The sequence below is a fragment of the Gracilinanus agilis genome, chromosome 4 (genome assembly GCF_016433145.1).
Source record: "Gracilinanus agilis isolate LMUSP501 chromosome 4, AgileGrace, whole genome shotgun sequence".
In the NCBI taxonomy this organism is placed as follows: domain Eukaryota; kingdom Metazoa; phylum Chordata; class Mammalia; order Didelphimorphia; family Didelphidae; genus Gracilinanus; species Gracilinanus agilis.
The window spans coordinates 333,305,183-333,449,361 of NC_058133.1; the positions used below are offsets into that span (position 1 = coordinate 333,305,183).

The 144,179-nt window shown below is 37.1% G+C and overlaps 1 protein-coding gene across 1 annotated transcript; it reads right to left on the reverse strand.

The window, feature by feature from the left end:
* Positions 1-23,897: 23,897 nt before the first annotated feature.
* Positions 23,898-87,421, reverse strand: RRAGD (Ras related GTP binding D). Its single transcript, XM_044676420.1, has 7 exons — positions 86,954-87,421; positions 58,182-58,477; positions 46,647-46,846; positions 44,892-45,006; positions 43,472-43,614; positions 29,344-29,492; positions 23,898-26,372 (listed from the first exon to the last, which is right to left on the reverse strand). The coding sequence occupies exons 1-7, from the start codon at positions 87,102-87,104 to the stop codon at positions 26,221-26,223; spliced, it is 1,206 nt and encodes a 401-aa protein (XP_044532355.1). The 5' UTR covers positions 87,105-87,421; the 3' UTR covers positions 23,898-26,220.
* Between the last annotated feature and the right edge of the window lie 56,758 nt (positions 87,422-144,179).

Below are 144,179 nucleotides of genomic sequence, written 5' to 3' on the forward strand. Positions count from 1 at the left end.
TGGGGTCCTTTCATTCATCTGGATTTGTTTTTTGTGTCTTTTTGAGGAGTCATGTGTAGGTGGGTTAGGAGAGATTAAGCACACTGCTTCCACTCTGCAGCCATCTTAACCCAGAAGTCCTAGGAAGTCTTTGAAATCATGGAGAATAAAGTGAGCAGAACCAGAAGAACAATTTATAACAACAATATTGTAAAGGCAACTTTGAAAGACTTAATAACTTTGATCAATGCAGTGACCAACCACAATTCCTAAAGACTCATTATAAAATTTACTACCCTTCTACTAATAGAGAGGCAATGGATTCAGAGTGCAAACAAATATATTTTTTAAAAATATAGACAATGAAAAAATTGTTTTTGCTCAGCTACAAAATATGGTTGGAAATCTATTTCAATAGCTCAAACAAGAGGTGATGAGAGCCTGAATTAAGGTCATATCCATATGATTAGAGAATAAAGGAAAAATGCAGGGGATTATAAGAAAGTTTAAGAATTCATTAGACATGAAGGAGAGGCAAAAGTGGAGAGTGATTCATAATTTGTAAACTTAGGTGAATGGAAGATTAATAGTGCCCTTGAGAAAAATAGGCACATAAGGAAGAAAGAAGGGCTCCAGAAGAAAGATAACTAATTCATTTTGTGACATATTGAATTGAAGATGATTATATAGCATTCAGTTGGAAATTCCAATATGCAGTTGGTTGCATAGGAATAGAATTCAGGAGAGAAACCAAAGCTGTATGTGTAAATCTATGAATTTTCTGGATAGAAATGATTGTTGACTTCATGAAATCTAATGAGATCATCAAATGACAAAAGTATAGAGAAAAAAGAGGGCCAAACATAGAGTCCCCTGACGCCCACTTACACATGGCAACAAGCCATGGATCATGATCCGTCAAAAGAGGAAGTAGACAGGAAGGAGGAGAATCAGGAGTGTGCAGTATCAGGAAAATTCAGGAAGAGGAGAATATCTAGGAGGGAGGAATTAATCAACTGTGCTAAATATTGCAGGACAATAAAAAAGGATAAATATTGAGAAAAATTGATTGGATTTGGCAACTAATAAATCTTGGGGATGGCAGTTTCAGTTGAATGATGAAGTCAAGTTGAATAAATGAAAACCAGGAAGATAGAGTTTTATTTTCTAAGAAATTTAGCTGTGAGAGGAAGGAGATATAAAATAATAGAGGGGACATTAGAGTCAAGTAAGAATGTTTTTGTTTGTTTAAGATGAGAGACTTTTACTTGGCATAAAGAAATCAGTGGATAGGAAGAAACTGAAAATAAGTAAGACATTTTCCATTTGAAAAGATGGGGGCCTACCAGTGGGTATAGAGCACTGCATATACTATCAGACTTCATTGATCTATTAGTTCATTCTGCTGAGCTACTTTCTCTTCATCTTTAATTATTAATTATTTAATTATTAAGAGGGATGAGTGAGGCAGCTAGGTGGTTCAGTAGATAGAAGGCCAGGTTTAGTGATGGGAGGTCCTAGGCTCAAATCTTATCTCAGACATTGCCTAACTGTGTGACCCTGGGCAAGTCACTTAACCCCAATTAATTAATTGACCACTCTTCTGCCTTGGAACAAATACTTAGTACTGATTCTAAAACTGAAGATAAGGGTTTAGACAAAAAAAAAAAAAAGAACACAAGAGAGGGTGGAATATATTCAGAAATGAAAATAATATTTAATACAAAAGGTATCAGTTGAAAACTTCATTTAAAAAGCAGATTAGAAACAGAAGGAATGAGAAAGAGAAAGATAAGGAGGCAAGCTGTGAGAGAAGACAAGAGGGAATGGTTTTAGGGCACAGAAGTGGAGTCATCTGAACTTTATATTAAGATATGATGGAGGCAGATTTACTTAGGAGACAGCTAGGACAGCCTAGCCAAATGTTTCCATAAATAATTTGGACTGACAATTTCTAAATAGGCTTAATAATTTGGCATGGTTACTACTCAAATCCTCATGATCAACCTTTCATTTTTTTCCCAGTGCTCTATTTCCCCATATTTATAGACTATAAAAAGACAACCTCATATAGCAGACAGGGCTGTGATCTTGCAGTTAGGAAGATGTGGTTTTGAGTCCAGAAGACTATCTATCAGTTATGGGCAACTAAGAAGTTCATTGGAAAGGTCATTGGTCCTAGGGCCAGGAAGACCTGAAAATTCAAACCAATTCTCAGGTGTTTACTAGTTCTGTGACCTTAAGAAAGTCACTGAATCTCTGCTGCTTTCATTAGTTTCCCAGTCAGTAAACTGAGGATAATAATAGCACCTCTTGGGCTATTTACTGGGATATGAGGAACAAATGAGATAAAATGTTTTACAAGCCTTAAAGTGCTATTTAAATACAAGCTATTGTTATTGTTATCTGCATTGCTGAGAGTTCTGAGAGAGGTCCTATACTCAGAGATTCATACATTAATGAAATCACAGGTCTTGGCCACAAAAAAAAAAAATGGGAATGTTACCAATTTCTTTGGCAATTTTTATTTGATTTTCCTCTTTCAGGTACAGATTGCCACAGGATGTGTGTGTGTGTGTGTTAGAGATGAGGCAAAGTGGAGGTAATAGAAAGGAGGGCCAGAGAATATACAATTTATTAGAATCTGATTCTTATTAGTTCCAACTGGATCTGTTTAGTTTCTGAACCATAGTATTGATTTCCAAGGCTATATTAAATCATAAAGAAGGGCTATGAAAGTAATACATCAAAAAAATTTGTTAAGCTCCTACTATGTGTTAGGTGCCAAATAGGCACTGGAAATACAAATATAAAAAATGAAACAACCCTTACTCAAAAGGAGCTTATAAATTTTTTTTTAAAAGGAGCTTATATTCTATTGGCAATGACATTCAGAGAGTTCATGCTTTAGAAAATTGACTTAAGAGAAGTGACTTTGCTAATGATAACAACAGTAATGCTTCAGTAAGCATTATCTTTTCTTATAATAAAAATTATTCATTAATTTTTTCATAGCCTATCTTTTCTTATAGGGGATAGTCCTTCAATAAAGTCATTAATATAATCTGCTGTTGACTCAGTAACCCATCAGTGCCAGATGCCAGTCTCTTTGTAAGATTAATATCATGACTTCTGGTCTCCTCTGTGTTTGGCATAATTAGGAAAACCGAGGGAGGAAAATTCTATTTCATAACCTTTGATTCTATTAAGCAGAAGCAGGAGATAAAGCTGGAAGGGACAAATTGAGGACAGCTTGTAGAGGGTCTTGAATGCTAAAGCAGTTGTTTGGACTTTATTCACTAGGCAGTATAAAACTACTGAATGGAGTTTTTATCGCTCTCTCTCTTTTTTTTTTTCAAAGCAAGAAAGGAATGCATTCCAAGAAGTGTGTTAGAAGAATTAGTCTAACAGAAATATGCAAGAAGAATTGGAGGAAGAGAGTTGGAGACTGGGAGAAGAGTTGGGAAGCCATTAAAATAGTCCAGATGTGAGGAAATAAGGCCCTGCGTTAGGGCAACAGTAGTGGGAATGGATAAAGGACAGATGTATAAGATATTACAAAGAAAAATTTGACAGGCTTTGGTAACTAATTGCTTATGGGAAACAAAACAGTGCTAAGGGTTGAAGATGATTTTTAGATTTCAGGACTTGGGTGCCTGGGGAAATTGTGGTGTCATGATGAAAAAGGGAAGTTGGGAGGAAAGAATTTTTGCAAGGGAAAAAGGAGAGCAGAATGAAGTTTTAGGTATTGAGTTTAAGTTATCAGGAGACATTCATGAAGGATGTCTAGTGAGTCATTTAATATGCAGTGCCGATGCTGCAGAGAGAGGTCACAAATGGAGAGAAAAATATGAAAGTCATTAGCCTAAGTAATGACTTATGGAATGAATGAGATCATCACATAAACAGATGTAGACACAGAAAAGATCTTTCATAATAAAAATAACCATATTTAGGGTGGTTGGAGAAAGAAGGGACAATTAGATAGAGAAAGAAATTCCAGAGAGTTAGGAGAAGCAAGATGGCACAATGTCATGGAAATCAAGAGAGTTCTAATAACAACAGGTAACATTTGTATAGTACTTTAAGGTTTGCAAAGCACTTTATATATTTTCTCTTGGTGCTTAAACAAACCTAATGAAATAGGTGTTTGGTATTCCTGTTTTACAGATGAAAAAAATTGATGCTGAGGAAGGTTAAATGACTTCCCCTGAGTCATACAGCTAGAAAGCATATGAGGTAGGATTTGAATGCAGATCTTCTTGACTCCATGACCGGCTTGTATCCATTACTCACCTAGTTGCCTAAGCTATAGTGTAATAGGGTGTTCAGGGAAGACTAGCACCTTTGGTGTGAGGGCTTGCCCAACCCTTTTCAGGGCTGCTTGTCCACCTTTCACCCAACTCTTACCTGTGGCCCCAAGAAGCTGTCTATCCCAAGCATGTGAGGAATTTAATCAATCAATCAATCAATTAATTTCCATGAAATTATGAAGAATGAAAAGAGCAGAAACAAGAAAATGTTATATATCGCAATAGAAATATTGCTTAAAGGATGACTTGTGTATGTCCACCTCCAGGGGAAAAACTAACAAATAGAAATAAATAAAACATAGTTTTATATACACATATAGCTTTTTGTCAAATGATGCCTTCTCTAATGGGGAGAGGAGAGAGGGAGTTAATTGAGTATTTTAATATAACAAACAAATGAATAAATAAATATAAATTGAAAAAGGAAAGATCTCCTGGTGGAATGGGTGCATGAAAACAATTTGCTTCAACTGCCATGAAGGCAGCTGAAGCAGGCTCTGTGGAGCAGTTAAGAGTTTGGTCAGCTTTCAAAGACACTAAGGTTATCCCTTATATCCTGGACCATCTCCAGTCATCCTGACTTTTGTCTTTCACTGGATTTCAATAACTCTGGAAGAGAGAGATTGGCTAGTAACTCTTTGTAACACTGCCTCACTTAAATCCAATTCAGTTGCAAATCAAGACATCACTTCATGATGTCTTTGGTCCTCTTAAAAAATGAAGGATGAGGAGTAGCTGGGTGGCTCAGAGGATAGAGAGCCAGACCTAGAGACAGGAGGTTCCGGGTTCAAACATGGCCTCAGATACTTCTTAACTGTGTGACCCTGGACCACTTAACCTCAACTGCCTATGCTCTTACCACTCTTCTTCATTTGAACAAATACTCAGTATTGATTCTAAGATGTAAAGTAAGGGTTTAAAAACAACAACAACAATGCAGGATAAACAATAGCTGCCCAAGAACATAAGGCATTAGCAATGGCTATTGTATTTCACCGTTGATTTACAGAAGAATAAAATTAAGTTGCATGTTAAGAATAAGGAGTTAGATTGCCAAGAGTTATGGATTAAGAAGATGGTAAATAAATAGAGGCAGAATGTATAGACTACTCTTCCTAGAAATTTGACAGTAAAAGGAAAGAGAGTTCAATAGCTTGAGTGGGTTGCAGCATCAGGAGATTACCCCAACATTTTTAAGGCAAAAGGGAAGGAGAGAGATAGAAGATGCAAGGAGGAATAAGGAAAAGTACGAAAGACATAGCTCAACAGCTTTAAAAAGAAGAGGAACATTACTTCTGGGAGACTAGAGAAGGGTGATAAGGTAGAGAGAAGGGTGTGGTGATTAAGAAGTCTTGAGACAAAGAGGAGGTACATTAAATAAATTCCTGCTGGACATTAAATGATAGGAGTATAAATTTAAAACTAGAGAGAACCTCTAAACTCATCTAATCTAACCCTCTCATTTTAGAAATGAGGAAACCAAAGTCTGGAGTGACTTGCTCAAGATCATATAGATAATAGCAAATAGTAGACCCAAGTCCTCTAACTCTAAATTCATCACGTTTCCCACTGTACCGTGCGTGATGTAAGTTGCTAAAAATGAGGCAGACAGAAGTAGATTTGGATATTTAAAGGGTCTATAGAGAGTTTGGAACTTATCCCAGGAACTACTAACTAAGAGATAAATTGCTTAACAACCATTGAGAGCCCTGATGAGATTAGATGGCATGAATTTGTAATGGTTTCATGATTTTATATAGCAATATCTGGCAACCCAGGAGCCAAAGTGGAGAAGGTAGATGGAAGCAATTCTATGTTACCCAGAATTAGTTATTGGCACGATTATCCTCTGAGTCTATTCTATTCTTCTGGTTAACCAACCAGCTAACAACACTTCTGGATCCTTATCTCAACCTTTTGGCAGAGCACATTTTCCACAATCTCTTTAGAAGCAACCATTGCAAACAGCATCATCACAAAGTTAAGTAGAGATAAATTTTGGTCAATACCAGTAGCTTCAAGGGTCACAGAGGAAATAAAGAAAAGCAAATATAAGGCCTAGAAAAGATTCTCTTGATTTAAAGAGAGGAAAGAAAAGAAATACAGTAGAGAATGTGAAAGGGAATTTTTTAATCTTAACTTGATTAATCAAGTACTTGGAGTGTTCCACCCTCTTAACTTAGTCAAGAACTTGAGGATCCTTTTGATAAAAGTTCACACCCTCAGAGGACAGGAGGTGGATCCCAGAGGCACTGCCTCCTGGGACCCTCCAGGACCCTCTTGGTTTTTTGTCTGGTGGCTGGTGGATTCTGACTGGTGACTGGTATCTTCTGACTAGTGGCTCAGTCTTTTACGGCTCAGTCTGGTGTAACTCAGCTTGATTAGGCATTCAATTCTGCCTTAGATTCATGTGAGGAGTTCAGCTTAGATGACTCACTTGGGTTGAGAAGACCCTGACTGAAGGCACTGGCTCTTAAGCTCTTCTCCTGTCTTCAGTGGAATGCACTCGGATCTGGACCAAGTTAATTTAGCTAGGCAATATTTTCTGCCTCCTTTCTACATTTCCCTCTCTTTACTATCTCTACCCTGCTGTAATAAAGCTACTAAAGCTACTAATAGTCTCTTGACTTAAGAGTTAATTTTTATAAATGGCAACCACAACAATTTTTAAAATTCTTTTAATTATCAAACCCATTTTAATTATTACAGGAAGAAATAAAGAAAAATGTAGAAGAACTTGCCATTTCTCATAACTGGAATGCATGAGAAGAAGAGAATGCAAAGGGAAAGGGAAGGGAATAAGCATTTATATAGATCAGTGGTTCCCAAACTTTTTTGGCCTACCACCCTCTTTCCAGAAAAAAATATTACTTAGCGCTCCCTGTCACATACTACCACTGCCTCCTTACAGTTAATCACTGCCCCCAAATGCACCTGCGTCCATCACCGCTCTCCTGGATCGGTGCAGCACCCACCAGGGGGCGGTGGCGCCTACTTTGGGAATCACTGATATAGATCCTACTATGTGCAAGGCACCTGTGTAAGCACTTTTTACAAATAACTCATTTGATTCTCATAACAACCTTGTAAAGTAGGTACTATTATCCTTATTTTACAATTTAAAAAACTTTAGAAGTTAAGTGACATGCCCAGGGAATGAACCAAACTCAAAGAGAACTGGACTGTCTTCTACACATAGGTGTTTGGTAGAAACCACAGTAGATGAGATTGCACTCATTTGTTTCAGTACAAAGGGTTGAGTATGCACACCTAATCCAAAATTTGGCATAGAAATGCAGAAAATTCAACATGGAGACAGGAAAGGACAAGAATGGGAGAGGAAAGGACAGATTCTGGAAGCGAACATATATAGGCCAAATATATTTCATCTTTGGTGTATGGATAAGGAAGGGGGGATGAAAAAAGAAGAAAGGAAATGTAAAAATCAATCATCAGAATCTAGGAAAGGTGAAAGAAAGGAGTGGCAGAGGAATGGGATCAGACCATTTCCATTATGGATTAATAACACTGTTCATATACCTTCTCTTTCATTACCTTTTTCTTTATATTAAAGAAGGTGAGGAGGAAAGGGAAGAAAAAGTATAAGAGCATATGATGGAGGTGAAATCACCAATAGCAATCATAACCACAAATGGGATCAATTCACTCATGAAAGGATTATATTATTTATTCTGTATTAGCAGAATGGATTAGAAAACAGGATATAAAATATTGCTTATAAGAAGCACGCTTGAATCATGAAGTCATCCAGTTAAAATTATGGAAGGAAAGCCAAGTGGGTGGCCCGGTGGATTGAGGACCAGGCCAAGAGATGGGAGGTCCTAGATTCAAACCTGACCTCAGACACTTCCCAGCTGTGTGACTCTGGGCAAGTCATTTAATCCCCATTGCCTAGCCCTTACTGCTCTTCTGCCTTAGAACCAATATATAGTATTGATTCTAAGACAGAAGGTAAAGGTTAAAAAAAATATGGAAGGGCCGGCATGCTAATGTACTATTGGTACATCTGTGAATTGCTCTAACCATTTAGAAAGCAATTTGGAACTATGCCCATAATTCATTAAACTACCCTTAGCTTTCATCTCAGCAATACCATTATTAAGCATATACTCCCAAGCCATCAAAGACAAAAGTAAAGGACTCATATGTACAAAAATACTTAAAGTAGCATTTTTTATTGTAGCAAGGTACTGAAAACAAAGTGAATTCCTATCATTGGGGAACAGCTGAACAAATTATGGAATATCAATATAAAGGCATATCATTATATCATAAAAATGACAAAAGAAATTGTAACACCAATTGTATCTACATTAGGATCATGGTCTGATAAAGCAGATTTAAAGGCCCAAGTTGGCAGTAATTCTGTCCTTATAAGTATAATTCTGAAATGTATGATGATGCCCCCAGTTGGAGAAAACTATCTAAAAATGGGTATTGGAATACCACCCTTGTTTAGTTCCTAGCATTTCCTAAACTCATGTCCTATGAACAAAGTAAACACAAAGAAATCCAAAAGACAGGGTCAACCAGAAATACTTGTGAGAAATGAGATTACATCAGTCATATGCAATCTTTAAAGGAATAAGAGAACAGGGTTAAAAATAAGTGCCAGCTTCATCCAGCCAAAATAATAAGAAGGGCTTAAGGACCATTAGTTCCTTCATATCTGTTTTTATCCACCCTCAGATCTTCAGCTCTTGAGCAGGGACCCATAATTTCAGAAAGAAATGTTTTATTCTTTGCCTCTTGTGCCTTTACCTCTCATCTATTTCATCACCTTCAAGGGCAAAAATTTGAGGAAAGAGAATTGACTGTCACCATTCCTGCTGATACAAGATCATGTGCTGCTCTAAGTGTTGGGGAGACCCCCTTCACTTCCCTCCTCCCCAAATGTTCTCTTTTATCTTTTTCTGGTTCTCCATTTACTCCTGCCTCAATCCCAAACTATGTGATATTTCCTAGCATGAGGAGATAAGAAAAAAACCCTCTCTGTCCAATAAGTCCATTTAAATCCACACCATTCTAACCTCTTCTAGGGTGGCACAAAATGAATTCAGAGAAAAGTAGGAAGGTTGCTAAAGAGGAAAAAGAGAAGAACCAGTTGAAGAGTTTATGTAATGGTTACAATCTTGTAAAAGAAAACTTTGAAAGACTTAAGAACTCTGATGATACAATGACCAATTGTTATTTCTGAAGCCTGATAAGTCATAGATCTCACCTCTTGGAAGAGAGGTGATAGACTGTGTGTTTTAGAGATACACATTTTCAGAAACAATGTGTAAGTTGTTTTATTTTTGTTTTTTAACTTTTACATTCCGTATTAGAATCAATACTAAGTATTGGTTCTAAGACAGAAGAGTAGTAAGGCCTGGCTTTCAATCCACTGAGTCACTTAGCTGCCCTTGTAAGTTTTTTGTTTAAACTTATTTTTTATAGAGAAGTGTTTTCATTTAAGGGGTAGAGAATTTTGAGAGGCAGTGGAGGTAACAGTAATGCCCCTCTCACTAAAAAAAAAAAAAGTATCAACGAAATATTTTAAAATAATGCAGAAGAGATTAGTAGAAAGTGCTAGGGATACAGAAAGCAGGGCAGTATTGATACTATAGTGTTAAATGTAATATATGCTAAAAAAAAGCCTCTATATAATAAAAATTCATAGCTTCATATATAGTCTGCTTTTTTGTATTTCTTTGTATATAGAAATAGTCATGTTTGTTGATATTTGTCAAGTTCACAATAAAAAGTATAATAATATTAAAATTAATATTTTTAAATTTAAATTAACAATATAAAAATAAAACAATATTTTATATTATTTATATTTATATAACATCATATTTATATAACGATACCCACTCCCAACATAATAAAGCAATTCCTGATTGGTCAACTCTATTAACCTTCCTTTGTGAACATAAATTAATTGATATTGCTTTGTAGAAAATATATATGCATAACTGTATCAATATTGCTTAGTAGAGAATATGTATTATAAATATATACATCTATATACATATATACACATACACACAAATAGTGTTATTGTTCATCCTTCATTTCTGAAGATCAATGACATCACAGGTGTAATGATTAAAAATGATAAATGCTGAAGTTATGAGGGAAATTAATAGCTTAATTAAAGCCATGTTGATAAAAATATGTAAGAACACGCGCCTGGTAAAAGCTGTTCAAAATTACCGCCAGTACCCATCCTCACTATGTAGCCAAAGAGGTCATCTCAAGCCCGCCCTCCGAATTTAAGCTGCACTATACGTTGGTTCCTGTTGTCTGACGTTATCACGTCAGAAATGGGAAACCCATTGGATCAGGGGAAGTGTAGTTCCAAGGTCCCCCACATGTCCACAGGAAGTTTGGGATCCCAGTAATTTTAAATAACACACAGGGTGATGCCTTGACTTGAGAGTGAATTGGATTTAAGTGAGGCATTGTTGCACAAAGTCATCAAGCTTCCTCTATCTTCCAGGATAATCAAAGTCCAGTGGTGAAACAAAAGTCAGGACCATTGGGATTGGCCCAGGATGAACGGATGACCTTGGCATCTTTGATGACTAAGCTCTAAGCACTCCATGGTTCCTGATTCAGAGTGTGTGAAGTGAGAAATAAGTGTGTTATTCTCCAGTTATTAATATCTAAAAGTTGGTGTTCCCCTACCCCATTCCCCCCATCCCATTCTTATAAAAGCTTTGCAGCTTTAAGTGAGTCTGTCTGGGAATTGCCCCAGGCAGGAGTCCCAGGCTGATGGTCTCAGATCCAGTGGTACTAGAGACCAAATCTTAAATACCCATCATGAGAACTCTTTCATCCTAGAAGACTCTCCCGTTGTATCTTTGCAGTCCTCCTAGAGAGTCCAGTCATGAGCTACAACCCTCTTTGTATCCGTTTCCAACTTCCTGGTCCTTTCTTTAAAATATTGATTTGTTTGGATCCGTCCATTGTGCAGCTGTTCTCCAAATTCTTGAAGACGTTAATAAACTTGAATGTGTTCATTGTAAAGTCAATGTAAAACTTTTCAACACTCTGTCTCCGAACTACTGTAAAATGTTATAATCCCTTCAGGGAGACTTGGTTACCTTGGGATTCTCCTATAAGTAAGGGATTTTTATATGAATTTTTGTGCATTTGTCTTGGGTCAATAACTTGAGGCAATGCCCTGCATTTTCTCCATCACCCCTTGGGGCATCTGCATTGGGTCCATGCCCTGAGACAATGCCCCTCCCTCCATCTCTCTCTCTCTCTCTCTCTCTCTCTCTCTCTCTCTCTCTCTCTCTCCTTATATTTTAAATGATTTCCCCAGTTATCTATTTTTTAATAAGTGGTAAAAGAGGTGAACTTTGAAATTTCCACCCCACACAAGCTCATACAGCTATATATGTATATATATTCTCTACCAAGCAACATTAGTAACAAAATGTATGTATATATACTTATTGATGTATATATAGGTGTTGCTATATATTTATGCATGTGTAGCTATGTTGGTAAATGGAGATTTTTCTTCTCCTCAACATTCCAATCTTTGTGAAGTCTTGCCCACTGTCTCCCAGAATATACTCCACACACCTAATTCAGCATTCTTGTGTAGATTTCAAGGGAAAAGCTAAAAGTAAATTAAAACAAATTATTGAGTGCTTTTAAGGAACAAGCCTCAAGGCCATCTCTTTTAGCTTTGGTCTAACAGATTTGTGACAACAAAAAACCTCTCTGGGTTAGTGTTTCCACTTCTCTATGCAACTTCACAGTTTTCCCTTTCATCCTTAAACTGTTGTGATCTCTCCCCATTTCCAAAAAAAAAAAATACTGCTTAGCTCAGCACAAATGAAACAGGTTTAAGGATTATTTGGGTTTTTTTAAATTGTTTTATTCTAATTCTTATGGATAACCTTCCAATCTCACTCTCTCCAATCTATTCAAGCAGACTTTTTCCTGATATCCATTGTTGTTGTTGAGTCATTTAGGACTCTTCATGATCCCATTAAGTATTTTCTTGTCAAAGATAACAGCATGGTTTGCCATTTCCTCTTCCAACTCATTTTCAGATGAGGAAAGAGAGGCAAACAGGGCTAAATTGACTTGCCCAGGGGCAAGTGTCTGAAGCCAGATTTGAACAGATCCTCCTGACTGCAGGCTTAGTGTTCTATCCTCTGTGCCATTTAGCTGCCCCCTCAATATCCTTGGAAACTAGTTAAAAACTGAAATGTCTTTGATACGCATCAGAAGTTGCACCTCTTGGGGGGTTTTGTATAAAAAGGGAAATCTTGTGAGCCATTTTACCAGAGAGTGTTTGAGCTGCTACCTTCCCTTCTCATGTATAAGCCCTCTTTAGTGTTAACTCCTGGGAATCTGCTGTTGCCTTCAAGGATAGCTTTGAGTTTTCACTTTCTTCCTTTCCTCATTAGCTGATAAGAGGTAGTAAACCTCTAGGTGACCCAGATAGCTAGAGAGTGGAAAGGCATCTCAGATATTTCAGCCCTTCCCAAGACCTCTAGGGGTTATCAACTAGCTCTTTTCCACTACCCTTTCCCCTCCCTACTCCTTTTCTTTCACTGGAAGATCTGAAACCAACAGGACCTTAAGGAATCAGAGAGCTGGCGGAGACCCAATCCAGATCACATACCAGTGGATCATTTCATCTTATCTCCACTCATCTTCAGATCTCCAGTGATGGCTGCTACTACTGCTTGTGCTGCTGTTCCTCCTCCCTCTAACTGTTATTTATATAGCACCTTGAGACTTACAAAGAGTTTTATGTATTACCTTGTTTGGTCTTAAACATCCCTGTTAGATAGGTGCTATTATTATCTTAATTTCTTTCCTAAATGGGGAAAATGAAGCTAAGAGGTGTTACTTGCAGCAATATTGTGGAATGATCACCTGTGATAGACTCAACTATTATGGACAATACAATGATCAAGGATAATTCTGAGGGACTTATGACAAAGAATTCTACCCACTCCCACAGAAAGAACTGTTATAGTCAGAATGCAGATGAAAACATATCATTTCTCACTTGTTTACTTGCGTTTCAGTTTTTAGTTTTAGTTTTAAAAGATTATTCATTTACAAAAATGAACAATACAGAATTTTTTTTTAATTACTTGCCCAGGGTCACACAGTTAAAAGTGCCTGAGGAAGGTTTTGAACTCAGGACTTCCTGAGCCTAACTCAAACAATCTTTCCATTACATCACCTACCTACAAAACTTTTTAGGCTTTCTTTTCTTTTCTAATTGAAGTTTGCATTTTTCTCTGATTACCAATATTCTCCTCTTGTTTACATGTTCCCCACCATATTCCATTGGAAAAAAAAACAGAAAAGCAAGCCCTTATAATGAATATAAATCCTCAAACAAAACAAACTCTCACATTGGTCATATCAAAAAGATCTATGTCTCATTCTACATTTTTACTTCATCATAGAGTGGGTAGCATGTTTCATCATGACTCCTCTGGAATAGTGATTGCTTATGATGTTGAGTTTTTTAATCTTTCAGTTGGTTATTTTTGTAACATAGTTATTATTATATAAATTGTTCTCCTGGTTCTGTTCAATTTACTCTGCATCAGTCTTCCAGTTTTCTCTGAAAGTGCCCCTTTCATCATTATAGGACAATAATATTCCATTATGTCCACATACCATAACTTGCTCAACCATTATCAACCTCCTCAATTTCTAGATCATTGCCAGCATAGAAAGAACTGTTAAATGTTAAATTAAAAAAATTTTTAAACTGTTAAAAATGTTAATTTTTTTAATCAATGGGTTCTTTCTCTTTCTCTTTTACCTTTTTGGGGAATAGTGATAGAGCTGGGTCAAAGGTTATATATTATATAATTTTTTAAAAAGAACTTTTGGAGATAGTTCCAAATTGCTTTCCAGAATATCTACATGAATTCAGAGTTCCACCAACAGTGTCCTGATGTACCTGTTTCCCACAGATCCTCCAGCATTTGTTGTTTTCCTTTTTGGTTAGCTTTACTATTCTGATGGATGGGAGGGGTATAGTACCTCAGACTTGCTTTAATTTGAATCTCTCCAATTATTATGAATTTGGAGGTTATTTTTTAATATGACTTTTGATAATTTGGAATTTTTCCTCTGAAAACTAGCTGTTCATATCCTTTGGCTATTTATCAATCAGGGAATGACTTACTTTTTATAACTTTCACTCAATTCTCTCTTAGAATGGAATTAGAAATGAGGTCTTTATCAGAATTTGTGTCATAACTTTACAATTTTTTTTAAACCCTTGTACTTTGGTGTATTGTCTTATAGGTGGAAGAGTGGTAAGGGTGGGCAATGGAGGTCAAGTGACTTGCCCAGGGTCACACAGCTGGGAAGTGGCTGAGGCTGGGTTTGAACCTAGGACCTCCTGTCTCTAGGCCTGACTCTCACTCCACTGAGCTACCCAGCTGCCCCCTACTTTACAATTTTTGATAACCAAAATTGTCCATTTTACCTTGTATAAGGTAAAAATTGTACCTGTCTAACATCTTGGAACCATATGTATACGGTCCATTTATTTCTTCCCTGGGTGTGGCAATTTGATCATAAATTTGGAAAGCGGTTGTCCCTAAATGTGGAAAGTCATGTGAATAGGAGCATCTGATTAACCCTCTTTGATTATTTTCTTATAAAGCCCAAGTAACCTTGACTCATCTAGAAAAAAATGACCAATCTGGATCGATCAACAAACCAATCCTCCAAGATAGCCGAGGAGTATCACATCTCAAACTGTATTATACAACAGTGATCTTCAAAATAATCTGGCATTGGCTAAGAAACAGAGTTGTGGGTCAGTGGAATAGATTAGGTACGCAATACCTAATATTAAATAACCTTAGTAATTTAGTGTTTGATAAAAGATCCAGGCTTTGAGGACAAGAACTCAGTATTTGACAAAAATTGTTGGGGAAAACTGGAAAATAGTTTGGCAGAGACTGGGGTTTGATCAACATCTCACACCATATATCAAGATAAGGTCATTGTAGATACATGATTTAAACATGAAGGATGATACCATAGAGCAAATTACGGGAGCATGGAATAGATCTGTAGAGCAGGATGATTTCAGAAAAATTGGAAAGACTTACCTGAACTGATGTAAAGTGAAATGAGCAAAACCAAAAGAACACTGTACTCAGTGACAACAATATTTTTTGATGAACAACTGGTGATGGCATAGTTATTCTCAACAGCACAGTGATTCAAGACAATCCCAGAGATTCGTGATGAAAAATGTCATCTGCTCTCTGAGAAAGAAGTGATGGAGTCTAAATGCAAACCAAAACATACTACATTTCTCTTGCTTTCTCCTTTTTTTTTTTTGTTTGTTCATGTTTTCCTCCACAAAATGACCAACATGATGTGTGAATGGAATAGAAATTATATTCATTGATGTGGCACTTTCTCAGGGGGGTTGGCAAGAGTCTGAGAGCCAACGTATCTGAAGGTCCCCAGGGATGACTGGACTCCAAAACTGGGGACCTGGGCTGAAGCTAATCGTGGCCAATCAGAGTTCCAGGATAAGAGACATCATTGATCTTATGAGAGAGGGGACAAGGAGAAGCTCAGGTTCTTTTTGGCTGGGGGCTCATTCTCTATCCTCTCTGGAGAGTTTACAGATGAGCAGCCATGGACCTTGTAAAAAGACTGAAAATACAGGAAGGAGTCAGCTCAGGAAGGGTTGTAAAAGCCAAAGAGAAGGTTTCGTACTTGAGTCTAGAAGTAATAAGTACCATCATTAAAGTTGATTGAATAGCAGGACAATATGGTTAGAGATTCATTTTAGAAAGATCAATTGACAGCTGAGTGGAGGATGTACTGAAGTGGAAAGAGACTCAAGGGCACGAGACCAACCAGCAGCTATGGCAAAATTCCAGGCACAAGACAATGAAGACTTGCACCAGGTGGTGGTTGTGTCAGAGGAGAGATGATGACAGAACGTGGCAACTGAGATTAAGAGAGATAAAAGAGAGGGAGGGATTGAGCATGACCACTAGGTTGTGAGCTTGAGTGACTGGGAACAAGGTGGAACCCCTGCAAATAATATGGAGGTGTGGAAGAGGGAAGGGTTTGGGGGGAAAGTTAAGTTCAATTTTGAACATGTTAAATCTACACATCCAGTTGCATATGTCCAATAAACAGTTGGAGATACAACTGAAGGTCAGGGAAGCAATTAGGGCCAGACAAGTTGATCTGAGAAACTTTAGCATTGGGGTGATAATTAAATCCAGGGAAGCTGATAAAATCACCAAGTAAAATAATATAAGAAAAGGAAAAGGTCCCAACAGGACATCCATTGTTAGTAGGCATGATCTAGATCAATGGTTCCCAAACTTTTTTGGCCTACTGCTCCCTTTCCAGAAAAAAATATTACTTAGCGCCCCCGTCACATATTCTCACCGCCCCCTTACAGTTATTCACCGCCCCCAAAGGCACCTGTGGCCATCACTGCCTCCCTGGATCGCTGTAGCACCCACCAGGGGGTGGTGGCACCCACTTTGGGAATCACTGATCTAGATGAAGAGCCAGCAAAGGATGCTGAGGACTAGTCTGTCAGGTTGGAAGAGAACTAGAAGAGAGTATTGTCTTAAAAACTTAGGAGAAGGTTTCAAGGAGAAATAGATGATTAATAGTGCTAAAAACTACAGAGAGATCAACAAGGGTGAGACTCAAGAAAGGGCACTGGATTTGGAAATTAAGAGATCATTAGTAGCTTTGGAAAGAGCAATTTCAGGTATATGATGAGATTAAAAACCGGACTGCATAGTTAAAAAAAAGTAGAGGCACCTATTGTAGATGGCCTTCTCAAGAAATTTAACTACAAAATAGAGGAGAAAGAAAACCAACTGGGATATGCAGATCTAGAGAGGGTTTTTTGAGGAAGACACCATATTTCTAGAGGAGATTGCTCCAACCACCTGTAACTGTTATCAGTGCTGATTTAAAGTTGTTAAACTTAGAGTTAAGAAGGATAAGTGGTACTTTTTCTGATCTAGTAAATAGTTATTAATCAAGTGATTGGGGAGTAGCCATTCTGCATTATTTTTCAATAAGGCCTAGCCATCAGATATAATACAAATTAAATCATAAGAGAATGTATTTGGGTTTTGAATTTCCAAGTTAGGGAACAAGGATACTGAAATACACTATTATGAAAAGATGTGAAATATTTTTCTTTGAAGTTCATAGATAGCTCTAGAATCATATAGTTTAGGTGAAGAAGGGAGCACATGAATTCTGAAGACCCATCTGAGTTTTTTAAGTCTGTGAAATGTTAGAATGATGCAATGTTTTATTGCTCTAAGCATGAAAGTGATTTTTATAAACAAGCAAACAAAAAAAGCCTGCATGAAGATGGTAGGCTAACATTTTAGATGGATAAATACAATCCTGTCACTTGAATTATAGCAATCTCTTTAAGGCCGTTAAGAACGTTATTCTTTTCCCTAAAATGCTTCATGAGATCTTTTGTTCATGTGACTTTGGATTTTAAAACCTAACTCAAGGTACAGATAGTGAGAAATCATAGCATGCTAGAGCCTTTAAAAAACATCTTGTTCAATCTTCTTATTTGATGAGTGAAATAATTAAGACCCCGTAGTTCAAATGACTTTGTCAGGGTATCACAACTAGTAAATGGCAAAGCCAAAATCCCATTGCAAAGGTTTCTACCACCTCACCTCCAGCTTACTAGCAGGTCTAAAGGTGTCTCAGGTCAGTTGATTGGAACTCAGAATATATTTTTTCCCTTTAACTCATTTTTAGAATAGTGTTTAAGGTCCCAGACAAAACCACAAAACCTTATGACCATCTGCATCCCCTACTGCCCTGAAAGCTTCTTTTTATGTTATCCACCTCCATTAGAATGCCACTTCACTACAAGTTAGATTAGTTTTTCTTCTTGCTTGTATTTGTATTCCCAAAATTTGGTACAGTGCCTGGAATGTAGTATGTACTCAACAAACATTTGCTATTGACTTATGTAGCCCGTGCTAGGGACTGAGTGCAGGAGTCATAGAATCCAAGATTAAGGAAGAAGCCCTTAGTGTATTTCTTGAACCCAGGGAAGAACTCAAAGTCCTGAAACTGAAAAGTTTATCTTTGGTATCCTTCCATATCCCACTCTTTAGCCTTCTTCATTCATCTCCTCCGGAGGTGCTGTGGTGGTCAGTATTCTCATATTGCTCTGAGCCTCCCACCTAAGTATCCTGCTCAATCTTCTTTGCCCTTTTCTCTCCCCACCTCTACTCCTACCAAAACTTCCAGGTCCTCCCTAGCATCCATCACACATTCAGCTTGCCAGGGGTTTTTAAAGGAGGTTATTTGGTAGTCACTGTGTAGATTTGTTTCATTTGGGTATTCTGATCTGTTATGATTTTCCCTCTGTGCTTTTTAAAAACTCTTACTCTCTGTTTTAGTAATAATTCCAAGACAGAAAGGCAAGGATGAGGCAAACAGTGTTAAAGGACTTGCCCAGGGTCACACAGCTAGAAAGTATGCAAGACTGGATTTGAACCCAGGAATTCCTATCTCTAGGCATGGCTCTTTATCCACTGAGCCACTTAGCTGTACCCCATTCCCCTGTTTTTAATGAAGCTGAATGGGTAAGGAGTAGAGGATAAACAATAGTGATGCCCTCTCAAAAAAGAGAACCTCTGAAACATTTTTTCAAATGCTCTGAAATGAATAGAAGGAACTTTAGAAGGAAGCAGAGATTAACCAAACAGTTTTGGAAGGAACATATGTAATTTATGACATTTTTAAAAAAATAAGCAATATGAAATGGAGGTTCACAGTTTCATATACAATTCTACTTATCTGTTCTTCTCTGTCTATGGAAATAGCCACTTTTTTGGTATTTAAGTTCAGAATTTTTTAAAAAATGTAAAGGAGGATGTTGGCAATCTCTAGCTTGAAGACAGAGAGGGGAAGTATTGGGGGTAGCAGTCTCCCACATCTGCAGTGGATAGAGCACCAAGCTTGGAGTCAGGAAGAATGGAGTTCAAATCTAGCCTTAGATATCCTGGGCAAGTCACTTTAACCCTGTTTGTCTCAGATTCCTCATCTATAAAATGGGCGAGAGAAAGAAATGGCAAGCCAGTATCTTTACTAAATAGACCCCAAATGGAGTCATGAAAAGTCAGATTAATCTCCACCAAGACCAGTAGGGAGTCTAGTTAAGATTAATAGGAGTCTTAATTATTTCTCATTAACAATAACAATTTCTCATTGAAACTAATGGGATATTCACAAGTAATCTCTCATTAAGTGTGCCCTCAAGGTCAATTTTCTTGAATTGTTTCAGCTTTCACAGATTCATCCCTTCCTATTCTCTGCTTTGGAATCCAAAGATTCTCTAAAAAGCTATAGTTTTTTTCATAATGGCTTCCATGACTGCATTAAGGGCTATAGTAGAGAACAGGGCTCACCTCTGGGCAGCAATGACCTTAGTAACATTATATGAATTATAGGTAAATCAGATATTTCTCAGTCCAGAAATACAGGGTTGTAAGAAATTAAATTTAGGTTTTATGTTAAATATGAGAATTCTATAGTAATATTGTGGTCACTGATTTAAAGATATTATAACAAGTCAAAAATGACTTTTAGTAGATTTATTTACAAAGAGGTAGAAAGAGTGAAAACAGAAAAATGTAGGTAAAGAGACAGATTTTAACAAGCCTACTAGCTCTTCTCCAGTGAAGTGAGGCTCAGCCCCGCAGGGGCTTCCCCATGTCCGGTGGTGTCTTCAGCTAGAGTTCCATCAATGCAGCCTCCTCCAAAAGCCAAGGCAGGAATCTCCGGAACCAATCTCTCCAGAAGCCAGGAAAAGAAGGTCAGCTACTCACTCACCAAGAAAAAACTTCAAAGGAGAAGACCGAAGGCCAAGTCCCAAGGTGAAGTCCTCCAACACCAAAATCCAAAGGAGAAGATCCAGGAGCAGCCCTCCAAGAAGCAGTCCAAGAGCCAAAGTCCCAGGTCTAAAGGTCAAGCTCCAAGGTCAGGTCCCTCAACAAGAAGTTCAGGATTTTTTATAGTCCTTTTTTCAAATCATTTCCTGTCCCTTCCTCCACTTTATGGGAACCAATTGCAGTCTTTCAATTTGCTTAGCATTGCCCAGAGGCAGGGCCGTGGCCTCTGGAGTTGTCACCCACTTTAGTAAGTGACTTGCAAACTCTCTTACTTAGTATTAAGTAGGGGTATTTAAGTTTTTGACTGACTAATTTAAAAATTGCTGATTGATAGACAAAGAAAATTTGATTCACTCTTCACAGGCTATTCTAAAATCCTCCAAAGTGCTATTTGAATCTTCATTTATTTTTTTAAAAAGTCTTAGATTGTTTTGTATATAACACAAAAAACACCGAAACCACAGTTTTATACTAATGCAAGTTATTTATTACACACATTAAAAGTACACATGAATGAAAGGCTGAATTATACCCCTGATCAAAGTTTGACCTTAAAATTTACCAGCACTTTGCACCTTATTTCATTGACAATGAGTATTTACAATTAATTGGCTCTCCTACTTATTTTAAATTGTCTGCTATAAGGACAAGCAAAATAATATGTATTTTAAGGAAAAATTCAGTATGTTCTGCTTTGCCCCAGTTATTTGGTGGATTAAAGGGAATCGAATCGAATCTTTGTTGACTTGCTTCTCTACCTCAAGAAATTTCAGAAGAATTAGTTAAACTGTTCTAATAAGAAGCAGTTGAGGGGGGGCAGTGGGTGGTTCAGTGGATTGAGAACCAGGCTTAGAGATGGGAGGTCCAAAGTTGAAATCTAGCTTCAGACACTTCCTAGCTGTGTGACCCTGGGCAAGTCACTTGACCCTCATTGCCTAGCCTTTACCACTCTTCTGCCTTGGAACCAATATAGAGTGTTGATTCTAAGACTCAAGGTAAGGGTTTAAAAAAAAAAAAGCAATTAGAGTAGCAAGGTGGCTTGGTGGATAGAGAGCCAGATAGGAGGTCTTAGGTTAAAATCTGACACAAATTAGATACTTCCTAGCTATGTGATCCTGGGCAAGTCACTTAATCCCAATTGCCTACGCCTTACCATTCTTCTGCCTTGGAACCAATACTCTATATTGTGATTCTAAGGCAGAAGGTAAGGGTTTAAAAAAAATCCCAGCAATTACTCCATTAACATAAAAATATTTGTAGGTCTTCATGGTCATCCAAGGAAATAATGATTTTGTACTTGAATACTTTATTTAATAAACACTAGTCTATGAACCCTTCTATCTCAGAACAGTGTTAAGTTTTAAGGGTTTTTTTTGGTCCCTACCTTTTTTTGGAAATCCATATATATCTTACTATGTGATGTTTATTGTTAAAGACTGATTTTCCTTTTCCTATAGTCATTATTTCTATTCACTGAAAATGCTGTACTTAAGATCACATTTTCCAATAAAAATATCTGAACTTCATATTTAAAATGTATTTTTAAGTCAGTATTATTTGTTAAAAAACACCATAGGACAGAGGTTCTTAAATGCATTTTGATAAGTTTTTTTTCAATATAACTGGTTTCCTTTATAACTCTATGCATTTTATTTTATGCATTTAAAAATATTATTCTAATGAAGGATCCAGAAGCTTCCCAAACTGCTAAAGGTATCCAGACTTCTGGGATATTCTAGAGAATATCATCAGGCAGAATTTATTGACTAAACCAAGGGTAGGATTGTCCTATTTCCAGGTGAGCTTTGGTTTATAGAGAAGGATAAGGATAGGGGCGGAGGAACAAACTAATCAAAAATGACTGAATTAGTCCTTTCTGCCATTGTCCCAGTAGGTACACTCCTAGCACAAATCTGAATTCCTGGAGAATTTTATTATTTTTTGCAACAAGATTAAGAATATGAAGATTCAATCTAGTTGAGATATTCTGCTTCACCATTAATTTGTGTGCTTTTGCACAGTGTAATCTGGTTTTACCACATTTCACTGACTGGGTCCAAGTTCATATTGACAACATTCATAATCAATCACTCCTAACATATCAACAATCTTCCTTTTTTCAGTGGATTCTTTTCATGTCAGAAAACTTGATTCTAAGCCTACCTAAACTAACCTTCACAGCTTTGCCTATTCAGAATCTCCCCCTCACCTCCATACACACACACACACACACACACACACACACACACACACACACACACACACACTTTTTTGGGGTAGTGATGGGGAGGTGGCAGGCAGTCCAGATGTGTATTCTTCAGTGCACAGAATTCTTATATTGGAAACTCTCTTCACCAGTATAGATTCATAGCTGTTCTATATCTTGATCTTAGTCAAATTCCCTTTGGCGCTGAGAATTTAAATGATTCACCCAAAGTCATGCAGATAGCACAGTAGCAGACTTCCAAGGCCAGCTGGCTATAGATGGAATCCAATTGTTGACTTTCTTTGCTATCTCAAGCAATTCTGTAAGAACTGAGAGTGAATTGTTCTAATATCAGGCAAAAAGAAAAAAAGCACAAAAATGAATATTCTTACAGATTTTCAGGGTCATCCAGGCAAATATCTACTATGCCACATTGTATCTGACTTGGAAATAAATTTGTGAATAAGTTTTAGCCACCTAGGAAAGAGTTTTGCAAGCAATTCCATTATTAACCATGCTTTATAAATTGAGCATTTGTAAGCATTATCATACTGCTTTCCTTTATGAAAATAGAGCAAAATCATATTCAACTCATACAGGTCGAATGTATCTTATCGTACTTTAATAATTATCAGGACAATGTAATTTTTCAGGGCTGTTTTTCATACCCAGAACCCCCATGGGCACCATACTTGAAAATAATGTTGTAATTCTATTGTTTTTTCTGGGCTTCCCAGGGCCCAATAGATGTGTTTTGGCAATTACATCACTGTCATCCTGGTTTTTGAATTATGCCTCACTAAAATGCTCTACACTCTGGCCAAAAAGCACTAATAAACTACCTCTGAAATAAATGAGGAGAATGTATTTCTCAAATTTAATTATATTGCTTCTATCCCCATATAAGGTTTAATTTTCTTTATCTAGTCAAAGTTTGCCCTCGAAGCAATGTGTTCTGGGGCTTATCTGAGTCTCTGAAGATGATCAAAAAGCAACCTGTGTACTTAGTTGCATCTGGTCTTTGAGTTTATTGCTACAGGCACAAGCTCATTTTTGACTCCTCTGTCAAAAATAAAATTGAGAATATGATCAAAATTCCAGGTTTCTATTTCATACATCTTCAATCTGGAAATGTCAATTTGCTCCTCTAAAAAGTCATAGATAAACTTCATCATATTCCATAAGCAAATGAACAATGCTAACTGTTAGTATGAATTCTCCAATGGTAGGAAGATAACTACTGGACAGTCAACAAGCATTTTATTAAACAACCATGGGATTGGACCTACAGCAGATATTGCTTTGGTTTTCCCCATCAAAATTGTCATGGTGATATGTTTTTAAGGCACACGTATATATATGTACACATATATATATAATGTATATTTAAACATTTATGGCTATATTGTATATCTACAACATAAGCATGAAAGAGCCAAATGGATTAAAATACATGTATTTTAATGGTATACTCTATTATTTAAAGAGGCAAAGCTGGCTCTAGCTTCAGAGAAAATTCACATTTAAAACTTACTTTTTGTTCAAATGATTTGTTCAGAAGGAAATAATATTCTGGAAAATTTAAATAATTTAAATGTATAAGGTTCATGACTTTTTAGAAATAGTACACCAAAATTTTATTTATTTGCTGTTTGGAACTACCTGAATATAGTTGTAGATTGAAACTCGGCAAAAGCACATTACAAGCCTCCTTAGGAAATCTTGGCAGAAGCTCCCTTGAGCCACAGTCCAAGAGCCCAGTCATTGGGAGGAATTATAGGATCACAGATTAGTTCTCAAAGACCTTAAAATCATCAAGTCCAACCTCATCATTTTACAAATGAGGAAAATCAGGCCCAGAGAGTGTAAATGATTTGCCCACTGGTCCACCGATATACAGTTAGTGTCAGAGGTAGGATTTGAATGCAAGACTTTCTGACACCACTCCAGCACTGTATCTTCTATGCCATGATAAAGGGCAGATGCCCATCTGGGCCAGGCTTTATCGATCTCTGTGTCTTTTTATTAAACTTCTTAGTTTTCAGATCCTTTTAAGTCATACCCCAATTTCTTTATCAGCTCACACTTTTAGTTTTCAGGTGGCAGGTTTTTGAGGAGGCAGGAGAGAGCCAAGAAAGACAAACCATTTCTCCTAGGTGTACCTTAGTACTTTCCCAACCCTTTTTACAACCTAAACATTTAAAAAACTAATCTAAAAAAAACTAAATATAAAAACTTTTTACAACCTAAAAACTATAAATCCTCTCCAATGTCCCTTTCTTGTCCCAGATCACTCACCCCTCCTATATGCTACAGCTATGTGGGGTTACTTGGGGGGTTTTCTCAGCCTTAGGAAGTTGACAAATCTTTCCATTTCTCCTGGTATAAGATGAATAGGAATGCCTGATTTTCGTGGGAGGGAATATTCTCTGTAATTCTAAGGTTTCCTGTAGCTATCCTTATTTAATATTTCACTGCCTGGTAGGCATTTTTAGGATAGCTTTGCAGCCTTAAATGAAGGATACCAGAAGGGAATATTAGTGTATTTTAATCCCAGAAAAAAAGGTACATTCAATCACACCTAACATAGAGAAGAAAAGATGGAAAACAGACTGAACAAGCCATGCTCTGGGGGTTGCTTTGAGTGGGATACATTCAGTGACAGCACATGGCAAAATGGGAAGTTGGCCCTTGGATAAACTTCTTAAATGTGCCATAGCCCCAATCTCCTTGTTCCCAACCCTTTTCTAAGGTCCCCAAACTTCAAAACAGTCTCATAATTAAAGCCTGCCATCAGTGGGTATATCCCCAATACCTGAGATCACTTTTAATTCCACATGGCAGGTGCAAAAGATCAACCAGTACCAGTATTTCAGCAGTAGCACCCTTCTTTGCAGAAATTGTGGACACCACTTTGAAAATCTGGTTCTCAATGTTGTAAAAACAGTAATGCAGCAATGAGCAGGTTTACAAAATGAGTATCTTGTCCAGGTATAAAGTTATTTTAGAGCTCGCATTGGAGGTAAAACAGTAAAAAGATCTGGGAAAGAATGGGGCATTTATTTGTCAGGTCTCTGAAAAAGTTTGGATTAGTTTGACTCTAGGCTTTATCTACAAACACTAATCTTGATCAGTTAGTTAATAAATATGAAAAGAGTTCTTATTGCCATGGGAGCACAGTGCTCCAAACTGCTCCAGCTACAAAGGTAGATGTGGGGTCGGGGGAAATATTTAAGTGAATAACTAGTACCAAATGTTCACAAATTCTTTTAAAAAAGAAAAAAAAGGCAGTGTGTCAAGATAACATTATTTGATGATTTTTAAGATTGCCATATGCAAATGCATTCTATTATGCACGTCACTGACACCATGTAGGGAAAACAGCTTAGAAAACTAGTTTTTATCAAAGTTCTGTTCCATGAGAAAAAAACACAAAAAAGTACAAAGTATGTACAGTACCTGACAGTTCTGACAACTGATTTTTCTTACTATGGACCAAATGAAAATAAAAATGTACATTTTATATTAAGAACATTCTTACAACAGATTTCACTTCACTGTTTAATATACAAGGTTTTTGTTGTTGTTGCTGAAAGTGCTTACTTTATTATTATTATTTTTAAAAAGGATCAAGTGTGTTGTTGCACTGATTGTTATATGACAAATCCAGCCACGTGTCCAATTCTCTCTCTTCTTCCTCTTAGTGCAACACCAAGTGGCGTCTCATCAAATAGCCTTCATCTCAAAGACAGTCACCGAAATCTCACAGCAGAACTCTGGGCGTTCCGTTAGGAGTGCTTCCTTTTTTCTTCCGCATCTGGCTCTGAATTTTCCGAGATTTTGCTATTCTCATCCTCACCTCAAATACTTCATGGATGGCTTTGCGGAAACAGTGGAAATTATAGTCAATGAGCCCTGGAGAAGAGAGCAGAGAAGTATGAAAATGTTAAAAAAAAAAAAAAGTTAACATCCAAATCATGGCAATATTTTATGTTTCATACCACCTCTGGGCCAAGAATTAGAGGTTCCCAGATTTAGCAATCTGGCCCTGGGGAGGTCTAAAACTAAAGTTCTCTCAATTATGATTTCTGCTTGAATGATAATGGGCTTCTGAGGAAGTACAGCAGAAATCCCAAAGCGACAGTGGGTGGTTTCAGAACTGAGTTCATGAATTCACAGTCATGTTTCATTTCTTTCTCAACTTTCATATTACATACTATTAAGGAAATTTAAAGGGAATTAGGGATGCTGTTGTTTGGTCATTTCAGTTGTGTCCAACTCTTGTCCAAAGTCATACAACTAGTTAATTGGCTGCACCAGGGTAGGAACTAGAATTCTCTTGCACTTCCCAGTGTAGAGTTCTAGATGGCACAATGGATAGAGTGTAGTACTTTAAAGCAGGAACACTTAAGTTTGAATCCCCTTTCGGACAGTCCCTAGCTGGGGGTGACCTTCATCTCTGGGCAAATCACCTTAACCTCTCTCAGTTTCAATTTCCTCATCTGTAAAATGAGAATAATGAGAATCAAGCAAATCCACATAGCTATTACATGTAGCTGTTGTTCCATTAAACCTGTCTCCTTCTAATCTTCAGTTGTTATTCATAAATAAAAATTTCCAATCATGGCAAATAGAGAATTGGGGGGGAAAGGCAGAAAATTTGCTAGAAATGCTGATACTGACGCATTTCTTAGCCATCAGTCACTTTCATCTTTGCATGAAAAGCAATGGGTGACTGCCCTCTGCTGGTTGTGCAGCACTAATGATTCTATTTATTTATTTAGTTTTTTTTAAACCCTTAACTTCTGTGTATTGGCTCTTAGGTGGAAGAGTGGTAAGGGTGGGCAATGGGGGTCAAGTGACTTGCCCATGGTCACACAACTGGGAAGTGTCTGAGGCCGGATTTGAACCTAGGACCTCCCGTCTCTAGGTCTGGCTCTCAATGCACTGAGTTACCCAGCTACCCCCTGTGCAGCACTAATGAATTAATCTTATCTGGAGTTAGGCAGAGCTCTCTCTCTCTCTCTCTCTCTCTCTCTCTCTCTCTCTCTCTCTCTCTCTCTCTCTCTCTCTCCCCCTCCCTCTCCCTCTCTCTTTCTTCCTCTCTCTCCTTCCCTCCCCCTCCTCTTTCTCTCTGTCTCTGTCTCTGTCTCTCTCTGTCTGTCTCTCTCTGTCTCTGTCTCTCTGTCTCTCTGTCTCTGTCTCTGTCTCTCTCTCTCTCTCTCTCTCTCTCTCTCTCTCTCTCTCTCTCTCTCTCTCCCCCCTCTAATTGTATGATCTTAGGAAAATCTTACTTTTACCTCTCTGGGTCGTTTCCTCATCTATAAAATAAAGGAGTTCTAGGTCAAGGATTCTTAACCTTTATATATGCTACAGCAGGAAGGTGTTACAGTGGATAAAGAAGACCTAGGCTCAAATCTAGCCTCAGATGTTTTACTAGCTATGTGACCCCAGGAAAGTCACTTAACTTCTCTGCTTCAGATTCTCTAACTATAAAATGAGGATAATAATAGCATCTACTTCTCAGGGTTGTTGTGAAGATTAAATGAGTTAATATTTATAAAGCATTTAGTATAGTACCTGGCATATAGAAGGTGCTTAATAATTGCTTGTTCCCCACTTTTCCTCTTTTGGAAGGCGTGGTAAAACTTATGGAATTATTCTCAGAATAATGTTTTTAATTTATAATAGAGGAAACTATATTGAAATTGTTATCAAAGTATTTTTATTTTTAAAAATTCTTACCTTTCTGCATTAGTATCAATTCTAAAACAGAAGAGCAGCAAGGGCTAAGCATTTGGGGTCACACAGCTAGAAAGTTGTCTGAGACCAAATATGAATCCACATCTTCCCGACTCCAGGCATGGCATTCTATCCACTGTGCTCCCTAGTTGCCTCGTAAAGCATTTAAAAACAAGCTTAGGGCCCTCGGACCTAAATGATCTATATGTTTTCTTCAATCTCAGAATTTACACAGAAACCATACACTCAATTCTGAAAAGTGTAAAATTTTGAAAGGAACAATGTTGAAATATTCCCCAGTTTAGAAAGAGAAAAAGAGCATGCAGCTTTATTTGCTTTACTTATTTTGTTTTGGAATAGACTATTCTGTTATTCTAAAACAATGTGAATATCATTAAATTCATTTCCCCACTTTGATTAGGATCCTAATGACATCACTGAGTTGTAGTAAGGTAATGCAATTTCATCAACATGATTGGATCATTTATTTTAATCTTCATGCAGCCTGAATTACCATCTCCTTTTATCTTGGGAGAGCAGGTTGGTAGGACATGATTGTCCACAGTAGCCTACTGGGTGTCCTTCCAGGAGGCAACAGAGAAGTCAGAGAAAAACATGAGTTTTGGGTCACCAAAAGTGCTTCTGGAACAAACTACCCCAAAAGCCACTGTGAGGCAGATTCATTTACTAATGGGCAAACCTGCCCTCTGTACTCCCTGAAGAGGAACAGGGTCAGCTTCTAATACTGCAGCCTGTTCCGCTGGACCTCTGTGAAATCCTGATTAGAAACCTGACCTGACGAGGAGGTAGAAAGGGACGCTCTCAGATTATACTCTCTTGACCTATTTACTTATGTATTCAAACTGCAGAGTACTAGAGTTATTGCCATGTACAAAGGAGCAAGTAAACATTTTATTCCTCAAAATCAAGGTTCCTCTCCTTTTTTTTTTTTGAGTTGCATAGACCTTTTCAAAATGTTTTTAGATGCATAGAATTCATAAGATTATTTTTAAAAACCAATTATGCTGAAATAGTTATCAAAATAGCACAGAAACAAGTTCACTGATGACAGGTTAAGAACTTCTGCTCTAAGTAGAATTTTTGAAATCCTTCCCTCAACCCTCACAAATAAAAATAAAAATACCTTTTCTTTCAAAGCTTTCTTCTCTGACGAAACAAACGAGGGCCAGAAATTTTGTCACCTCCTTTAAATAAAGAACCGTTGTATTATTCAATTTTATAATTGCTGTTGATTCTTTGTCATAAGGGGTTCCTGCTCCATCTTCTTGGAGGCTAAAGGTAGACAAGAACCAAAAAATCATTTTACTGTCAAGAAATAACCACAGGTTTTTAGCCCAGTGACTGATGAACTTGGCTATTTAAAGACCTTATAGTAAGGATAAGTAGTTTATTTATCCATATAGTATTTTTCAGTACAAGATCTCAGAGATATACAAACACATGAATATAAACATGCATGATAATTACTTTCCTACTAACAGTTAAATGCTGAGCAACTTACTCTCTAGGACAACTACGGAATATATTTGAGGGCTTACAATAGCGCTCTCTGGTTGTGACTTTCCAACTCTGAATGAAAGCTCACACTCTTTATTAGCAGGGCACTAGCATAATAATGATAATTGAGCCTTAAGCTAATCAGAAAGGTATACAACTCTTTTTGTGTTTGAGATCCTTTAGGCTCTAAGGCCAAGCAGGCAAAGTTAGGGTTGTGGCTCAATGAGAAATTAAAAGGTGTTAGAGAAAACTTTGTGCTGGAATATCTGCAGCCTCTAGGAACCAGAAGACCCTTAAGGATCTCAAACTCCTATGCCAGTCAAAGGGGCATTTTTCTGGCAATGTCCTTGTCTCTCCCTAACAGAAGGTTTCCATGGTCCCTTATTTCTTCAGATACTCTCTCAGTTTTTACTTTTAATCAGATGCAGGCTGAAGTAATTAAAACTATTTCTATTAAGGACAACTTGTTGGTTCATCTGGTCCAATCCTGGAAACAGTCCTAAGAAGGAGTGAATCATGCATATGGGAAGGATATAGGTCTCTGGCAAAGTTATGGTTCTCCATTCTCTACCCTGAAGCTCCCCCCACTAAAAAAAAACACAAATACTGATTTAATGCACTTAGTTTTTTTTTTAAAAAAGGTATTTGAATTTAATGCTTAATTCTAAAACATATGTTAAATTGTGCAAAGCAACAAAAAATAAAATGACATTAGAGTTAATCTTCAACACCTACATGTTTAATTTTTGTAATTCCAAGCATTCTAGAGATTTTATTAGTAACCTCCTTTTCGCTTTCACATTGGCAACCACACACATTTGTGGCTGTGTACAGAAGAAAAAAAAATTAGAGGTGTGATACACATAAGTGTGTGGAGCAGCTGGTATTCTACTAGGCACTTTACTGGTCTTCTTCACCCTACCACCGTAAAGAGCTCCTTGTGCATTCATTGCATATTTTCATTGTTTGCCTTTAAAACTCAAGTTTTGTGTCATAATTATGCCTCTATAGTGCAAATCCTTTGGGCTCTAAGGCCAAGCAGGCAAAATCAGGGTTGTGGCTCAATGAGAAATTAAAAGGTGTTAGAGAAAACTTTGTGCTGGAATATCTGCAGCCTCTAGGGACCAGAAGATCCTTAAGGATCTCAAACGGGGGCATGAAGCAGATGTTACTGATGGATTATTTTAAGCTGGTGCATCCTTCATGATCTCCATGCTACCCCTAGCTTTGAAGGACAGTGTTGGAGGTGATGTTGAGACCTCACCAGTCTGTGTCTTCAAACAGTAGAAACTAAAGTCATAGTCACCTCTCTTTTGGTTTTCAGAGAATGGCCAAAGCACAAAGGTTTACAGCAATATAGTATACAGTACAACACCCTCTCACCAACATCTGACACAGTGGAAGATAAGATTCAGACTAAAAAATATTTCACTTTTATTGTGACACTAATACATTGTTGGTGGACTTGGGAACTAATGGGAATCTAACCATTCTGGAGGGTAATTTGGAACTATGCCCAAAAGGTCATAAAATTTAGTATATCTTTTGATCCTATATGCCACTACTGAGTCTGTATTCCAAAAGATCATAAAAAAGGAGAAAGGACCTACTTGGTTTTTTGTTTTAGTTACTTTTTAATTTTTATTTAGAATATTTTTCCATGGTTACATAATTCATGATTCCACCCCCTATTTCTTCCTCCCCACTCCCAAAGCCAACAAGCAGTTCCACTGGGTTATACATGTATCATGGTTCAAAGCCTATTTCCATGTTATTCATATTTGCAGTAGAAAAAAGGGCACTTTTTGTACAAAATATTCATAGCTGCTCTTTTTGTAGTGGCAAAGAATTGGAAATTGAGGGGATGTCCCTCAATTGGGGAATGGCTGAACAAACTGTGGTACATGTTGGTGAGAGAATACTATTATTATGCTATAAATAAGGAATGATGAACAGGATAATTTCAGAAAAAGCTAGAAAAATCTATGTGAATTGATGCCCAGTGAAATAAGCAGAACCAAGAGAACATTATACACAGTAAAAAACAATACTGTAGAATGATTAACTGTTATAGACTTAGTTACTCTCAGCAATACAATAATCCAGGACAATTCTGAAGGACTTATAGCTATCCATCTCCAGAGAAAGAACTGTGGAGTCAGAATGCAGATCAGAGCATACTATTTTTCTCTTTTGCTTATTCGGGTTTTTATTTTGAGGTTTTGGTTTTATATGAAATGCAATCACAAAATTTTTCAAATAAGTTGCCTATTTGAAATGGGTGCTATTAAGTAAAATCTGGTCTATATAAGGGCAAAAAAAAATCATGATTCACAATAGCTCTTTATTCCCTAACATTATAAAGGAAAAAAATCCTCTTGTATATAAAAGTATTAATGTCAGGTGAAGTGAATGGATCTTTAAACTACTGATCCTTCATTTTGAAAAAGCTAACCAATTCAGCCCAAAGTCTTTCTCTGGAAGAAAGGTGCCAAGAGAATATTACACTGTAATTTCTATCTGTTGTGAGCTCTCTCTTCTCAATTCTATACCAAAGATCTCTTTAGTATCATCTTTCACCTTCTCTTCTTTTGCTTCAATCTCCAAGGGGAAGGAGAAAGAGAGGGGATTAAAGATTTAGATAGGACCTATTTAAATGTGTGGCACCATATTAACCTCAAAGTGCTTTATAAGTATTATCTCGATTGATCTTTTTAAAAAGGAGCTCTCTTCTTACCAAGGCCACTATTTCTTCTTATGCCCCTGGATCTAATGTCCTCTAGTTACTTCTAGGAATTTGCCCCTTCCTTCCAAAATCCCTTCTCTTCGATCATCCCTAATCCACTGGCTCCTTTCCCGCTTGCCTCAACTTTTTTTTTTTAATTTTTTTATCCTGGGACTCCATTCTAGGAGCATAGGGCCACAACCAGTAAGCAATGGGTCACACAGTCGCTCAGGGTCACCCAGCTGGGAAGTGTCTGAGCCCGTACTTGAACCCAGGACCTTTCGTTTCTAGGCCTGGCTCTCAATCCACTGAGCTAGCCCAGCTGCCCCTACTTTAGGTTGCAGTTTCTTGCTTGCCTCAACTAACATACCTATATTTCTCCATCCCCCAAAACAAATAAACTTTCACTTGAAACTACAATTTCCTCAACCTATCATCCTTAAACTCTTTTCATAGCCAAATACAGGGATAAGACCTCTGATTTTATTAATATAGGAAACTCCCAGATGAGGGGACTCCCTTTACCAATACTGGTTGTACCTTCTCTGCAACTTAGTTCTAAACAGTTGCCAAGAGCATTGAGGAGTTAAATGCCTTTCTTAATCACAAAGTCAGTATTTGTTAGAGGCATGATTGAACCCAGTTCTTCTTTGTTCCAAGGCCAGATCACTCTTCACCATGTCATAGCTTCTTGTTTCATAGCTCAACTCCTGGAAAAAAGTCTATGCTCCTTGTTCCCACTTCCTCGTATCTCCCACTCCCTTCTGAACTGCTTGCAGCTTGCATATGAACTTATCTCTCAACTGAAAATTATTCTCTCAGAGTTTGCCAGGAAACTGCTATTGCTAAAAAGAATAGCCTTTTCTGTCCTCATCCTTCTTGACCTCTCTGTAGGATCTGACTATTTAGATCACACATTTCTAGATTTTTTCCTCCTTGGGTTGTTAAAACACTTATCTCTCCTGGTTCTTCTCCTAACTGTCCTACTGTCCTTCATCAGTCTCTTTTGCTGAATCATAATCAATGTCCTGCTCCCCATCTGAGTATATAGCTATCTAGGCTCTATCTTGGGCTCTCTTCTTTCTTTATAATCTCTCTCAAAGCCTTCATTGATTTCTATGGGTTCAACTAACATCTCTATGTAGAACACTACTAAGTCTAAATATCCAGTCCTTTTCTTTCTCCTGAGTTCCAAGTCCTGTTGCTTACTACAAATCTCTATTTGCTTATCTCATATAAGCTCAATATATCCAAAGTATAACTCATTATCTTCTTTCCCCAATAACCTAATCTTATTTCTAATTTCCTCATTTTTCTGTCCCTCCAGTCACCTGGGATTATAAAATTGAAATTAGTGGTCCTACCTATAGTAGACAGAATGTTTCAGAACATGTTGGAATAACCATAGTCTCAGTGATCTACTGTATGATACCTTTGGTTCTAGTCTTGTGATCTGTTCCCTGAAATCATCTCTTTCTTCTTTCTGTTCTGTTAACACCTAATACTAGAGGTGTTAAATGTGCACTGCCTGAACCAGATTAAAATGTAATTGGGCAATCTTTTGCAAATTTTTAAAAAATAAAGCACAGATAATGTCAGTATTTGCCTGCCGGAATCCTTATTTACAATCTAGTGGCCCTCATTTCTACTTGAGTTTGACATCACTGGTAGATATTATACTCTGATTACATTATTTTCTGTTATACCTCTCCTTTGAGTTTTGCTCAAATGCTTTCCATCACACTTCCCTCCAACAGGTTCTTGGATTTCCTCACTTGAGTACATTTTATTATTATAAAAATGACATTTCATCCCTCCTTTTGCCCATCTTGATATAAAGCATATCTCTACCAGAGCCATATCCTTGTTAATAATATTATTACACCAAATCTCAGTGATACCTATCGAACTGGTCTACATGCATTAAGATCTTTGATTTATCTTGTTTGTTACATGTATTTTGTGCATTCATCTGTAGGGATCCATGATGGGCTATATTACTGGTTCATTTCTTGGGTTTTGAGTTCTATGAATTTTTTAGTGTCTCTACTACTATTTTCCCCATACAGTATTACTAATTTCCATGGAATCTAACTTGGTAAATCTATATAAGTGGTTTTGGTCCACTTCTTTTCCTTTAAAAACCATTTATTATATTTTTAAGTTTCCAGGTAAATGCATTTTTAGTAGGCTTTGTCAAATGTACTCTTATCTTTGGTCAGGAGCCTTTCACTCCTATATTTTAAGCCATGGTTCAAAAATCCAAATCTTTTTCTCAGACACCAAAATACTAATCACTTCTCACTGTCTTTCTCTCTTGATTACTTTGATTTCAGTAAATGGCAGTGATGAAAAGATCACTTGTATCCCTGAGGTCTTCAATTTCTTACTCAAGACTTCATGATCTTCAACGATGCTTTCTGGGGTCCTTGCGACACTATTACCAGAAGTGGGTGGTAATCATTGAGACTCACAAATCCCAGGAAGGATTGGAGTTTCCTTTTTTGGTTCCATCTTAGATATGTTCCCCAGGAAGCCAACAGACCATTCCACTGTCATCAAGCAACAAGTAGCTACTCTTGTACTCTACTTGTAACTCTACTACAAACAACAAGTACCTCACCAGAGGGTATTGGATGGCATTCAAGGATCGATTCCCTTGAGGGTAAATAGTGGTTTTCTCTTTGGAGTGTCTAGCCTGCTTCTCTTCAGGAAGAGTCTTACATTTCTTTCTTATCTCAAAGTGTTTAAAGGTTCTTCTTTCTTTTATCCTCTGTTACATTTTTCTTTTCTTTAACTTCCTGATACAGGTTAACTTCCTGACATTCCATCTCACCTCTTCAGATCTTTTTTCACTTTTTGTTTTCATAGGTTAGTCTTTTCCTTCACTATTTTCTCTTCTTCCTCTTTACATCCTTATTCTTAAGCTCTTCTAATCCTTCTCAATCTTTCTTATTTTTTGAGTTCTTAATTCTTAAAGTTTGAGTTCTTACTTCCTTTAGTCTCAGATCAATTCAAGTTCAAGACCTGGTATCCCACCTCATGCACTTACTAGCTCTATGTGGCTCTGGGTAAGTTATTTAACCTATGAGGTCTTCAGTTTCCTAATCTATAAAATGGGGTGTATGTGGGGGGGTGAACTTTAGGTCCTCTAAGTTTCCTTCCAGTTGTCCCATATTTTCTGGACTTCTTCATAATTCCAAAATCTTTTAGTGACTAGATCTATTTGTTACAAGGAAAAGTTGTTATTCAAGAGGTAGAGTTGAGGAAGAGGCCTGGACAGGGTAGTGATAAAGATGAAAAACAACAAATAAAACAATGTCAAAAAATTACAATATGCAGAAAAACAAAGAAGGAAGTTTAAAAGAGCAGTAACTGACATCAATGTTAAATTTAACACATACTTAAAAAAACAATCTATACATTATAGGGATTCATAATTCAAATACAATCCTGTTTTCTATTATTTATATGTGAACATTTCATGTTTATAGGTATCTATTGAGATCAGTACAATAAGAAAAAAACAATCAGAGCAAACAAAATTAAACTAAAAGAATGGTCATTTCTACCTTTGATAAGGTTGACCCTGAGAATGTGAAAGTGAAAGAAGAGTTTATGGCCCTCAATTTTCTTAACACTTGAGGTGGTAAGATACCCCTGATAGGAAAGGAGAGATGCTTATGTTCCACTAATTTATGATCAATCCAAGGGAGTAAGAGTTTAAACAATTTCCTCCTGTCCTTTCCCTAATTGCCCCCCCCCAAAGTGCTCATTTTTGTATAAGAATAGTACTAATTACAGTTCACATGACTTGGTTTCCCAAATATGTCTAACTGCCATTAAACATAGTAACAATCATAAATATAATTACATCTGTAGCAGATTGATTTTGTTTTCAGTTTATTTTGGTTGCAACATAAATCTATTCTCACATGCTCAGATTTTCATATTTTGTTGCTGCTCACCCAGCAGAAATGGGTGGGCCCATCACAACTTTTAAGAAGCCACAATATGGCAAGTTTATATTGAAATATATTGAAATGAAACATTCTCTAAAACCACATAATGTTGCCATTCACCCTCAGGCTCAATGTGGAAGAATAATTCCTTGGTCTCACTTCCAGTTACTTTGACTACTCCTGTTTTGATTAATGACTTCAGATCATCAGGACCAAACAGAAACTAAGGTTAGTCAACTAAAATAGGACCTCATAAAACTTGTACTTGGTTTTGCCTACACTGATTTAACAGAATTTGTCTTTCCTGCCTAAATTTATTTTATGCATGGTATTTTTAATTATCTTCCTTAACCTGGACTTTTTGTGGTTGGGGAGAATTGATACTAATGGGTTGCCTTTATATAACATTTTAAAATTTACAAAAAGCTTTCTTCAAAATAACCTAATTCAGTGCTAGGTGGTTGCAGGTGGGAGTTGAGTGCTACAGGATGCCCCCCTATTCAAGGACTGCTGGCTTAAAAGAACTGTTGAACTCTTCCCTAAGGAAAGCTGCCTCAAGGAAAGTTAGTGCAGATGCAAAAGACCATGGTCAGGAGGGGGGGGGGGGAAAGAAGTCTTGCAAGAGGAACAAAGAGGCCTCAGTGGAATTTTTAAGGAAGCATTTGCAAACCTTTGACATCATTAATGATATGAGAGAGAGAGCAGGATCCAAGTCAGAAGAGGAACCTCACAGGGTGATGAGATACCAAGGAATCACCACTTCCCTGTCATGAGTTACCATCATAAGTCAGGCAAAGCAGAGTCAAAATACTGTTTTAAGTCTCTTTTATTCTAGACAACGTACACACACAAACCAAGTTCAGTTTTCATCTCTACACAGATGAGTCGAAATCTATACCTCTAGTCATAGATTTTTCTGAGCTCTAAGCAAGGCAATAAACATTGATTAAGCATTTACTATTACTATGTGCCAGGTACTATGCTAAGCCCTGGGAATAAAAATATAAGCAAGGAGCTTATGTTCTGATGGAGAAAACAACACAGAGGGGAGCTAAAAAGGTTGGGGAGTGCAGAAGGACAGGTACCCACAAAAGTATGGTAGCAAAGTCCAATGAGTCAAAAGTAGAGCTGAGATAGTAACAAAGAAGAATGGGCCCTTCCTCAAAAGGGATATTCCAGGAGGAACTCTCCAGTGGGAAAAGGGGGCCACAAGGATGGAGAGACATTCAAGGGTGTGAAGGCCAGAGGGACTGAGGGAACTTACAGGGTAAGAAGGCAAGTGGAGTCTTGGTAGCAAAATCCAGAGAGAAGCAGAGCCAGGAAAAAAAAATCAAGATCATCATTTGTACATGACCAACTGCTTAACAGAATATTTCTAACTAGATATATCTTAGTATTTCAAACTCAGGCTGCCCAAACAGAAGTCATAATATTTTTTGTTCTTTTTTTTTTTCAGAAAAAAAGATGCCTTTAATAAGCAAAAACTTTTAAAAAATCTATAACATCCAAAGAATTATTGGTATCATATTAAGTTATATAATTGCAAAGTATAAAAAGCTTCATCCCATTAAAGAAATAAAAGTAAGGTGCTACCTGCAGCTATTGATATGATCAAAATGTTAATTGCCCATGTCTGAAGATTAGGGACTTCTAATTGGTGACCAAAAATATGATAGACAAATAATTTTCTTAGTTTCCCTTTCGTTCTGAGAAATCCTCCCAAATAGAAATCATGTACTAGCAATTATAGTTGAATTTCCATGATAAGAAAGCAAAAGGCTTGATAAGGTAAAAGCCTCACTAATTAACACTGGATTACACTAATCCTTAATTTATCATTTTCCCACCATGCTCCACAGCCCATACAAATCAATCCACAAGCTTGTACTCGGACCCACATATTGATTGCCCTTCTGCTACAAAGATTTTTCTGGAATATCTCACTCCCTGCTCGTCTTCTACCCCTTTGCAACAAGCAGCAGACGTTGATTTTGCCCAGACACATGAAGGATAATGTGGGGGTAATAATAAAGTTGTCTTCTGCCTAAGATGGGGCTCTAAGTTAGAGAACACCAAGGCTGCAGAGACTCTGTAAAAACCATTTATACTACTCTCTCCCAGACGTATAAAAAGCAGAAGAGTCTGATTCAATCCAGGCAAAAAGGGAAAGGACGAGTGCCAGAAAAGGGACTGGTACAGGGGACTAGTATGACTAATTGTGCTTAGCTGGAAGGAATAGGGATTTAAATCCATCTAGGGCCAGTCCTGTCCCCCTGGAGATATGTAGGGTTGGGACAGAGGATAAGAAAAAGTAAAACTCCCACTAGGAAGCAGCTCTGCCTTCTAATACCAGAAGTATAACTGTTACCAAGGAAGAGAAGTAAGAAAGTAAGAGATGAACATAAAGAAGTAAGGATGACATACAAAAGATTTCAAGAGCAATTAAAAATGTCAGGTGCAAGCAGATAAATTAAGAGAGGATGCTAAAATTAAACAAAAGGTAAGTACTAAATCCTCAAAGAGATTGCAAAGTTGTCTTAATAAATATTATATTACAAACAAAATTGAAGCTATTCCCTGTAGAATCCCAAGAGAGTATGGAATAAAAATTCCAGGATGGTTCAAAAAAGAAATGAAAACTACAGAAGAGAACAAATGTTAAAATCTATCACCTTCCCAGCAGAAATAACGAACATATCAGGAAAACCAGAACCCATGATGGTGAATTTCTCTTAAGAAGCAAAAAGAGAATAATATAATTTGAAGTACAAAAATAGTACAGTAAGAAAAAATCGAATAAAGGCTAACAGCAATAATTTTTAAAATAGGGCAGCTGGGTAGCTCAGTGGATTGAGAGTCAGGTCTAGAGACAGGAGGTCCTAGGTTCAAATCTGGCCTCAGACACTTCCCAGCTGTGTGACCCTGGGCAAGTCACTTGACTCCCATTGCCCACTCTTCTACTTAGGAGCCAACACACAGAAGTTAAGGGTTAAAAAAATGTAAAAAAATAATAATAATTAAAAAAATTTTTTAATTTAGACTATTTCCCCATGGTTACATGATTCATAATCCCACTCCCCCAGTCTCTTCTCCCCCCCTCCCAAAGCCGACAAGCAGTTCTGTTGGGTTGTACATGTATCATTGTTCTATGTTATTCATATTTGCAGTAAATTGATCCTTTAACATCAAAACCCTAATCATCACATCCGTACCACACTACATGATTGAGCATATATTTTTATAATGCATTTCTGATTTCACAGTTCTTTCTCTGATAACAGCAATAATGTTAAAAGGACATATGATCTCTATATAAGCAAAGGTCGCTAACTTCAAAAACACAATGCACTGAGACAAATTAAGGATCACAAGTCTCTCAGAAGAATATGATAAAAGATTTCTACAAAATAGTGCAGAAAATAATCCAAGAAAACTGAACTTCTGACTTTAGGAAAAAATATACCAATAGTGAAGAAATCAAAAGACACAGAAAAATAATTATATACTTCAAACTCTAAGACAAAATTCTATGTACTTAAATAATTCCAATGAGGAGAAAAAAAAATATTGTGTAATCATCCAGGAGGAAAACTTTCAAATGTAAAGTACATTTGAATCAAACAAGATTATTCAAATACTCCTCTAGAGTAATAAAATATGCAAATTTGAAAGAAAATCATGAAAAAAGGTCAGATTAAAAGTGGAATAGCACTTCTAGACATCAAAATGTTATTTAGCAGCAATCATCAAAACCATTTTTTACTGGTTACATTTTTAAAAGTATATCAAATTTCAAACAAGGAAGAATAAAAGAAAAACTCAATAATCCAGTGTTAAACAAATTCCAAAATTTTAATTACTTTAGAAATAACTACTAAGGGCAGCTAGGTGGCTTACTGGATTGAGGGCCAGGCCTAGAGATGGGAGGTCTTGGGTTCAAATCCAGCTTCGGATACATCCTAGCTGTATAACTCTGGGCAAGTCATTTAACTCCCATTGCCTTGAAAACAATAAGTAGCATTGCTTCTAAGATAGAAGGTAAGGGTTTGGAAGGAAGGAAGGAAGGAAGGAAGGAAGGAAGGAAGGAAGGAAGGAAGGAAGGAAGGAAGGAAGGAAGGAGGGAAGGAAGGAGGGAAGGAAGGAAAGGAGGGAAGGAAGGAGGGAAGGAAGGAAAGAAGGAAAGAGAAAGAAAAAACAAACAAACTGTATTTCATCATAACTACTGGGAAAACTAGATCTGATAGAAATTAAGCTTATATCAACATTTTAGATCACATTCCACAAAAATTCAAAACGAATGCTTGGTCTTAATAGTAAAGATCATTACATTAAAATGTAAGCAAGCAAATCACATCTTTCACAATTTGCATGTATAGGAAAGGTATTCTTAACCAAACATGGGATAGTCAATTACAAAAGATAACTTCAGATAATTTCAATTACACGAAATTTAAAAGACTTTGCATGAATAAAATCAATGCATCTATTCTAACTAGTCAAATGAAAAAAAATTATACTAAATACCTCTGAAAAGCATCTCAGCCAAGATAAAGACAACTAACAGAAATATAGAAGAGAAAAACACATTCAATAAGTGGTTAAGGGACATGAACAAACATTTCATTAGATTATTAGCTCCCTGAGGGCAAGAATCCTCAAGGCCTTTTTTTTTGCCATTTTATTTTATTCCTTGTGCTTAGTACAGGATCTGACACAAAGTATATCTTTAATTTTATCTTTGATTTCTCCAAAGAAGAACTGAAACCTATCATTTCACTAACACTAATAGAAATATAAACCAAAGCAACTCTGAGGACTTACCTCGTAACAAGAAGACTGGCAAATATAACAAAAAATGGAAATGATTAAAGGGTAGTAGAAAAACATGCACCTAATGCACTGGTAGTGGAGCAGTTACTTGGTACAGCCTTTCTGCATAATTTAAAATTAAGCAATTAAAGTGACCCAAATCACTGTACACTTTTTTTAAACCTTTACTTTCCCTCTTAGAATCAGTATTGTGTATTAGTTCCAAGGTAGAAGAGTAGCAGTAAGGGTGAGGCAATGAGAGTTAAGTGATATGTCCACAGTGGCAAGCTAGGAAGTATCTGAGGCAAGATTTGAACCCAGGACCTCCCATCTCTAGGCCTGGTGCTCTATCCACTGAGGTACTTCACCATCCCCATACCTATATACATTCACTCAGAGATTGTAATATTCGACATATACTACAAGAAAGTCAATGATGAAAAGAAAAAGCATTCAAATAAATGATACAAGAAGTCGCCCTCACCCCCATATACCCCTTTGCAGAGGTGGAGTTCCACAGATGTAGAAGGTCATTTAATATAAAACTTGGGATGTGTAGATCAGTTTTGTTGGAGTTTTTTTTCCTTCTCCCTCTTTTTCTTACTTGTTATAATGGACATTTCATAGGGAAGGGGTAGAAGGAGCAAGTAATACAGGGAGAAATGTAGATAATTTTAAAACAAAAACAATCAATAGAAACCAACTAACACTGAAAAACTAAAATTTTCCTATTTTACATTGCAAATGAATGAAACGGATGTAGCTAAAGATGTTCAACTGACTATATGTATGATATTGTTGAAAATGATTGTGGAAAAGATTTGGAGAATTCATTATCTTTTTTTTCCAAACCCTTACTTTCTTTCAAATATCTCCATTTCTACTGAGGGTATCATCCTCATCTCTCTCTCTCATCAATCCTTCATATTCAAGTTGCCAAGCCTTACAGATTCCACCACCATATCTCTAACATCCTTCCCTTCTCTCAATTCAAAATGTCACTAACTCAGTTCAAATGGTCATCACCTCTAGCTCCCAAATTTTTCTCCCTGTTTTGAGTCTCTTCTTCCTCTTAGCCAATCACTAAAAAAGAGATAAATTAGCATTATTGAGGATGCCCATCAATTGGGGAACATGTGAACTAATTTTGGCTTATTGATGTAATGGAGAATTATTGTGCCATTAAGAAATGGCACTGTGGCTATTTTTTAAAACTGTATTCATATTATGTATTATTCTCTTTTCTTGTCTTTTCATCTCTTCATATGTTTCCCTTATTTTCTTTCTATTTCCAATATTTGTCATTTCTAATAACATAATGCCATCCATTACATTCAAATATCACAAACTAATCAGCCATTTTCCCCAAACATTGCATTTGTGTTATTTGAAGTTATTTTTGTCATTAAGGTTAAAGCTTCCATGAATATTTTATCATATATACAAACAGCTTTTTACATTCTCAATAATGCCCTTAGAGTCTAATCTTAGTAATGGGATCCCTAAGTCAAAAAGCATGAACAGTTTTACAGCTCTTATTGTATATTTCTATCTTGTTTTAAAAAAAAATTTGACAGCTGCTCTAGTAATGTAATATTAGGCCTGTTTCAGTTTCTTCCACTGTAAAATGGGGATAATAATAACAGCTATCTCCCAATTGTAAGGATCCAGTGAGTTAATTTATGTATAAAAACACTTAGCACATTATCTAGCACATAATAGGTGCTATATAAAAATACTCATCCCATTTCCCCTTCCCTAAATGTCTTAAATAAAACAACACCTTAAAACAAAACAATATGTAAGGATCCAGGGAGTTAATTTATTTGTAAAAACACTTAGCACTGTGCCTAGCAAACAGCAGGTACTACATAAATGCTGTCCCATTTCCCCTTCCCTAAATGTCTTAAATAAAACAACTTCAAACAAAATGTTATGCAAGGATCCAATGAGTTAATTTATTTGTAAAAACATTTAGAACAGTACCTAGCATACAGTAGGTGCTATATAAATGCTGTCCCACTTCCCCTTCCTAAATATCTTAAATAAAACAACTTTGAACAAAATGTTATGTAAGGATCCAATGAGCTAATTTATTTGTAAAAACACTTAACACTGTGCCTAGCAGGCAGTAGGTGCTATATAAATGCTCGTCCCATTTTCCCATCCCTAAATGTCTTAAATAAAATAATACCTTAAAACAAAATGTTATGTAAGAGTAGAAAGGCCTTGTTCAAATAACAATTCACTCAACTTACCCATATATACAAGAAATGTCGATAACCACATCTATCATATCACAGCAGAGTTCATAAGTCTGCATATCCACAGGGGTACTATCTGTTGCAATATAAATTTTACTGACCACATCAAACAGAAAGGCCTTTTCAATCCCAGAATTCTGCAACAAAGGAAAAATACTGTCTTAAAGTGACCCTTGTTTTCAGGCAAACAATAGCGTTAAATAATTACATGCCTAACAAAATAGGAACAGACAAAGATGAAAGGTGTGCAAGTGTATCTCTTGACGAATTATTGGCTACTGACACAGTGGAAGTGAAATTTCAGATTTCTTTATAAAGGAATCACATCAGAATAAATAAGCAGACATATTTATAATAGAGTCACAAAGCTTTACAAAAGTTTTCTCGACCCTTGAAAAAAGTAATGACTTGTGTCAGCTAAGTGGCATAGTGGAAAGAGCACTGGATGAATTCAAATCCTGCCTTAGACAGTTCCTAGCTGGATGATTCTGGACAAGTTATTAAATTTGTTTACCTTAGTTTCATCATTTGTAAGATGGGGATAATATTAGCACCTAATTCCCAGGATTGCTGCGAACGTCAAATGATATTCTATTTGTAAAGTGCTTTGCAAACCTTAAAGTGCTATATAAATACTAGTGATGATGACGATAATGATGAGGATGAGGATGATGATTAAACTGGCAATTAGCAATATCATACCCTATTTAGATGCTTATTCCCTTCCTGCTTCCCCAATAAAATACGGTACACAAAACATTTGATTCAAGTGGGGCATAAATACAACCCTGACTAGCATACAATCATTTCTATACTTCCCATCCAGTGAGCAATTATTATATGCTGCCTTGTACAGTACTGCTCATTTTTTAAAAGTGTATATTTTATACAATCACAGATTCTTGAGATATCAACAACATGGACATCTTGTCTACCCAGATGGCTGCTCTGGTGGATAGTAATACCTAAAACTGCGGCAGTCCAATAACTTGCACACAGTAGGTACTTAATATATGTTCAATGATAAATGACTTTCTGATGACTTCAACTATTCTACTTTAATGGGGGCTTCAATTTCGACCATAAAACCCATTCATCAGTGGCCAAAATGGGACAAAAATCTAATTCACTGTTGACCAAGGTCAACCTCAAAGACCTACATGTTAATTGAACCAATTCAAAACACAAGCTAATTAATTTTCCAATGAACTAAATATATTTCCCAATCCCTCCATTGTTGAGGACTCAGAATTTGTCAATTTAATATCAAATTATGGAATAACTAATTAGAGATGTGAAAATATTTTCAGTCCATATAGGCAGAACATAACAGTTTAAATCAGTATTTTTTGGGGTTAATCTCATGAAGCAATTCTTAAACTTGGCAAATGTCTCCAGCATGTGTTTTACTTACTGAGATAAAGATGTTTAGTAAATTCTCCAGGGTTGGGAGCTGTGGAATCAGTTTCTGTACCACTTTGCTAAAAGCTTCAAATATAGAATGATCATATATGCTTGTCAGATAAAAGCTGAAAGAGGAAACAATGTTGTATCATAGTTTTCTTTTTTGCCTGTTGAAGAGGAATATGCTGCTTGTATCATAAAATAAATACCCCTGGATCCTTGCTGTATCTACTCCTCAGGAGATGCACAATTCTTCCCTCCACCCCATTCCCTACTTAAAATCAAGAGACCTCCAGAAAACTCTGGCTTTCAAGGAAAAACCCTGAAGGTTCTTTTTTGTAAAAATGTGTCTCAATAAAAGCTGGGTGATGTTGTGAATAGAGCAACAGACTTGACTTTTAAGGTTCAAATCCTGCCTTAGACATTTATTTACTTGTTGGGTGACCTAGACAAGTTACTTAACCTCTCTCAGAATCAGTTTCCTCAGGGGCAAAACAGGGATAACAACAGTATCTAACCCAAAGGGTGGTTGTGACAATCAAATGAGATAATATATGTAAAGTGCTTTGCAAACCTTAAAGAATGCTATGAATGCTAAATTATTATTAAAAGGGGCAGCTAGTTAGCACAGTGGATAGAAAGCCAGATCTGAAGATGGGAGGTCCTGGGCTCAAATCTGGCTTCAGACACGTCCTAGCGGTGTGACCCTGGGCAAGTCACTTAACTTGAATTGCCCTAGCCCTTACTGCTCTTCTGTCTTGGAATCAATACACAGTATTAATTTTAAGATGGAAAGTAAGGTTTCATGAATAAATAAATAAATGGAAAATCTCTGAGTATTTATATTTGACTACTGAGTAGTGAAAATAAAGTGAGATGATATTTGTAAAATACTGAAATCAAGAACTTGGTACACAGAAGGTGCTTAATAAATACCTATTTGCTCATTAATTAAGTAGCTAAAAATGGGCAACATGTAAAATGTATTGCCACAAAGACCATGCCAGCCAGCATCCTAAAAATCTACTCTCACATTGGGACACCTCCATCCCAGACTTGGCAATAAGAATTATTAGATGATGCTACTTTCTAATGTTACTGTTACCAATTTGCCAAATAAATGATAATAATGATGATGATGACAGTAATCACAACAACATTAATCATAACATTTATATAGTACTTTCAGGTTTACATCCATAGAATCATAGCTCTAGAGCTGGCAGGGACTTTGGAGGCCATCTAATCCAACCCCCTCATTTTACAGATGAGGCAATTGAGGCCTGGGGATGTTAAGTAACTTATCCAAGGTTTTAATTGAATGATGCAGGCACTGCATTATGGAATATCCCAGCAGACGCCAGGTTCTCTCGCAGTCATTTCTATTTGAACTCTTTTGTGAACTCAACGCCAAGGATTAAGGTTTTTATCTATTAATGTATTTATCAGGAAGGGCATACTTCATTATCAATTAACCATCGAGATTCATTTATTCATTTAATTATTAATTTAAGCCATCAACAATCTGTTCTGCCTATGGATTCCCTGATATAAAAAGCACACTGTCCACCCTTCCAAAATCTTGTCCTAGTATAACTCATATATAATGAGAACTCAAGAAAGATCTTGGAATATAGTAGGTACTTAACAAATGTCTAGTTATTCACTGAGTAGCTAAAAATGGCACCAATTGGAGTGCCTGTGGTTTTGAACCCCAAACCTGTTTCTTTTCTTCTTTTAAGGTTGTCCCTCTGTTTTTTCTCACCTCAGGTGAATTTTCTCTAATCCAGCATCAGCAAGGTCATCATTTGCCCTCTGATGAATATCTCTTTGGGTTTCGATCTTATGATCATCTGACAAGCCATCCACTTTATGAATAAACACTTCAAAGTTGATGTCGGGATGGACCTTGTAGGCTCGAGTCACAGTGAGGTGCAGCCTGGCTAAGGCTTCCATATAATCGTCCTAGTAAGAAGATAAAAGGAATTCCTATGAAGGCTTCAACAAGGTTAAAGGTTGTTAAAGGGCAGCCAATATCCCCAAAAGTTAAACAGGTAGGGAAATAACTTTGACAGGTCACTAAAGAAATTAAGCAACTTAAACCTCATGAAATCCAAGTATTCTTCAAGTCCTACTGCCCACATTTGTTACTATTAGGATTTATTTAGTTTTAATAAGTAAATTAAATCTAGTAAGGACCAAGCTGTTGTAACTATTATTGATAATATTATTAACACATTCTATTAATTTTGAGAAACCAGTTTAGAGTATCTTCTTCTAATCCAAGCTATTTTCTGGGGGAAAATGGATTCACTGAGGTTCTGATCAGAAATGGGTTTTATTATCCAAGGCAAGAAAGCAAAAGGGAAGCAAAATGTGTATGTTTTAACCCAGGGTGGCTCAAACTGAGACTTAGAAACTCCCCAGTGATTACAGAGACCAGAGCAGCAGGCTTTTGTGCAGCTGTTTGATGATGGCCACTGAAAATTAGTGGTTATATGAACAGAAAGGGATATCATCAGTGTAGTTCCATGGCAAATGTATTGATATCAGAGTCTTGGGATCCAATTTCAAATCCTGGCTCTGTCACTCACTACTTGTTTGATCTTTCTGAGCCTATTTCTTCATCTGTAAACTAATAGGGTAAAACTATATGACCTCTAAGGTCCCTTTAAGCTCTGGATCTATGACCCTTCTTTTTCTGGGCTTTTCCCATTCGTATTTTTACTCTTAGTTTTTTGTAGAATATTAAGTGAGTTGTTTGGGGTTTTAAAGAGAGAGAAAAGAAATAGGCCATAGGGAGGATTAGGGACAAGAAATGTGATCAAAACTTTGGAGAGCCACTTGTCTATAGTAGTTAACTTAAATATATGTGTGTGTGTGTGTATGTATATAAATTCTTATTTTTCTCCCCTCATAGAGATTTAATATTTTTGAGAGAAAAACATGAGATCCAAAGGAAACAGTTAAAGAATATGTATAACCTGATTAAATCGAGAGTGAATAACTAACTGGAACTATACCATGATACCTAAATGAGATATTTAACTTCAGTATGGGCTCTGAAACATAAAACAATGTTCATTTTTCTTTTCACCTGTACAAATATAACGTATTCACCTCTTACACTACAAAAATCAAAAAATGATACAAAAAATCTAAAAAACTAGTTTCTTCTATTACCCTGCTCTTGTGAAAGCTTAAGAAAATGGTCGTGCATTATGCTTTAGACACAACAGATTTGAGTTTTGTTGAACCATGAGGAAAAGCATGTTAGATAAAGACTAGATTAATGATTTCCAGCACTGTTTTTTCAACACTTGAGGTGTTTGTAGTGCTACTATAAAATTCACAAAACATCTCAAGTTAATTTTAATTCACTTTCATTTTTTAAAGCTAATAAGGCAACAGAAGGGAAAAAGGCATTGTTTTTGAAGTCAAAAGATCTAGTTTTAAATCCTGCCTGTGTGACCTGGCACACATCACTTTACTACTCTTGGTGTCAATTTCCTCATTTGTAAAATGAGGACATAAGATTAGATAGCCTCTAAAATCCCTTCTTACTACAAACATACAGTCCTGTGTGGAATCTTGATGGGGGAAGGGAGGGAGGAGGGGGAAAGAGAGATAGACAGAGACAGAGAGAGAGAGAGAGAGAGAGAGAGAGAGAGAGAGAGAGAGTAATTAAATCAATCCACCAGAAAGAAACCATCATAACATAAAAATATCAGTCAATGCTCTGAAACATATGGCACTCTACCATTAGATTATAAGCTCCTCAAAGGCAGGGATTGTCTTTTGCCTTTTTTTTAACCTCAGTACCTAACATGACTTATTTGCAGTAGATGCTTAATAAATGTTTGTTTGTTTTTAAACAGACCTATCTCAAGACCTATATGCTTTGTCTGCTCCCTTAGAAGATTTTAAATTTTTGTCAGTAACACCATCTTTAAAATGGCCAGAGCCAAAACCTATTTCACATTATGGAATAAAATCAGCACATAAAATGGCATTAGGAAGCCAACCAATAAATTAATAATTGAAAACAGGGAGCAGCCCTAAGGTGGGACGCATGAAGGATAACTTGTCCTTCAGCTAGGTAGAAGTCACTCATCAGAAGTGGCATCAGAATCATCTAGGAGACCATGGAAAAAACATGAAATTCTGAAAAGATGTTTTTTCTGCAGTGTTATTTTTTCTGATCTATCAATCCTGCAACTGTGAATAATTCACGAGAAAAAAATTAAAATAGGTGTCAGTGGTTTGAAATAATAGAAATGTTGGACTTTTGGCCAATTTTATTCTTGTTGCAAAGCTTGATTTTTAATAGAATCACAAAGAAAATGGTACCAACAATCATTTACAGAAAAAAGCTTCATCTACTACCCGGGTTTAAACTCAGGTCTTCCTGACTCCAGTTATGAAAGGGGAAAGTTAAGATCCCCCACTAGTATGGCCTTACTTTCTATTTCCTCCTTGAGCTCCTTTAATTTTTCCTTTAGAAATCTAGACACTATCCCATTTGGTGCATAAATGTTTAGTATCTTCCTGACTTCAAGCCCAATGCTCCATCCAATGTGACATCTTACTGCCCCAGTAATGGCTGAATGACCTCTTAGTAGGCAGGCTTTATTCTTTTGCTGCTACAGTTTGGACCAGAGAACTGCTAGAATCTCTTCCAACACTAAAACTCGATAATTCTATTACTTAGGGCAGAGGTTGGCAAACCAGGGCTTGTCATTTGGCTTATCTTTGGTTTCTGTATGATCTTCCGCCTATTTTTGTATTGAGAATGGTTTTCACATTTTAAAATAAAGTTTAAATAAATACAATAAAACTTTATTTTAAAATGTGAAAGCCATTCTTAGTTTATGGACTGTACCAAACCAGGCAGTGGTCAGTTAGCCCCATGGACCATGGTTTCCAACCCCTTATTTAGAGCAATATAAAACCAAAATACTCTTATCACAAACATCCCCAAATAGGCTGGTAGCAGAAATAGCATTCAATTTGAATGTCAAAGCATCCCTGCTTTCATGCAGGTATACTCAAATGATCTGTGGTTTCATCAGGATAGAGAACTCCCAGTGTGGGAACTCTCTTCACATGCAGGGGGAGGTAGGGATGTGGTAGAACTAAATCAGCCATCTATCAGAAGGAAAACACCACAATACAAAAATGTGGACCAGAGCTCTTGTCTCCACTGCAACCTACCTATGACTTGGCCAAGAAAGACAGCAAAAATGGGTTTGAAAGTACTTTGGTGACCATCTAGTTCTCATTCGATAGATGGACAGGAGATGGAATCAAGGGAGACCCAACATCTGGAAATGAAGAGGAGTAAACTATTTCCAAAGGTAAACTGCTTACTCACAAAAAGGGCTGCCATCTTTGCCTAATCTGACAACTAGGGCAGCAGATGTATCATATCACAAATTATGGTGACCTCTCCAGCCCCTTCCTTCCTTCCACATACACTGGAGTCTATGACACCCATTATTATTGGGCCCTAAAATTCTGTTTTTAGCACACCTGATATTTAAGAGACAAAAGAACGCACCCAAGGGCCAGAGTTATTCCAGAAAGACTCGCTAGGAACACTGGGGTGGCAAGGAAGATAAGATATTGACAGCATCTATATTCCTAGACTTCATGGATGCCTTTCTATGCTCTGAACAGATCACCTGTTTTAGTGGGGGAGGCTGGGTGGTTCAGTGGATTGAGATCCACGTGTAGAGACTAGAGGACCTGGGTACATATCTGACCTGAGATACTTCCTAACTGCGTTAGGACTTCCTGGGCAAGTCACTTTATCCCCATTGCCTAGCTCTTACCACCCTTCTGCTTTGGAACCAATACACAGTATTGATTCTAAGACAGAAGATAAGGTTTAAAAAAAAGACATGGTATGGGTTAATTGCATGCAATCAGGTAGCATAATTAATAAAAATACTAAATAGAAAATCAGAAAAACCCGAGTTTGAATCCTACTTCAGTTAGCTGAATGGCCCTGAGCAAAACATTTAACCTCCCTCCCTTTAGTTTTCTCATCCATAAAAAAAAAAACAAAAAAACAAAAAAACACTAAAAAAATAAAAAAAAAAAACTTCAAAGGGTGGTTGCAAGGGTCAAATGAAAAAACAAAAAGAGGGCTTAACAAACATGAATGCAAAATGTAAATGTTAGCTATTATTATTATTACCTCTAATATAAATGATGTCATGATCTTCAAAGCCAGTTTAGATCTAATTACTCTCTGACCCCTCTGCTTCTCTATTATTCCCCAAAGTAGCAAATGAGATTCATCAGGAGTTAAATGTCTGGTCCAGATCTATGACAGGTCAGAGGAGCAGGGGCAGAAGAGAATTCTTATCTAGAATCTCCATTTCTTCTGACCATAGGCCAGGGAAAAGGTTTTATTCACTCAATAGGATATCACATAAGATGGTTCTTTCTTTATAACCAGCCCTTAGGAGTCAAGAACATTCTCTTGACTGTCTGCTGTGAAACATTATAGAATCTCCTCTGTGGTTCTTTAAAATGGCAGCTTTTCACTCATTTGGAATGGTCCTGCCTGAATTATGATCTCACTTCCTAACCCTGAGGGGCTTACGATTTGTTTGGGGAAGGAAAATTCATAAATAAGGTATTAATTATGTCTAGATAATAGGAACATATATTTTTGCCATTCTAGGAAACAACTGAAAATGTTCACCTCAATAACCATGGTATTTTACATTGCTGTCCAGCTGCTGAATCAAAGAAATTTAAAATTCATAGAGGCAATATGGTATAATGAAAAAAGCACTCTATATGGAATTAAACTTAGATTCAAATCCTGGGTTTGCCACTGACTAGATTTACAACCATTGGCAAATCACCTAATTTCTCTGGGCCTCATTTTCTTCATCTATAAAATGGGATAACTACCTTGCCTCTCTCACAATGTTGTGAGTGATGTTCTTTGTAAATACTAAAGCTAGTCATTATTGAGTACTATATTAAATCAGACTTCTGGGTGGTTCTTACTTTCTTGAAGCTAAGATCAAATACTTAAATGAACTGGGGCAAATCTTTCTTTTGAGAAGCAGCCTGACTTTGCAGATAAGAGTCATGCTCTCATGGGCTAGAATCCCACTTTTATTTATGCTTTTTAGCTGACACTGGGAAAGTCATTTAATCTTGTTTAGCCTCCATTTCCTCACCTGTTAAACTGGGATAACCAGGCAGTCCCTGTCATCTAGAAGGGTTACTAGGTCCTTGTGAACACACTTTGAAACACTTTATAAATATAGGGCCTTACTATTATTACTTCCACCATAGAGACTAGACAGAGGGATATTTTAAACCACAGAGAAGAGAAAGAGAATAAAAGGCTCACTCTACTTCCCCACTCAAGGGCTATGGGAAATCAGTGTTTGGAAAGAGTTCTGACTACTCCAGTGCAAAAAGATGGCACTAGTGGAGGTTAAGAATGGAACCAAAAGCTCCATGACTTCAACTTTCCACTTACCTTATACCCTGCTTCATTTCAGAACCCTTGCTTTGACTCTGAAGAGACAGAGCAACTCTTCAGCTGCTTTATGGCCAAACCTTGGGAATGGTCATCAAATATTTTCTCCCCTTCAAAACCCAAGAGTGGTACTGACCTCACAGGATGAAACAGCCACATACATAGTGAAATTACAATCCAGGGGATCCGTGATCTTATCATTGCAGGCACTCCCTTCAATAATACAGATCACAGACCACTCAGGTCTGCGCATTCTGTCTGATTCTTGCCTATATTCTCTCAAAATCCTTTAGAAGGGGCTCACCCACTGGGGGGAGAGGGGCTTCCTTGATTTTTCTTGATAATGCCTGGAAACCAATGGAGTCTTTAGGTTTGACTGCCTTTAACAGTTATGCATTTCTCTGATGAAAGTCTTTATAGCTTTTTTTGTATAATTCTTTTTTTGTAATGCTTCCTTATATACAAGATACTTTTCTTGGTAGTCCTTTAGGTAACTCTCAAATTCTATCCTTTTGAGATATGGTAGCATCCCTTGATTCACAGTCATCCTTGAAAGAATCACTGATGTTTTAAAAATCACTTGGCTATAGGGAGAAGCTTGGAGATTTTCTTTAAAAGCAATTTCCCAAAGACAATGCAGCTTGCTCCTCACCTCCTCCTATAAAGTTCTGGGTCCAGCCCACTGTCCATCTGAAGTGCCTATCTAACATGTTTATTTCTACTAATGGACTAAATCTCTGGTATATCCATCCAACTGCACATCACAATCTGAACACTAAATATTCTCCATCCACTTGATACTTTCTGGTGTAGAGTTAAGCTGAAATCTTTTGATTCATTATGGATTTCATTTAATAATCCTGCAATGTTTGGCTCTTGACTGAATCAACAAAATGTCACCAGCAAAGAAGAACATCTAAGAGGCTTATAGTGAATCCCTCTTTGATTTGGACTTAGTTCTGAGCATCCTCCATAACAGTGTCAAATATCTTTGGTGACCATATAGAAACCTCATATAACTTTTCTTAATATTAACAGTCACAGAACAGATACACATTGTTACATATGTTAAGAGATCTTGTATGATCATGCCATGAATATGGGAGACACCATAGTGGAAAAGTCTTACATTTTTTTGTAGTCAGCATAGGCACAGTGGCATCTTGTACAATCTGATCCTTTGGATCAATTCTGATTGTAGAGATGTAGCCTACTGTGTAATAACCCTTGTGAAAGCATGCCATAACTTTACCAAGTATGTCTTCAATACTTACATATATCATTTTCAGCATAATACTCTTAAGTAGACATATGGAGTCCATAATATAGAAGTTACCAATATTCCCTTTATTGCATTTCAGTAAAAAGTAAAGTCCAAGATATTTTCCCCCATACTTTTGGTATCCTCCATTCTTTACAGATTTTGAGAATCAATACCCCAATGACCTCAAAACTTTGACCCTTCCAGTTCAGACTCACTACTTTTCTCATCTTTGTAACAGTTCTACTTTCTCCAATAATTCATCCAAGATTGTGATGTTGGAGTCCAAATACAATGGTTCCATTGTCATAGATGGGAGAAAAATGTATTACAAAAATGTTTACAGATCTTTCTCATATTTTGTCATCTTTCTTCTAGTTTTACCTTTAAATGCCTGTGGGAATTACTTTTCTTATTTTGATGTCTCATCAAATTACTTTAAATTCGTTTATCCCTCTATTGCTTTTCACTTTTACAAAGGGTGCTTTTCATTTTCCAGGACTTGTCTTTAAATTCAACAAATTACTTTATATTCTAAACTGAAGATGTCTGGGGTTGCCATATCTTTCTTTTGAGGTGCAGACTAGGCTCTTCTGGGCTCTTCATCTTGGCAAAGAATTTGAACCAGCTAAACTTCTTCAGGAAATGATTAAAATTGTATTAATGTCTGTTTCTTCCTATACTTCTCATTTTTGGCATCAACAGATTCTTAAATAGGTAAAATAGGACTTATTTTAATTGCAAGTCATATCTTTTTTCTCATTTTTAGTCTTTCTTCTCAATTTTTATCAGTATTGGTCTGTGCACTAACAAGTTAGTTGGTGGCCACAGTGACTAGAACATTTAGAGTACTTAGCAAATGTTTTCTCAACTGGTCTGACCAAACACAAACAGTTTATTTGGGAATGATTCCTACCTCAGTTAGAAATTATTTCATTTGTTAAAATATACTTTAATTTGGGGGCAGCTGGGTAGCTCAGTGGATTGAGAGTCAGGCCTAGAGACAGGAGGTCCTAGGTTCAAACCCAGCCTCAGCCACTTCCCAGCTGTGTGACCCTGGGCAAGTCACTAGACCCCCATTGCCCACCCTTACCACTCTTCCACCAATAAGTCAATACATAGAAGTTAAGGGTTTAAAATAAAAAATATATATATATATACTTTAATTTATTATTTCATTCTTGCCATATGCAGTATCTATCAACTATTTTTCTTAAAATATTTGTAATTATATATTAATATGATGTTTCTGTGTAATCTTCAAACTTTATTTTCTCATTTCTTACACCCAAGACATATTTTCCAAGATAGTTTTCACCAGCCTCTCCTATGCTCATGTTTTCATTGAAGATACCTTGGATTAAAGTCTATGTTTATCTAATTTGGAGAATCTTATCTAGTTTTCCCACAGAATTTCTTTATCTCTTGATCTTCTGTGACAGATGTTTGGGCATAAATGGCAATTATTTTTGAAGGGGTCTTTTTGCAAATACTTGTCATGAACACTGCAGTACAGATGTCCAAATGTCCCATGAAATTTTTTTTTGGCTTTTGAGTACCTAATGAAAGAACTCCACACATTGCCTCTCCAAGAAGAACCTGTAAGCCATCTGTCCTTTAATAGCAACTTCTTTTTGTCTTCTGGTTTTATTTATAGGGAGAATTTCAAGATTAATTCAATTCAGTGCTTCTAGTTTATCTGTTAGATACGGAGTTCATGTTTAATTTATCAATAGCTGAATTAACATTTATAGATGGTTCTAAAACTGACACTTAGCCCTTCCTCCTACATTTTTTGCTACCATTCTTTCACTGTCTCTACAGAAGAATGGGATTAGCAAGGGACCGTTTTGTGTTTTTCTTTGGTTTATCTGTTGCTACAAGAGATGACTTTTTCCCCCCTGGAGTTCAGCTCTAGAGTGGGAAGGGGTTCACCAACAGCATACCAGCCACTTGAGGATGATTTTTTTAGCCATAGCACTTTAGCCATAATACCATGCTTGAAAGAACCTCCCAGAATATGCATTATATCTTCCTGGTATAGTTTTCAAAATCCCAGGGTTCCTTGTCACACCATGATGAGCACAAGAGCAAGACTTTCTAGGGATGGAATTAAGTTGCCCAAATAGTTTGCTAAGGTAACTGAAACCCTTAGTGATTCTTAGTTAAGGAATTCAAGAGTTCTTTGTTTAAACAGAACTAGATAACCTCTAAAGTTCAACACATTAAGCCCAACTGTTAGCCATTAACAAACATCCTAGTTTACTCGAAAATGGAATCCAAACACACATATCCTCACTATCTGAAAAGAGAAAACTTAGTGACGTGTTTCTGGAATTTACTCTGTGTGTGTGTATGTATGTGTGTGTGTTGAGGGGGATGATATGTTTTGGGAAATATACTTTAGTGGGGGTAATAGTTGAGTACTTGTTAATTAGTATCTGTTGTATAAAAATGCATAATAAAAATATTTAAAATTAAAGTTTGGGTCCTAAAGAAATGGGACAGGAGAAGTAACTTTTCATTGAGAGTGGGAAGAGGAAAGAAAATTTGGAAGCATAAGCCTACTATGGAGTTCTACAGAGGAGCTACCTGGGCAACAATGAAGACATTAAGTACCTAGAAGGAACAATAAAGAAAGGTGGGAAGGCACTACACCTAGGCTGTACATACGCTATATAAATGTTAGTTTTTATTATTAGCCTTGACCTGGTAAGCAGGTTTAGCTATGACCATCTTTGCCACCTTCAGAGGGAGGATTCTTCATCCTTTAGAAATTGTGCAGTAATTACAATAACTAGTTTAAATGATTTTGGATAACACTTTCTTGTTAATGCTAAAAAAGTTTCACTTTTGAATCACTTGAGTTAACTTTGTTTTTATCTTCCATTGTGGAAAAACTTAATCTAGCCCTCAGATATCTAGTCCAATTACCAGAAAAACAAAAGAAAACAAGACAAAAAAGAGATGAACCCAGGTGAAATGGCTATCCACTTTCTGTCCATTGCCCCACTTCTTTATTCCATTCTGCTCTCCATCCTCAATTTATACTTGGTTCTACAAAAAAGCCATTCACCCAATTGTTCAACATAATTTATGAAACCTGGTGACCTGTAAAGAAATTCTGAGTCAGTTTATTTACCTGATTTTTAGGGAGAGGATGAAATGGTTTTTAAAAATACTGTAGGCTAGTAAACAGATAACTGCTCCCTTTGTCTTCCTTACAACTCTTAATTCATATATTTAAAAAAAAACTCTTGAGATTCTGTTTTGAAGGGCAAGGACTAGGTAAATGAGGGTCACACAGAAATATTTGAGTTCACATTTGAGCCTAGGTCCTCCTGACTCCATGCCTGGTACTCTATCCACTGTGCCACTTAGCTGCCCCATATTAACATACTTTTAAACATTCCCTTTATGCCAGAGGTTCATATCTAGGGCATATACAGATCTCAAGGGAATATGAAAAGTTTGTCAAGGGGGAAATTTTCCCTTCCAAAAATTAATTCATCTCTTTATGTGCCTATTCATGGTAAACTCTAGGATTTATTATATATTCAATTGTGGATGTAGTCAGTTTTGCTGAAAGCCAAGGGGCATGGTCACAGGTATACTGGAACCAGCTTGTTCTGGCTTGGGAGAGTCAGGCTGTAAAATTTTCAGTGTGGGCATTTACACCTTGGAAATCAGCAAATGCTACAAATCAAGGCTTGACTTATTATTTTTAAATTAAATTTCTAGACTCAAGAAAGTGATGGAAAAGAGGTTAATAACAAAGATTAAATGTAAAAGTGTCTTGTGAACATTTTCTTTGTGGAGGACTGGTTGTTAAACATTTATCAACACACCCTGGGTATAGGGGAAGCCCCAAAAAGTTAGGAATCCTTGCTACATGTGAATAATCAGCCTTTATTGCAGAGGGTGCAAAGTAATTCTGTCTAGAAATAAGCAAGAAGCACCAGCAACTAAGGGCATGATGAAAGATCACCTTGTTCAGCAACTATATTTCAATCCATTTTAACAGAGTGGGCTTTTGTGGGGCTAAGAACCTATCTACTTTTTGTTATATTATTCAATTGGAAAATGCATTCTGGGTTTCAAGGCACCAAATTAAAATTAAACACCGCACCTATAAGCTGGCTAGTGTAGTCTGCTCATAGGCTGATATGTCACTATGACAGACCAAGGACTTGTGATTTTAAAACACAACCTCAAATAAAACAGACAAGGAAAATATTATTAGGGAGCACAATGATGAGATAAGGTGAAAATCAAGATGGAGCCTGCCTGGGGAATAACTTCTCTGGGATGCAGTAGTTGAGGAGAGGAAGTGGAACATCTTATACCCTATTTCTTATTTTTTTTAATTTTATATAATTAATAACCAGGCACTAAGCCCTGCTGTTTCTACAATGTTTATGAAACTGAAAAATGCTTTTGATACCCTCTAATTTTGGGTAAGCAAAGCCCCAGGTACCATATCCTAGTTATGGCTCTGTGTACTGACCATAGATCTTTAACTTTACCTGGGAATCGATAACAAATATCAGTGCTCCTGTGCCCCTGAAGATCATCTCATAGTCAAATGTAGGGTCAAAAAAGTCAATTTGACCTGGAAAATCCCAAATCTGAAAGTTAACAAAGGAACTGTTGGAGACATCTTCTCGACATATCTTATTCGTGCTCTCCAAGAACAGGGTTTCGTTGGGTGACATTTTATGAAAGACAACTTTCTGAATGGATGACTTGCCACTTCTCCTCAGTCCCATAAGCAGAATCCTTGGCTTCACTTCAGTACTGAAGGGATCGCTGAAGTCCAGAACTGAAGAAACCACAAAATAAAAATGAGAGTGAGACATTTTCACAGTGGTTAATTATAAGAGTTTCACTTCCATTTCAAATGAGATTCATGAGTTCAATTCATTCCTACTTGAGTTTCTCTGAACACTAAGAATTATAATGGTTAGAATGGGTGATCACCAAAAATTGTAATTAACCCTTAAATTACAAGATTGTTAGTAGCTAGATTTATGAGTAAGAGAAAAAATAAGAGAGAAATATAGAAAGAAAGGTGAAGAATTTCCTAGCCTAATAATCCGGAGTTTAACAACTCAGTGTCTTGTCTTCAAATCTCAGCCTCAGAAAATAACCCCCCTTAGCTTCCTGCTGGATCTCATCTTATAAATCCTTACTATACCCACTAGTTCCCTTACATCATTCCCCAAGAACCAATCACAATTCTTCAATTAGCCTGGCACCACCCAGGGGGAAAGTGCCTGTGGGATCAATTCCCTGGTTGCTAACTGACCCAAATTCAAAACAAATGGAAAGAAAGTCTAATTGATCAAATCAAAATACAAATTCCCTTCTCATAATCCCCTCTGTAATTCTATTGGGAGACGAGCATGTTGAAATCTCTTCAATTGAGGGTCTTGGGAAATTAACATGCCTAATCTCCCCAATGAATCATTCCAAATAATCAATGTATATCTCTAAGGATTCTCCTACTAAAGGTGTATAAAAACATTGCCCTTATAAGGGGGAAATTACAGCAACCTGGGAACAAGAGAGAAATAAAAAAGAAAAAAAAAACAAAAACAATAATTGGCGGGCGCATTGACTAAAAGCCAATTAGGGGGCAGTCGCCTTTGGCATCAGAGTTTACATTCAGAATAAATGTGTTCAATCCACTTCAGTTCCATTCATTCTGGATCTCTTGATGCAGTGTGTGTTTCTGCAGGCATCTCCATGGCACCCTCTTCCAAAGATTCGCCTTCCCAATTCAAGACACTGGCAAGTCTCCACTCCTAAAATTCTTCCAAAAGATTTCAAACTCTGGATTTTAGAACAACCATCATACCCCTGAGGAGGGTGCTGACCACTGCCAGAATTACCCCATAAAAATAATAAAATAAAAGCAAAAAAAGAATAAACAAACAAGCAACAAGTCCTTGGATCCCTAAGAAGATCCAATTTAATTGTTTAGGTCCAACAAACCTATAGGACAAATACAGCAACACTGCATATACCCAATGACAACCAGGACTACAGAAAATTACCATATTATAAAAGAGAAAAAAGGGTCTAGATTCTGATATAAAAGGTAAATAGGATTCCTTGGTCTGCTTTTACCTTTGATCTTAGTGATAAAGGAGCCAAAATGGCAGCCAAACTAAGGTACTTGTTCGAATGTGGCATAGGTGAGTCCAGTGCCCAATGTTGTCAAAAAGCTGCTTTCTTGAACCCAAACAAATCCTCTTTCTTGACGCAGATTTTCATCAATCTCACATGGATTGGTGGGTTCCTTTACCTTGTGCTTCTGGGCCCTGTACAGTGGCTCTTTTGTGATCCCTTCTTTTGGAATCAGACACAGTTATTAATAAAAGTCCCATAAAATTTTAAAATCAATGGCAGGTTTCTGTAGTCTAAAGCTTTTTGGGTGTGCATTGATATTAGGGCTAATGAACATTATAAACTTATCCTTTAAAATAAAAAACACCAATACCGATTCCATGCAAACAAAAAAACAACAATAATAAAAATATTCAGGAATTCACTGCATCAGTCAAAACAGTGTCCAACTTGTCTATGGACTTCTATAATGGCATTATCTCTAATCCAATCATAAGAGGAGGGTACAAGTAACGATAATCAATAACAGAATACAGTGTCAATAGAAGATACATGTGAGCAATGAATCAAAGAGTCCATTTCTCCTATTTTAATAGCTGTTGGAATGGTTAATCATACTTGAAATGGACCTTCACAGGCAGGCTGAGTTCCTCCAGTGCACTGGAAGTTCTTCATGTAAACCTTTTCTCCTGGGTGAAAGTCATGGAGTAAAAAATCTATAGGTCCTGCTTGTACTGCTGATCAAGACCTTTTGGGTCTAGAATGTCCCCAAGAACCTAGATTACTATCCCGGTGGAAGGTTAGAGTAAGCTGAAGAGTTACAAATATAAAACCATCCAAGGGTCACCAAACCTGATGAAAAATCCTCCCTCCTCCAGGAGTTATCTAGGGGTCACCAAGGTCCAAGGGATATCCTCCCACCTCTGGGATGAGATTGTAACAGTCATAAAAGGCATGTATTTATATATCTCATCCATTGCAAATATGGAAGTGAGGAATACAATAAATGTAGAAGTGGGGAATACAATAGTGCTACTGCACTTCACTTTGTCACCCATATATTTACTACTACTCAAGTCAAAGATAGGCGAATAATCAGTCAGAGGTAGTAGGTCTCCTAGATGTCTGGAAATTACTTCTGAAAACCCGTTAAGATCAATTAAGATTTTTGGCTCATTAAATTTTTCAAAGGTCACTATTGCAGGTTGTAACTTATATAAGACTTCTTCAGTAATAGGGAGGGGAACAAACTGAAACAGTTAACATTAATAAGGCAATATAATCTGATAAGGTTTAAAATTCGCCTCCAGAATCTTTGAGGTTCCTTCCCCTCCCAAGTACCATCATTTATCCATATTCCTTTGATTAAGTCTATGGGGTCCCCCACATTGAGGGGGATCCCCATCCTGAGTATAGTGTGGGCAAATCTTATTTTGGGTGTTTTGGTGTGAGTCTTGATTTGCCTTATTTGAATTATTATTTCTTTATGAATTTCTATTATTATTATTTCTAAAGCTTATAGTTCTAAATACTTGATTCTACTTCCTACAGTTCATCATTATGTGACCCCTTTTCCCACAAATGTAACACATTAGAGGTTGATTTGTGAATTCCTGAAAAGGGGCTATAGCCGCTTCTTGATAAGCAGTTTCTTTTTCAATTTTTTCAGTTAAAATTTTTATTTCCTTTCTTAATGCTTACACTAAGTCACTATTATCTTCATCTTCTTTTTTCATGGCCATCGAAGACATATACTGCTACTCTTCTTAATTCTTTGAGATCCATAGTTTGGGCAGTTAGTCTTAAAATAGTCTGAACTACCTTACAACAATTTTTCCACAAACTGTCTTCTTATTTTTCTGACATCCCTTTCTCTGGAAAGATCCAGGTCTATATCTCTATCTCCCAGCTCAATAAGCCTATCCATAAACTGGGAGGGGCTTTCATCATGTTTTTGCTCAATATTTTCAAATTTTTTCCATGTACCAGGCCTAGCAGAGCAAGCTCTCATTGCTTTTAGTAATGCCTCCCTAGCCTGACATGATTATAAAAATTCTTCCTCCACATTCAGGTCCCATCTCAGGTCTTCCAGAGGTCAATGAATTGCTCCCCTTCCTTGGGCCTCATTAGCAAGAGAAATAATTTTATTTCTTTCTCTTTCTGTAAGATAGGCTTGAAGCAAATTTCCATGTCAATCCATATGGGATCATAAATGAGGTAAATATTTTCAAGCTTTTTTATAACCACAATGGGATCATCTTCAAAGGAAGAAGTATTTGCCTTGAATCTCTTAATATTTTGTAGAGTAAAAGGTATATGTTGTTTAATATTCACTAAATTCCCTTGCTTAATTTAAGTAGGTCTTTAATTGAATTATCTTCGATTTTTGTTTGGGTTGCAATGGAGTAGGTAAAGGGACAAGGAGGAGTAGAGGCAAGGGAGAGTTGGGTCAGGAAGGGGGAGAGGTTGTTCGGGTAAAGTGAGAGGTAGTTTGGATAGACTGAGAAATAATTTGGATAGATTGAGAGATGGTCTCAGTAGAACAAGAGATGGTTTGAACAGGATGAGAGATGTATTTTTCAAGGTATTTTATCCAAGCCTTGAGATCAATCAAGCTATCTTTCTTTTTTTTTTGTTTTGTTTTGTTTTGTTTTATTTGTAGGGAGAAATGGGCAAACTATATGGTATATCTGAAGGTATCCTATCAGTACAATCATACCCAGAAATGGTAATAAACAAAGATAATCTAGAATTGTGAGCTGTGTGAGCTCGGTAATGCTCTCTGAAAACGGGAGCTGTTTGAGATAGGTAGGAAACTGCTCTTTCACAGTGTGGGCCATGATTTTCAGCACCATACCTATTTATTCAGTCACCTATTTAGGTAGATACCTTTAGAGTATAGCCCAAGTTTAGCTAAGAGGGTCACAGGTTTTGGGTGTAAAACACAGGTAGTAGGCTCTGAAAGCTTAAGGGAGGGTTAACTAAGACATTTTATTTATCTCTACTGCAGCTCTCCCTAAATGCTCCACCTCCACACTTAAGTCAATGCTAGATGCATGTAGGGGATGGATATCCTTCCCCAAGGCAGGGAGTCAGGGAAGTAAAAGTGTCCCCACCAGGTGAAGCCCTGAGGGAGCTGATTATTGCTTTTAAAAACCACCTGACTTACCAGGCAGTAGCAAATAGCATCAATTAATAGTATTAATAATAATACAAGCTGTTCTCTGTTAAAGGGAAAATATATTATCTCACCCACCTGTGCAGAACTCTCAGGGAATTAGCAGTAGTGGGGAGGCAATAGCAGTGCAGCTTATCCATAGAAAAGAAAGGTGCTTCCAAATTTCCAAACTGCTCTACAGCACTAGACCAATAGCTGTAGCTGTGAGACTAATCTGCCCTCCTGTGTATCCCAAACTACTCTACCAATTTAAAGAGGAGTAAGAACTTCTAACTCTAGAATTTAGCTACTAACAAGCCTACTCAAGAATAACTTTGGGAGAGAAAAAAATGAGAGTACTCGTCCCTTCATGGTTGCCAAAATGGTAATGGTTAGAATGGGTGGTTGCCAAAAATTGTAATTAACCCTTAAGTCACAAGAGAAAAAAATAAGAGAGAAATATAGAAAGGAAGTGAAGAATTTCCTAGCCTAATAATCCAGAGCCTAACAACTCAGTGTCTGTCTCCAAATCTCAGCTTCTGAAAATAACCCTCCCAGCTTCCTGCTGGGTCTCATCTTTACTATACCCACTAGTTCTCTTACATCACTCCCCACGAACCAATCACAATTCCTCAATTAGCCTAGCACCACCCAGAGGGGCAGTGCCTGTGGGATCAATTCCTTGGTTCCTGATTGGCCCAAATTCAAAACAAATGGGAGAGAAGTCTAAATCCCTTATTGATCAAATCAAAATACAGATTCCCTTCTCACAGAATGTTATGCTAAGATTGACCAGGTTTGCTACTTTGACTTTGAATTACTATCCAAAATGCCTCTCAAACATTGCCTCATTCATCCCTGCCACATTCCTCTTCCAAGGAGTTTGCATTAGTGACCTCACTTCAAAGCTGAAGAATCTGGCACATTAATAAAAGTGGCATGCAAATATTCGTTTGGTCTACTATGTGACAGGCACTGTGCTAAGCAATGATGATATAAAAAGGGCAAAAGACAGTCTCTGAAGATCTCATTATCCAATGGGAGAAAAAAGCTCTACAAGTAGGAAAAATAGGAAATACTTAACAGAAAGATATGTATGGCACTAGGATTTAAAAGGATTGGGAAAGACTTCCTGGAAGAGGTCGGATTTTAGCTGGGTCTTGAAGGAAGGCAGAGAAGTCAGAAGGCAGAGATGAGGAAGGAGAGAATTCCAGGCACTAGGCTCAGCCAGATAAAATGTCCAGAGCTGAGTGGTGGTATGTCTTGTTCAAAGAAATGCAAAGATTTGGTTGGAACAGAATCTAAGTGCTCTGTAGTTCACAGTTGTGTTCTAGACAACCCTCAAAAGAGTCTTAGCTGCATGTACAAGAGATGTCTTAATAGTTCACTAGCCACTATCCATGATCCTATAAATTTCTAGCCAATGTTTATCAATCAACAAGCATTTATTTTTTTAAACCCTTGCCTTCTATCTTTAAATCAATACTAAGTTTTGGTTCCAAAGCAGAAGAGCAATAAGTGCAAGGCAATTGTGGTTAAGTGACTTGCCCTGGGTCACGCAGCTGAGAAGTGTCTGAAGTCAGATTTGAACCCAGAATTTCCCATTTACCAGCCACTTAGCTCTCTAACTACTTGAGTCACCTAGCTGCCCTTTCAAGAAGAATTTATTAAGCAATTATTATGTGCCTGATATTGTACGAAACACTAAGAACACAAAGAAAAAGCCATCAGCAGTCCCAGTCCTTAAAGAGATTATATTCTAAAAGGAAAGACAATATATGTGTACATAAATACATATAATATTATCCATGCAGAAAAGATGGAAGATCACCTTGAAGTTAGTCAGTCAACAAAGTCTTCTTTTGGCAGGCAGCAAGTAATACTTATACAAAGCATTTATTAAATACTTAATATAAGTACAAGAGGTACAAAGAAAAAGCAAAGTCTTTGCCCTCAAGAGAGTTATATTCTAATGAAAAGACACATACATTAATAGTATCAATAATAATACAAGATACACGCACAGTAGATGGAAGCTCATCTTAAAGTTAATCTACAAGCATGCATTAAGTGCTTTCTATGTGCCAAGTACTGTTTGATACCAAAAAAGATCTCCCCAAAGAAATTCCCACTCCCAAGAAGCTCACATTCTGGTGGAAAAGAGGAGGAAGTCGCCAGTAGCTAAGGGACCACAAAAATGTATCTAGCAACTGGTCTTTATACAGTACACTGAAGGATGGCAATTTTATTTGGAGCACAGAGGTCAATTCTGAGATGATCCTCTTCCAGGTACATATTGTCTATAGTTCTCTTCACCATTGATAGTCTATCTTGAGGAGAAAATATTTATTGGCCTGGAAAACTTTTATTACCAATGATCCTTACTTCTTAAAACATATAAACTTCAAAAACTGACTTTCCCTTTCTCTCCATTCCCTGTTTCTCTCACCTGTATACACACCAAACTGCCAGGAGAGAGCCTCAGTTTCTTTACTGCACAAGATGAAGCAGTCCATAGCAGAGAATCCAAATATTCTCTACTGACTATTGCTTACCCTGAGAAACATTACCCAAATCCATTATGTCACTGATTCCAATAATATTCTATCAGGACTTCTATGATTTGTTCAATTGTAGAATCATTTACCTAGACTTTAAGGGCTATGAATAGGCATTTTCAGAGGACAAAATAGAAGCTATCAAAAATGTTTAAAATCACTAATAATTATAGAAATTCAAATTAAAACAACTTGAGGTCCTTCCTCACATCCATCAGATTGAATAACCAAAAAAATAAAAAGGAAAATGACATGCTGGAGGGTATTGTGGGAAAACAGGTACGTTAATACACTGTTGATAGAACTCTAACTGGTCCAACCATTCAGAAGGGTAATTTGGAACTATGCCCAAAAAGGGATCAAGAAAGACAGACCACCTCACTCAAGAGCTCCTGGGATAAGAGAAGACCCTGACTCTGGTAACAAAGTCACAGTTCAAGAATTAAAGCCAGAGAGAGAATTAAATCAAAGAAAATACCATCTAATTATCAAAACTTATAAATCTAACTCCATGACAAGCATAAGCAGAGGAAAAAACAAAATTTCCATCAAGGACTTCATGATACCTAGAAGAAATTAAATAAAAGACAATAAAAACATGAAAGAAGAGCTCTTGAGCAAAGAATTAGGAGAACAATAAGTAGCTTAGAATAAAGTGGTAAACCTCACCTAAGAAATGGAATCTCTGAAAACTAAATCAAACAGAAAGCAATCACATATACAAAATATACAAACATGTATAATTTCCTGAGATACCAAGAACTGTTAGAATAAAATCAAGACTATTATTTTTAAATTTAAGATATCTGACAAAAAAAAACCTTGTCTTAGAAAACAAGTCAAGAACATATCAAATAATCCCTGGATTTCCTGAAAACCAAAGGCACAGGGGGCTGCATTCTATATTTTTAACAAATCACAAATGAAAATTATCCACATCTAATAGACCCAAAAGGCAAAGTAGAAATAGAAAACATACATCACCTCCTGAAAGGAACCCTAAAAGGAAAAGTCCCAGGAATGCCATAGCCAAAATCTAGATGTCTTGTTTCAAAAAAAAATACTGCAACTATCCAGAAAGAAAGGAACACAGCCAGCATCACAAGACCTGGCAATTTCTACTAAAAAAAAAAAACAGAGAAAATCTTGCAATACAATATTTCAAAAGGCAAAATATATAACTTTATAACTAAGAATAACTTACCCTGCAAAGTTTAATATAATCTTAAAGGGAAAAAAGAGCATCATGAATAGAGGACTTCTAAGCATTTCTGATGAAAAGATTGGTGCTGAGAAAGAACTCTGCAATACAAACATAGATACCAGAGAAACCTAGAAATTTACTTGAGCAATTTCAAAGGAAAATGAAATAAGTGTCCCTTTAGAACCTTGATGTCCTCAAAAGGCTTAAATAAGAAAAAGATGAGTATTGATTGTGTTTCAAAGATTTAAAGAGGGGCAGCTGGGTAGCTCAGTGGATTGAGAGTCAGGCCTAGAGACAGGAGGTCCTAGGTTCAAATCCAGCCTCAGACACTTCCCAGCTGTGTGACCCTGGGCAAGTCACTTGACCCCCATTGCCCACCCTTACTATTCTTCCACCTATGAGCAAATACACAGAAGTTAAGGGTTTAAAAAAGATTTAAAGAGAAGAAAGAAAACAGAAGTACATACAAACAAGGGAAGAAGAAGGTGGAACTTGAAATTTCTAATCATTGGGGTTCATGAGAAGAATATATAAACATGAAAGAGCAAGGGAAGCAAGCATCAGATGAAATTCAATCTTATCTGCAACAGACAAAAGAAGGTTGAACACATATACACAGAGTTTTGATGGAGGAACCATCAGATTCAGCAAGGGAACAAGTGGGATTAAGAAAAAGAAAAATACCAGGGAGAGAAGAAGAATCCCAAACGAAAACAAACTTCCTGATCCTGAAGGAATCCCCCATTAAAAAGTAGGGTAAAGAAGTGCTAGAATCTAAAAGGCTGTATCTTGAGACCACCTCTTAGACAACTAGAGAAAGGCTGAGTAAATTGTTTTACAAATGTAATGGAGTATTGTGCCATAAGAAATGAAGAAGAAGATGATTTTAGAGACCCCTAAGTAGTATGTTGCGGAATGAAGTGAACAGAACTAGGAAAGAAAAAACTATAGAAAGCCAACAACATTTAAGAGAAGCAACTTTGAAAGACTTAAAAGCTCTGATCAAAGCTGCCTCTAGAAAACCTAGGAAGATGTGAACCCACCTCCTAAGAGAAGTGATGGTCACGAGTTTACAGACGCATTTTTTTTAATTTAAATATTTTATTTTTTTAGAAAAATTTTCCATAGTTACATGATTCTTGTTTTTACCTTCCCCTTCAACACCACCCCCATATCCAATGCACAGTTCCAGTGGTTTTAACATGTGTGATCAATCAAGACTTATTTATATATATTATTGATAGTTGCATTGGTATAGTCCTTTCGGGTCTACATCCCCAACCATGTCCGCATCAACCCATATGTTCAAGCAGTTGTTTTACTTCTGTGTTTCCACTCCTGTAGTTCTTCCTCTGAATGTGGGTAGTGTTCTTTTCCATAAGTCCCTCAGAGTTGTTCTGGGTCATTGCTTTGCTGCCAGTACAGAAGTCTATTACATTCGATTTTACCACAGTGTATCAGTCTCTGTGTACAATGTTCTTCTGGCTCTGCTCCTTTCACTCTGCATCAGTTCCTGGAGGTCTTTCCAGTTCACATGGAATTCCTCCAGTTTATTATTCCTTTGAGCACAATAGTAGTCCATCACCAGCATATACCACAATTTGTTCAGCCATTCCCCAACTGAAGGGCATATCCTCGTTTTCCAGTTTTTTTGCCACCACAAAAAGCGAGGCTATAAATATTTTTGTACAAGTCTGTTTATTTATGATCTCTTTGGGGTACAAACCCAGCAATGCTATAGCTGGATCGAAGGGCAGGCAGTCCTTTAGAGCTCTTTGGGCATAGTTCCAAATTGCCATCCAGAATGGTTGGATCAGTTCACAACTCCACCAGCAATGCATTAATGTCCCAATTTTGCCACATCCCCTCCAACATTCATTACTCTCCCCTTCTATCGTTTTAGCCAATCTGCTAGGTGTGAGGTGGTACCTCGGAGTTGTTTTGTTTTGCATTTCTCTAATTATTAGAGATTTAGAACACTTTCTCATGTGCTTATTGATAGTTTTGATTTCTTTATCTGAAAATTGACAGGCATGCATTTTTGGTCATAGCCACAGAATGTATTTGTTTTGTTCGACTATACTTATTACAAATCCCACCCCCCCTTCTTACTCTAATTTATTTAATTTAACTGGAGGGGAGGGAAGAAGAAGAAGGGAGTAGGAGCTAGCAATAGTTATAACAATGAAAGGGTTCACTGCAACACTTTTCAAAATGCACTGAGGAGAACAGGACAAGAATAGTTTTGAAAGCAACAAGGAGAATTTTATTATACATTTTAAAAAATGTAAGTGATGCAAAATAGTCAGAAGTCCATATAGGATTCTCTTTTCGTATTCTTTGTATGGAAATGCCTTTTGTTAGGTTTGGAATTTTAAAATTCTCCAAAAAAAGAACAAGATGCCTGATAAGTGGGTTGTGTTCAGGGAAGGGGAGAGGTGAATACTGAACTATATCCGACTTCTGGTCCTACCACACAGTATGTGACACATGGAATTTAATAAATGATTGTTAACAGATAGGACTAATAAGTCAAAATGAAATTAGGAAAAACAATTTCCTAGAAGACATCTCATTTCAAAGATTTATGTTTCTTGACTGATATTCATTTCCACTTAAAAAAGTAAAATATTAATTAGCTATTAAAAGTTCACCATAAAAATGATGTGGTTTCTGAAGATTTTATGTAACAATCTCCCTTCTCTCCCCTATCTCTTTCTGTGCCATTTGGAAAGTAGTCAGAATTAGCAGAACAAGAAAAGCTAAGGAAAGGAGTAGGTATTTGGAATACTTTTGATGTGAAGGTATACAAGCTGATTTGCAGGGGTCCCTAGGGGTGACACATGGCATCTGGCAGAGCATCTAAGATGAGATATCAGTGAACCATTCCTTTTCAGGAAGATCTAAGTTCCTAATACTAAATTTTAGCACTCTTGCCTAAAAGGATCATGCTAGCTACTTAAAGCATCCTGTTTCCTTATTTCTTCAACTGAAATGGTGCATGAGATCTCCCACTTTCTCTTCCTTTCACTTCTAGCACTGTGTTTATGGTACTCACAGCAAAGTTATCACAAACTCTAGGACAATAGCATAGTGAACTGAGGAGGGATGCAGAGACAAACCATAATCATGTGGGGCATAGAAAAGGAAGGATAGGCAGGAAGCAATGAAGTCACTATTTATTCTTTCTTAATTTATGAAAAGGAGATTTGTCAATGAAACTCCAAAGATTATAATATAACAGAAAAACTGCCACTCTTCCCCCTTGTACCTGAACTGAGCTGAATGAATAATCAATCAACATTTAAGTACCTACTTTGTGCTGGGCACTATCCTAAGTGATGGATATACAAAAAAAAGAGGCAAAACACAGTTCCTGACTTCAAGGTGCTTAAAATCTAATAGAGAGACAAAATACTAACAAATACATACAAAGCAAGCTATATACAAGGGAATTAGTAAAAAAAAAATTAACAGAGAGAAAGAAATGAGAATTAAGAAGGGTTAGGAAAGGCTTCCTCTAAAAGATGGGATTTTAGTTGGAACTTAAAGGAAACCAGGAGAGGTCAATCAGCAGAGTAGAGCTTGAAGAACATGGGAGGCAGCCAGAGAAAATACCTTGAGATGAAGAAAGTATCTCGTTCTTAGAAATACCAGAAGAGACTGGTATCACTGGATTGAAAAGTATGTGGTAAGTAATAAATTTGTAAGAAGACTAGCAAGGTTCGGGGCTAAGTTACAAAGGATTTTTAAAGCCAAATAGGGCATTTTCTACTTGATTCTGGAGAAGACAGAAAGCTACTGGAGCTACTGAGTAGGGGAGCCACATGGTTGACCTAAATTTTGGAAGGAAAAAAATTTAAATGCTTACCATGAGCCAGTAGGTATGCTACTAAGTACTAGAGGTACAAATATAAGTGAAGCAGCCACTACGCTGGAGAGGTCCAATCCCCCTTATATTATGGATGAGGAAACCAGGGACTATAAAGTTTAAGTGACTTTCCCACATTCACAGACTTTAGTAGATTGATTGAGGACTTTTGAGCTAGCACAACCTCTGGTACTACAAGAGACATTTTTTTTCCATTACAATATGTTGTCTCCTGAATTTTAGAGAAGCTTTGTTTCTTAAAAAAGTGATTACAACTCCATTGGTGTCCTTTAAGGTCTTCTAAGCTTAAAAATTAAGTGGGGTTTAGGGTTTCATTTATTCATTGTGCCAACAGGGATAGCTAGATGGTGAAGTGGATAGTGCTGGCCCCCATCATCAGGAGGAACTGAATTCAAATCCAGCTTCACTTACTAACTATTGTTTGATACTGGACAAGTCACTTAACCTCTGTTTGCCTTAATCCACTCAAGAAGGAAATGGAAAACTATTCTAGTATCTTCACCAAGAAAACCAAAAATGAGGTCACAAAGAATCAGATACAACTGAACAACAAAATAAAATGCTGGTTGTATTGGGACAGGTAGGTGGCTCAATGGATAAAGTGTCAGGCCTGGAGATGGGAGGTCCTGGGTTCAAATCTGACCTCAGACACTTCCTAGCTGTGTGACTCTGGGCAGGGTCACTTAACTCCAAATGTCTGGTCCTTATTGCTCTTCTGCCCTGGAACTGATCTTTAATATAATATTTATACTCTATATAAATTTTACATAGTTTATATAAATAATATAATTTATAATATTTATAATATTTAATATAAATTTTAAGACAGAAGGTAAGAGCTTTAAAATAAATAAATAAATGCTTATTGATTGGCTTTTGATTTAGTGATAGTACCTTTCAAATTATAGGCATTTCCTAAATATTTATTGAATTGAATTGTAATAAAGTTTGAAAATGCCCAACTTTTAAGACATATTCATATAAAAGAATGATTCCCATTCATTATCTCACAACACTTGGCTGTCTTGGATGGACACGATAGCAATTCTATTTAAATATTTATTTCCTGACTACTAAAAGAAGATATGAACTTAAATAAGTCTCAAATACTGCTTTCATGGAATCTGTAATCTAGAAAAATCACAGTAGATAGAAGGAGGGACAATGCCTTTATATATAAAATGCAGTTCTGGAAAAGAATGAGTTTGGGTAGAAAAGACAGTGCTGAGTGCTGCCTAGAGAATTGGAGGGACACTCTTGTCTTTTGAGATTATGGAGCTATAAATATAAAGCTAGAAGGTACCTGAGAGATCATTAACCCCAATCCTCTCAATTTATAGATGAAGAACTCATGACCAGAAAGGTTAAGTAAAACATACAAGATTACATAGATTGTAAGTAGCAGAGGATTGGAACCTTGAACTTGACTCCACATTTAACATTTTACCACTACACTGAGAAATAATGGACCACAACAACATTACAACAAGTCAATTTCAATTGGCCCAAGCTAGACACATACAAATTAACTTCTTTCATATTAAAAAATTAGATATTAATCCAATTTACAAATCTCACAGCTTGATATACACGTGGAAGCTTCTTTGTCGAGTCGTCATTAAAAACATTCAGTGTCATCCGTGATGTCCAATGTTCTTTTAAGTATTTAGATCAAGGTCCTTCCAAACCTTCTCCTGTATATGGTGGATTAAGTTTGGTTGCTAGTGGTGGATTGGGTTCCTCAAACTTCCCTCAGGCATCATGAAGCCAGTTGTAGGTTCCTCCAAAATCCATTTGGTCATTCACTCTGATTGGCACTGGCACTATATAGACAGATGGTACTGAATATTTGCTAGCTACCATGGTATATAAAATACTGCCCATCAGAGTCTGAACAATATTAAATCTCTCAAAACAATCTGTTTCTTAATGGAAACATCGACAAGGATTAATGTTGAGAAGGAAATGGAAGGACTAAATCCCCCAAAATGTTATAAAACTCTGGGCTTGTATGTTTTTAAACAAATGTGTACATATTTTTTATTTACATACACATTGGGAATTCACATTCAAATAATTTCTCTGATAAGGGTATGTAATCATACCCTATATCCACTGGACCACACGACACAGAGTAGATCCTAGTGGACCAGAGGGAACAAAGGCAGAATAGACAACAACAGGTCCAGTGATGCTCAAGGCAGAACAACAGAACGGTGGATGCTAAGACCAGATGGTCTACATGGTAAGGTATCCAATTATGGCAGGTACCTAAAGGAAATGAAGCTGATGTGCAAACATATCTCTTTCATTTTGAGTGATAACAGCATATCCCTTTGACACTGAACTATGGTGCCAAGGAAATTGGTGGTGAGAATTTTTTCCCCCACATCATAGGCACCTGTGGAGAATGGAGCTACAGAGTGAATGGAGGCAGTTCTTAAAAATGGTGGAAGGGTCAACGTAAAGGCAGGGTCTATAGGATTCTGGAGGGATGCTACTTCTCAGAGTTCTAGATCTTGGACATGGGATCTGGAACAAGCTGCCTCTGCCAGAGGGGAGGTAGAATTATTTTGTGGTAGTGAAGGTCTCCTCTTCCACTTTACTCATGCCATTGCCAATCTCTTCTTGGGGCACCTTACTGTTTTGGCTCAGTTGTCTTGTTTTTCTGCTGATTGCAGTTCGTGGAGATGCTGGTGCCTCTGAGGCCACGTCTCTAATTTAATGCTAAAAGTTCACCTCACAAGGAGGAAGTATGACAGACAATGAAATTAAGCAGTGATATCTGCTACTGAGGTAATATAACAAGGGATTCTCCTCTCACCAATTCCTTTCTCTCTGGTTGAATGATTTATAGCTAAATTTTTTTCTGTATTTGATCCTGTAGCTGGAGAAAAGGAAGAAAAATATTGTTGGAGGTTTCTATTCACATGTCACTCTTTTTTTTTTTTTAACCTTTACTTCCTGTCCCAGATTGGCTCCAAGGCAGAAGAACAGTAAAGGCTTGGGGTTAAGTGACTTGCCCAGAGTCACACAGCTGGGAAGTGTCTTGAGGGCAAATCCAAATCTAGGACCTCCCATTTCCAGGCCTGGCTCTCCATCTACCAAGCCATCTAACTGCCTCTGTTTTCTGTTTTGTTTTCACATCCTTATCTTTTTAGTATCGATTCTAAGCTAGAAGAGTGATAAAAACTAGGCAGTAGAGTTAAAAGCCAGGATCACACATCTAGGAAGTGTCTGAGGCCAGGTCTTCCTGACTCCACAGCTGGCGCTCTATCCACCGTGCCACCTAGCTGCCTCCTATATTTTGTTTTTATCTGCACCAACCAAAAAAGCGCAACTCTGAGATTTCAGACCTTTGACTATGGTGACTCATTCGACCTTTGTAGGTATTTGGAAACTTCTTGAGTATCAGTAATTCCTTAAATCAGCTAACAACTAATTTATAACAACTAATTTTTAACAACTAATTTGATAATGAAAAAGGCAGAAAAAGGAAAAGAAAAGGAACCAAAGTATAATGAAAAAAGGTAGGAATGAAGGGAATTTAGTGCTTCCTGACTTCATATTATATTATAAAGTAGTCATTATTAAAAAAAAAAACCAAACCATTTAGTTTTGGTTAAAAAAACAGAAATGAAGATCTATGAACAGACTAGACAAAAGAGAAACAGAAATAATTTAATTTGATAATCCATAGTTCAATCAGTTCCCAAACATAAAATTATCTTGGAAAGAATTCCCCATCTGATAAGAACTGCTGGGAAAACTGGAAAAGTATCTGGCCTAAATCAAGCTTGGCCTAATTATCTGATGTCACATTCCAAAAATTCAAGAGTGTGAGCTGGATATTAAAGATGATACTATAAAACAGTTATAAAGAGAAGCAGATCATATCTTTCACAGCTCTAGGTAAGGGTGAATGCTTAAAAGTTAACAATCAACAACATCTCTCTCTCTCTTAAGCACTTAATTATGTACTATGTGCTAAGCACTGGGATTAGAAAGAAAGCTAAAAAAAAACAAAACAAAAAAAAACAAAACAAAAAAAAACGGTCCCTGCCCTCAAGGAGCGCTAAAGAAGAAGCCAATCAGGAAAACCACTAGTTACAAACAAGACGGGGTAGACGTAAAACAACCTCTAAGGGGAAGGCAATAGCAGTTGCAGGGATAAAAGCAATTACAAAAGATTAACCTGATAATTTTTACTATACAAAAATTGAAAAAGCTGTTGTGCCTACAAAAGTAATGCAACAGTAATGCAACTGGGCTAAGGGAAGGGATTGGCTAGGAAAAAATCTTTGTCTGATATCCAAAATATATGGACAACTAAAAGAAATATTTAAGAGTAAAGCTCACTCCCCAATAGATAAGTGGACAAAGGATATAAATAAACATTCCTTGGCTGAACAAATTGTGGTATATGCTGGTGATGGAATACTATTGTGCTCAAAGGAATAATAAACTGGAGGAATTCCATGTGAACTGGAAAGACCTCCAGGAATTGATGCAGAGTGAAAGGAGCAGAGCCAGAAGAACATTGTACACAGAGACTGACACACTGTGGTAAAATCGAACATAATGGACTTCTCTACTAGCAGCAATGCAAGAATCCAGAGCAAGGCTGAGCGACTTATGAGAAAGAAAACTAGCCACATTCAGACGAAGAACTGTGGGATGAGAAACACAGAAGAAAAACAACTCCTTGATCACATGGGCTGATGGGGATATTATTGGGGATGAAGACATTAAACGATAACTATAGCCCGACTATCAATAATATGGAATTAGGTCTTAATCAATGATACACGTAAAACCCAGTGGAATTGTGCATCAGTTAAGAGTGGTTAGGGGATTTTGGGGAGAGGGAAAGAACATGAAACATGTAAATATGGGAAAATATTCAAAATAAAAATAAAAATGGAAAAATAAACAAATAAATAAAAATAAAGGAGGATGGTTAAAAAATAAAAAACAAACCCCCAAAAAATAAACATTCCTCAAAAAGAGTACAAATTCTTAAATATCATATGAAAGAATTCTTCAAATCACTAAGAAAAATGTAAATCAAAACAATGCTGAGTTTTCACTTCACACCCAGGAAACTGAGGAAGATGACAAAAGATAAGAACAGTCTATTTGAAGAGGTTATGGAAAGGCAGGTAGAGTAATGTATAAATTGGTGGAGCTGTGAAGGGGTACAACTTTTCTGAAAAGAAATCTGGAGTAATGCAAATAATGTTGTTAAAAGGATTTTCTTAATCTCTCCCTTTGTCTCTTTAAGAGGCAGAAAAGAGAACAGAAGGATTTCTAAGTAGACTAGAACTGACAGGCTTCTGTGAGAGTTAGCCAGAACTGAAGATTCTGTTACCTAGGAGATGAGATATATAAGGAGGGGATCAGTTAGCAGTTGAAGGGCTTTTACCTCTGGACCTGGAGGGAGAAAGAGGTCAGTCTGGATCTCTCAGTCAAGAGCCACTACTGGTAGTTTTTATATGACAGTTGGGTTAGAGAAGGCAGTTTGTAGGCGATGAATGCTTAGTTATTAGAATAGGTAGGTAGGTAGTGAATAAATTTCTAGGTAGAGGCAGAATAGACAGATTGGGCCTTGTCTACCTGGGGAAGAAGAACCTGTCCTCAAAGACAGTTGGAGTAGGGTTTTATAAGAAATTTTAGTTAGGATTAGGAATTTAGGTATAGTCATAAGTTATTAAAGTATTAATCTCTCTTTCCTCCTTTCTATCTTCTATCTCTACTTCTCAAATTTTCTATCTGTACTTCTCAAGTTTTATAAAACTGCTCTTCTCACTTTTGTCAAACTCCTACCAATTAACCCTTACAAAGTGAATAAAATGTCTGTATCATTCAACCCAGAGATTCCAGGGCAGGGCATTTAGACTAAGGAAGTGAATGACAAAAAGAAAGACCCCAAATACACCAAAGTATTTTTGTGATATTTGTGTGATAGAAAAGAACTAAAAACAAACTCCTATCAATCGGGTAATAGCTCAACAAATTGTGGTCCATGGAAGTAATAGAATATTGCTAAGCAATAAGGCACTTAGAACAAGATGAAATACAAAGAAACATGTTAACAACTTAGATGGAGTGAAGTGAGCAGAAGCAGAAAGTCAAGTCAAGTCAAAAGTCTGAGCAAAGAGCACAATCTAAAATTCTGTTACTGCTTTTCCTATCTATTAGATTACATTATCCATGTTCAGATAGCAAAACTGTGCAAGTTTATGAGAGTTTAAAACTGAAAACTAAAAGATCAAGGCCATGTCTGTTGGTGTATTACTAAAGATTATGCCTTTTTTTTAAACCCTTACTTTCAATCCTTGTAACAACTCTTAAGATAGAAGGACAAGGGCTAAGCAAATGAGGTTAAGTGATGTGCCCCAGGGTCATAAACTAAGAAGTATCTGAGGCCAGATTTTTAAAGATTATATTTTTTCCCAGTTTTTAAAAATTGAATACTTAGCAGCACTACCATCAACAAAAACATTTAAATTTTAAAATGCATTAAAAATTACATGCAAAACCACAAACTCCACATTGTTTACAGTTTGTTTAAAAAATATGTAAATTATGTGTGCTAATAAAAACATTCTCTGCTTTTGACTTCCCTTTGGATTTGTTTTTCTTTGATACTTTTTTCTCTTGATTTTGAGGCTGTTATTCTTTAATGTATTCATAGTTTATATTATTCTCTTTTCTTTTTTATCTCTTCATATATTTCCCTTATTTTCTTTATGTTTCCAGTACTTGTAATTTCTAAGAACATAATTGAATCACTGCATTCAAATATGACACTCTATTCAGACATTTCTCCCAATCATTGCATTTGTGTTATTTCCAGTTATTTTGTCATTACAATCAATTACAATCAAAGCTTCTATGAATATTTTCATATATACAAACAGCTTTTTACCCTCTCAATAATGCCAGATCTAATCTTAGTAATGGGATCCCTAGGTCAATAGAGCATGAACAGCTTTACAACTCTTAATGTATATTTCCATTTTGTTTTCTAAAAAACAAATCACAGCTGCTCTAGCAATGTAATATCAAGCCTGTCTCTCCATGTTCCTATCAACATTTAATTTGCTATACATAACCTTTTTCTGGTTCTCAGTTAACATACATTACCCAGGCCATATTTAACTAAACTGGTCCTTAGATAGCAAGTACAATTTGTTTGCCAGTATCATACTCTTTCCAAAACTAAATCTTTCCAGCTTGGTCATACCCAATGGAACTTTTGTTCCAATGCCACAACCCCTCAGGAATGCAGAATTACCTCCATAGTATGATGAGTGTTAAAATAAAGCTTTTGCAGAACATTTATGCTTTCTAAATCATTACTGTACAACCAGAAACTATGTTTGGATTATGTATATGCTCAGGCTTAGATCTACTACTAGCTTCATGCAGGTAATTATACCTTAAAGGAAAAAAGGTTCTCTTCTAAAGAAACACATTGCACACCTGTAGGGGTATAGGTTGATGAAATTAATGGATTAATAACCCTACCTCACAGAAAACAACTTTAACCCCTAAGAATACTGATAGTGAATCAAAGGCATAAATTAGGTGAGAAAGAGTCCTTAGTTTGGAAGACATGAAAGCTATCAGGTAAAATGAAATGAAATTCAAAAGAAATATAGTGGGAATGGCTGAAGGAATTCAGTCATAGGGCTTGTAAAAAATGTCAAGCCAGTTCAGAACCTGAGTATTCAATAGTGGCCCTGTAGTGGAAATGGTTCCAGCCAAGGCCCTTTAAAGGAATTATTTGGGGAGAAGAGTCTCTGACTCCTCCCTACTCTATCCATGAACAGAGAAAGACTTTGAAAACCTTAAAAGATTGGGAGATTTAAGTGTCCTTTGAGGACATTTAAACTCTAACAGACTCTAACAGCAGTGGCATAGCAGCATCTTGACTGGAAGCAGAAAACAAGTCAGGCACTCTGGGAAAAGGTAGCTTTAGTATTCTACAAGGATCCCAGCAGAATGCCACACCATACTTTTTATGGAGAACTTCAACAAGACTCCATAAGGAGAGAAAATAATTTTTCTGGTTCTAAAAATCAGAAGTTGTAAGTGTAAACTCTGTAAACCTGAATCCATTTTCCCCTTGGACTCTGTGTGTACTTGTAGTAGAATATACTCCGGACTTTTTTGTGTGTGATGGGAGAAAGAGGTTATTTGAGAATGTTTGTATGGTACCTTAGTGCATGTCTATTTTTAAAAGTATGTCTGGCTAATTGATGTCAACTGTTAGTCAATGGGAGAAGCACACCAATGGGGGCTCATAATACTTCATAATTACTACATAATATTACATAATAACTTCAGTATGAGAAAAACAATCTCCCAATTATTCAAGGTTACCTTGGGGTAATCCTGAACTCTGGGGGCTGCCACTGTATGGCGGAAATGATCACATGAATCCAAAGTCTTATGGTTTGTCAAATCACTCATATCTATTTACCTCTTTTAAAAAATGTTTAAAATATTTCTCTCTCATCTTTAAAGAGGCAGGAGATTATGAACAAGAAATGTTGCATATACTGTCAGATTGGGGTTTGTTTTGTTGAGTTTTTTTATTTTCTTTTATTTGCAATTACAGGGGATAGCTCTGTAGCTAGAAGAGGAGACAGGGATATGTTGGGAAATGAAGATTATATAAATCCAAAATATATCAATCAAAAATCTTTTTAAAAGAAGTATGAAAATTTTAAATTATCTAGGATCTTGGATCCTGAAGGAATTCCAAGTTAGCCCAGCCTCATCTCTGTTTCTGCACAAGTCTGCAGTAAATACATTTCTGACAGTCTCTGAAAGGGACTTCATTTTCAACAAAGGGGCATTTAGGTTATTCAGGCATTTATCCTTCTAATCTGTGCTATCTTCCTCACTTACAATGTGGTCTTCCTATGGGCTGTAGTTCCATTATCAGGAGGGCAAGGGACAATTATCTTTAGTGACTTTCAAAGGATAAGAAGAAGATGAATTCGTTAACAATAATGAAATTCTTTGAAAAAGAAAATCACATCCTAGTTAAGTCTGCAAAGAACAGATTTAGTCTCAAAAATCACCAAAGATGGTCTATTCAAACCCACAAAATCCCTACCTTTCAACAGACAGTTTAAAATTTCATTTTCAGAGATTCAATTCAATCCAAAAATGATAATTTATTAAGGGCCCTATATGGTGTCAGAGACTACACTAGGTGCTAGGGATTAAGAGACAAAAAATGAAAGGGTTCCTGTCCTCAAGAGCTTACCCTCTCTCCCTGTTCAGCCCTATTCAACCCTAGCCATAAATCTTGACAAAGAAAGCTAGTCATTATAGCACAAACAAAGGAATGCCAAATCATAGATTTAGAACTGGAAAGGATCTTATAGGTCCCCCTTAGTGCAACCTCCTCATTTGCTGAATACTTAGGTGAACAGATATGGTTGAAGACAGTCCCCATCTCAAGTTATGAAACTGATCTGGAAGAATTTTATTAAGAAAATTTATTTTCTCATTATCTCTTTCCCTTTAACTCTTGTTTTTGTTATTTTTATATTTTTAGAATTTAGAATACAGCCCAAAGTCAATGTTATCTGCCTTAAAAAAGTCATTAGATCTAATGGAATTTTTTAGTGGCTTGCCTAAACTTCCTTAATTGCAATAACTTCCCTAACAGTCTTATCTAGCTAGGGAGGGAACAACAAAAAGTCTGCCTTATCTCAGTCTGACTTCCCAGAAAGGACATGGAAAAGGTGACACAGTCACTGATGCAAAGAGCAGACTGGCCTTAAGCCATGGGACAGTCCTTGATCACAGGAATTTTAGCTTTCTACTCAGGTGAAATACACTTTTAAATCTAACTTGGCAGGAAGAATTTGGTTCAGACGATCAGAGGATTCCCTGTGAGTGAGGGGTAACAGGAAATGAAAATCATGTTGTCCACTCACAACCTGCATTCCTTTGTGTAGTGTCTGACAACTTGCTGGGCAACTTGCAGCAAGAATGCCAGTGGATAATCAGTCACACTCACCATAATAGATTGCTATGCAGTCAGTCAGCCATGGGAAAAGCGGTCCTGACTGGCTAAGTCCTTACTAAGCAAGAAAAAACAGTAAGGCACCTCTACAGATGTGTGTGTGTGTGTGTGTGTGTGTGTGTGTGTGTGTGTGTGTGTGTTTACGGGAAGAGCATCTGAGGGGAGAAAGAGAAAAGAACAAACAAATCTCTGAATCCTTTTATTTCAATTACCAGCAACCAAAGAGATTCGTATGTAAGCTTTATTTTTTAGGGAAAAGCATCTGAGGGGAGAGTGAGAAAAGGACAAACAAATCTCTGAATCCTTTTATTTCAAATGCCAGGAACCAAAGAGTTTCCTAGGTGAGTTTTATTTTTTAAAGGACTCCCATAACCATCTTTTACTTTCTGCATGTGGCCTCTCTTAAGAGTCATGAGGTACTATGGAATGCATACTGGCACAGGAGAGCCTAGGTTCAAATCCTACCTCTGACATTCATTACCTCTATGATTCTGGTCATATCACTTTACCACCATGGCCCTTGGGTTCCTTATCTGTAAAGTGAGGGGGCTGGATTAGAAAGATCTTTTTCATCCTTAAAACTCTGTTTCTATGACCTCTCTGGGCCTGTTCCCTTATTTGCAAAAATGAGAGGGTCATGAGCAGAAGGAAGTTCAAAAGGGGATATAGACAAGTGGGGCAGTTTTGTTATAATGTTAAATTTAATGTACATTTTAAAAAAACAGTTCAGTTTCCTATACAGTCTTTTCTGTTCTTTGTATGTTAGAAATGCTCATGCTTCTTGATGTTATAATCATATTTTTTAGAAAAAACACAAAATATGGGGGAGCTGAATTATGACTTTAAAGGTCACTTTCAGCTATAAAATTCTGTGCCTCCCTCTATACGAATCTCTTTTAAACTATTTCTACAGATAGATGCCAATGGAAGTCAGATGCACTAAGCAGCTTCATTCTGCACCCCACACAGAAAGTAAGCTCTTTGAGGGAAGCAAGATGTTTCCATTTTTTATTTTTATATCCCCAGAGCCTGGGACAGTGCTTAGTATATGATGGACACTTAATAAATGCTTTCTTGGAGTAATAATCAATTTGATCTCTCCATTCAAGGGGAGCAGGATTCTGTTTTTAAGCAATTTGAGAGATTACCAAAAGCCCCCCAAACAAAAGTACATGTATATCCCTCTTCCTGGCCAACACAAAAACCTAACATGAAATACTAGACCATGCCAGTCTGACAAGTGAGCAGCAAAGGCCCTGCTTGGATGCCTAAGTAGGGAACATGCATGCCACTAGGGAGTTCAACCAAGTACATCAATTCCCCAAATCTGTTTAAGGGTCTAAACTCCAAAGTCACATTCAAGCAGATCTTAAAGTTAGAGTAGAGAAGCAAGATACTGTACTATGTCCAACAACTTTCCCACTGGAGTCAGAGCGAGAAGAGAGCAGATTTCATGAGTGTCAAAATAGTGTGACAAAATTAGAAAACAACATAAGGGATAGAAATCAAATTGGGGAAGCAAATCAAAAGCATGAGAGAAGGTCAAAGAGATCCAATTTAAGGGAATAAACTTGTAGAAGTCAAATTAATGACAAATATAAGACAAAGAAGGGAGAAGATAAGAGAATGATAGGTAAACTGGTAGAAAGAATGTGCAATAAAGAAAGATAAAGAGAATAGCTTTTTAAAATATTGATATATGGAATTAGGAATGTTTCTTTTTTTATATTTCAGGATTCCAGAACTTAGGATGTACCCCCTTGTAGAAAATTCACAGGGTAGAATCAGTTGAATTCATTCCAATCCAACAAGCATTTACTAAACACTGTGGCTAGGGGGATAGAGTGCCCAACTTGGAGTCAAGAAAACTCATCTTCATGAGTTCAAACCTGGCCTCAAACACTTACTGTGTGACCCTGGGCAAGCCACTTAACTATTTGCCTCAGTTTCCTCATCTGCAAAATGAGCTGGAGAAAGAAATGGCAAACTACTCCAGGATCTTTGCCAAGAAAATACCTATTGGGGTCCCAAAGTTGAACGTGACTGAAACAAATGAACAACAATTGTACTAGGTCCTTGGGTAAGGAGACAGAAATAGTCCCAGTCTTCAAGGAACTCACATTCTCCTAGGTTTAGTATTCTACAGATAAAAAAATATAAAAGAAATGCAAATGGGTGGAAAAGCACTAACAATTATAGGAATCAGGAAAAGTCCTTTTGAAGGGATCTAGCGCTTCAAAGAAATGTGGAAGGTCAACATTCTAAGCATGAGGGGATAGAAGAGTTGGAGGATTAAAATTTTTGATGTTGCAATAGTAGCAATAACAATGATAACAGCTAACTTTTTTTCTCCAAACTAATGACTACACGGACTTAGGGATCTCTCAACCTGTAAACTCCCTCCATCAATGTAACGTGGCACTTTATCTATCATTTGTAGTTTTAGAGTTGACGGGGGCACAAAGCTTGGACAAGTGGCTTGTCCAAGGTGATACAATTAGTATCAAAAGCAGAACTTGAAAGCCAAGTTGTTCTGGCTTAAGGCCAGCCCTCTCCACCATGCTGCCTCTCAGCTGACATTTATATAACAGTTACATAAAGCATTTTATTTACCCTCCCTAATATAATCCTCACAATCCATTGAGGTAAATACAACAGCTTTTAAAGTACCAAAAGGACTCTGTTACCTGCCAGTTTAGCTTTCATGAAAGTCTCCAGGTATGGACTCCAAGAAGAGACTGCTTTTCCAGGGATATTCCTAGTCACCGATGACATTGTCTCTAAATTAATGTAATTCTGCCACTGTTAGGCAATGTAATATGCTTAAATTTTCAGGCTCCCCTGTCAAATTCAGGAAGTATTTTCTTACCCTTATCCTTTGTTAATTGCAAAATTAACAGATCTCTACCAAAGAGGTGGGTGGGGTGGGAGGATTTCTTTCCTAAGTCCTCAGCCTTTTCTACACCTAAATTGCTGACTTGATTTATTAAATATGCTTTGTAATCTCCAGTAAATGAGTACTCACTGCCAAAATCACAACTCGTCTTATCATCCTTTAGGACTCTTGTCTCTGCTTTCACCTGGCAAATCTTTCACCAGGGACCCACACAAATGAGAGAGGTCAAATCTCCCAACTTTTCCAAATACCAGTGAAGCATGAGGATTGTCCACTAACAGTTAACCCTGATTCTTGCTACATGACTTGCTTGCCTCTGGTCATACATGTCTCTGTTCACATCTCTTATGCCATTTCTCCTGTGCAAATTCTTTGTTGATAAAATATTGAAATCTGCTTTCATCAAATTTCCACCATGGACCTCAGCTTTCATTCCTTGCATCCTCTGGTCTTCTATGACTCTCAGGCAAACAGCATCACCAGGATGCAGGTGGTTAAAAAAAAAGAGGACTCTCATTCCATGAAGTAACTTTGTTGTTGTTGAGTCCTTTTCAGTCATGTCCTACTCTTTATGATCCCTTTTGGGATTTTCTTAACAAAGAAACTGGAGTGGTTTGCCATTTCTTTCTCCAGCTTATTTTATAGGTGGGAAAACTGAAGCAAACAGGATTAACTGACTTGCTCAGGGTCACCCAGCTAAAAAGTGTCTGAGGCCACATTGAACTCAAGAAGAGAAGCCTTTCTGATTCCAGGTCTGGAACTCTATCCACTATGCTACCTAGCTAGTTCCAAGAAACAGCTACGGGTCTTTAAAAGCCTAGAGTCATCTCCTCAAATTTCAACCTGCCTTAGTTACTTAATAGTTGTATGACCTGGGCAAGTCATTTAACCATGATGGCTTCAGTTTCCTCATCTGTAAATGAGTTGGAGAAGGAAATGGCAAACCACTCCAGTATCTCTGTCAAGAAAACCCCAAACTGGGTCATGAAGCATTGGACACAACTTAACAACAAAATCTCCTCAAAAGCAATCCAATCCATTTTCTTCCCCTTGCCCATTTCTAAGTCCAACTAACTGTCCATTCATCACCAATTAAAGATATACATATTGATGAACAAGCTCTCTAAGGGTTGTCCATCCAACTATACATATATATATCAAAGTTTGGCCTTTTTAAAAAAATTCTTTGCTTTCTGATAGCATCCTGTCTTACTAGAATATTGCACCTATCCATTTAAATACAGCTTAAGGAGCAACTTAAGGGCAACTAATCAGGCAACTATTCTATTATTTCAAGTATAGTGCTAATGCACCCCCCCTTCCTGGAATCTCTATAGTCCTCATTCTGAGTCTCCAGGGTACCACCAATGAATCTTGGAGGAGTTAACAAATGCAATTAGTATGAGAATGTCACAATCAAGACAATAGAATTACTAAGGGAAGCAGCCTACGAGACTAGATTGAAGGTCAGAAAAGTTTCATCCACAAAATGTGACCAGCAAGATAGCAATAGGAGACCAATCACCAGCAGCACTGAGGAAATAGATAACCAGCAGACAAAACTAGGCTGCAAAGGCACCTGTTTAAGCAAATGAAAGAGACACAATGCCTCTGTGATGGCATGAAACTTTGAAAAGTATTATGGCTTTGAAAACTTCCTTTTTAAAGGCTACTTTGATCTTTTAATGACAGCAATATAGGCAGTAAAAGAGAATGGTGGGGTAATTTTCTATTTTCTGACATATAAAATCCTTATGAAAAATATTATATAAACATTAGTTTTTCTAATTGTATTAGCCTTTCAGTAATTTAAATTCTTCCATCATGGGTTCCAGGAGACATAAGTTTCATACCAAATTCTACCATATCAAGGTTTACTTATGCATTAAAGATACTTGTAGAACCTACTGCATGTAAAATCATAACCAGAAAATGATGCTTGAGAAAAAATACATTGTGATTGTTTATCTGTATAAAGTTTATAGCTAAGTTAGTAGACTCTCAATAAAAGCTCCTAAAAATCAACTCTCAAAAATACATTTGCCCTGCAGCAAGTACTTTACAGAAAACGTTCTTGCCCAATTTTAAAGCAAAATATGCACAATGTTAGCTACTTCTTTATTAATATACAAGTGTTGCTGGTCTTTACTTTTTTACTTAACACACAAACTTTACATTGAAGTTCTATATTTAACAGAATTTCAGTGTCCTTTTCCAGGGAGAACTTTCCAAGTGACCTTAAAATTAAAGGTTCTTTCTCTCCCCTCAAAGCTTGGTGAATTAAAAACAATAATCTTCAGAACTGAAGAGTAGTTCTTTAGGCCTCAGGATAAAACACAAAACTCCTTTTGGAAGCTTCAGTGCAGTTTGATCCCCTTTTAACTGGAGATGGAGCTTTTAGCTGCCAATAAGAAATTTCACTCCCTTTACCACCATCATCATCACCAACAGGCAAGATAAAGCTCGGCCTTTGATCACAGATCCTAACTATTCTGTCAACCACGAGACTTGGGAAGCAAGGAGGTCTGTCTCTCTGTCTCATTCCCTCTCTCTCTTTCTCGCCATACTCTCAAGCATTAGTTCATTTTATATACACAGATGAAATTTCCCTCCACGCTGTAGTCAGAGACAACACACATACACACAAACACACTCTCTCTCCTCCAAACTGGTGGACTGTAGGATTGACATTCGCAGCTGCAGAAGTGACCAGCGACCCTGCTACAGTCACGCTGTTTCTTGCTGCCCTTTTTTTAGCCGCCAACGTCTGACCTCAGCTTTACCATCTGTATCACCGGGATGGGGGGTGGGGGTGTAAGGTCTTACAGAAGGATCAAGTCAATCCTTTCTCTTTGCCTCCTTCCTTCCCGCCTCCTCTCAAATCCTGCCCCATCTAATCTATCCACCCAAAGTAAAGTGCCCAGAGATGGACTAACCTGGAATGTAGCAAAGAGCTATTGTTTCTCTAGAGGGAAAAAAAAATATTTTTCTGTCCTGCTCCCCAAACCCCAATCTCCCAGTTCCTTCTCCTTCCCTGCTCCACCTCCTACACCTGGACACCCCCCCCTTATTCCCAGATTCCTTTCCCCTCCCCACCCCCACACTTCTGTTTCTTTCTCCTTTTTCTTTTATTCCAGCCAAGTAAAGAGAAACCTAGACGGGCGGGGGGTGGGGGGGTGGACGGGGGGCGGGAGCAGAGGAGAAGAGAGGAGGGGAATGGGGAGGAGCAGAGAAAATGAAGAGCGCCAGGCAGAGCGCAGCACCCGGGAGCCGGGACTGGAGAGGGGCGCTGCGAAGCAGCCCGGGCTGGCTCGCGGGGGAGGAGGGGAGGGGAGGGTGCAAAATAAAAAGCACTGGGATGGAGGAGAAAAGGCAGAAAGGGGGAAAGTAGATTGAGACTCATACCTCCCTCCTCGGCTCCGCTTTCCTGATCGGCGTCTGAGGAGTCGGGCCCGTCCACATAATCCGCTAGCCCCACGAGTTCATCCTCCTCCTCCTCTTCCTCCTCGTCTTGCTGCTGCTGCTGCTGCTGCTGCTTCCCTAGCACCTGGCTCATCGCAGTGGGTCTCCCTCCGACCAGGGTGGGCTCCAGGGGAAGAGGGGAGGGAGTGAACAACTCTTCCTTGCTTGCCGCTCTGCAATCTGTTTCTGAATTGGCTCGCTCGCCTCCTCTTTTCTTATCCCCTCCCGGAGGGGGAGGGGAGAAGGGAGGTGATGGAGCCCAGTTGGCGACTGTCCCCCCTCCCCCTCGCCGCCGGCCCCGGGGTCCCAGTCCAGGACTTTTCCACCGTGCCCCACCGTGCGCCCCCTCCTCCAGCCCCGCCTGGCGGAGGAGAGTCAGCTGGAACCGAGCAGTTCCTCCCCGAGGAGAGAGAGAGACTGCGTGACCCGAGTCACCTGACACACATTGTCACACACACACACACACACACACACACACACACACACACACTCACTCACTCACTCACTCGCTCAGCGCAGGCACTGGGAAACCGAGCACACACAGAAAACTACTCATGCAAGCTGTCCGCACAAGCGCAGGCACACACGGGTACTGGGCGCGCGCGCGCGTACACAGCCACAATCCGATGGATGCGCTGGAGACCCCACACCCTACCTCTCCTGCACGTGGTTGCTCCATAAACACGCGTGCTGATCTGTTCACACCCTGGCAAAAAAAGGCACCGCAGTGCACTCCCCCCTATCTCACCCCACCCCCACTCACATTGTTATCCCTCGTGCATGTGGAGGGGCTGGCAAATATCCGGGCACCAATGCACTATGTGTAGTCTTATGCTTCTCTTCTCAGGCACTGTACAAGTTCGACCACTCCCTAGCTGGTGGGACTTTGTCTACATGGCAAGAGAATTGTTTTAGAAGGCCGAAGATTAGCTGTTGAAAGAGAAATACACAAATGATCAGATAGTACACCGTCTTAATAAATTTTTAGAGGACCAGGGTTCAAATCCCACCTCCCTCTCAGGGTGGTTATAAGGGTCGAATGAGATAATATTTGAAAAGCCCTGAGCACAGTGAGAACATAACACAATGTTACATCCACAAGCCTTTCACTACAGGACATAATGTTTCCAGGAGTACCTCCCCTTTCTCATTACTGCTAGCTATCATGTGGGTGAACTTCCTTCTGCCAAGTGCAGAACAAGATAAATAGAATGACCAATGAAATAAACCAGACCAGGCAGGAGCCAGTGTAGACAACCAGTGTGTGGTGTGTACACAATACCGGAATATACTCGTGTGAGGGTGGGAAGATACAGAGCTAGAGGATTATAATTAAAGGGTATCTGAAACTCATAAAGGCTACACTACTCTTTTTGGTTCACATCATGATTCCATGAGTGCTTGTGTGTGTGTTACATATATACACACATACATAAAGATTAGTGGTATGTAATTAGAATTTTCTCCCCAGAACTCTCTTTCCTAGCATCCCATTTGCATATTTGCTAAGTACTAATGTAGGGGAGATATAAGTTTTGTGTAGCTCTGCCCCTCAATCTTTTCCCAGAAAGGTGGTTGTGGAGGTTGGCTGAGTGTCAGGTAAGAGAATTTTACCCACTTGTTTTTTACTTAGGCTTTCTAATTTTGTTCTTTTATTTCTTCTACTTCAAGTGATTATTAATAGACTTTATGAAATAGAATACCTGGAGTTATTGGATATTAATTTAAATTTTACAGTGAAATTGTAGTCAAAAACATCTGTGCTGGAATTTCAGAACCTTTACTGGCAAGTTTCCTCATCTATAAAATGGGGATAAATATGACACCTTAAAGAATCATTTTGAGCACCAAATATGTATGTAAGACTACTTTGTGAATCTTAACAATGCTATCTAAATGTGAATCATTATTTTTAGATGTCATCCAACTGAAGGCAATTATGGGATAGAGAGGTTAGAGATTTGGTCCAAGTTTATAACTTAGCACAGTGCCTGGCTCATAGTAGGTGCTTTGTTATTGTTGTTGTTTAGTCATTCATTAATGTCTGATTCTTCCTGACCCCATTTGGGATTTTTCTGGGCAAAGAGACTGGAGGGATTTGCCACTTCCTTCTTCGATCATTTTACAAAGGAGGAAACTGAGTCAAACAGGATTAATTGGTTTGCCTGGGGTTATTTGTTATGTGTCCAAGCCAGATTTGAACTTAGATCTTCCTGACTCCAAGCCTGGCACTCTATCCACCTACCACCTAGCTACTTGTAGAAGGTGTTTAATATTTATTGATTGATAGACAGACAGGTAGAAGCAGAGAGGGACTTAAATCCAGGTCCTCTGAATTCAGATTCTAAGGTAGTTTCCAGAGCTACACCACGCTTCTACCTCCATGGATAGTGAGTCTAGGCATAGTGATACTGAAGATCAAGGCAGAGTCCCAAAGCGTCAATTCCTAAATGGGTAAAGGTGGTTCTAAGGTCTTCCTGGAAACCAGGAATCCCACTTCCCTGGGATAAAGAGCAGATTGAGATGAGACCTGCCCTTAGTTAATGAGAATCCTTTGGAAAATTTTCTACCTACTTAGGAAAAATCTCTGAGCTAGCCCACACCTTGACCTCAGACTCCAGGCTTCAGGGTCATGATATTCCCTATGCATCTGTTCCAAAATCCACAAGTTCCAGCTAAGATGTCCTTTAATCTCATAATGTCATGAAAAGAGCATAGATATTAGAGTTGAAAGACCTAGGTTCCAGTCCTGGGACACTTAGTTTCTGTTTGACCATGGTCATTGAACCACTCCAACTCTTAGTTTTTTACCTATAAAATGGAACTAACAATATTTCTCCAATACAATATATAATCAAGTTGAGTTCTAGAAAATAACTGTCCTTTCCACAGTACATGTAGCATCTTTCAAAAATAAGACCAGCATTTTTTCCTTAGGAGAGAATGGTCCAAATAGGCAAATTGTGAAAAGTTTATTTAAGTTTTCATATTTGTTCCCTCCCCTAACTCTACACCTTTTAGAACCCTTTTCTCCTATCAAAACTGGCTTTCATTAAGGGATCTGATATCAGTCATTTACTCCAGAGTGTAAATTCAGTCCATTTGTTGTCGTTATTGTCAGGTCATGTCTGACTCTTCATGACTCCATTGACTATATTATGCCAGGCCTTTCATACTCTCCATGGGGTTTTCTTGGCAAAGATACTGGAGTGGCTTGCCATTCCCTTCTCCAGTGGATCATCTTTTGTGAGAACTCTCCACTATGACCTATCTGTTTCCATGGCATAGCTCATTATTTCATATCCCCTTCACTACAACAAAGCAGTGATTCAGGAGGGGAATTCAGTCCTTACAAATGTATTGTGTATTGTCTATTAACTCCACTAGGACTAATTTCATTTTAAATTTTCTCAGAATTCATAAGAGACTTTCTTACTGTTAAATCAGTTTCAAGCACAAGACAGCGGGTAGTAGAGATATTTAAGGGAAAGGAAACTTACTGGGCTGAATAGAGTTCTCAATCTGTATTAGTTTATTAAAATTTTGGATCTGCTAATTATGTGGAGATTTTCTCCACTCAAAATAAACCATTGTTTCAGAAAGTCAAAAGGAACATAATACAATGGATCTTACTGGTGTTCTAGAAATATGACATTAGGGTTTCAATTTTTAATTCTAGTCTTGATACTTATCTTGTACGAATCATTAAAGCTCTCTGGGTACCACCATTTAATAGACGCAGAATCAAAATGACTGCAGTCCAAAAGAGGATGATCAGAATGGTGAAGGAACTGAAAACCATCCTATATGATAATCAATTGAAGTAATCTAGGAGTGTGCAGCCTGTAGAAAAAAAGAATTAGAGGAGATATAATCAATATCTTCAAATAGATGAAAGGTAGAGGAATTAGCCTTGGCCCTAGAGGGTAGATTTAGGAGAAGAATTCTACAAAGGAACACCTTTCTAAAGAATAATACTAGAGTAAGGTGAACAGAAGGTGGGGACCAATTTAGATAGTGACAATAATATAGTTCAGACAAACAACTTTAAAAGAATTGGGAATTCTAATTAGTATAATGACCAACCACCATTTTAGAAGATTCTTGATGAAACATGCTACCCACCTTCTAAAAGATAGGTAAAGGACTCAAACTGCAGAATGAAACATATTTTTTAGACATGGCCAACATGGAAGTTTTATTTTGTTTGTAGGGCAGCTAGGTGGTGCAGTGGATAGAGCTCTGGGCTTGGAAATCAGGAAGGTTGATCTTCCTGAGTTCAAATCTGGCTTCAATCACTTGCTGGCTGTGTGACTTGGACAAGTCACTTAACCCTATTTGCCTCACTTTCCTCAGTTGTAAAATGAGTTGGAGGAGGCAATGGCAAACCACTCCAGTATTTTTGCTAAGAAAAACCCCAAAATGGTATCACAGAGAATCAAACCTGACTGAAACAACTGAACAACATACCTATTTATAATATGAACTTGATTTTTCTTTTGTTCTCATTTGGGATTACAATTTTAGGGTGGGAGGAAGAAAAGGCAGCAGGATGAAAAAATATATATATATTCTAAAAATAAAAATTAATGTTATACAAAAGCAGAATGGATTGCCTTGAGTGTCAGTGGGCTGCTCATTAGTGGAGATTTTTGCATAAAGACTAGGTGGCCACCTGATTGGGATGTTGTAGGGGGCATTCTAACTCTGGTGCTAGTCGGACTAAAGGACCTCAGAGGTACCTTCTGATTCCAGGATTTTGTGATTGTGCTAGTTTCTCCACTGTAAAATAAGGATAAAAATGTTAATCGTTCACCTTTTGTAAGAGGCTACAGGGTTTTATGTAGAGAATTGGCCTAGAAGCCAGAAAGACTGGATCAATCCTATTTCTGACACATACTGGCTTTGTTACCCTAGGCAAGTTACTTATCATCTCAGTGTAATAGGCAGCTGACACTCTTAGCACAGAAAGTATGTTAACCTGCATTGATAGAAGGAGTTTCATTCCTGGGAATTCCCTATCCCAATGAAATCCCTTGTCTAATTGATATATTTTGTCTAAAACAATAATGTTAATGACTGATTATTTAAAGGGCATAGGATTAAAAGATTTGACCTAATCCAAAAACACCTGATGACCTTATCAATCACTGTACATATTCCAGGAAACTGAACCTTGGTTCTATAACTAACGTATATGAAATGGGAGAGAGGCAGCTAAGGCAGCTTAGTAGATAGAGAGCCAGACCTGGAGATTGGGGTCTTGGGCTCAAATATGGCCTCAGACTTTTACTAGCAATATGACCCGTGAGCAAGTCACTTAACCTCAATTGCCTAGTCTTTACCACTCTTCTGCCTTGGAAACAATACTTAGTATTTATTCTAAGGCAGAAGCTAAGGGTTTAAAGGGGGTGGGAAGTAATGGGAGAGAGTATTGGGGCTTTCTGAATGAAAGATGTAACAGGAACATATCAGATGGTATTGATAAATGGAAATATTTTAAGTAAGGTTATGTTAGGGGAGGCAGGATCTAATTCAGTTGACAACCCTTGGGATGTTTTGAGTCTCAGCATGAAGCTGCCATTTCTGAGAGATTTTTCAGAAGACCCATAAGATGGGAAATTTTCAACTTGTTGAAAACTTTGGGATAGGCAACAGGTGTAAACATGGAACCAGGATTGCTAAATCGGTGACAGAAGAAAAAGAAATAGACTTTGATTGATTGATATAGGAGAGAGAAAAGGACCTTGTACCTTTGTCTCAGCCTAAGTTATCATTTCTAATAAATCTAAATTTGATTTAATGGGGCTTTGTCCCCAGGGGGAAATTTAGAGAGTGATGACCACACAACTCTGGGGCATACTTCTCTACTGCCTGGCTCTGGTCCTGGTGCTGTGGTACCAGGACTTGAATCAGGAAGACCTGAGATCAAATGTGACCTCAGATGCTTACTATCTGTGTGACCTTGGGCAAGTCACTTTTTCTTTGCCTCAGTTTCCTCAGTCATAGAAAGGAAATAATAGTAATGCCTACATCCCAGAGTTGTTATGAGGAGCAAATAAAATATTTGTAAAGCACCTTACACACAGTAGGCACTATAGAAATGTTATGATTATTATCATATGCTTCCCTCTTTTTTTTAGTAGTTTAGAAATCTCACTGTGTCCTCAGGATACTTTAGCCAGTAGCTATGTTCCTGATCCTTGCCATGACTGACCACAACCCCAAGCAGAGCAACAGTCAGTGCTTCAGCAGTGGAGTAACCTCATGATTTCTCGAAGTTCTTTCTCTACTGCTTGTCCCAGGTTTAAAGATTGCTAGTTATAACTATGTATCATATGATCACAGATGTAGAGTTGGCAGGGAACCCTGGAGGTCATCCAGTCTAGTTTATAGCTCATGGGTAGCCCAGAACAGTAGGGATTTGAAATAATTACTTTTTCCTAACTAAAAAAACAATAGAAAATAAATTTTGGTAGAAGGCATAAGCTGCTGGAGATCATCAGAAAATGCTTCATGTTGGAGGTAGCACTTAAAAGGGAATTTTAAAGAAAAACAGTGATTCTAAAAGGCGGTATCATAAAATGGGATGGAATGTGAAGCCTAGAGGACAGCAGGCCAAAGGCACAGAGGAAAAATGATGGAGTGTCTTGTGTGAGGAGTGACAAGAAGGTCAATAATAATACTTATAACAATTTATACTATTATAATAACTTGAACATTCTACATTTTTAAACTTGAAAAAAGGAAGCAATATAGGAGCCAGTTTTTCAAATATCTTTAAGGTCGTTGAGGGCAAAAACCATTTCATTTTTTTCTATCTGTAATCCTAGCATTTTGCAAAAACACTAGCATATAGCAAGGGCTTAGAAAATTCTTGATGAGTAACTGGTGTATCTCCTGTTTACTAATTTATTAGTGTGGTGGCAACAAAGACTTTCAAAGATTCAAAGCAACTGATGATCTCACCTTGGATGGAGGTAAAATAAGTTTAGAGAAGAAGAGAAGGGGAAGAAGATGAGGGTGGCAAGTGAATAAGCTGATTAATAAAAACAAATCTATAATTTTCTGGTAAAAATATAATCTCTCTTGAAGTTGTTTGCAAGTTCATGTTCCTAGATTATGGATAGAGATCATTCCCAAGTCAAAGAGCCAGTCATGTATGTTCTGAAATCAGTCTGTGTGTTCAGTCCAGTTATATTCAGAGAGTGATTCACTGAGGAAAAAGTATTTTCCGATAACTAACACTCAGTCATACCCTCACAGGTTCCACCAAAAACACTTCTGCTTTGATATCTGCACTGTTATCATATTTCTCATCCTTTTCCTCCTTATTTGCCTCCCAAGCATTTCTCTGCTGGCTAAGAAATAAATCTATCATTCCTTCTTAATTTTGAACAGCTAGCAAAAACTTCTCTTAGTATTTACCCTGAAGCAATAAGAGCCCTAACAGCTTAGAAATTATCTATTCTGGACCAATACTGTAGGATGTATTTTCAGTTTAAAATGAGTGTTTACATTCCATATATGCATAGGTGTCAATAGTATATGTGGCATGATTTCAAGAAAAAGACCTCTTTCCAATATGTTCCTTATGGCTCCCCACTCCAATCACTAGCCAATACTTTTTCACAAAATGCAAAACATTGACAGGGAGATGCCATTTTTATACACTCCCTCTTTACCATTGCCTTTTGGAATCACTGATTTTCTTTAAAATGCTCCTTTGAGTGCTACCTCCAACATGTAAACACATGTAGAGAACATGTATGAGGGAGACATTTTTGCCCAGAGAACACATGTGATAGGGACCATCCATACTTTACATAGTAGTGCAACTATGCCTATAAATGTCTTCTGTTAATGATATTATCATATTATTCTTACTAAGACTATTCTACCCATTATGGATTGGGAAGGTATAGTTTCTGTTGTTCCTTTGTACAAACTTCCAGGCTTCTCTCTTCAGAGCCACACTCTCTGCCATCTCAGCTGCAGTTGGCTCTAGGTTATAGGAACAACAGAGAAATAGAAAAAGTATGTTTTATTTCGGGGGCATCTTTTTTCTTTCTGTCTGTCTTTCCTTCTTTGTGTATTTCTGTCTTTCTTTGTCTATCTTTTTCTTTATTTCCTTCTTTGTTTCTTTCTATCTGTCTTTCTTTTTTAACTCTTAGTTTCTGTCTTAGCATTGAAACTCATACCTCAGCAAATGGGGTTAAGTTATTTGCTCATGGTCACTTAGCTAGGAAGTGACTGAGGCCAGATTTGAAACCAGGTCTATCCGACTCCAGACCTGACCCACTAGTTGTCCACTGATGCTGAAAGCTATCCAGCAGCTCCAGGAGTCTGGAGAGGTGTATGGTTTACCTGAGAAAGAATGATGCAGAAGTTGGGAACTGTCAGTCCAATACGTTAGCTCATGACTGTTCCGAAAAAGCCTCTGGGCTTTCTTTATTTTATACCATTTTCCAAGAATAGTTTCTTACAAAGCACAATTGAAGTTACAGCTATATAGAAATACCCAAGGTTACAGAAATACACCATGATTGGCATATAGCTTACAAAAAATTTCTCTCATGAAGATTATGCTGGATGAGACAAGGTCCAAGGTAAAAAATTAGTCTCTCCTTATCTAAGAGTTATTTTAGTAAAAAGCTTCCATACTTCAAAAGGTATGTTAAATAATAAGCCTTTAAGATTGTGGGGTGTATTTTCTCATTGGAAAGTACCTAAGTGAGAGTGGAATTTGTCTGGATCTGCCTTGTAGTATCCTTGGGATGTCTGAAGCAAGGAGAAAAGATATAGAGCAGCTTCTGCTAATTTCTGCTTGGGGAAAAACTGTTAATTCTTTAACTACTGGTTTACTATAGAGTACTTAGAGGCTTTCTATAAAACTTGAAGGTATCCTAAAAAACTAGATTATAATGCTTTCAATAATGAAAGGAGTCACAGAGAGGGGTCAGATTTTATTTCAGATAAGCCATCCACCATATGGCCCAAACTTTTCAGGCCAAACAAGTCAATATAGGGCCTTGCCAGTTGTATTGACTTTGATGGGATCCAGATAAAAAGTACCTATTAAAGACCCTATTTCTCTGAGTGGCTCCCGACATACTGAGTCACTCTTAGATTCTCCAGAAATTTTCTTATATCATTTCATAAATGCCTTTGTACTAATTATGTCTTTTGGTTGAATAGAGAAAAACTACCTACATAGGTAGGGGCTTATGAGCTATGCCAGTGATAGTGAACCTTTTAGAGACAGAATGCTATGCTCACTCCACCCCTTACCCCACATAAGGGAGGGAGGAAGCACTCCCATTGGGCTGCTGGGCAGAGTGGAGGGAGATGTAAAAAAATGTTATCAGGCATGATGGAGAGGGGGAAGGGAGCAGCTCCACCAGAGTCCCTCTGCTTTTCTAGTAATGAACTGGGGTGTGGGGGGTGCAGGTATGGGAAGGTCCGAAGTGTGCCCATAAAGAGCTCTCTATGTACCATCTTTTACACCTGTGCCATAGGTTTGCCATCCCTGAGCTATACTTTTGAGATGATGTATATCCACATAGTACTTTAAATCAGGGGTAACTATTTTAAGGGTCCCACATATTGGAGAAGTAAGGAAATGCTACATAGACCTATTATATACTTCATCTAATTCAACCTCCTCATTTTACAAATAAGGAAAACTGAGGCCCAAAAAAGTTACTTAAGTGATTTGCCTTGGATCACATAGGTATTAAGTAATAGAAGCAGGATTTGAACTCAGACTTAATTTTAGATAAAGCATGATTACTCCCACCATCTCTTTGCCCTTTTTCAAAAGCACCAGGGAAGAAGTTTTGTTTTGGGTAATAACAGGTGTACTACATATGGGCAATTTCAGTTTTTTCCCCTCTGCTACTTGCACTAATAATAATAGCTAAACACTTTTAAGGTTTGCAAAGTGCTTTAAATATATTATTTCTTTTTATCCTCACCACAATTTTGGAACATAGATATTTTTAACTCCATTTAACAAATGAGAACACTGAAACAGTAACTTTTCTAGGATTACACAGCTAGTAAATATCTTTGGCAGATTTCAAATTATCCAAATCCAGCAGTGGCTTTAGACACAAGCTAGGTAATTCTGGGCAAGTCATTTAATCTTTTTGCCTCAGTTTCTTCAATTGTAAAATGAACTGGAGATAGAATTGGCAAATCACTCTAGTATCTTTGCCAAGAAAACCCTAAATGGGATCATGAAGAGTCAAACACCATTGAAAAATGACTGAACAACAACATGTTGGGCAAATCACATTTGACCTCTTAGCCTCAGTTTTTTCATTTTTCAAGTGGTGATAAAATTTGTAGCACTGTCTTCACTGTTTTTGAGGTTCGAATGAGGGTAACATGTATACAATTCTTTATAAACTTTAAGCATTATACAAATGTCAGTCATTATTATAGTTACTGTTATTTTATATGAGTAGAAAAGAAAGGCTTTTCCCCCAGCTGTTGTCGGCCTGGTACAGTGGGGAAAGTACTGTCTCTGGAGTCAGAGATCCAGTATTCAAGTCTTGCCCCTGATGTTTTACTCCCTGTGGGACCTTATGTAAATCTCTTAACCCCCCTGGACCTTAGTTTCCTCATCTGTAAAATAAGAGAGTTGCCCCTTGCTGGCCTTTGAGGTTTCTTCATCTTATTAACCTTTACCTTCATGAAACTAAGTTCCAAATTTTCTCCAGAAGAAAACTGCTCTCCTTTTTTAATGTTTAGTTTTTCTTCTTTTCTCTGCTCTCAAAACCCACAGAGAAAAAGCTGGGTGGTTTGCAAGGAACATCATCACAATTGGATGTAGGAGAATCCTGACTAAGTAATTAGGAGAAACTGAGCCTTCTGCTGTGGTTGAATATTGGGGGAGGTATCTCATAAGAATCAATTTACCAGGAGAAAAAGTAGAGTAAGCATCCGTAGCCCGGCAGTAGCAGGGGCTCCTAAAGTGCTCCACTTAAGTATCATACTCCCTTTGGATGGTTTCAGAGAAACCCGGGAAGACAAATAAACTGATACAAAGTGAAGGAAACAGAATCTTATTTAATGATGATGACAATGGAATGACGGACAACTTTGAAAGACTTAAGAACTCTGATAAATGCAACGCCAAACCCTTATTCCAAAAGGTTGATGTTGAAACATAGTATTTACTACTTGACAGACAGGTAACAGACTCGGGGTATAGAATGAGACATAGATTTTTCAGATGTGGTCAATGTGGGATTTTTGTTTTGCTTGACTATGCAAATTTGTTGCAAAGGTTTTGCTCCCCGCCCCCAGATCTGAGGGGGACTGAAGTGAGAGGGAGAGAAAAAAATTTTAACATGTAGACCTTCCTACTTCCTTATATTCCTTTGACTAGAGCCAAAACCTTTTCTTGCACAATTAAAGTTAAGGCTTAAAAGTCAAATGCTCCCTAAAATGCCAGCATTTATAAAAATGTAAAGGGCTCTTATTAAATTTCAAGTTTTGAAAGTACAATGAAGAAGAGGCCAGAGGGGCAAGTACTTTAATAGGGTTGGAGGGGGAAGTAGGGAAGGACACATGAGAAATGGGAAGGGAAGTGCTGCTGCCTTGCATATTTCACAGTATTGCTTAGTATTTACGCTTCTGGTCATCCTTAAAAAATTTTTATTTTCTTATTTCCAAGTATTCTCTCTCTCCCACCTTCCCTACCATGCATAAAAAAGATTAAAACCCTTGTAATAAATATCTTTAGTCAAGCAAAACAAATTCCTGCATTGGTCTGAGCAGCATGAATGATAAATGCCCTAGTAGAGAGCACTCACATTTAGTTAACTCCTGGGCAAGGATGATCCACTATTATGGTTCCAGGAGAATTGCAAGCCAAATCAATCAGTTAATCAATATGCCTTTATTTATTACTGTCTATGTCCCAGGCACTGTGCTACATTCTAGGAATACAAATGCAGAGCATTTCATCTCTCTGGCTTCTACTGTTCCAACATCTTTGACAATAACTAGACAAATAATTGAGCCTTCTTAGGTGCCCATCCCAGTTATTCCTGAGGAAATCCTCTCCAACCCTAAGAGAAGAATCCAAATCAATCCAACAAGCTTTCATTTTGATTCTGGATAAATAGAAACAAAAACTTAATATGTTTTTCCAAAAGAGAAGTTCACTATTTCAATTTAAAAAACCCAGCAACAACTTTACCTTTCATCTTAGAATCAATACTGTGTATTGGTTCCAAGGCAGAAGAACGATAAGTGCTAGGCAATGGGAGTTAAGTGATTTACCCAGTCACACTGCTAGGAAGTGTCTGAGGTCATATTTGAACCCAGGACCTCCTGTCTCCAAGCCTGGCTCTCAATTCACCTCATTACTTCAATTTTAACTGGAGCAAACATTTATTAGGTGGAGAGATGCATTTAAAAAGAGGCCATCTGATAAGATCTGTGCATAAATAAGATTGATCTAGTAACAATGTGAAAGATAGTTGGAGGGGAGCAAGACTGAAGTTAAGGAAATTTCTTAGGATGTTACTATTGTTTGTCCTTACATGAGGTAATTTTTTTCACTGTTGAAAAATTTAAAAAAACATTTTTATTTTTTATTTTTACCAATTACATATAATAACAAATTTCCACACAAATTTTCCTAAGTTATATGATTGAACTTATCTCCCTCCCTTCCTTCCCCCCTCCTGCTGCTGACAGGCTATTCAATCTCGGCTATATGTGAATTATACAAAACATATTTCCAGATGGTTCATTTTTGTAAGAGAATCATCAGATAAAACCAAAAGCCCAAAACACATATCCAAATAAACAAGTGAAAAATTCCTTGCTTTCATCTGCATTTCTACTCCAACAGTTCCTTCTCTGGAAGTGGAGAACATTCTTTGTCATAAGTCCATGAAGTGATATCTTGACTTGCATGGGAATTGGATTTAAGTGAGGCAGAGTTGCACAAAGTCATCAGCCTCACTCTCTCTTCCAGAGATACAAGACAAGACAAGACAAAAGTCAAGATGATTGGCCAGGCACACAGTGGATCATCTTAGTGTCTTCAATGTCTGACCAGGCTCAAAGCGCTCCACAGAGGCAGCTTCAGCCACCTTCATGGCTGTTGGAATGAATTGTTCTCATCTGTCCATTCCACCAGGGGAAGTCTTCATAGGCTTGGTATAGACACTCCCCTGATTCACCAATGGGTTTGAGACTGGTCAGTTGCCCTCAACCTGGGTTAGCTCACCTGCCAAGAGATTTTACCAGGGTGTGACCACTATGCATGCCCCAGCTTCTTGAAGCCACAAGTGAGAGAGGAGAGAAGAGTCTACCATGATAATTGTTTAAGTGGATGATAAGAAAAGCCTCTACTATAATGGTAGCAGTGGGAACAGACAAAAGAGGTTGGATTATTAATGCCTGTTTAGAAGTAGAAGAAAAAGGGTCAGACAATTGTTTAGATGTGAGGGATGAAGGGGAAGTAAAGACAAGGACACATACTGTCTATAGGCTATTCCCTCTCAAGGATTTCCTGCTAAGAGTTTGTTATTAATTTTTGTTTGTTTGTTTTATTAAAGGGCCGGTTTTGGATTCCCGAGTCTGCTAGTTACTACATTTGAACTCGTAGGCAAGTCCCTTGAACCACTTGGTGCAGCAATATTCTCATCTATAAAATGAAGGGGTTGGACCAACTAATCTCAAAGGTCTCTTTCAGCTCTAAATCCTACGATATGATATCTCTAACAAGGTTTTACTGTATTACGAGAGACTTCATCCATCTGCTAGAGCTTTTAAAACATCTCCATAAAAACAATACTGAGATTCTTTCTAGCTCTGTGCGCACTCAGAAAAATTACCCATTAATTCTGCTGAAAGAACCTAAAAGTCTAAGCCAGCTGGCATCACATATGAATGCAACCAGGAACCAATCGGGCCGTACTTCTCTAAGGGCTCTGATTAATTGGTACAGGTCCTAATATCCTTAGTTGGAATGTAGGAGGAGGCAGCAAAGAGACCTTTCTTGCTTCTTGGGTAAGGTAGGAGCAGTCACTAAGCAGGAAGATGGAAACATACAGAATGCTCAGAATTCTCCAGAACACTAAACTAGGATTTAAATGAACCAAATTCTAGCCCTAGATATGCGACTAATTTGATTCAATTCAGCAAGTATTTATGAAGCATCCACTTCTCATAAGGACTTTGGCCAATTCAGTTCAAATTTATTAAATAATTCCTGCAATGAATTTTAGGAATCACAATAGAAAAAGGTTAACTTAAAAAATATGTCTGGGGACAGGCAGGTTGCTCAGTGCATAGCATTAGGCCTTGTTAAAGGAGGTCCTGGGTTCCAATGTGACCCCAGGCACTTCCTAGCCGTCTGACCCAAGGCAAGTCACTTAACTCTAGTTGTCTAGCCTTTACCATTATTCTACTTCAGAACCAATATTTATTAATTATTTTATTATTAATTTCTGTATTTACAATTGTATTGTGTATAAATAAATACAATGTTAATTTATAATTTGTTAATATTAATTTTCACAAGTAAATAATTACATTTATTAATGATTCTAAGACAGAAGGTAAAGGTTTGAAAAAAGATATCTGCTCTCATGAAGCTTATAGACTAGTAGGGCAACAAGGTAGATAATTACAATTCATGATCAGAGCCATACCTAGAGCAAGGCAACTAACTCTTTGTCCCAGGTAATCAATGTCTAAAGGGCACACAAATTTTAAATATCATCTAACTTTCAAAATAGGCTATATTGACATACAGATAACACTTATTCTCCTAGCTACATAGAAACAATTGAACTTACTGCAGAGTTAAAATAGGGAAGTTACAGGATTGTGGGCATTGTTAATAATATCAGACTGTGAGACATTTTGTGAACTAATTCCCCCTTCCTTCAAGTGAATTTGTGCTATTTGAAACTGATGAAATTCATGCTATTTTCTCTGGGCACCAATATTGATAGGTTACAGCTCTGTTTGGACACAGATTAATTGGTTTACCTGATTGAGTGTAAATGTGAAGGAATGTCAATGCATATGTTTTGGGGTTTGTTTGGGTGCAGATCCCCAGAAGTTTGTTCAGAATTTTCCTATGAGTTAGGTTCAGTCCTAAAATGTGCCTTGATTTGTGGAAATATGGGCTACTTGAGAATTAAGATAGAAGCTTCTAGACAGGGATCTAGTTTGAGTTTACTTCTCCATAGAATCATTCTAGCATCTGAAGACAGTGAAATGTGATATCTGATTGGCCCGATTCTGAGCCATTTGTAGCTCCTATATGGGAAGAGAATACAGCAACTCAGGAGGGCATGGGGTGGAGAAGAAAGGAGTGAACCCAAAGCTAGAATGAGAGAATATGTGTTTCACTGAGTCTGTGTCACTAGAAAGGAACAATACATAGCCCCAGATTGTTGCTAGGTCTGTAATCCTACACCAATGAATCTGACCTTCACTCAGTAGGAAATAGAGAGATGCAGAAGATCTTTCAAAAGATCAAATCTATGCATAAAGAATATTAGTTTGGCAGTTGGGTAAAGGAAAACTCAGATGGAGAAAAGTAGAGATGATAATATCTTGCAGGAGGCTATCTCATAAAGCCAAAGAAGGAGGCCATATTAGTGTAATGCAATGGAAAGAGAAAAAGAGATATGAGAGATGTTTCAGATGAAGAAATCACATAAATGGTAGCATTGCTTATGAAAGTTAATGGAGAAGGAAGTCAACAAATTCAGAAATATCCCTACCATGTGCAAGGAGCTCTGTTAAAAATCTTTCCAATGGAGATGGGGGAAGGCAGCTAGGTGGCTCAGTAAATGGAGAGCCAGCCATGGAGAAGGGAGGTTCTGGGTTCAATTCTGGCCTCAGGCACTTCCCAGCTGTGTGACCTTGGGCAAGTCACTTAACCTCAATTTACCTAGCCCTTACTGCTCACCTGCCTTGGAACTGATACTTAGTATTGATAAGACGACCGAAGGTAAGGGCTTTTAAAAAGTTTTTCCACCACTTCATCATATCAATAAATTTGGCTATACCAGGGGAACACAAGACCCTGTAGGGCTTACCAAGCTGGAAAGGCTTCTAATATGGTCCTAGTGACCACACTTTTGCCCTAGGACAAGCCTAGCTGAGACCTGAAAGAATAGTCACTGAAAGTTTAATGAAAAATGGCTACTGTGTGATAAATTTCTTGACCATAGTGATTGATAATTCATGACTTCAGGGCACTTTAAAGTTTCCAAACTTTCCATTTTCTCATTTGATCCTTAAAAGAACCCTATTGATGGGTTGCTTTGTTGTTCAGTTGTCTTTCAGTCACATCCTATTCTTCATGATCCCATTTGGTTTTGTTTTGTTTTTAAGAGTCAGGAAATCACTTTACTTTCAATAGGGGGATTGATATAGGCAATGGCATCTCTGCTTAGTATTTAAAAATATTTATTTATTACCAATTACATGTTATAACAAATTTCCACACAAGTTTTCCTAAGTTATATGATTGAACTTCTCTTCCTCCCTCCTTCCCTCCCTCCCTCCCCTCCCTCCTCCCAGTGCTGGCAGGTAATTCACTCTGGGTCTTACATGTATTATACTGTAAAACACATTTGCATATTGTTCATTTTTGTAAGTGAGTAATGTTGTAAAACCATAACCCATCTTGGCAAAGATATTGGAGTGACTTGCTATTTCCTTCTCCAGCTTATTTTGCAAATGAGGAAATGGAGGCAAACAGAAAAAAAAGTGATTTGCCCAGGGTCACATAGCTAGCAAGTGTCTTAGGCTGGATTTGAACTCAGATTCTGACTCCGGGGCTATCACTCTAGCCATTAAATCACCTGCCTGTCACTTCGTTACAGAGGTAGCACTTAAGTTGGACCTTAGGAGCCCAGATAGACAAGATGAATGTTGATAGTGAGATTAGAGAATAGAGATGGGGGAATCCATTCCAGGCATGGCAGAGGGCTTGAACAAACCCACAGATAATAGTCTAGTTTGACAAGAATGTGGAACAGGTGAAGAGGAATAGCATGAGATAAAGCGAGACAGAAAGGGGATTTTCCTGATTCCCTCAGAAATTTATGCTTCCCCTGACCCTCAGTGATGTCACCCTCCTCCCCACCCTGGATATCAGGTTGTATTTCTTTTGTATGTAGTTTGTATTTACTCACCTGTGTACATTTTGTGAACCTGTGATGGAATATAGGCTTTTTGAGAGCAGCTGACTGCCTTATATTTATCTTTATAACTCCAGTGCCTCTGAGGAACTCTAGCTCTAAAGCTGGCACACTTTATACTACCCTAAACTGTGCCAGAATAGAGATTCAAGGAAGGTTACCTGGCCTCCTTAGTTCTTCACCTAATGGTATTTGTCTCAGCCCTCTGCAGGTAAACGTCAGCCTTTGGAGTGACAGGACGCTGGGCAGCCAGCTCCCTCAACAATTGGTGAAGTCAAGAATGTTTGATCTCCTTCTGAAGAGATCCTCTTCCCTCCCCTGGATCCATGATTTATGAATATATGCATTAGGTGAGTGGAAGCCTTGAAGGACAGGTGAGTTCTATCCCCAAGAAGAAGTTCTTCAGGATAAATTTCAGCAGTTCCATGGACTTAGATGGAAAAAATATCTTTATTTTTTCTAACCTCTGAATGAAATTTAGCATTTTCTTCAACTAAACATTTTATAAAATACATTCTTCTGAAAAAGGATCCACAAGTTTTATCGGATTGCTGAAAGAGTCTATGATGAAAAATGCTAAAACCCTGTAGTCTAGATTCTGTAGACTTTTGGTTGGGGCATTCTTGCTTTCTTTCTTGGTGGGAACTTAGGGCATATTTCAGAGGGTTTATGGAATATTGGTTTGAGGAGCTAGTCCGATTCTGATTTGCATTCTTCTATTTGCCACTGCTATAGCAGTGTCCCAGTTGGGTCACGAGTCTGGGCTTATAGATATCCCGGGTCATCCTAGGATAGTAATCAGGACATGCTCATTTCTCTAACCTGACTAATGTGTAGTGTGATTTCAGTGAAGACAGAAAAGTATGAGTGTTCTGGGATAAAGCCTCCATTTCCCGCCTCCAACAGTACCCATGAATCATCAGCATTCATTATTCATCATGATTATTGTTGTCATTTCATTTTTACAAAGCAAGCCCAGTCCTTACCTACCTCACTTTGAGAACTCAGAGATATGTGCTTGGGCATGGGTGGAGAAAAGCTGGGGGGTTGTTTACTTTCTTCCATGCCCACTAATAGAAAAAAACATGTTGCTATCTCCTAAAATAAACTATGAGGTTCCTGTGCTGAAAATTGGATACAATCAAATAAGATACTGTATGCAAAGTACTTTGTAAACCTTAAGTTACTGTGCAAATGGCAGCTATTATTATAATTAATAAAGCTTCCTTATCTTGACTACTCAGCTTTTATTTTTCTTCCTTACTATTCTTTCCGAACCATAGTTTACAAATCCTGATAATACTTTCACTACCAAATTCTTAGGGTTGTTCTCAGGATCAAAAGAGCCTAAATTTGAAGCTATAAGGGACCTTAGAGGCCATCTAGTCTAAACCTCTCATTTACTTAAGAATAAATTAAAGCCCAGTGAGTCAGTAACTCAAGGTTGGACAATTCAGCTCAATAAGTAGCAGGTAATGTGCTAGGCAGAGTTAGACCCTGCACTCAAGAAGCTTGCATTTTCCTGGGGAAGGAATAACATTTTTTGGGATAAGTAAATACAAAATATATACAGAATGGGGTGAGGGCTGAGGCATGGGGTCTGGTGAGGGAGAAGCATTGATCAGTAAAATACTCTTGTAGGTAACACAAGTTAAAACTCCATGAACTCACGTTAGTTTTATTTGTACAAAAACTTCAATTTGATGTATTCAAAAGTATCCACTTTACATCTCACAATGCTTTCTGTCTCTTGTTTATTCATACATTCTTCTCCTATACATAAATCCGATAGGTAATATATTCCCTGTTCTTCTAAATTGCTTGTGATAGCTTCCTTTATGCCTAAGTCATGTATCCATTTTGATTTTATCTTGGTAAATGGTGTAAGATATTGGTCTATATCTAGTTTCTGCCAGACTACTTTCCAGTTTCCCCATAAAGTTTTTTTTTATGTTTTTTTTTAAACCCTTGTACTTCGGTGTATTGTCTCATAGGTGGAAGATTGGTAAGGGTGGTCAATGGGGGTCAAGTGACTTGCCCAGGGTCACACAGCTGGGAAGTGGCTGAGGCCGGGTTTGAACCTAGGACCTCCTGTCTCTAGGCCTGACTCTCACTCCACTGAGCTACCCAGCTGCCCCCTCCCCATAAAGTTTTACCAAATAGTGAATTCTTATCCTAAAAACACAGATATTTACCTTTGTCAAACTCAAGGTTACAATATCTTTTGTAACTTTGTTTTATGTCTGTTCTGTTCTACTGATCTATTTTTCTATTTCTTAGCTAGCACCAGGTAATTTTGATCATTCCTGCTTTATAATATAGTTCAAAATCTGGTACTGCTAAACTTGTGATGGGTACTATTGTACCATAAGAAATGATAAACAAGTTAATTTGAGGGAGAAAATGGCAAGACCTATATGAAATTATGAAGAGCAAAAACAAGTAGAACCAAGAAAACATTATATACAACAGAAATATTGTTTGACGAATGACTTGTGTTTGTCCACCTCCAGAGAAAGAACTGACAAATAGAAATAATTAAGACATAGTTTTCTATATCTCATATCTTTTGGTCAAACAATGTTTTCTCTAATGGGGAAGGAGAAGAAGGGAGGGAGTTAACTGGACATTTTAATGCAACAAATAAACTTAAGTACTGTTTAATTAAAAAAAAAAAAGCAACTTCTTGGGTACTAGGGGTTCCAAGAAATACGGGTGAGGAAGGAGATCATTACAGAAATGGGAGATAACAGATGGAATGTTCTATAGGAGGAACAACAAACAGGCCAGCTTAACTGGTAGGTAGAATTTATAACTGATGTGTAATCAGTTAAAAAATAGATTGAAGTCAAATTGTGAAGAACTTTAAGTGTAAAACAGAAGAGTCTGTATGTTATCCTTGTAGTAATAGGGAGTTACTGAAACTTTTTGAGAAGTGGAGTGATGTGGTCAGACCTGTGCTTTGCAAATATCAATTTCAAACCTGCCATTAAAGATGCTCTTATATTACTCCAAGGGAAGAGGTGAGGATCTGAAGTGGCTTGAACCTCCAAATCTATCCCTTCTTCAGTGTGACGCAGACTTACAAACTGCTACATTAAACTTGTCTTGTTTAATTAAAAAAAAAATCCAAGAATTATCACCAATACATGCAATTTTTATCATTCAGTGGAAAGTGCAGATTTGTGAGTTACAGAACTTCTTGAATCTAGGCTCTGCTATTTATTGCCCTATGACCTTAGTCAAATGTTTGATCCCTGACCCTCAGTTTCCTCATCTGTGCAAATGATAGGTTGGGGCGAATGATTATTTAATGTGCCTTTGAGTTTCAGACCAACGATCTTAGATCCAGATGTTACAGGTCTGTCCAATTTTCCGCTTTGGGATTCAGTTTTCAGAGTAGATTAGGTTGGGTCTAGACTCTAGTGCCATCCCATTCTTTTTTTCTCACTCGCCTCTTTCCTAGCTGCATGGACACGCGGGGGCGCTACAGCCAAAGCCAAAGAATTCGGCACTCTGGGGTTGGGAGGGGAGGATACAGACGGGGAGACGAGGGGCAGGGCGCTGGAGGGCGGGGCTGGGAGCAGGTAACACGCCGGGAGCGCTGCCGCTGCTGTTGCTGCTAGGAAGGGGTGCTGGGCTAGAGGCGGCCGAGTAGGGCCGCCGGTTCCGAGCCCAGCTCCAGAGGGGCCCTCGGAGTGAGCCGGCCAGATCCACTTTCCTTTGCCTCCTCCCCTAGTCTCCTGCATCATACGCCCTGGCGGAGCGAATGCCTGCATGACCGTGGGAGAGAAAGGTACAGAGTGGTGGCCCCCCACTCCCCTTACCGCTTGCCACCTAAGTCTCCCTCCTCCCCCAGCCGTTTCTTCCTCTCTCGTTCCTCACTGTCCGGGCTGTGGGGCAGGAGAGAAGGGGATAGGCGGTCAGTCCCTTCCCCCCATCCTTATCCTCATACCCAAACACCCACACCCACCTACAAACACACCTGTTAGTTGGCGGTGGTGGGTAGGGCATAAAGACTCCCTTCCCCGCGCCCCTCCCCCCAATCCTGCTCGTCTCCGCAAAAAACTCTCGAGACGGCGCAGAGGACCCCGGTTGCGGTGTATGTGCGGCTTCTTAGCTTTTCCTTAGTTTCCTCCTGAGAATGTAAAACTTTTTCCTATTTTAAAACTTTTTCATTCCCTGCCTCTCCAAACTGCACAAACTTGTAGAAGCGGTGAGTGAGGTTGGACATTCTTAAGGCGAGGGTGCTTAACCTGAGGTCCCAGAACTTATAAAACAGGTTGATAAGTGTATTTCAGCATAACTGGTTTGAATCATATATTTTCTGTTAAAAACATTATTATATCCATGGCTTCATCACACTGCTGAAGGGATCCAGAACGCACAAATGATTAAGAACCCCCGCTGTAAGGAACACCACCTAGTAGAATGTAAGCTCTTTGACGGTAGGGGCTATTGTCAGTTCCGTCTGAATTTTGGTCTTAGCTGATTGTAGGAGGCGTTGACTTGCTGTTAAGGAAAATAGAATTGTGCCATCTTTGGTCCTCTTGGAACAGAATTCCCAGAGTTTTGATAATGTATCTTTGTATGGATAAATCACCCTTCTTACCTTAGGGGCCTCTGGAAAGGGAGTTGGGGGGGGTGTTAATCCTTACACTGCCACTCCCTTCACCACAAGCAACTTTTCAAAATATGGCCTTTAGGATAAGGGAGGAGGGGTGAATGGATGCGGCTGTTCTCTCTGAAAGACTTTGCTTTGGCAGGTTTAGAGATAGGAGATTTGGAAGCCATCCTGACTAAAGTCATTCTTTTCCATTGGCTATAATGAAGTTTATAGAGTTATCAAGTGTCATCTCCCTGGGCTGTGGTAACCAAGTACTTCTCCTGATTTGCACCCTGAGGATAACAGAATATTTGATTTGGCTTGTTCTGTGGTTTTATTTTGGGGGGGGGGGCGGATTCCTGTACCTTTTCACCACTCTCTGTGGCTTAAAGGTGACAGTAAAGTCAGCCAAGAATGTATTTCTTAGTTTATGAGCTATTTGGGAAGGTTTTTTTTTTTTTTGAGGGGGTAATTTCAGGGGAAGAGGGCTACAATGCTAACTTGATAATCTTTTGTTCATACATGTTCTCTTTTTATTGAAAAGCCCTGTGGGGTGGGGGGGGGTGGAGGAAATCTAAGCATTTTCACAATGACCTGTTTATGTAATAGTCTTACAGAACTTGTAACTGAGAAACAAACACTGAAGTAAAGCATACTTAAAAGTGAGGCAGAAACCACAAAAAAAAAAAAACAAAAAAAAAAACACCACCTCTTCAAGATTTGAAGTTCCATTTTCATGTTTTGTTCTTAACTCTTCCAGCTGAACAATTTATTTTTTTTCCTTCACTTGTTACATTAGCCCAAGATAGGTGGATGTGTTGATCCAGTTCTATGAAGGATCAATCTCATCCAACTACCCAAGAAGGTGAAAATTAAAAAAACAAACAAACAACAAAAATCTCTGAGGAATTGTAAGGAAGAAATTTGCTTCCATGTGTGCTAGAGTATTTTCATGCAAATTGTGTAAGAATTTTGTGTAAGATTTTAAGTATTGAACTGGCAACCACCGTAGAAGCCTTTTAAGAGCAGTTTGGATTGAAATTCTTATTTTTTGGGTTGTCGGGTCTAACAGTTTTTGTTTAAAGATATTCATGTAGTTCACTATGCTCTACTGACATTGCTTCACTTTAAAAAAATAAAAATATCATTTTCAGGGTAGTTTTGAAATATGTGTACTATGGCTAAGTACATTATATTGGGGGGAGGGAGTAAAGATGAGAAAGGACTTAAAATCCAAATAGCCTAGATAGCCAAATAATTCAGAAATAGGTGAGGATGGTGGGGAGGGCAGGGTTTTTGGTTTTTTGGATATATGAGGTGAGGGAAACTAGGTGACATCAAAAATTGCAAATCTGGATGAGTGAAAGGGCAGATCAGAAGAAAGCTAATGAATTGTGTTTTACATATATTAAGTTGGAGACATCTATGGGGCATTCAGTTAAAATGTGCTTTAGGCAGTTTTGATGATACTGGACTAGAGTTCAGGAGAGAGACTAGGGCAGAATATATAGATTAAAGAGATGATTGGATCCATGTAAACTTATGAGGTCCCCAAGTGAGTGTCTTAACTATAAAGGGGTCCATACTCATTGGATTTAAGGGCATAGTATATGCATAATGCAGAGGAAGGCATATTTAGGACCTAAGCAATATCTCTGTCATAGCATATTATATAAAGGATTAACAAGTGCTTTTCTCACTGCAACAATCTTGTGAAATAAATAGTGCAAATGTTACCCCAACTTTACCAGTGAGGAACCCTCAAGTTCAGAGAGAGAAAGTGATTTTCTCCAAAATCACAGGTCTGACAAATGGCGAAATGGTAAATTTAACATGTCCTCTGACAGCAGTTATAGTACTCTATCCATGCCAAGGGCCAGAAAGGATCCTGAAAATCAACTAGCTCAACACTCCTTCATTTTACAAAGGAAGAAAGCTAAGGATCCTCATGGGATATTAGATGAATTGTTCAAAATGGAAGAGCCTAGAGTGCGTTCTGAGTTTTCTGACTTACAATCCAGTGCCTTTTCCAGTATATGATACATATCACCTATTTTCACCTTTATGTGCTATTGGTATGCCATTATGTAGGAGGACTCATGTAGATTTTTGAATTTAGGAAAGATTTATTAGGAATTAGTATTTTTTTATATATCAAAAGAGGATTCATCAGTTTACAACAGAATCCACCACAAGATTTCTTGAAATTATGAACTATGTTAACTAGTTAGTGCCTTTTCCTCACCAAGGTGCAGCAAATTTTGAAGTGTGCAAGTGTTGTGACGTTTTATTTTTCACAGCATCTTAGATCTCCTCCCTTATTGTTGTTTGCCAGCTTTTGCCTGAGGCCAAGCCAGGCTAGTTGAGATGCCAATAGCTTTAATGGATGGCTGAGGGCAGGCAGCTGGCTGCTATAGGAGAGGTAGGTGTGGGGGTAGGAAATGACCCTTCTTATGACTCCAGGAAAATTGATAAGTGGGTCTCAGATCGAAAAAGATTTGAAATACTGAAGAAATACCTTTAAAACATGATTGAATTCCCCTAAATATATTTTTCGTAAAACTCTCAGAGTACATCCAATAGCACAAAGAGGAATGTACTTCGGTACAGATTTATTACATGTACCTACTGTGAAGTAAAATGTCTATTGATAAGTTTAGAACCATCAAACGTTAAAAAAAAACAGTCTCTTCGAAAAGATTGAGAGCTCAGACTATTCCTTTTCATCTTCTATCCTCAGTACTTAGCATAGTGCCTTATTGCATAGTAGCTACTTAATAAATGTTTATTGTTTCATTTAAATGTAGTTATTTTTCAGATCATGATTCATTGTTAAACTTCTTGCTATTCTCTTCAGTGGAAAAGATCGGATGATGATGATGAAATCCTTAAGCACAATTCAATGTAACATCATATATTATAGTTGTCTGTATTTGGGTTCTTACTACTGAATAGGCTGTAAATTACAAATGGGTAAAGACTGTCTTATCTAAACTTAGTATCCCCCAGACATCAAAGCCATTATGGCTGCCCTAACTTTCAACACAATGTCATCTCTGCCACTATTCTAGGCAGGCACTCCAAACAAGTTCCACCACATTTATTACACTCTGTAATACTGGACTTCTTGCTGTTCCTTACACATGATCTTGGAATTTTTTGCAGTGACTTTGTAATGATTTTCATTCCAGGAATGTACTTCCATCTTCTGCTTCTCACTATCAGCTATTTTCTTCAAAATTCTGCTCATGACACTTTTCTTTTTTTATTCCTTCTTTTTAAAAATCCTTTCCTTCTGTCTTAAAATTGATAGTAAATATTGGTTCCAAAGCAGAAGAGCAATAAGGGCTAGGTAACTGGAGTAAGCGACTTGCTTAAGGTCAACCACAGCTAGGAAGTGACTTAGGTCAGATTTGAACTTAGGACCTCCTTTCTTCAGACCTGGCTCTCTGGTCACTGAGCCAGCTAGCTCCCCTTGACATTTTCTAAATAAAGCCCTTCCACACCCCTTTACAAAACTTATCCTGCATTCATTTTATGAATACCTTTCTTTTGGTTGAGGACTCCAGGGCAAGCTTGGGAGGAAGACTGATGAAGGTTAGAAAGGGCAATGTGTTCATTGTGTTCAAGCTTGGTTGCTTCCCTCACCTGAGGTGGGTTGGGAACACAGGTGTTTTGATTTGTAGGTCAAAGCCTGGGGAGGGGAGGGACTGACAGGGGAGGGCAGAGGAGGAGCCTCTTGTATATATTGACTGTTTGCTGCTAGTCATTGGGCACTTATTAGCCCATCATTGAAGTGTGCTCTCTTTCATGAAGGGGAATAAACAATTGCCTCTTTTAACTCCTAAATAAAAGTGACCCCCATGTCACTTTCACTCAGAGACCTTATGTGGTTTCCTTTTCCTCTGGAGTAAAATTAAACTTCTCAGATCCCTTGGAAGCTCTCCTCAAATTGTTTCCAACTGACCTTTCAAGGCTTATTTTGCACTATTCTCCTTTATTCTCCAGTCAAAATTGGAGTAACTCTTCTTTGGACTTGCCCTCAAGGAGAATATGGTCTATTGGCAGAGACATTTCCATAAGCAAGTATATATAAAATGTATACAGAGTAAATTTTGTGGCGAGGTCTGAGAAGACTTCATTTTTAAAAAGTGTCAAGGGCAAAAGATAGAAAGAGTTAAAAAAAATTTTTTTAAAGAGTGACATGTCATACTGTATTCTTGGAAGTTAATCTTGGCAAGTGTGTAGAGCAGTGGTTCCCAAACTTTTTTGGCCTCCCACCCCCTTTCCAGAAAAAATATTACTTAGCGCCCCTGGAAATTAATTTTTTTTAAATTTTAATAGCAATTAATAGGAAAGATAAATGTACCTGTGGCCATCACACCCCCTCCCACTGGATCGCTGCAGCACCCACCAGGGGGGCGGTGGCGCCCACTTTGGGAATCACTGGTGTAGAGGATGAATTGGAGGAGGGTCAAACTATAAGCAGAGAGACCAGTAAAAAAGTTATTAGCAGTAGCCTTGGCAAAAAGTGATGGTTTATGGGGAGGGGAAATAGATGAAAGAGGTTTCATTTCATATTTTGATTATATATTATATCTATAACAACTATCACTGTTGGGTAGGGGGGAGTGCTTACTTAACCACTCTCCATTAAGAGTCCCTTCCAAGTTCTGGACCTATGCACATGGACCAGGTTAAAATCTGAGGAAGCCTGATCTCCAGAGAGGGGTCAAACTCTTATCTTATCATTTCTGACTCATACCCTGACCCTGGAACTCTGTGGAAAATTACTTAAAGCTAGGACATTTTGGCTCATGTCTAGGGTCTCCTGAAAAGGGGACTGAGGGGAATTAAACAAATACTCTCTATATAATATTCATCAGGTAAAGAATAATTCTTTATTTCGTCTAAAGATGAAATAGAAAGATATGCTCAACATATATGACCCAAAGCATTTTGCTTTTGTTCTACACTGCCCAAACATTTTATACTCTTATCTGTGGTCATCAAACTATAGTGAATACAAAGAGATTGTTTCCTGCATTGTTACTGGTGCTAAGGACTCTAGCTCCAGTACCAAACACTAACATTTCTAATTGTTCTTTGGTCACTCATGATCAATTAAAGAAACATGGCAGAAGAGGCAACCAGTAGAGTCCAGACTCAAGATCACTTAGGTGAGCAGCAGTTCTGTCTGCCATATAAACAGTCATATAAAGCCACATAGAGAAAGAGAGACAGACAGACTGAGAAATAGAGTGAGGGCAGAGTCATTCCATTTTTAAAGATCATTGATTCAACCAACTCTATCTGCCTTTTCTCCCTTCAACCATCACAACGTGAAGGTAGGAGATCACTAGTGATTCCAAAAGTCACATGTCTTTCAGAGGTGAGCATGCTTCCACAGAGGTGACAAGAACAATTTAGGTCACCCTCCTGCATGCTTCCTGGGGTATACCACTTATTGCACATGCATGTGTGTGTGGGAATAGCCTTTTCAATCTTGCCATATGCTTATTTGTTTTTCCTCTTATTCTAGCCACCTTCTATTTCTTGAGTTTTCTTCTGTTTGGTAACCAATATATTGTCCATTGTTTTGCTTTAGCACATTGTTCTACTTTTATTAAAAATAGGAATATAAAATCTTTGGTTAAGGTTTTTATTATCTTTTTTAAAAGTAGTGTGATTAGATTTGAAAATAAAATAGAATAAAACATTTTTAATGCTAAGATTGCTGCACCATAAAAAAATGATGAGCAAGCTAATTTAAAAAAACTTGAAAAGAACTACATGGGTTAATGAATAGTGAAATGAGTGGAACCAAGAGAGAACATCATACACATCTGCAGATTTAATTCTTAAAGAATAAATTATGAGTGTTACCTTCAGAGAGTGAACTGAAAGATACAAACCTGAAAGATATAGTTTGAGTGAATATGTCTGTCTCCTGGATGATGCCTTTTGTGATGCAGGGAGTGGTTGGGGCCCTTATGGATAAATTCTATTGATAACAATAATAAATAATAAAATAATAAATATAAAATAAAGAAATAATTTTAAAAATTAATAATAATAATTAATTAAAATTCTAGGATTGGAGCAACTAGGTAGTTCAGTGGATAGAAGTTCTAATCTGGTTTCAGACACTTCTTAGCTGTATGACCCTAGACAAGTCACTTAAGCCTAGTTGCCTGGCCCTTGCTGTCTTTTGTCTTAGAATTAATACTAAGACAGAAGATAAGGGGTTAAAAAAAGAAATACTAAGAGTTAAAAATGCAAAAAAGAACACTAAAAACAGCCTTTCTTATTAGAATGATTCAAGTGACAGTTCTTTATAAAAATGAGCTTGACTAAGTCTGATCATCCATTTAAAAATATTTGTTAAAATCTAAATAAAGTATGCTCAGATTCTTAGGTACAATGAAGTCATTTAGAGAGTACCAGAATCTTAAAATTCTTCATGACAACAAAGCAGAGAGTATTATCTTTGGAGGCAGGACCATCTGGCTTTTAATCCTGCTTCATATACTTTTTAGCTGTATGTCCCTGGACAAATCACTTGGCTTCTCTGAACTTCAGATTCCTCAACTTTAAAAAAATAGATATCTGCAGAATTTAGCTCACAAGATTGTGGTGAAGATGATATGAGATATTTGTGAAGTGCTCTGTGAACCTTAAAAAATAAATATAAATGACATTCTATTTTGCCCACATTTTTTGGATTGGGTTTAGATAGAAAATGGTCCTGGGATGAATCACTATCTTGCTATGATTTTAGAAAGTATTTAATGTTCTGTGAATTAGCATATGAATAGATAAAACAACGGGTTTTTTTGTTTTGAATAAAAGTATTAGGATAGAAGTATGCCCATTGTATGTTCACTGATAACATCCCCAGGACAAGTATAGTATTAGAGAGAATTCCCTCATGATTTTGAACTCTTCTCTTACATCTATATGTATTTAAAATATTTCATTTCCTGTTGGTTGAAGATTGATTACTTGACATGGCAAAATTTATTAAAAACATTATTCTTAAGTGTTCATGGATTCATGTTATGTCCTGTTAATAATGGGTACCAGTTTGGTCTGTGATAATGGATTAATTTCTACAAATTTTATTGGTTGGATTCTCTAGAATATTTTGAGATTTGAGTTTGTAGTATAAGGATTTATCTTTTGTTAATCCATGAAAGAGAGCGAACTTTTGAGATTTAATGCCACCAGGTCATGTCTTATGGGGTTTTTTAATGGTAGGTGTTAATTTTTACAGCCTGTAGTAAAGTGTTGCATGATTTCCATCTTTTCTTTATATTCGTATTATATTCATTATATTTATATTGTCTATATTTTTTATATTCATATTATATTTCCTTATATTAATTATATACACTGATTATTCTGTCAGGACTCTTTAAGGGTAACTTTTCCACCATTTTTGGTGGCATTGAAATGGTCCTGAATTGTCATCATAAACCTTTGTTTCCACAAACTAATCCACATGAATAAGCCTTTTGTTTGATGCTACCTTATTGACCCATTGTTATAGCTGAGAGCATGTGGATATAACCCAAGGAAGGCCTTTTGCTTCCATTCTTGGATCTTAGCCATTTTGTAGACCTCATCTAGAGCTAAGTCTTTTGGTTTCATTTGGCAAATTAACTATCTTTTAACTTTTACCAAGCTTTACCATTTCTTGATAAAGTGATGTTTGCTTTTTCCAAAAGTATTTCTGAGAGTTTTTTACCTGTTTGCCATGATGCTTTGGGAAATTTTATCAGTCCTATTCTTTTTTGGTGAGAAAGTACTAGCCTTTCTATACCTATTTGTGTTTCTTTATTACTGTTTAGTTTTTGTGAGGTTGCTTTACAGACTTGTTATGTTCTATTTTATTATTATGAAAGTATTCATGAAAATTAGTATTGCATAGATGTTAATTGTTTTCAATGTGTCCTTGCCAAGAGTTAATTTCAGGATGGCTCAGACTCTTCTTTGATAACTTTATCTTATGTGTTTTGCCCAAGAGAAACCAAGGTATTTGGAAGTATCCCCTTCATTCTTTGTTTCAAAGGACCTCTGATGGTAAACTTAAAACATTCAGTCTATCTTTCTTTGATATATATTGAAAATTTTACATGTATCAAGTCCAAATTACATTTTGATATCATTGGTGAGAAATGCCTTGAAAGACATATTTTTCTGTGTTTTTCATTAGGGCCATATAACCTTGTCTCATCTTTGTAAAATAGATGATTAAAATGTTTTGGTTTGACTTCTTTAAGCTGAAGCCATATTTAATTATTTTTAGCTGAGATGGTTATGAACTTAAGTCCGCTAAAACTCAAATGGACTTAAAATTATCTCTATCCTAATCTCCTTGGAAAATGGCACAATTTATATCAACTGATCTTGACATTGTATTGGTGGTATATTTCATTTTTAATATAATGTTTTATTTTTCCCAATAATATGCAAAAACAATTTTCAACATTCTTTTTCCCAAATTTTGTTTCAAAATTTCTCCCTTCCTCTCTTCAGACAACAAACAGCTTAACCTAGGCTATACATGTGTGATCATGCAAAATTTGTTTCCTTATTGGTCATGTTATGGAAGGAGACTTTAAATATAAAATTTATTATATATAAATATTATTTAAAATTTTAAATAGTGAATATTTAATTTTGAATATAAAATGTGAAAAAAATAAAGTGAAAAACATTATGTTTCAATCTGCATCCAGACTCTATCAATTCTTTCTTTGGAGATGGATAGCATTTTTCATCATGAGTCCTTTGGAATTGTCTTGGATCATTAAATGCTGAGAATACTAAAGTTATTCGTAGTTGATCATTGTACAATACAGCTGATACTATGTACAAATTTTTTCTGGTTCTTCTCAGTTTCATTTTGCATCAATTCATGTTGTCTTTTCCAGGTTTTTCTGTCATCATGCTGCTTGTCATTTCTTATAGTACAATGGTGTTACAGCACAATCATATGCCACAACTCGTTCAGCCATTCCACAGTTGATGGATATCCCCTTAATTTCTAATTCTTTGCCATCACAGAAACTGCTGCTGTGAACATTTTTGAGCATAGGTCCCCACCTTTTTTTTATCTCTTTGGGATAAGACTTAGTAGTGATATTGCTAGATTAAAGAGTATGCAGAATTTTAGAGCACTTTGGGCATAGTTTCAAATTGCTCTTCAGAATGGTTGGATCAGTTCACAGCTCCACTGACACTGCATTAGTGTTTCAATTTTTCCACATCCCCTCCAACATTTATTATTTTCCTTTTTCTGTCATATTAGCCAATCTGATAGGTATGGAATATACTCAGTTTTAATTTGCATTTCTCCAGTTAGGAGTGATTTAGAACATTTTTTCATATGAATTTAGGTACTTTTGATTTCTTTTTTTGAAAACCGCCTGTTCCTATCCTTTAGCAATGAGTTTTAAAGAACTGTTTTTTTTCTGTGAACATCAAGTACTTTACTATTCTCATTGTACATGAGTCTATCTTACATTTTTGAAATACATGAATATATGTATGTATTTGCAGTACATAAATAAACCAAGAGTGTGAGTGTGGAATAGAGTCAAAGACTTTGAGATAGTTAGCAAAGGCAGTATAAATGTTACATAGTTTTCAGGCGGCCTAAATAATAATTAATAACTGGATCAAGAATAAATTTCTCTTACTTATTGAGATATCTCTGGCACTTTTGGATAACACCTATTATCTTCAGCCAATAGATAATTTTCTTGAATTTATAGTTTTTTGGTGATATTATCTTTTTCAATGGAGTTCAGAAAACAGTCGTAGAACAAGCTGTTATACTCATTATTTTATGGTTAAAATTCTATGTACCATTGTACAATTAGATAAATATAACTTCTTTTTGTAATTGAAATATTGGAATATAAGTTTACATCTTCCATAGGCTAAATGAAACATCTTTGGGACAACTCTAGTCACAGATGGGCTTGATGGGGATGATATGTACCCATCCAGTTGCATAGTTTCAATCTCTTCAAATTCTTGGTTGCAGCATGTTTGAATCTAGGCTGAAAAAAATTGAACAAGAACTTCTCCATAAAGATTCAGCAGATCTATGTAGTTTTTCCATCTTAAAACTAGTCATTTTGTTAGAAAATAACATTTTCATTCATGACCTATTGATGTTTCAACTATTTCAATAGCAAAAGGAGCATCTCTGTTTACCTGCAACCTCCAACACTGAAACAGGTGAGAAGGTGTTGAACATGTGTGTAACCATGAAAAAATAAGTTTCAACTCGTACTTTCTGTGTTAGAATTGATATAAGTTCCAAGGCAGAAAAGAGATAATGGCTAGACAGTTGGGGCTAAATGATTTGCATTGGGTGAATACTAGGAAGTATCTGAGTCCAGATTTGAATCTGGGACTACCTGTCTCCAGGATTGGCTCTCTATCCAGTTAGCTACCTAGCTGCCCCTCTAGCTATATTTTGGAAGGTTTTTATATTTCAAAAGCTTTTCATTATATTTAACTCAGTGATTATCAGTATTTATTATACCAACATCTGTTAAAATCTTGTTACTCATTTCTATGGGTCAGGTGATTGTGGGTACCATTTAAGTCTGACATGTTGTTGTCATGATCATATATCATTACCTTGTCTGATCCTCAAAACATCCCTGTGAATTAATTCCAGAGGACTCATAATGAAATATACTACATACCTCCTGAGAGAGGTGTTCTGGGCTCAGAACACAGATTGAGACATTTGTTTTTGAACATAGTCAGTGAAGGAATTTGTTTTGCCAAGACTAGCTCTTTCTTTTTACTACACTAAGCCTGTTTTATACCCTTAATAACTTAAGTACTTCTAATTAGTCAGTCAGTAATCATTATTAAGTGCTTACTATATGCCAGGCTCTGTAATAACAAACAGGAGGAGACAAAAAGAGGCAAAATACAGTCCCTGCCCTCAGGGAGCTTACAATCTGATGGAGAAACATGGAAAGTTTGAGGAAGAATGAAAAGGTTTTGAGGGAGTCACTTTTTAAATTTTTTATTTCATTTTAATTAAGAATATTTTTCCATGATTTCATGATTTGTGTTCTTTCTCTCCCCTTTTTCCTCCTCCCTCCCTCAACTGACAGGTGTCACTTTTCAGAGTATGATAGTGAGTTGAGAAGGGAAGTATATTCAGATTGCCCAGTGGCAATGAGATTGTGTTACACAAATTTGTAATGAACCCAATCAGAACATTTCCATGATTTTCTCTACCTTCATTCAGCAGGAGGGGTGGGTGATGGGAGTGATCTAAAACTGAGGCTTGGCAGGATTCGATTGGCAAAATGATAAAAGGGTAAGGGTAAGAACTCAAGAAAATAGGATCTACCACCCAGCTTAAAATAGGTTTCTACAAAGCAACCACCAACAATTTGGAAATAGGTCTTGATCAAGGACACATGACAAAACCAGTGGAAATGTGCGTTGGCCATGGGTGGGGGGAGTGCGGGGGGGGGGGGTGAAGGGAAAAGTAGGAGCATGAATCATGTAACCATGTTAAAAATGATTATTAATAAATGTTTAAAAAAATAGGTTTCTATTTTTCTCTCTCCCTGTTCAAAAAGTGATGTCCCTTATTTTTCCATTGATATAGGTATGATAGTCATTTAACTGATCATAGAAGGAAACTATCATTCATATGCTTTAGTTGTGGCTGTGTGGAGAGTGAAAAATGTGACATATATCATTTACAGTTTGAGCTAAATAAAATCTCTATTCAGGAAATAAATATATCCTAATTGTTTTGAGCAAACAAAAACTAAATCACATCATTTAGATTCATACATTTAATAGAGAATGATGCTCATTTGACTTTTTCAAAACCATCCATTCATGTAGAAAAATAGAATTATACTTTAAGAAAAGGAGCTGGCAAAGGAAGATTAGTCAAAGACAAGAATATGCACGTCTTATTGGCATCATGTGAGTATCAGAGGATACTTAAATTTAAAATCAGCTTCAAGCTAATGTTGATCAGTTTATGTGCTACATAAAAAGCAGTCCCTTTGGTGGAATGCATTGCATAATCACAGTGCCTGCTATCATTTACTTTATTTGCTTTTAAGGGAATTTGATGCCATAAGATTTTGAGTGCTGGTTTGTCTGGGAGCAGGCTTGTTAGGGTGGGACCTGCATGACTGCACACCTCAGAGAAAAAAAAAATCTACCTATAAGGTGTTAAAGTAAACCATTTGTAGTATCTGTTCTGAGCTCTTAGCTGTTCAGTGGATTACAGTTGAAAGCATCCATTGACCTGGTAATATCAGTATGAAAAACCTCATTTACCAACATTATTGAGGAATGAGCAGTTCCCCATAAGTGAATTTTGTAGAAAAATAAAGCTTTCTTATTTATTTTTTCTTCTTTTAATTTAAATTTTGAGTATTTTCCCCATAGTTACATTTCATGTTCTTTCCCTCTCCCCCAAACCTACCCCACACCCTCACCCCCCATAGCCAACGCATAATTCCACTGGGTTTTACATGTATCATTGATTAAGACCTAATTCCATATTATTGATAGTTGGACTAGAGTTATTGTTTAGTGTCTACATCCCCAATAATACTCCCATCTGCCCATGTGATCAAGCAGTTGCTTTTCTTCTGTGTTTCTACTCCCACAGTTCTTCCTCTGAATGTGGCTAGTTTTCTTTTTCATAAGTCCCTCAGCCTTGCTCTGAATTCTTGCATTGCTGCTAGTAGAGAAGTCTGTTATGTTCGATTGTACCACAGTGTATCAGTCTCTGTATACAGTGTTCTCCTGGATCTGCTCCTTTCACTCTGTATCAGTTTCTGGAGGTCATTCCAGTTCACATGGAATTCCTCCATTTCATTATTCCTTTGAGCACAATAGTATTCCATCAGCAGCAGATATCACAATTTGTTCAGCCATTCCCCAAAGCTTTCTTATTTAAATTAAAAACAAAACAAAAAACTTTTTTGATGGAAATCTAATGTGATGGTGACTAGCATGTACACAGAGCATCTTGCATATTGTCCTCCCACATGGAGGAACCTAGAGAGCCTGTTTCTAGAAAAGCAGTAATAATGTATAATGGGAGTGCCTTGCAGAAATCTTGGAGAATCAACAAATCCATTCTGTGACAGTGTCCAGTTGGCTCACTATCTGATAAATAAGGTACTCTTTGGCTACAGAGGCATTCAAAATGGACTAGCTAACCAGAGCTGCAGTTCTTTTCTCTTGGTTGCTCTGCCCGGGGTTTGAAATCTCCCTTGAAAAGCAATGCTGTCTGGGGAGAAACCTTATTGCTTCTCCCTGTTGAGGTCATGCAGCTTCCATCTTTGATCTCTGTTCTTTTCTATTCTAGATGAAGGGTTTGGAAACTATGATCTGTGAATTTCAAAAGGTCAGTTGGCATCCCACTATCTTGGTTTTGTAGTCAGTTCAGCACCAAAGCCCTGAGGAGCTAGGAATGACCTCTGGGACTCAGGCTAGAAATAGCTAAGAAGAGGACCCCTCTCGCATCTGCATCTGGATATAAAAATTGGGGGAGTCCATTTCTCACGGAGACCAGTATTAGAAGGAAACATTTGTTCTTGGGATGTATTTGCAGTATATATCTTTTTGGCAAAGCTAATGGTTATTAAGCAGTTAAGTGAACTGGAGTACTATTCACTGGCACCTAACAATATGGAGAATATAGCTAGCTGCTCGGGGCTTGAGCCAATAGTAATAGAAAAGAGACTCTCTCAAGTCCTCAGGGAATCCCTAGAAACCTGAGGGATACCAGTAGCAGGTCTCACTCTGGAGCATATTCACTATGCTCACGTGTATTACACACTGCCTTAGTTTCTCAGGCAAAACAGATTTAATTTGTGAAGAACAGAAAGGTCATTTTGTCTGGATCACAGAATGCAAGAATAGAAAGGGAAGCAGTGGTCAATAAGACTAGAAAAATAGTCTGGGACCAGAATGTACAGGACTTTCAAAGCTAGAGAGAAAAAGTGGTATTTCCTCTTAAAGCTTTTCCGTGTGACTCAGGATCATCATGATGAATATCAGCCACAGGATGTGATGTGTTGAAATGTGTTAGGTCAATGTTCCCCTATGCTGCATGCTATCAGCTCACAATGCTCTTTGAGCATTTTTGTGTTTGCTTTTTTTGTTGTTGTTGTTCTTTAAGGGATTTTAAACTTAGATTGTAAGAACTCTACAATTTCATGTTTACTTTTTTGCCTTAGCTGCCTAGAAATTCAGAGCTAAATACTATCTAGTTTAAGGAATGAATTCATTTTAGTTGCCTCTGCCATCTATTCTTCTTTTAATTGATTTCCATAGTGTTCTATTTTTTATTGAGCTTTTTAATATCATATTCAAAATTATAAGCTGCTTCATGCCCTTTTTGGAAATAGATAGGATCCTGTGTAAATGGAGAGAAATGATTTTTTATTTCCTCCTTCCCTATCAACTTCTCAATATTGTCAGTATGCTTGTCTCTAACAGCAAACTCTACTCTTAATTTGCTCTTCTCGATAACCTGAAAGTTAGAAATCTAGCAATCAAATGGATTAGAATTGTTGTATCTAAAGAAAGAATAAATGAGTTAGGAGCAAGAATTTGAAAGGCACTCCTAAGAGTTAATAAAATCCATGAATTTTAGCACTTTTTATGACATCTATCTTGATGATTCAGACACATTAACATTTTTTTTTGTTTTAAGCCATTTCTCTAATTGACGAATGGTCAAAAATAATATGAAAAAATGTCCTCAATCACTCATGATTAGAGAAATGCAAATTAAAACAACTATGGGTACCCATCACATCTATCAGATTTCCTGATAGGACAGTAAAGGAAAGTGATAAAGGTGTGGGGATGTGGCAGAATTGGGATATTAATATATTATTGGAGTTATGAACTGATCCAACCATTCTTGAGGGCAATTTGGAAGTGCACCCAAAGGGCTATGAAAATGTGCATACCTTTTCATCCTGTAATACCACTACTATATCTGTATACCAAAGGGATCATAAATAAGGAGAAAGAAGCTACTTGTACAAAAATATTTATAGCAGCTCTTTTTGCGGTGCAAAGAAGTAGAAGTTGAGGGGTTGTCCATCAATTGGGGAATTGTAGTACATATTGGTAATGGAATACTACTGTGATATAAGAAATGATAAGCAAGATGATTTCAGAAACAGCTGGAAATATTTATGTGAACTGATGCAGAGTGAAATAAGCAGAACTAGGAGAAAACTGTACACAGTAATAGCAATATTGTATGATCGGTTGTGAGAGCTCAATATTCTCAACAATACAGTAATCCGAGGCAGTTCTGAAGGATTTTGGGCAAAGAATGCTATCCACCTCCAGAGAAAGAACTGTTAGAATCAGATTCAAATCAAAGCCTACTATCTTTCACATTAGTTTATTTGCAGTTTTATTTCGGGGTTTTGATTTTATATGAGTATTCTCTAACCACGGTGACCAATATGAAAATATGTTTTGCATTATAATATATGTATAATCTAGATAAAATTGCTTACCCTCTCCAAGAGGGGATAGGGAAGAGGAGGGAGACATTTTGGATCTTTCAAAAATGTATGTAGAAAATTGTTATTACATGTAATTGGGAAAATAAAAAAATCTTTGAATAAAAGTTTTGTTTTGTTTTTCTTCCTTTGCAAAGAATCTCCAAGTTGAAGAGACTTTAGACGCCATCTAATACAACCTCTATCACAGTTGCGTGAGGTTGCTAGATAGCTAAGATTGAGAGAGATGAGATATTACTCTGAAAAGTAAATAAGTTAATTCTTCAAAAACAGACATATCCAAAGGCAAGGAATGTTTTGTAGGATTTTATTTTATCTTAACTTCTGCGTTACACATATTTTGTCCTTTATTTTGGCTTTCCTACTAGATATATATATATATATTTTTTTTTTTTTTAATTTGTGTATTTGTTTGTTACATTAAAATACTCAATTAACTTCTTCCTTCCCTCCCTTCCCCATTAGAGAAGAAATCATTTGAAAAAAAGATATATATGTGTGTGTGTGTGTATGTGTATATATATATATATATATATATATATATAAAATCATGTCTCATTTCTATTTTTCAGTTCTTTTTCTAGAGGTGGACATAGATAAATCATTCTTCAAACTATTTTTGCTGTAATATGTAATGTTCTCTTTTTTACATATTTTCTTTTATGTGATTATTCTAGAAGTGGCAAATAGGGGAAAGTTTCCTGTTCTATCTTTCAGATTTTGATGGTTTCTTTTAAAAATTATTTACTTATATTTTTACTATATTTACTGAAAGCAGATAAGATAAATGATACACAAACTCAGGAATTCCAAAATTCCACAAAATAAGTTGCTTTTTTATGCTATGTGAAAACTAATCAACCTCCTCATAATGTGTATATTCTTAAACAATAATACCAATTGAACATATCCACACATTTTTAATTAATTTACGCTCATGCCATATCTATAAGACCTTATTAGTTAGTCATACTCTTTCATTTCTTTCTTGCCTTTTTTTCTTAGGCTTATTTTCTCAATTGCAATTTAATTCCACAATTACTCTGTGCCAACTAAATCCAAGGCACTCAGGATACACTTTTTAAAATGACAGTCTTTTACCTTCAGGGAGCTTGCATTTTACTTCACAGGGAATGACGTGTATACAAATAAGTATTCTAATGATAGACAAATCTTTATGGAAACAGAAGAGAGATCCTGACAGAGTGCTTAAGAAGTAGCCAAAGCAGAGTAAACTGCTTTTATGTAATGGGAGGGATCAAAGAAGTCCTCATAGACAACATGGCATCTAAGCTACACCTTGAAGGAAGAGAAGCATTCTAAGAGGCAGTAGTGACAAAAGAGCACATCCCAGCATCAAGAATGGTTCATAAGAATACACGGAAGTGGAAACAGTAGATTGAGTGCAGAGACCATCCTTCCACTTTGACTAGAATGCAGCTAGTTTGGAGAATAACATGAATTAAAACTGTAACAATTGTAGTCAAATTGTGGAAGTCTCTAGGGACCTGACTTAAACCATTTATATTTTACTTATTTTAGAAACAAGGGGGCCCCCAAAGGTATAACTTTTTTATCTCTTTCTTGAAGACTTCTCCCTTTCAAGTTTAAACTCTGATATTACCTTTGCGAAGTCTGCTTGATCCTTTCTTCTGAAAATGTTCTCTCCCTCCTGAAATCATCTAGATAAGTGCATTTTAAAAGATTTTTTCAGATCTCCGAAAGTTGGAATAAGGAGAGATTGAAGATAGACCTATTGAGACTATTACTGTAGTTTGGGTTAGAAGTGATGAAAATCTGAGTTAAGGTGACTACAATTTGGTTGGAGAGAAGAGGATAAATGAAAAAAGATTCTGTGAAAGTAGAATTCATAGTTACTTGGTGACTTTTAATTGGAGAGTTAATGATGAGAGAGAGAGGGGTTCGGTGTCTGTCTTAATTCAGAGGATGGACCATCAACAGAAATAGGGAAGTTGGAAGAAGGGTTTCGAAAGGCTTAGGAATGGAGGGAGAGATAATAAGTTTAGTTTGAGACATAATGAATTTGAGTTGTTTGCAAAATAGACATAGATGTCCAATAGGAAGCTAGAAATGTAGGACTAGCAGTAAGCAGAAAGATTAAGGCTACATGTGTAGATTTTGAATTAGATGTCCTATAGACATCTCAAACTCACTAAGTCCAAAACAGAACTCAGTCTTTTCCTCAAGCCCACACCTATTTTGAATTTTCCTGTTATTATTGACAGCAGCATCATTCTTCCACCTCTCTAGGTTTGCAATCTCAGTATTATCCTTAACTGCTCACTTCCCTTCATCTTTCCTGTATCCAGTTAGTTAGCTGACACATCTTGTTATTTCTATCTCCACATGTCTCAGATATGTAACCGTCTCTTTCCTCACACAAGCATCACCAAGATTTCATCACTTCTTGCCTAGACAATTGCAGTAGCTTCCTAATTGGTCACCTTTCCTGAAGTCTTCACTCCAGTCCATCATCCATGGAGCAGCAAAGTGATTTTTCTGAAGTATGGGTCTGACCCTATCATCTTCCTACTCAATAAACTCCTGTCATTTCCAGGATCAAATATAAGCTCTTCTATTTGTTTTTTTTTAAAGCTCATCAAAATCTGCCTGTTCTTATTGTTTTTTCTGGCACATTATTGTCTTCTATGTAATATATAGTTTACACACACACAGAGCTTCATTTTCTGTCACAATTCCTTTTATCTGGCCATTCCTCATACCTGGAAAACTCTTCTCCCCCCCCCCTTCACCTTCTGTGGAATCTCTGTGTAACAACAGACCTTACTGGCTTAGCAGGCTGAGGGTCACCTTTTCCCTCAAGGGGCCCCAGCTCTGGGCTCATGCAGAACAAGTTCATTCATGGGTGAGCCTGACTTCTAAAGAGAACAATTAACCATTTTTCTTGTATTCTCTAGGTCTTTACCCACCTCTCTCTAGTGCCCTAGGGAAAATCAGTTAAGGTTTGGCTCAAGGATATGGTCTCTCCAAAGCATAGTAGAAAGGGTCTTGATTTATAGTGTAAATTAGGTATAGAGCAAGTTGTATTTTTGCACCCCCCCAAAAATGTTTAAGACACAAGAGAATCAAGCCCATGTTGACAAATGTTTAAAATATGATATACCAATCTCTGATTCCACCTATACTGTCTTGGGAAGTTGATGCTTAAAACATTAGAATATCAGATATATGATGGGAGTTTTGGGTATGTTTTTTTAAAAAACCCATACCTTCTATCTTGGAATCAATACTGCATATTGGTTCTAAGGCAGAAGAGTGTCAGGGGCTAGGCAATTGGGGTTAAGTGATTTGCCTAGGGTCACACAACCAGGAATTAGCTGAGACCAGATTTGAACCCAGCATTTCCCCATTTCTAGGTCTGGCTTTCAATCCACTGAGCTACCTGCTTTCCACCTTTACCTCCAATGTGTACTGTCCAAACAACTCTGTCAAGGTTCATATCTTCGGTCAAGTCAGGCCATGGTTTGGGCTTACTTACAGCTGACACTGGATGAAAGACCCAGGAGCTCTTGAAAACAACTCCAGGAGGTAGGTGCTACCTCCATTTTTACCAGTGAGGAAATTGAAGCAAACAGATTAAGCAACTTGCCCAGATTCACAGAGCTGATATCTGAGGCCAGCTTTCAACTCTCTTAAAGTCTGCTGAGTGAGCTGCTTTTCCTGGTTCAGTGATCAATTAAGAATATTGCTTTATCCTCTGAAAACTCAGATCTTCAAACCTGAACCATTCCCTAGAAGCTCACTGAAGCTCCAAGGATACTCCATCCATAGTTTGTACTCTATTAAGAGCACATTGGGGGATGCATTTCCCCCGTTAATATGCTGCTTCCTTCAAGACAGCTAAAGCATAGCCTTCTGCATGATATTTGAGGAGAAAGCAAAGTCAAAGGAAGGTTTTTCAAGGATAAGGAAACACCAGGTAGTGGACAAGAAGCCAGGAGATAGGGATAAAGTAAGAGATAATGATTGGTGTGGCAAGCTCCTGAAGGAGTCAGAATTAAGGACACAATTAAAAGTGTGAGCCTTGACAAAGAAAGGCTGCCTCTTCCATGACTGGAGCAAAGATGAAGGAGAGGCTGGGTGAAGATTTAGCAGGGATTTGAGGTAAAGATGAGGAGAGATGAGGAAACTGATGATGAATAACCTAAATTTTCTTCAGGCAGGTAGTAAGTGTGGTGACATGTTAAAAGTGGGTGGGATAGAGGTTGAGAACTTGAGGAGAGAGAACAAAGTTTGAAATAACTCCTTTAGAGAATATAATAGTAATAAAATTCATAGCTAACATTTAGGTTATACTTAATGTATGCCAGGTGCTAGGCTAAGTATTTTACAATTATCATCTCATTGGATCCACACAACAGTCTTGGGAAGTTGATGCTATTATTGTCCCCATTTTACAGATGGAGAGTCAGGCAAACAGGTTAAGTAGACTTGTCCAGCGTCACACAGCTAATAAATTGCTGGGACCAGATTTGAGTATGGATCTTCCTGACTCCAGACCTCATACTCTATCCATAGCCTAACTGCCTCTAAATCAGAGATGTATAAAATATTTCCTCATAGAAATGAGGGACCACATGGGATTAGATAACATTTATTTGTAGTGAGGCTAGTCTTTACGCTTGCCTGATATCCCTAGGGGTATGAGTGGATAAAGTAGATGAATGGTTCAAGGTTAAAGGCCCACAAGAAGTAAACAGTGGAAGAACAAGGGGGCAAATTGTTCAGAGAGCAGAACTTTTTTTCTCTTTAATTATACTTGGTCTTCATGTTGTTTTCTCATTTTACTTTCTTTATTTCAAATTATTTCATAAACATTTCCAAATTTTTTTATGTTCTTTATATTTCATTATAATATTATGTTGCTTTGGCATATCATAGTTCATTTAACCATTCCTGGGCTCAGCTGTTTAGTTGTTTCCAGTTCTTTGCAGATTTTTATGATCATAGTTTTGTTGTATAGTGCCAATCATGGAATGATTAGGTCAAAATATGTGATTATTTTTTATGCCTCTTGCTGTGTACTGACAAATTGCTTTCCAAAAGTATTATACCAATTCATAATCCCTCTAGCAATGCATAAATATGCCCACTTCTCCAGAATCCTGCTGACATTTTAAATTTTGCTATTTTTAGATATCTTTTCTGTTTAAATTGGTGTGAATTGGTGCCCTGTAGTATTAATTTGCATTTCTTTATTAATGTAGAAATATTTTTCAAGCGATTATTAATAATACATGTAGCCTTTTTTTGTATATTGTTCATCACATTCAACAGTTTATCCTACAGGGCTTGGATATTGTTGCCTTTAAATATTTGTATCATTTCTTTATGAGCACAACATATTAAGTTTCTAGTTGTTATGTTTTCCATGAATTTTCCCTAGTCCATTGTTTTTCTTTTATCTTAATTATGTTGTCTTTTGTTGTATAGACATTTTTCATCTTTATGTAATTGAATCTCAAATGTAGTCCAATTTGGGAAATTGTGCAGCATTTTCACTAATCACAGACAACTCCCTTATAGAAAAAAATATCCATCTTTTAATACCGCTTTTCCAGTGAGGTTATATAGCTATGAGTCATAGAATATCATGTTATCTAAAGAAATAATACTTCAAGTGACCCCATAGATAAGGGAGAAAAGCTATGATGGGCACAAATAGTCTAAAGCTGTTTTGGCAAACCTATGGCATGCATGCCAGAGGGGGCTGCTCCTCTCCCCCTCTCCCTCTCTCTATCATGCCTGAGGACTCCCCTGCCTCTCTGCCCAGCAGCCCAATGGGAGTGCTTCCTCCCTTCCCTGTCTAGAGTTAGGGGGCAGCCCACCTGCAGCATGATGGTGAAGTTTGGGCACTCTTTCTCTAAAAGGTTTGCCATCACTGGTAAAGCATAGTGTCAAATGATATAAAGCAGTGGTTCCCAAATTTTTTTTGGCCTACCACCCCCTTTCCAGAAAAAATATTACTTAGTGCCCCCTGGAAATTATGAAACTATTTATTTAACTCAGAATAGAATGTAATACAAAAAAAGTGTGGCCATTACCGCTCTCCTGGATCGCTGTAGCACCCATCAGGGGGAGGTAGCGCCCACTTTTGGAATCACTGATATGAAGGATATCATCCTGGAGGAATGTGGCCAGGAAAAGAGGTGAGGCTGGATGTGTAATGAGAATGAGATAGAACTGATGGGCAGGTACCTATGGATTTTTTTTGGTGGGGATTTAGGCAAGTTATTTATTTCCACAAAAGAAAGCAATAGTAAGCAGAAGAGAATTGCAACATGTGTTAACAGAACAAATGAAATAGCACTAAGTTATCTTACTACTAGTACAACTAGCTGGAAGGCTAATGTTAAATCCTCCTTGGGATATAAAATAGTTTTTGCTGTGTTGCATTTCACTACTGTTGGCATTGTCGGATCATATCTTAGAAGCTGATTTTTTCTAGTGATCTCTCTTCACTTGATGCCAGCCCACTCCTGTCACTATTTAGGCACTCTTTCTCCTAAATTGCTCAGGTGTCAGGGAAGGGGAAATCAAATGCTGCCACCTTGCAGAGTTTTTGATGCTTACATAGTTAATTCTAATGAAAGGAAATATAACAAAAAAGACAGAGGCAACCAAGGGACCTTAGTATAAGCCCACCTAGTTGAATATATAATCCACATAAGGGAGTGGTAGCGTGTGCTCCATTTTGTCTGGCATATAGAAGGGTTGTCTTTCTCTGCCTCTCATTGAAATTATATCTTGTCACTTGGTGGACTGCATACATTGAATGTTAAAGATCTGAAGAAAGACTTTCAACATGTTGGCTAGTCTTTTAGAGATGACTTATCTGAAGGTATGAATGAAAATTTAACAGGTTAAGAAGGTGTAGGAGAAATAGGATTTATACCAGGAATACAGAACTGGCTCAATATTAGGAAAACCATCAGTATAATAGACCATATCAATAACAAAACCAACAGAAATCATAAAATTATCTTGATAGATACAAAAAATCTTTTGAAAAATTCAACTATTTAAAATACCAGAAAGCACATGAATAAAGGGAGCTTTTCTTGAAATGATAAGTAATATCTATCTAAAACCATCAGCAAACATTGTCTATAATGAGGACTAGCTAGAAGACTTCCCAGTAAGATCAGGGATGAAACAAAGATGTCCATTATCGCCACTATTATTCAGTATTATACTAGAAGTGTTAGCTATAGCAATAAGGAAAGAAAGAAATTGAAGGAATCAAAATAGGCAATGAAGAAACAAAACTGTCACTCTTCACAGATGATATAATGATATGCCTAGAGAATCCGAGTGTACCTAGCAAAAATTACTTGAAATAATTAACAGCCTTAGCAAAGTTGTGGGATATAAAATAAACCCACATAATTCATTAGCATTTCTATATATTACTAACAAAGCCAAACAATAAGAGATAGAAATGGAAATTCTATTTAAATTAAGAGTAGATGACATAAAATATTTGAGAGTCTATCTGCCAACATAAACCCAGGAACTATATGAACTCAATTATAAAACACCTTTCAAACAAATAAAGTTAGATCTAAACAATTGGAAAAATGTTAATTGCTCATGGGTAATCTTAGCCAATATAATAAAAATGATAATTTAACCTAAATTAATCAACTTATTTGGTGACATACTAATCAAACTGACCAAGAATTATTTTATAGAGCTAGAAAAATAATGCAGAATTCATCTGGAAGAACAAAAGGTCAAGAATATAAAGGGAATCAATGAAAAAAAAAGTGGCCATGCAGTATCAGATCTCAAACTGTGTTACAAAGCAGTAATCAACATAATCTGTTACTGGCAGCAAAGAGAGTAGTGGATCAGTAGAATAGATTTAGGTACATAATTCCTAGTAACAAATGACCATAGTAATTTAGGGAATGAGAAACCTAAAGATCCAAGTTCTTGGAACAAGCTCTCTCTATTTGACAGAAACTGTTGGGAAAACCAGAACATGATATAGCAGAGACTGGGGATAGACCAGCATCTCACACTGTACACCAAGATAAGGTCAACATGGGTGCATGATAAAAGTTGATAACCATAAGTAAATTAGGGGAGCATGGAATAGTTTACCTTTTAGCTCTATGGATAAGGGAAGAATTTGTGAGAAAGAGAGAGAGAGAGAATATGAATGAATTAAAATATATAAAATGGATAATTTTGATAATATTAAAACAAAATTTTGTACAAACAAAACTAATGCATCAAAATTAGAAGTAAAGCAGAAATCTTGGGGGAAATTTCTTTACAAGTATTTCTAAATATTTCTAAAGGCCTCATTTCTCACATATTAGAGAACTAAGTCACATTTATAAAAATATAACTCATTCTTCTATTGATGAATAGTAAAAGGAAATGAACAAGAAGTTTTCAGATGAAGAAATCAAAGCTACCTACAGTCATTTGAAAAACTGCTCCAAATCACTCTTTATTAGAGAAGTGCAAATTAAAGTAACTTTGAGGTACCTCAACCTTTCAGAGTGGTCAATATGACAGAAAATAAACATTGACAGGGATGTGGAAAAATTGGGACATTAATGCACTGTTGGTGGAGTTGTGACCTGATTCAACCATTCTGAAACTGTGTATATATCCTCTGATCCAGCAAAACCACATCCCAAAGAGATTTAAAAAAGGGAAATTGACCTATTTGTACAAAAATATTTATTGCAACTCTTTTTGTAATAGCAAAAAATTGAAAATTAAGGAGTTGTCCATCAATTGAACAATGACTGAACAAGTTTTGGCATATGATTATGATGGATTACTATTGTGTTATAAGAAATGAAGAGTAGGATAATTTCAGAAAAAACCTGGAAAGACTTACATAAACTAATGCAAAATGAAATAAATAGAACCAGAAGAATACTGTAAACAGTAATAGCAACATTTTTTGATGAACAACTGTGAATGACCTAGTTATTCCCTGCAGTACAGTGATCCAAGATAATCCTAGAGATTCATGATGAAAAATGTTTTCTGCCCTCAGAGAAAGAACTGATAGATTCTGACTGAAGACCAAAACATACTGAATTTCACTTAATTCTTTTTTTTTTCATCTGAGTCCTCTTTCACAAAATGACTAATATGGAAAAATGTTTTACATGACTGCACATGTAAGATCTCTATCAGATTACTTACCATCTCATGGAAGTGGGGGGGGGGAGAGGTGGAAGGGAGAGAATTTGGAACTCAAAAATTTTAAAAGATGAATGTTAAAATTTGTTTTTACATGTAATTGGGGAAAATAAAATATTATCTAAAAGAAGGAGTAGATGAATTTGAATCTACACATTTGGAGAGAACACCTAAGTTAATTAAATCACAGATGTTTTGAAGTATGTGTAATTTAAAACTGATTTTTAATTTTTGGTCTCCCTTAGCTCTTGTAATTTCTTCTGTTTCTCTGAGAAACATTTATTCATCCTCTACAAATAAGATAAATATGATTTTAATTTCATTTTCTTATTATTATTTTTGTCTGTGATCCAACAGAAATTATTATGGCATAGAAATTCATTTGATAATTTAAAATTTCCCCCATATTTCTATCCAATTTTCACAGTATACTTAAATCCTTTGATGAATCCATCACGTTACCAGTATAGTCACACCCTTCACTGGTAAATTTTGTAAGTCCTCTACACTTATTCTGTATGGTTCCAATTCATGTCTTTCCTTGGATTCTCCACCTAGGCCTCAGCCAAATGCCTTTCTCTAGTTCTACCTCTTTTTCCAACCATTCAGGATCTAGATATCATTTTTTGCCCAGGGAGATAAAAAATGTTTTTCATCCTAGATTGTATAGAAGTGAAGTATTATATATCTTCCCATTGCTCTTTGGGTCATTTATAATTCTTTTAAGATCATGGTGGTCTATGATTTGAAGTTTTGCATTGTCAATATTAATATTAAAAGATGGACATATGCATTTTTGAATAACTTGGAGATATTGACATTCCTGTACAATTTTCTAAATGTGATCTAGTCCAATATCCTATTCAATTCTGGATCTAGTTTGAGTCTAGTCAATTGTTCATATGATTACTAATCAACACCATAATGGTCCAACAATAATTGCTGTAGCCCTCGGTGCTCCTAAGTAGAGTTGAACCAGATTACGATGTAATATTGGGAAATATTTAACAAAATAAGTCAAAATGCAATAAGACATAGACAATGTTAATTTGTGGGGTTTTAGGTCATTTAGTAGATCTATTTCTGTTTGTTTGACAAAACTGACTTATATAGATGTTTGTTATGCTGAACAAATTAGTGATCTTACCTAATTGCTTGTTGCAATATGAACAAAATGTCTTTATCATCCACTTTGTTTTTTGACTATGAATGATTGCTCCTCTTTTGAATGACTGGATTTCATTTAGGAATCTGATAGTTTTCCGGGGCTTGATCTAACCAGTGAAGTGTCATCTGTCAATAGCATTGGGAGAACATTCTTCAGCAGTAGGGAATCCCCTTTTTATTTGATCTCTGAACAGATATCCATGATTAGACTTCATAAGTGAGAACATCTCCCTATGCTATCTCTCATATGATGATTATACTCAGCTGATTGTTGAAGAGAGTTGTCTCATGAGTCTCATCCATTTAGAATCTTTTATAATTTTTAAGATGTGTGGTGGAGTTACCTGGTTTGAGGAGAGCCATTAAAACTACATTTTCTCTCACTAAATCAAATGCTTTATGTTGAAAGTAATGGAGAGATATGTGCTAGTTGATTAATTGATATGTTCCCTATACCTCTCAGGCATATGATGGTCATTCCCTGTAGAAAAACATCTGAGAAAGTTTGCCCATTGTTATCTTATTTTCATCAAGAATGCCCTCATTTTAGATAATAGGGGAAAAGACTTATACAAAAATATTTATAGCCATGCTCTTTAGGGTGGCAAAAAATTGGAAAATGAGGGGATACCCTTTGATTGGGGAATGGTTGACCAAATTGTGGTATTTGTTGGTGATGGAATACTGTTGTACTGAAAGGAATAATGAACTGGAGGAATTCTATGTGAACTGGAATAACCTCCAGGAATTGATGCAGAGTGAAAGGAGCAGAACCAGGAGAACCCTATACACCGAGATGGATACCCTGTGGCACAATCGAATGTAATGGATTTCTCCACTAGCAGCAATGCAATGATCCAGGACAATTCTGAAGAATTTATGAGAAAGAATGGTATTCACACCCAGAGAAAGAATTGTGGAAGTAGAAACACAGAAGAAAAATAATTGCTTGATCACATGGGTTGACGGGCATATGATTGGGGATGTAGACTGTAAGCGATCACCCTAATGCAAATATTAATAATATGGAAATAGGTCTTGATCAATGACACATGTAAAACCCAGTGGTATTGCATGTTGGCTATGGGAAGGGGATGGGAGGAAGGGAAGAAAAGAACACGAATACCCTCATTTTAGAAAGATAAACAGAAAGATTGGCAGTTGCTAATGTCTTCCTGTTTGCTTTTCTTTTTTTAAAGAAAAGGTATAGTATTTCCCATTTGTTTACAGTTCTTTTGAAATTGAGTAGAATGGAGGTATAGTTGGAATATTTTTTGAAATCTGAGAGACAGGAAGGTAGAATAGAAAAAAGATGTGGACTTTAAGAAAGCAAAGACCTTGACTCAAATCCTACCTACCATTTGCTAACTGTGTCACAATAGACAAATCAGTTTCCTCATATGTAAAATCTTTTTTTTATCATAGACCCCTTTGACAATCTAGTCAAGTTCATGAACTCCTAAGAATAATGTTTGGTAAGTGCATAAAATGAAACATACAAAGTTATAAGAGAAATCAATTATATTGCAATACAGTTATCAATTTTTTAAAAAATAATTAAGATTATTTTCCCATTGATTAAAGTTAACATCCCCAATCATATCCCCATCAAACCATGTATATAACTATCTTTTAAATTGTTACCTCTAGCATGGATTTCCATATATATATGTGCATATATATCCCCATTTGATTGGGGATGTTGACTTTAATTGATCATTCTATTGCAAATATTAATAATATGGAAATAGGTTTTGAACAATGTGGAATTGCTCATCTGTTCAGAAAGGGGTGAGGAAGGAGGGAAAGAACATGAATCATGTAACTATGGGAAAATAGTCTTAATTAATTAAATTAATTAAAAATAATCTTCCTAAAGTACAAAAAAATAAATAAAAATAAAAGTAATATAAAGGATGGGAATAAAAAACAGCGATAGCTAACATTTACATAACACTTTAAAGTTTACAAACCATTTTACATACTTTATCTCATATGATCCTCACAACAGTCCTCTAAGACAGGTACTCGGGGTCAGTCTTCACAGTATTTTTTGCAAATAGTTTGGACTCTAAATCCATATAGCCCTTGATTGCCATATTTCACTCTGGTGAGAAGGGGTTTCTGGATTCCTTTCCATTTCTCTTTTGTGGTGAATGTTTTATGTTGGTTAAATTTATTTTAAAATGGTGCTAGATTCACTGTTTTTTATTTTGTTCATTTTCTCAGTGTTCAAGGTCAGCAGCTTTGGAAGAAAAAAAGAGAAAGGTTAGGTCAGAGTAGCTATAATTAAATGCATTGTCATTGTGGATAAAATTTGTGTACTCTAATTGTGAGGGATACATCTTCTTTCCCAAAAGAAAAAGAACTTTTTTTTTCAAAGAAACAGAGCTATGGGATTATGTAAATAGAGATAGCCTCAGTTTGTATTTTATTCAACGACAGGTTGATCCCTGATGATTTTATCTTGAAGAGGGTTTCCAATACATTTATTTATTTATTAGAATTTATTTTTATTTTATTGATTAATTATGGAAAATTTTCCATGGTTCCATGATTCCTATTCTTTCCCTCCCCTCTGGGTTTTACATGTGTCATTGATCAAGCCCCAGTGCAAACACTAGGGTGATCGTTTAGAGCAGTGGTTCCCAAATTTTTTTGGCCTACTGCCCCCTTTTCCAGAAAAAAATATTACTTAGTGCCCCTGGAAATTAATTTTTAAAAAATTTTAATAGCAATTAATAGGAAAGATAAATGCACCTGTGGCCATCACCGCTTTCCTGGATCGCTGCAGCACCCACGAGGGGGCAGTGGTGCTCACTTTGGGAATCACTGGTTTAGAGTCTGCATCCCCAATCATATCCCCATTGACCTATGTGGCCAAGCAATTGCTTTTCTTCTGCATTTCTGTTCCCACAGTTCTTTTTCTGGATGTGAATAGCATTCTTTCTCATAAGTCCCTCAGAATTGTCCTGGATCATGCATTGTTGCTAGTACAAAAAGTCCATTACATTCTATTTTACCACAATGTATTGGTCTCTGTGTACAGTGTTCTCCTGGTTCTGCTCCTTTTGCTCTGCATCAAGTCCTGGAGGTTGTTCCAGTTCACAGGTTTCTAATATATTTAGAGATCTCTTGCCCCACCATGTTATTCCGAGGAGATTAACTACAGAGAAACAGCCCCACTGAAACAAATCTAAACTTTGGCCACTCCTGAGATTTCAAGTTTAACACATTCTAATCTCAAAATGAACATATTTTCCCCTAAATCACTTTACATTCTGTCTGTTTCTCAATCTCCCAAATAAGGAAAGTAAGAGAGTTTAGTTTGGTGGGCTGGTTTGAACTTTAACTTTTGACACATAATGTCAATCCAAAGCTATATATAACCTCATATATATACTTGTTTGGTGGCTCATTGCTATCCACTTGGTCTCCCATCAAAATGCACCCAGGAGGAAAGAATTACTCTCCAGAAGGAATTCCACAACACTAGCTAATATGTGTGACCTTGAGCAAGTCATTTAACTTTTCTGCTCTTCAGTTTTCTTCTGTAAAATGAAAGAATTGGAGCAAATTTCTTTTCAGGTCCTTTCCTGCTCCACACATACAGCCATATAATCCCTTCTTCTAATTTGCTTTTCATTTTGAACTCTATTCTAAACTATACACCTTCATCAGTGTTCTCCTCCAGATTAACTTGGCATTTTTGCTTCTGTGTTTTTACCTGTAAATCTCACTGTGACTTTATGCAGTTCTCTTTTTAAAAATTCATATTTTAATTACCATTGCATTAAATCTGTAACTTGGAGAGTCTTGTCATTTTTAAGCCTAATGATCCAGGTTATATTAATTTATTTGCTGATGAAATTAGGATAAAAGTCACCATCTCTCCCTACCCCTTTTAAGTATTCTTTCCAGAGATGACTTGAATGAAATCTGGCTTGTGATTAAAGGACTTGATGAGTTGGGGAGGGTTGCAAATGACTACTATAATCCCACCCTACTCCTTTGCAAGTTTTTACTAAGTGGAACTCCTGGCACAATTTACTAGGACCCAGGAATGTGATAGGAGTTAGAGGGAATTTTTGGATCCTAACTCAAGCAAGACTTTAAACTGAGTGAGTCAGAGTGATAACAGAGTGGTTTGGTTCAAAGGAGATTTAAATGCCTAAGGGTTTATTTAGCTGTTTAGCAGAGTTTGTGTATCTAGTTGAAGTCTACACTATCAAAAAACTAAGATAGACTCTGAGAAATGAGTTTAAAGAACCAACACACCCCTCTCACTTAAGGAAAAAGTGCACGTAGTAAAATTTCACCAGCACATTGTAGCAATAACTCATTTGAGACATCCAGAAAAGAGCAGCTCCTTCAATAACACCCAGCAGAGTATGGCAACAAATGGAAATGGCTAAGGAGCTGAGTGAAGAAGCTTTTGTAAGCAGGAGGCTGGGATTCCAGCTGGATACCACCTTAAAAGTGTGAGTTGCCCTAGCTTGGTGTGTTCCTTGGCTGTGAATGTTCCTGGTGGGTAATTTCCTGCCACTGGTGGTATTGGAGAGGGTTACATCCACATATACATGGGGGAATCTTTCTTACTATTTTGCTCTGCAGTTGCAAAATATTTTGCTTTAAACTAATGTAGCCTTTCCTTGACTAGTAAAAGAAACACATCTATAGGGACTTGAAGTGATAGTTTTTGAGGGTATGCTAACTCAGTTTGCATCAAAACCGAGGTACCTTTTAGAGACCCACATATAAGAGGAATCTAGGTAATTGTTTCTTGAACATTAGATTTCTCTGCAATTATCTTCCTTTGCATATTAGCTTGATGGTCTAGTCTATCAGTGCTTTGCTCTGAATCATAAAATACTGAAAGATTTGGAAGGTTAGTGATTCTCTCTGTCTTTCTGTCTCTTTCTCTGTGTCTGTCTCTCTGTCTCTCTCTGTCTCTGTCTCTGTCTCTATCTCTCTCTTCCCCTCTCCCCCTCTCTCCTAAGTAGTACAGTGGATAGAATGCCAGGGCTGTAGTCTAGAGGACCTGGGTTCTAAATGTGGCCTCAGATACTTCCTAGCTGTGTGACTGGACAAGTCATTAAATCCCAGTTGCCTAACCCTTGTTGCTCTCCTGTCTTCAAATTGATACTAAGATAGAAAGAAGGTAAGGGGTTAAAAAAGAAAAAAAATGATTCCTTTTGTTTTTTCATCCATTATCTCTGAATATACTTCCACCTAGACAACAAATCCTGCTTTGATGCCAAGAACTGCCAAGTGAAACCTGTTTTCCATGAAGTTCCACTGACTGAGGCCCTCAATTCTGTACTAACAAAAAAAGTTTATTCCTTTGTTTTTGACTTTGTTTTATTGCTCTTTTATTTTGTGGTACTGTGGTCATTGAGGATATTGTTCTCCTATTTATGCATATTTCAATCTGTATATGTTGATGCAAGCCATTGGGCTATGGGTTCTCGATGTTTTACAGCTTCATAGGTTCTTAACCTGGGTTCTGTGAATTTTTTAAAAAATTGATAACTGTATTGCAATATGATTGATTTCTCTTATAACTTTGTATGTTTCATTTTATGCACTTATCAAACATTATTCTGAGGCGTTCATGGACTTGACTAGATTGTCGAAGGGCTCTATGATACAAAAATGTTTAAGAACCCCATTTTACATTGCATTTTTTATTTCTATTTCATAATTATTTTTTGCAGACCAATCTGGTGTCTAGGTAAGTTAGTTCTAGATTTTTGGTTTCTTTTGAGAGAGTTAATATTTTCTCATTTTATGTAAGAATAAGAATGGTAGAAGAAAGAGAGTAGTTTGTGTGGAGTGAATTCATGACTAGATATAGGTAGAGATATTTGGTTAGAAGTATGTATGAAAATAAACACAGAATGAAATAGACCTTGTCAACCTACAGAGGAATTATAGATAATTAGATATGTGGCTGATTGGATGGTAGAGGAGATGTTTTAGGAAAGATTTAATGATTGAAGTGATCGAATACTGTGGCAGGGCAGCTAAGTGGTGCAGTGGATAAAATGCGGGATCTAAAATCAGGAAGACTCATTCTTCATTAGTTCAAATGGCAAAGCACTCCAGTCTCTTTGCCAAGAAAACCCCAAATAGGGTCATGAAAAAACAGACACGACTGACAGGACTCAACAACAACAACCACCTTACCATGGCACTCAAAAGATTTTACATCTTGCAAATTCACTGAACTCATTTATTGCTCCAATTAAATTTTGTTGTTGTGGAGATGGTGGATTCTCTATTTAATCAATCATTTCTTCTTTGGATGATGCTTAGTATTCGGGTCTTTACCTCATTGATGTAGGAGAAGCTTCCCATTACCTGAGTGCCCAATAGTATTTGATCACGAATATTCTGCATAGTTTCTGAATATGTGCCTAGAGACCTAAACAGGATGTTCATCCTATAAATCAAATAAATAGTTGCCTGAGCTCTCTTATTGAGCCCATCTGCTCCTTGGCTTCCAAAGAGAAATAATGATATGAAAGTTGGCACTAAAACTTCTTTATGAGGCTGATTTACATTTCAGTCCAGTGTGCTTCCGATGCTGAAGGAAAACAAATTAGAATTAAAGTTAACTTTATGGTTCCGGCTCTTTTGGAAATCCAGGTAAAAAGTTAATACCGGAATGAGTTAAGGCAAGATGGAACACAGAAATCTTTTAAGAAGACTTTACAGTTGTTTTAGTGTGGGTCTTTATTTAATTGTTTGTTAATCTTTAAACTGTATCAGCCAAGAGTTATTTGACACCTCATTAAGAGCTTATTTAGTGACTAACATCTTTGCTTTCATCGGCTTTTTGTTCAGACATACTATTCTTCTGGGTGGCTGAACCAGAAGTGGAATAATAGTGACATCCCTGGCACCACCCTCTGCCTAGACCATGCCTATATTAGAGTCCTGGGTGCCTGATTGGAGAGAATTCATATGTAAGTGCCTGACATTCATCTTGATGTTTCTGCCATCTGTGAGTGTCTCCTACTGATGTCTCCCTCCCCTTCCAGCTCTTACCTGATGTCAAATCAACATTACCAGTTTTGGAAAGGATGCACTCATTTATCTTATGATTATACTTACCATTCCTGTGATTTTCCAGATCAACACTTGGCTTTACCCACTATTCCTCTAGATATATGTGGCCTTTTTTTTTAAAAACTATAATGTAAATTACCTGGGTGCAGGTACTTGTGCTTTTTGTATTTTGTAGGATTCTAGTTCTAAACTTGAATATGGCCTCAGTGGGTGTCAGTTGGTCCCCTTTTATTTTACCTGAGGCATAGAGTTTAAATCACTTACCCAGGTTCCCTCTAGACAGAATTTGAATCCAGGAATTTCCATTCTAGAGATAGAGTTCTTTTGCTGCATTAGTGCTGGGCACATAATATGTACTTAATAAATGCTTTTTAATTCTTTCAGTTTGATTTTTCAACATTGTCAAAAAGAGTGAAAATGCAGAAGAAGAATCAAAGTATACCTTCTAAGTATTTACGATGGCAAGAACCATTCTGGCATTCAGAAGCATTCTTTTTTCTTTTTTTTAAAATTATTCTCATATCACATTGACTTTTTAATGTCTCTACCGTTTCTTCTCCTTCCTTTGCATAAAGATTTAAAAAATAGCAGAACAAAAACCAAACAATACTATCTGACTATTTACTGTGTCTGGTAATATACGCAACATTTATCTCTATAGTCTCCCGCTTTTAAAGTACAGGGAAAGAGATGCATTTTCTTAGCTCTTCCCCAAGGCCAAGCTTGGTCATTATAATTATACAGTATTCAGTTTCATTTCATGGCAGAATAATTATTTTTTAAATGAAAAGTAACACTTGGCTAAGTACTCCCATCACTTGAAGGTGAAATAACATCTATATGTTTGGCTAGAATTGAATGGAGATGTTTGGTTAGATGCATGAAAATAAATGAGACAGATTTTGTTAGCCAGTGGAGAGAATTCTAGATAATAAGATAGCTGACTGATTGGACAGTGGTGAAGAAGATATTTTAGGAAAGAGCTGATGATTGAAGAGATCTAATATAGTAGTATGGCAGCTAGGTGGTGCAGTGGATAGAGTGCCTAGCCTGAAGTCAGGAACAATTCAAATCTGGCCTCAAACACTTCCTAGCATTGTGTTTACTTAACCCTATTTGCCTCAGTTTCTCATCTGTAAAAATGAGCTGGAGAAGGAAATGGCAAACCATTCTAGAATCTTGCCAAGAAAATTCCAAATGGGGTCATGAAGAATCAGAAATGACTGACAGGTCTGAACAGTAACAATACAGTGGCATTCAAAATATAGTTTAAAGACCCCCGAGGTCCATGAGACCCTTTCAGAAGGTTTGCAAAGTCAAAACTATTTTCATAATAATACTAGGATGTTTTAATATATACACATAATATAGTAAATATCAATAGATATAAACTATAAAAACAAAAGCTCTTGTGGGGAGCATCCTCAAGCATTTTTTAGCTCATAAAGAGAATCTGACATCAAAAAGTTTGAAAACTCCTGCTCTGGTATATAGCTGAGTGATTTGGGGTTATAATCCCTGCTATACAGGGAGGCTGAGGCTAGTAGATTATATGATCTTTGGAGCTCCAAATTGAAGTAGGCTAAAATGAATGCCCATGCTAACTTCAGAACCAATATGGTGAACCCTCTGGAGTGAGGAGCTACTATAGGCTGCCTAAAAAGGGACAATCTATCCAGGTCAAAGCTTCCTTGCCATTACTAGGGGAATCCATCCCTTTAGTGGCTGATGAAGAAGGAAAAGAGGAAATGACAAAATGAGANAATTAAAAAAAAATTTCTGGAAACTTATATTGGAATATGAATGAAAGAGTCTACTAATTAAAAAACTATGGTTATAAGGTTTACAGAAGCAGGCTAAATCTTCTCCAAGAATTGTTTCCTAGAAGGGTGATGATTAGGGATACTAGGCTAGAAGCATTGTTATTCCCAAGACTCTTGAGTTCAGAGTATTGAACTATGTCTAAGAGAAAGGGAGGGAGACACAGGAAATGGGTATAGAAATTAATAGAAGATGCAGCAAAAATAATTTAAAGGGTTCAGAGTTTCACATGCTTAATAACTAAATCATTCATTAGCACTTTTTGTATTCTATCTCCTTTTCATCTGTCATCTAAAGAGAACATAAACTCTTAGAGTCAGAACTTACTTTAGTTTTCTATATGTATCCTCTGCCCCTCTTATAGATTTTTGGAAATAGTAGATATTTAATAAATGATTCATCAATGATGAATTTGTTCAACACATTTATTGTACCTGTTTTGGTGGCCTGTTTCTATTGGAGCTTGACACCACTGCCCTAGAATTGGGGAAATCCAGGAAAGATATCCT

Bases quoted from the DNA above. Each gene is read 5' to 3' on its own strand.
- RRAGD (XM_044676420.1), bottom strand. From the start codon at position 87,104: ATGAGCCAGGTGCTAGGGAAGCAGCAGCAGCAGCAGCAGCAGCAAGAC. The intron at 45,007-46,646 runs GTGAGAAAAAAC...TTCCTCTTTCAG, and splicing joins TTAGAGAAAATTCACCTGAG to CTTTTATCTGACAAGCATAT. The intron at 29,493-43,471 runs GTAAGTTGAGTG...GTCTACCTTTAG, and splicing joins GACATTTCTTGTATATATGG to CCTCCAAGAAGATGGAGCAG.